This window comes from Dreissena polymorpha, chromosome 5, assembly GCF_020536995.1.
Source record: "Dreissena polymorpha isolate Duluth1 chromosome 5, UMN_Dpol_1.0, whole genome shotgun sequence".
Classification (NCBI taxonomy): Eukaryota; Metazoa; Mollusca; class Bivalvia; order Myida; family Dreissenidae; genus Dreissena; species Dreissena polymorpha.
Window position 1 is genome coordinate 49,627,894 of NC_068359.1, and position 144,179 is coordinate 49,772,072.

Below are 144,179 nucleotides of genomic sequence, written 5' to 3' on the forward strand. Positions count from 1 at the left end.
CACCTTTCTGAAACAATATCTAGAGAATTTTAAATTTTGGTCAAATGGGATAAACTTCTTCTTAGCGAGTAGGAAAACAGATAAAATCAAATACCGAAAAAATATGTCATTCTGAAACCTTCGTTAAAATTGTTGAAACATGGCCATGTCTAACCTTCTGTTGCAAAGCAAATTAACACAATGACATTCCCAAGATTTTACCGAGATTTTAAAACGGACTGTTGACTTGTTAAGTAGTTGCAACGTCTATACGAAATAAAAAGACGCAGTGTTAGCATTTTGTTTTGTAATGCAGCATGCATATGATTTTAATAACACATTGTGGCTAATGCAAGTATAGGCTTTCATTGTTATCAAGAACAGCGATATGATTAGGGATATGAATCGTATCCGAAATGGTATTTGGATAACCGTACCAATATATCCGAATGTATCCGAATTTATGTATTCTTTATCAAGTAAGCTACAAAAGAATACTACACAATTAGCAACACCATGAAAACGTATTTGAGCACTGTAAACATTATTTAAAAAATAAATATCAAAATTGTTTTATTTGTAAAAATATCAAAGTTGGAAATACTTAAAATCGTTTACAAGATAATATTTAAAAAAATTCTAAAACTATAGCAAGCTACGATATCGATAAGAGGTATGCATTTATGACATTCAAACAAATTTCTCGAAGTAATAAATTCAACTGATTACATACATTTAACCAGTTGTGATATTTCAATCAATATAAACTAATAATTCTAAAAAATACGGTAATTTAGAACTTTTTATTGTTCGTCAATCGCGGTTGACGGTCCCTTTAAATGAGCAAATTAAATAAAAATTTACGCAAAAATAATGATGAATGCCGCATGTTGTTCACATTTCTTGATGTCATTTGACGTTGCAACATCATTTCGGCAAAATAACGAAATGCGATTGATCAATCGAACAAAAATAAGCCAATGAACACGCTTAAAAAATATATTACACATGTGTTAGATAAAAATATTCGTTATGGTAATATAACATGGAAAACAGGGTATGACATGTGATAAATGTTTATTTTCAATATAAGTTATCATCCATTGTTGTAATCTGTTAGTTATTGTTGATATATCTGTAAAACTTGTCATTTTCAAGCATCCTTTTGTAATTTGCATGTTTCGGATATTTTGTGCCGAAATATTTCCGCTCTTTTAAAATGGCTAATTTATTTAGGTCAGAAATTACTATATTTGTCTATTGATGTATGTAAAGTACAAAGTTACACTATATTTCATTACAAATCGCTATTGTAAGTAAGAAAAAAAGTAACCTTATTGTTAAATATTTGCCGCGGCAGAACTACATTGAGGATTTAGGATTTCTAATTGCATTTGATTGGTTGTTGTAATCCGAAGTCATTTTGATTGGCTGAGGAAATTCCTAAGTCATTTCGTTTGGTTAGTGCTCATAATCCTAATCCTAAGTTGCTGAGCGACAGGTATTATAAATAGCGCGTAAAACATAATTTGGTATCTTCATGATCGCAAAATTTCCTTTCATTACGTTATAAAAATAAGATCTTTATAAATTAATTAGGACTTTCTGTCAGATCTTCTCCATTCTGGAAATGGTAAGCTATTTTACAAGTGAAAATTAACTTCACATCTTTGGTGTTTTCCAGTATTTAATAAAGTAAACATGATCCGTCTTATAAACTCCAGAGAGATCAATAATTTTTCTGAGCTAGATAAATAATACTTGTCATAAGACCTGTGTTTGACGTCTACATTGAAGAGACTTTTGAAGCATGTCGACGTAATATTGCATTATTTTGAATTATTAGTAGACGCACATAGAAGAAGTTTAAAACATAAACAGCAATTGTTCTGACGCCATCCAAACAAGAGCGGCTAATTATAGGTTGGGTACAACAAAATGAAAGCGGTACACTACAATTGGCGTCAGAATAGCGGCATATTTTGTTCAAAATAATGCTGAGTAATAGGACACCACGCATGGAAAAAGAATTTAATAAAATAACTACGTAATCAAGAATGTTATTCAAAACTAGAATAATGAATAAAGCCACTAGTAAAAAATTTCATATAATTTTATTATTTTATATAGAGAGGTACAGTTCATTTGATTATGACGTCGACATAAATATCGTTTGATAGACGTACCGTTTTAAGTGACCACTCTTCACTTAATACATTTGATGAAATTTATTCGGGAAATAATATAGCGGAAAACCCTAAAAACGCTCAACATAACACAGAGATGCATGCAAATAAAACAAATAACAATCCGTTTATAGACGGTAACGTTCCAGAAAACAGAGAGCATGGCGATTATCAAATACCCCCAATATTTAATTTTCCTATTCAAAACTCCCTCATGACGCCTGACTCCTGTGATGGTACCCAATGCTTTGAGCAGTACATGTCTCATATTGAGGACTGTGCTGAACTTTCATGCTGGGACTATAGAACAAAGGGCTTAATATAAGCCAGTAGTCTCAGAGATGCAGCTCGTAACTATAACATGAGCTTGTCCAAATCAGAACGTCGTGAATACGAAACACTGACGTAAAAACTCTCCAAAAGATTTAGTAGTAGTAAACACCAACATTTATGGCTATCGAAATATGAGAACCGACGACGCCTTCGCGGTGAATCTATTTCTTCACTAGCCGACGATATCAGGCAGCCAGCACAGAAAGCGTATTCAGATCTTGATCCCATTGCAGTAAAGCGACTAGCATTTAACCAGCTTTACTAGCAAAGTTCAGGTGATATGCATTGCCGTTGCATTGACACTAACTGCCATACAGTTAATGATGCTGTCATAGTGTCATAGAATGCAATGAAGCTATTCTTGGTACACCGCAACCCACACACATCCGAGTAGTAGATGCTAACGTTTAAACAAAACTTGAATCACATATACTGTCTGCAGTTCAGCGACTTGAAGCTCGAATTGTGCGAATTGAAAAAAAGTCCCCATGTCCCCTGTTATAAGGCCGAAAGGGTCTCACCGCGCATGTTCCGGATGCAACTCCGCCGTCGCATTTCTGCAAGAGCCATGTCAATCATTTTCTTCACATTTGACATACCTTTTTAAACGCAGCACTGTTCACTTGAATGAATCATAACCAGCTGATTTCAACAGCCTCCTTTGCAAATATAGCAGCGTGTTCTCCTCTCCACCTGAGGACAAAAGTCGTACTAATTTAGTACAGCACGCCATAAATACAGGAAATGCAGCCCTATCAGACAACCAACTCGACTGTTACCACTTAGCAAAAGGGCCATAAAACAGGGAAAAAATTTCAAAATGTTAAACAGAGGTGTAATCGAGCCATCTAACAATGCGTGGGCTTCCCATGTGGTATAAGTAACGAAGAAGGATGGCACCCCAATATTTTGCCGTGATTAAAGTCGGCTAAATGATATGACAGTAAAGAATGCATATCCCTTGCCTAGAGTGAGTGATTGCATAGACACTATAAGTGGTACTAAGTATTTCATGTCAATGGATCTCACACGTGGATATTGGCAAGTTTGTATGAAAGACAGTGATAAGGAGACCGCATCTGCAACGTCTATGGGCCTGTATCAATTCACAGTCATGAGTTCCGGTTTGACTAATGCTCCATCTACATTGGAGACGCTAATGGAGAACGTACTTATAGGATTTCAATTAGTAATATTGCTCCTTTTCATGGATAATATTATTTCTCCTTGCGTCACAGTTGCTGATAGTTAATCCGGCTAGAGAATATCTTTATGCGTTTACAACCAGCCAATTGAAAGCTTAAGACATCCAAATGCATTTTCTTTCAAAAATAGTGAAATTCTTAGGGTATATTGTGTTTGAGACTGGTATTCAAACCGGACCAGCAAAGATTTCAGCCGTTAAAAACTGGGCAACATCCAACACCGCAAATGAAGTATAAAGATTCTCAGGTCTCTGTTCTTACTATGGACGTTTAACCAAAGGATTTACCTCAATGGCAAAACCACGCCATTAAGTTTCTGACAAGTCCGTGAAATTTCTTTGGACGCAAAATGAGAGAGCGCATTTCAAGCTCTTAATATGCCCCTTTTTCGTCACCCATTCTTAGTTATCCAATACCTGGGGCTAAGTTCATTTTAGATACTGAAGCCAGTGATGTTGCAACTGTTGCTGTCCTGTCTCAACTACAGAATGATGCTGATCGTCATCGCTTATCACAGCAAATCCCTCAATGACCAAGAGGGCTCATATTGTGTTACACGCAAAGGCTTTTTCAAGCATTCAAGTCATTTAACTCGTATCACTATGGTCAGCCGATCCTTCTAAGGACCAATAATGTTGTTGTAAGTTGATGCGAAATCTGAACAATCCGACTGGGAAAGCTTTCTGTTTGCTGGAAGCACTTGGTACTTACAACTTGACCGTCTCCATCGAGCAGGTAGGACACACATGCATTGATGCTGCTGCATTGTCGCGTTTGCCATGTTCAAAGTGTGCTAAACAGAAAAGCGGAAACGTCGAGCAAGACTGCACAAGTGTTACACAGACAACAACGGCAAGCATAACAGACGATGTATTGCCAGATCCATTTATTCCAAGCAGAGTTGTTCAACGAAGTCCACATTTCAATATTGTGTTATTCAAATCCACAATGGCTATCCTGTTCGATCTGTCAATAGACAAAATTAAAGCTGATGACTTCATGACCCTGACTTTCAATTTATCATTCAACTACTGCAACAGTCTGAATACCAAACGCAATGGCAAGTCATCTACAATTAAAACGTTATGGCGCATGTGTGATAGACTGAGTGTGTCGCAGAGTTTTCTTTGTCGTACTTGGTTCGATAGCGATTATAAACATCAAATGCAGATTGTTGTCCCAGCAAATCGTTTTAAAGATTCTGTTCACTATTATCATGATAAACATCTGGTGGCCATTAAGGTGATGACAAGACGCTGACCAAAGTGCGTCAAACTTTTTATTGGCCAGGTATAAAGGAGTATACTGCAAAATATTGCCTTCAGTGTACAAAATGTGAAGCTCGTAAAACAAGCAAACCGGGAAAGTCACCGCTGGGTAATTTGGTTGTGTAAGGTTGACTTGAACATGTGACTGTTGACATTTATGGACCAACCCCTATCTTAGAATCCGGTTATTCGTTTGTTCTGGTCATATGTGATTGTTTTTCACATTGGACTGAAGCTGTGGCCTTGCTCAACCAAGCAGTGCAAACAATTGCAAAGGCTTTTGTAGATACTTATGTATCCAGATTTGGATTCCATTTTTTCATTAACAGCGACCAAGGTTGAAATTTTACTTCCTTCTTTTTCGACGTAATATGTACCTTGCGTCAAATAAGCATACAACTTCAACTGCTCATCATATGCAATCAAATGTCATGGGTGAACGTTTTAATCTAACACTTGAGAAAATGTTGACAATGTATTGCGCTCCAAACCAACGGTCATGGGATACCTTCCTCCCGCAAAGTTGGGTATGATGGCATACAGTTCTTTTATTTCCATCAATGGTCAAACACCAAACCGGATGGTTTTCGGCCATTAAATAATCTTGCCTTTACAAGCCTGTATTGGTTTGCTGCCTCAGTGCAATGCATCCGATCAACCTGAAACACATGTTACGGACCTTCATGACAATTTCTAAACAATTCACTATCTAGCCAGAAAATGTCTTAAAATCTTAATTATCGTGTTATTATAAGTGTCATTATGACTTTCATGCAAAAGTTCGACCTTTCAAAATCAGTGACCCTGTATGGTTGCACGACACCATACGCTGGAATATGTAGCAAACTGTCTCTTCAGCGGAAAGTCCCATATGTGATCACTAAAGAGATAGATGACCTTGTATATATGATTAAAAAATCAACAGTGGTACATTAGTAAAGTAATTAAGTTGACAGATTGATGATAAACAAAGGCATTCATTTACCTAAATGGATACAAATGTTCCGAGCAATGTTCAGCACAATGGCAATAGACATTAAATTAGCAACATGTAACTGATGTTTGCGAACTTTCATTACACGTAAATTATATATAAAGTTCAGTAAGTGAGACGCATATCACAGTTGGTCATATTCCCTTCCAAAATGATAACACCTTCAATAATCATAGTAGCATAGTAAGTGCAAGGTGGTTACATAGAGCTCATGTATATTTTGTTATGAAGAAGGCGCGCACTTAAGAGAGCTCTCTGGAGATAATGGAATTTGCTTGATAACCCAGCTGCGATTTATCCCATGTAAACCATTGTTTTGCTAACCATCAGATGTGCACCGTTTTCAAATGAATGCCATTGATTAGACGAACCGGTTTGTGCATTACGGAGTTCATCGAAACTGCCTTATGATGATGTTCTCTGTCCCATTTGTGTGGGCGAGAAGACCCGCGAATTCAAAAGGGTGGGCAACCTCTGTCATCCTGTAAAAATCAAACATCCTGTCGAAATGGCAAATGCACTAATTGGCCTCCTTTCCTTCAAAATATGCTTCTTTTTCTCAGTCAAGCCCCTAAAATATGTTCATCTCCATGATGTCGTTGATAATCTTTCCCCTAAGGAACAGTACTCCCGCCCACTTATGTCAAAATGGTCTGCTAGAAAAAAATCTGGTATTGAAGAACGCATCTCCAAATGGGAAAAAGCCTTGGGGACATCCTGCCCTCCAAAGCGCAAGGAAATTGTTTTCTTTTTCCTCCTTGCAATCATCATCACTTTCTATTCTATCAAGGCCTTTGCCGAATCTGCTGCTGGAATATTTCAAGTCCGTCTAAACCACAACCTATGCCGGGCAATGGAATCGTTAAAGCGGCGCCAATCATTGGTTTAAGACGCCCATAAACCCACTGGGAGATTGTTTACCTTTCATGACAGCACCACCATTATCAAAGAATATGCATCACTTATCGTAATTTAATCATCTGACATGCACTGCATCCGGAAGAAGGAAAACATCATCATTAAGGCTTTCCGTTTGGCTGAGAAGGACACCCAATCACTCTGCCTCACCATTATCACTTCATCAAGATGATACTTCAGAAACGCATGATATTTCATCAATATCAAAATATCCACGTAGAGATCCAACTCCAAGCCCAATTCAACACGGACAAATCTACTTGAGAACAGTCATCCACTTTTTCAACACCGACACATGATGAAATTCCCGCATATCCTCCAGTATCACCTCTTCAACCGGCACCTCGGCTTTTAATCAACCTACACCAAAATAATCAACACCCTCACAGATAACATATTTCGATGCACTTCCTCGAGCATCACCTCTTCCAACTAGAACTGTTCATCAGCAACCAACACCAAAGTATGTTCCCAATTCACCGCTTCAAAAAGAGTTATATATTATCGACACACCGGACGGCGACTCGCATATGCCAACTCCACCATCGCATCTGCTTCGATGTATAGCCTAATCATTGCTGATGAATGGCACCATGCCTCTTTTTCCTGCGGCCAAATGTGATTGGACATCAGTTGATGAAGAATCGAACCCTCTTCTCAAAAATCTGCTTTGGCCTCAAAAGAACTGTCGACTTCTCACTCCTGACTGACGTCTCCTAGCTGTTTAATATAATGGAATGCTGCTGTCTCAACCTGACAATTCATCTCTTCGACTTCCAGAAAGTCCTTATCTGATCCATAACGCTCACGCCTTACTCCTCCCCGGTTCAGCAGGCTATCAAATGGACAGTAAGGCCACAGCTCGTATGTACACATATCAATCCCTCCTGGATATTGCCAATTGACGAGATTCCTCATCTTCTCAACGACAAGAAGAACTCCTGGAGGCCCTCACTCCCAACTCCCAGCTTCTGACGGATCTGCAAAAACGTATTTCGCATGTTCCTGCAATAATTTGAAAAAAAAAACACAAACAATTGTAATTATTCTTATGAACATTTTTATGGACTGTTTTTTTTTTAATAAACAAGTGCATGTTTAAATGCTAATGTGTAGAGATTCATCAATTCATATTTCAGTAATAACATTAATATAGTGTGAAAGATATTTTAACGACTATGTGCTTTTGCGTTAAATGGAGGTACAAACAATATTCCCAGTGTTTCATTAACTATGCCGAGTGTTCAATGGACTTCAACAGGTTTCTCATGGACGGTATGTGAAAAATAAGTATTCCATGTGTCATTGACGTTGTGAAAAAATAAGTATTCAGTGTTTCATCGACTTTGTAAAAAAAATGTATTGAATGTTTCGTGGGCTGCCATCAGTATATCATGAACTGCAACAAGTGTTACATGGGCTTTGTGAATAATAAACAACAGTGTTTCATGGACTCTCATGTATGAGTATGTGCCTGTGTTCAATGGACTTTCATGCAGTGTATTTTAATAGTGTTTCCATGGACATTTAAAGCTGTTTAAGTAATTATTTAGGTGTACTACAGTGTGAATTAACATTGAAAAGTGCTTAGTGAAGGAACTATGAATAACCTTACCTGAAAATTGAAGCACCAGTTGTGTTTGGTAAACGGCAGTTTCAAGAACTAAAGAGAAATTTAAAAGAAACAAAATTATGTACATAATTATTGCATTTTTTATGTGACAAATTGTATGTTATAAATTTTATTGCATTTGTTGTCCAGTTAATGTTTAATTACAAACTTCAGAAAAGATAATCTTTAATGTAGGGGAAATGTCATGCCTTGTAGTATCTCCTTTCATATTAATTATTGTGTAGTTCAAAAGAAAACAATTGTCATTTGTTTATTATTAGTCACTCATCTATTACTCATTCATCAGGTATATAGCAAAAGGATAGCACATATAAGCTGAGATGGTGCTTTGGCATGTGTATTTAAAAGATCATTAACCAAAAATATTTGCTAAAACTTACTGCCAATGTCCGTCTGCAACGAAGTCTCGCGTCATCTTAAGAATTTCAACGTGTGCATAAAAGACCGATTTTTATACTGCTTATGCAATAAAAAATACATCGGAATTACTTTATTCAACAATCATCTTATCTTGTCTACTGATTTCATTGTACACGGTTATGTTCACGCAACGTGGAATGTTTTCAACGATTTTTGACGTATTCAAGGATTTATGTTTATATAAGATATCGGCACAAACTTCAAGAAAAACTGGGTTTTATGCACAACAGATTTTTGCAAATGTATTTCATAACTTGAGATATTTGCAAAAATAAAGATCTTAACAGTGTGTTGACATTCTGTCCGGCCCGTGTGTTAGACCCGGGAAACCCAGTTGATTCTGCACCCTGAGTATATATGTGCGACCGAGTATGGACTGGGTTCATGAGGCTATATGATAAAGACTTTATGATAAAAACTCATCTGTTGTAATGCAATTTATGTCACAATTTAAATTAACTGCATTTGATTACTCAATGTGGAAATAAAACATTTGAAGCACAATTAAAGGAAATCAAAAAGAATATCACGTACATCATGTCTTTATTAAAAAGCTTAAATAATCATAAACTTTTTGCGTTCATATCATAGTCAAGCAATTAGATGTAGCCGAAAGAAAGTTGCAACAGGCAAAATAACAAGGCTTGGTTGTGTATATCGATCCTAATATGCAGTATTCAGGGGCGTTCCTAGGCTTACGGCAGTACGCCCCCGTGCGTATAATTCAGTTTCAATCTTAAAAAAAGAAAAACTTTTAAAATTCGAAAAGCGCAATACAAAGTGAGGGCTAAGGGGGGTTACGGGTATAATTATGTAAACAAGCACACAAGACGTCAAATATAAGGAAAAAAAACAGTTAGTACAAAACACAACACAGTCTCAACTCCAAACATACGCTGTCAAGTCTTTTTACTGATGAGGGTTAGTTATCACTGTTCAAACAGTCTTCACTCGTTGTACGACTGTGTTATCGCCCTTCAATATTTTGGGTACCAATACTCTGACACGGGTACCAGATTATGTTTACATGCGAAAATTGTCAAAATGTCGGCGAACGCTCCGTTTTATCCAGATGATTTTAGAGATAGCGTCAGCGAAACATGTTCATTGCTCAGAAGCTAGCTCTTTTGACAGATAAATAGTTAAATGTTTACAGCTTTACATTTCCCTTAAGGTAAGTCGATTAATAGATCTACCAGTTCTAGAATTTGAAATGTATATATGTCATATAATATTTCTTTGAATTTTCGTTTTCTGTACGTTCAAATCATGATAGAATTATAGGGAATGCCCAAACTAATTTTCATTCAAATTATTGTAGGTATCTTCGAAATTGTTCTCCGCTATTTAGTTTATATATTAAAAATCATGACATTACGAATCACTTTCCACTGTAGCGCAATCGGTTAGCACGTCGTAATGTTGTCCAATTATTGACCTGAAGGGCATTGGTTCGATCCCCACAAGAACCTTACACTTTACTTTTTCCTTTTAATGTAATCACTTCCTTGTTTAAATTTTCTTTTTAATCTCAGTAGATCTTCATTTAAAAATTGAAATCCTTAGTAAGATATATTATATATATTTAGTGGTGTAATGGATATGGTGTCCACCAAGCGACCGAGAGGTCACTGACTCGATCCACCCTCTTTAGATTTCCTCCAAAGACACCAAGAACTGGTTCTAGGGTCAGGAAACGGACTCGAGAGCGTTTCAAATGATTAGTAATTAATTCAATGCAATCGAGCTAAAATAAATAGGTTTAAAGTATCTGTATTTCTTACGTAATTCTTTATGATTCAAGGGAAACAGATCGTATTTACCAATATAAATTCAATGTGGAGATTTTGTCCCTTGAATAGTTAGTTTGTTTTGTGAATCTTACTAGTAAATGAAAGACCACCTGGTCCAGTATTATAATGTTTAATAACACGCATGATCAGCAGAAACATCTACATTAAAGCGAGATTATACGATTTTCTCAATTATTTATGAATTTATATAAAATGTTTAAAAAACTTATTATACATGTATTTCAATACAAATTAAGATAAATGTTTAGAAGAACATGTGTCGCAAAATGCGAAATAAGACAGATAATTATGTAATTCTGAAATCGAAAATGTCTGTACAATCGAATTCACCAGCATGTATCATGCATGTACGGTGTGAAACTTAATTTAATTTAACGGTTCATTTTAAATTCCTGCAACGATACCTATTCATACGACACACGAACACTAGCTAAAAAGACGAATGCTTCGGTTATTGTAGCAAATAATGTACGAAATATCTTCGTCACAATCGGCTCGGGGCGCTAATTTGTCTTTGCTCTACTTTATTAAATTCGTCTTCAATGTATTATTTTTTATAATTTAACACATATGAAAATCGTATTATCTCGCTTAAACAAGTTTTGAATACTAAAAACGTAGTGTAAATGCAGAAACACGTGCTGCAGAGCGCGCTGTCAGCTTTTAAATAGCAAAACATTTAATATAGGTTATTGTTCGGGAAAACAATGTTTTCCGAATATTATTTTTTGACAATTTTCATGGGAATTTTAGTATTGAATAAAGAAGACGCACAACCACGTGTTATTTATTTAACTATATATGTTTAATCGCGGTTTCACTTCAACAAGAAACATAAATTATGTTCTCTTTCGGTAAATCGTAAGGTTTGTGCGACAATAAGTGTATCATTCATATCGAGTCATGTTGAAATATGATTGCGTTCATATGAAACGTTAAATACGTTTTTCAATTGCATATGTAGTACCCTTTGACCGCAATATGTTTAAATAAAACAATACAAATTTAAGTACCGCTAGCACCTAATATCAGTTCCTTTTATTCATGGCAATCCCACGCGCACGATTAAGTATAGACACAAAATCAAAGCGTACATAAACTTAAATGTTCTGTCACCACTTAATTCAACCCACATGGGTAAATGAATCATGGACACAACAGAATGCACTTCGGATTGGCTTAAAGTTGTAAAATGACGCGTGTGTAGCTTTACCAATGATGAGGACATACACATGGAAGCATTAAAACACACACAATTTTAAATTGAACATTCACATGCATAAAGACATAATGGTGTGGTAAAGAGGTCGATAGTTATGCATGAATCGTAGATAACCAATAACAATGATTCAGACTGAGAGTGAGTCCTGATATGATTGGGTCAAATGATGCAGCCCTCTACCTTGGGTCGCATTCCGGGGGTGTCGTCTTTCAACACGACACGTTGGATGAAGGTACGCAAGCGACCATCGTGTGTCATCGACAAAGCCTGTGGCAAAACAAGTGAAGTCTATAAAAATAAACGTTTGACCACTCTACGACTTATATGTTACGCTGGTGCTCATCAGGCTATGGTGAGTCATCGAGAAGAACTGGGAAAAGCAACTAAGGTTTGGATGCTGTCTGTGTTTCATACATGTAGAACAAAACGTGTTGCAGTTGAAAAACAATATGTATTCATGTTGTGGTTGTTTTTTAATAGTGTTTGTTTTGTAAATAAAGAAACATTTAATTGACATTTTCTTGGAAACAATATGTTATTGGCAAGTTCATGTAATCCAAGATCGTACGTTGAGCAACTCATATATTTATCTTGATAAAACCAAGTCTCTGATATTATGTTCCAAATATTAGAATAAATGCATGTTGTTTTTTGTCATTCATCTCTTTTTGATGTCAAGATTTGGTCGTATACTTCATTTGCCGTGTTAAGTAGTATGAATGAATAAATGGGCTTTAATAAGACTTTACTTTGTAGGAAGGAACATAAGGAAGTAACAGTTATGGCATGAGACAACAGGCTGCACAGGCTAATCTGGGACGACACTTAACGCACATACGTTTAAACCCCTTTTCACATAACGAGGCCTAAATATTGTATATGATGGCAACATATCAATACGAGTTTATGATGCTAGGTACTGACACAGTCGACTGCAATTGTATCGTATCTTGGCAGTCAAATGGACTTGAACATCGAATCTCTTGCAAGGCGTTCACTTGTTGGAATTAAAGTGACTAAAGCAACACATAGTCATTTTGTAAGGTGTTCACTTCTGGAAGTTAAATAAATTAGAATTGGTTCTCTTGTATGGCTTTTACTTCTGTTATTTAATGGGACTAGAGGATTAAACCTGTTGAAAGATTTTGACTTCTGAAACTTGACGTAACTAGAACTTTTACATCATCTAATATGTTCACTGCTTGCAATGACTAGAGCATTAGTCGTTTCGTAAGATGTTCACTCCTGGAAGTTACAGAGATTAGGGCATTGGTCCCTGTGTAAGGTATTCACTTCTGGAGTTTAACTTAAAAGGTGTTCATTTCTTAAACTTGAAGTAACTAGAACATTGGCCATCATCTAAAATATTCGCTGCTTACACTTACAATGACTAGAGCATTGGTCGTTTTTTAAGGTGTTCACTCGTGGAAGTTAAATACATTAGAACATTGGCTACTTTGTAAGATGTTCACATTTGGAATTTAAAGTGATTGGAGAATCGGCCCTCTTTAAGGGTGTTTACTTCTGAAACTTGAAACTAGAACATTGACCATCATCTAAGATGTTCACTTCTGGCACTCACAGTGACTAGGTCATTGGTCTTCTTTAAAAAGGTTCACTGTTGACAGTTAAAATAACTAGAGCTTTTAGGTAAGGTGTGTAATTCTGGCAGTTTTAGTACCTAGATAATTTGCACTCTTGTAAGGTGTTCACTGCTGGCAGTTAAAGTGACTGGAGCATTTGTCCCCATGTAAGGTGCTCACGTATGGTAGTCAAGGTAACTAAAGCTTTGGTCCTCTTGTAAAGCGTTCAGTTAAGGCAGTTAAAGTAACTAAAGCAATGGCCTTCTTGAAATGTGTTCATTATAGCAGCTACAAGAACTATTGACCCTCTTGTTAGATGTTCCGTTATGGCAGTTAAATTAACTAGAGCGTTGGCCTACTAATAAGGTGTTTAATTATGGCTATTACAGAAACTAGAACATTTTGCCGTCTTATAAGGCGTTTAGTTATGGCAGTCAAAGTAACTAAAGCATGTTCCCCCCTTGCAAAGTGTTAAGTTATGGCAGTGAAAGTAACACGAGCATGTGTGTCTTATAAGGTGTTAAATTATGACAGTTAAAGTAACTAGATCATTGGCCCTCTTGTGAGGTGCTTTCTTCGGACAGTTAAAAATACTAAAGAATTTGCCCTCATATGTGTGGCTAACTGCAGGCATTTTAAAAGGCCGGAGCGATGGTCCTTCTGTAAAGTGCTCATACCTAGCAGTTAAAGTCTTGTACTCTGCTTACTTCAGACAGTTAAAGTGACTAGAGCATGGACCCTCCTGTATGGTGTTCAAGTCTGGCTCTTTAAGCGACAAGAGCCCTCTTCTACGGTCAACACTTAAGGTAAATAAATTTGCGTTAAGTGTCTTCCTTGATTAGCCTATGCAGTCCGCACAGGCTTATCAGGGACGACACTTTCCGCTTTTATGATATTTTCAGTTTAAAGAAAGTATTTTCATCACAAAAAAAACAAGTTTATGCAGACTTGAATTTCAAGCCATTTTAGTATAATTATACTATGACATTTAGTTAAAATTTTAAAAGAAATCTCAATTAAACCGATTTTGAAATTACAAATTTATATATATATATATATATATATATATATATATATATATATATATATATATATATATATATATATATATATATATAATGTTATTGTTAAACATCATGTGGAATGTTCGCCCACTAACAAATAGTTTTATGTAGTATTGCGCATCAATTCAATGCCGCGAAGGTGTTTTATGTGCATAAAAACAACGTTAGGAAGCAAATCGAACTAGAAAAAATATTTTATTTAAAATTATTGCAACAAGTACATTCTTAACCTACAGGAATACTATATAGCACATCTCGATGTGGATGTGTAATACAACTTTACAGACAATTATATTTATGTATTTTTTTCAACATCGATGAATAGATACATTGACATATTAATCATATTTATAAAGAAATCGCCGTAAATATTTATTGCACTGATTTAAGTACTTAATTATTGTTACTTGACATTGTTTATTTATAAACATAGTTTGTAGAAATATAATAATTAAATGCAAAGCAATCAATACACTCCTTACTTTTTTGAAAGGAATGAACTAATATTCATTTCAATCACAAATTCATAGTAAACATATCATATTGGGCTCTAAATGCAAATATTGCAAAGTAGTAACATTTATTTTTACATTACAATAAAAGTAATAACGGTTGTGTGTGCTTTTAAGTTTTGCGTGACTATGCAATTTTTGGCGCTAATGCAATGATTCCCTTACCCTGTTGGACATATTAACATGTCATGACAACATACTTATTTTAACATGGGCATGCTATGTAATTTTCTATATTATGATTGCCTATATACACACAGGTAGAAATGAAAAAAATTAGTTTCCCCAAAATCATGTAATTCCGAATATTTAAACTAACGAACGACGTGAAAGCGCATTTACTTTTAAAATTAATACAAGGTTTATGTCCGGATAATCAAGATGTGCATTCAATTTCATCTGGCAATTAATAACGCAAAATAACCACCAGACGTGTACGCTTGTAATTTATAAAATAATAATGCAACGATAACAAGAACAACTATATCAACACATAAGAAATAAGACGATTCCTACAAAACAGTATCATACAAACCGCAATCTTTTTTCAATAGCTTATACTTTGGCGTAACAATGCAACATTTTATATCAAGTTCAAATATACCGTCGTATATTTTGTTCGTACGATTGTAAATAGAACTAACCAATAATGCTAAACAATATAATTACAACCATCAAAAGAACATTTCATGAAGAAATTCATAAAAACTGGTTTCAGTTGTGAACTAGTGATACAAAGTTGATTGACATTTGTAAACCATAAAAAATAATTTAAAAAACAACAAACGTAGTTAAACCATCTACCACATGTTTTGCATCATAATTTAAATCAAACTAATAATTGTTGTATACATGTATATGCATCGACAACTTGCTTTACATTAAAGACATACCATTTTAAGGTTTTGTCATTCCTTACTTTTGTCAATTTTACTTGGCTCTTCATCTGCTTAGCTTCCAAACATAAGTGATAGCGTTAGTTTTTCACTTCTCAGGCTTTTTATTGCAATCATAGGTCGTTTCTCTTTCTGGAAACGCAGTTGCTCTCATCGATACATTTGTGTGTGTTAGATAATAGGCTTTGTACCGTCTCATATACTTATAAAGGCCATGTGATGCTGTCCAAAGACATATCAGTCTTTAGGCGGTATGTAACAACAATTCGTGGCACGCAAAGGCATTGCGTGGATTTCAATGGCTGCCATGTCATGTGATGCATGCCAACAATGGCTGTTTGTTTGATAAGTCACATGCCAAGTATAGATATCGATGTTTCAAGCATTTGCAATGGTCTCCTCATGATAAAGTTGATATGTTTACACGATTTAATCACTTGTTTATGCTTCCATTGATTGTATAAGTCGACTTAAATTGCATCATACTATATCATGTTCGAAATATACATAAAACAAACTAATAGAGTTGAAATAATAGGAGACGTCTTACGATATTAAGGAATCTAAAATGCCTGATAATTATTCATGCTGACTAAATACAAGGCCAAAAATCTTAAGCTTGAGTGTATAGCCCATATATCTACACAATCGTCATTTGTTCATTCCGAATTTTGCCATGAGCTACTGAGATCATTTTTATCTGACATATCAACATTGCCAATACAATAAGACCCAAGCACATCCGTACTCTGAAGATCAAGTAATAATTTCGTCAGTCAAAATGTTGTTGGCTCGACGCAATGCTAATATAAGTCTTGACATTTCTTGATATAACGATGAAAACGAAGGGTTGTTTGAGCTCGATGCCGCAATGACTCCAGGAAATATGACGTCATCATTGGCGTCTGTAGAATCTGGTCCATGTAATAAATTCCTGAAATGAAACAAAAGATCTTAGTAAAAATATTTGTATACATCAAATCTTATTTTTAATGAATTGTTTGATACCACATATTTTTCATGATTTCAAATTGTCAATGTTTATTGTGTACTGCAAATATTGTTAAGATAATAACAAAAAAATGATAGATAAGTTGTATTCACATGTGCATAGTAGAAAAAACATACACTTAAGTGACCGTCGAATTCATCGAATTCTATTTTGTTTAATATGAATATGTCTGCACCATTCACTTTTTTTCACACCATGTTTTACATAATTTGTCTCAAATGCTTTCGTATAATATTAACTTTAAATATACTTACACCAGTATAAACAATATCTACTGATTCCACATTTGATTTTTATACACTATATATGTTTTGATTCACATATCATTTCTCATTTATTGAACATGCATTTGTTAAATAATGATAATTATTATACAGTGGACTCCACTTTACCTATCTTTATGTGGGTTAAAGACACAAAGACACACACTTACATGTAATGTTCGGACGATGAAAGTCCGGGCTCCGACAGAAACGCTCGGCTAAGTTGGGTAAGTCTGTTGTTCCAAATGTAAAGGTCAAACTCACTGTAGATAAAACAATTGAACATAAGCAAATAATTGTATGAGTTTGTTGTTCCAAATACACAGGTTGAACTTCTTATATACAGAAAAAAAATCCAATTGTATTACAAAAATAAAAAAGTTGTTCAAAATGTACAAGTCGAAATCGTTATAGAAGGAACAAGTACAAAATGCAACTCATTTCACTGAGTATTTTGTTCCAAATGTATAGTTATATTTTGAACCCCTACAGACAGATCAAGGAAAAATTATTCATTTTACTATGTCTTTTTATCAAATGTGTTATTTGAGCCTTCTATCGACAGAAAAGTCGAAAAGCTACCCATTTTACTATGTTTATTGTTTCACATGTATTAATCGAAATGCTTATAGACAGGATAATTCAAATAAAGCATCTTATTTAACTCATTCTTGAGATCAAAATGTACCTTTTGAACTCACGACAAACCGAACAAGAGAAGTTTTAGAAGAAATGTAGAGGTCGAACTCATTAGAGACAAACCTTTTAAAAACGCAAAAATAATTGTATTGAGTCTTTTATTTAAAAGGAACGGACGAACCCACGGTAGAAAATTCGCAAGAAAATAAGCAAATCAGTTTTTTTGTTTCAACGTTAAAGGTTAAACACACGTTAGGAAAATACAAGTGAAAATAGACACAGTTAAGAGAGTCCGTTGTTTCCACACGAAGTGGTCGAACTTTTTGTTGAAATAACTTTTATAAATACGCAAAGCAGTTTACTGAGTCGATTGGTTGAATTGTACAGCCAAACTAATTGTATGAAGAGGAACATAAAGACTATTTTGTACATCACAATGAGCTTTATACAAGGACTCAAATCAATAAAATAGGTACTTAAGCCAAGTATTCTTAAACCAGACTTAAACGCGTTAAAGAAATAGGGGCCTAATCTTTTTAAGTTGCAGGTCACTGTAAACAGAAAAATAAAACAAGGCAAAATAATTTATGGTTTCTGTTGTTATAAATGTCAGACGCAAATCAATTATAAGGCTTGACATGTCGTTAGAATTGTATCTCTATATTACTTATTTAAATTCATTTTTTTAACATAAAATGATAAAATATTAAAATTTAGATACTTGGAAAGAAAACGGACTGTTGTCAAATATTAAAAATTATTGTTCATAAATAAACATTAATGTATTTATTTTATCGCTGGAAATTTACTAGCATTCGAATGCTTTTTCTATGAATGACCTTACCTTATATTTGTCTTATCCAAACTGACGATATCAGCAACTACGTCGTATGTATTATCCATTAAACGTTTCAATTCTGCACGCAGAGGAGAAAATATATCTGAAATCGAAACATTACATAGGATGAATGAGATTTCAAAACTTCTTCATTGTTCATTGTCCTTTAATGAGAAATATATTCGTACAGTTCTCTGAGACCTTTTGATAATTGCATGAAAGTATATAGTGGAAAGAAATATTCCACCACAAAGCCCATTCACGGAATATAACATTTTTTTAAAACAACTAACAGAAACAAACGTATTGTCGTTCGCTTTCAGAGAACTGCACGTGTGTGAGTCCTGTAAAAATAATATAACGTACACGTTGATGTTTTATCAAACATAATAAGTGCTTATCAAAAATATAGCATTAAAAATGTATATTTCCTTTGCTTATCAATCTTTTAAAATGAACGACATTAACAATTGTGGTGCCTTATTCGCTACGTTAGTAAGATATATTGCAGTGGAAAACAACCTATTGAAGTTATAAGAGTACCTCCCACAGTGGCTAGTTCACTAAGAGACGCATTCCCTTTTTTCAATGCGCTGGCAAAGCTGTCCAAATCGTACGGCAGGACAGCGGAATCAGCGAGCCGCAATATGACGTCACAAAGCACCTTGGACATAGTGATGTGAAGCGCATAGCCAGGATCTATTAGCGTTTCCACGTATGTTTTCGTGTCCTCAAGAGCACCAAACGCAGGATAGCTTAGCAGAGACGGATATTTCTAAAAATAACACGTGATACACGTTTGTTTAAGTCCCCGTTCGCGGAGATTTATATGGGCAGAATCGTAAGAGAACGTGCTTTATTGAGAATATCACTGTAAATCCGGTTGAAATCTGTTGAAAACAAACAATACAGCAATTTTTAATTTGGGGTCGAATAAAGTAAAATACGAAAACGATTAAATTAATATTCATGATTCGACACGTTAATTCAAACCTAAACAAACACAATTGAGAATACGGGCGAATTGACCGGAGAAAAGGTAAGAACAAATGCAAATACATCTGTTACGGACGGAAACTGAGTTTCAACGCTACGTTTTTGCTAAATGTATGTATTAATCTTCCATATGCTTATCATGTTTAGCGAAAGCTAAATATAGATACAATTTGTATAACTCGCAACGCTGCAATGATTTTTTTATCTACTGCATGCATTTATGATCATTTACATAATCGATTCGAAAGCGATTTTGACTAGGTTTTCGATGTCAAACTCGAAAAAAATAATATTTCAATGAATGTATTTAAAGTTTTTTTCTCGCTAAACGATTTATATGGAAACCAACGATCTATTCCGCGACTTTAAGCAATGTTTAGCTACATATATGACAATATCAAATTGAACCGGAAATATGCCAACGTTAAACTAGCCTGCAGCTTTGCAAAATATTTTGGTTTTATACTTGTAAAAAACATGAAATTTACGAATTTGTTTTCAAATGCAAGACAAGCTTGTTTCTATGCTTTTAAGTTAACACATATCACGTTAATGTCGAATAACTCATTACTGTTTGTAAATGTCTTAGGTAAAAAATAGCTGAAAGTAGCGCATTAGGGTGACGCAAGTACTTGCCACGAAGTCTTTAAAACATTAAAAACATACACAACTCCATTTCAGTGTTCATAGCGATTTATTTCTATTGATTTAATTCTTACACAACGTTTTCCAATGTTCGTAAAATAGTCTGAATTACAAGCTAACAGAAGCGGCCTATCGGTCCCATGATAATAACAAATAGTGTGACCGTAATATTCGGCTGTGTGTCTCGTACTCCTCCTCTACTGAAGAAAAGTATATAATATAGTATATAATAATAATATATATAGATTGGAACACAGAATCGTGACGTGAACAATTTCCGACTAAAAAATGTGCAAAACTACGTGCCCAAAATTGGCGACGAAATAGTATATGTGCAACGTACGTATATGGATGTCAGCCCGCAATTTACATCAAGTCATACAACAATCAATGGGCCGCATGCATACCCAAGACATGATTAATTAGCGAGATAAGAAATGGGTTATTAACTTTGTGCGTTCTTCTCGTCTAGTTTGAGGTTAACATATGGTGCATGTTTGCATATATATTTAGGCAGATACGATATCGAACTTGATGTAAAACAAATAAAGATAAATACTATCCTTAATAATAGGAGTATTTGACATACTTATTAAAATAATATTATGTCAATCTTTAATTTTAAATATTGTTCTGTTCTATGAGCACGTATATATCCGTTGCTGCCGGCAGATCTTTAAAACCCAGAGTGGATTTTTAACAAAAACCACTCGACGAATAAAGAGGAGGGGCAATTTTCAGCGGTCGTAAATAATTAACTTGAGTATATACCCGTGTATCGTATGTAAATCGTGGAAACATCACTGGAACTCCAAGCCTGTACAAAAAGGATGCGTGATCACTTCCTTCACCCAACGGTTCAAACCTGGAATATAACGTTACCGGCTTTAAGCAACATTCATGGATACTTATATGACGTCGTCGTGTGTGATGATGGAAAATATATTTGGGTACAAAACTTTCAAAAATAAGGACGTGTCCGTACTGTCAATTTTAGACCGATAACTAGCTAAACTGGAAAATAATACTACGTTTGTGCCAAACAAGCGTATAGTAAAGTTGATATCTCATTGACATCAAGCGATTTCTCAGACATGTACGTATCGAATGTATTTTACTGCCATTATATTTATTAAATTTAATGGCATATTGTCATTTCATAAAAATGTTTGTATTTTTAAATGCATTGAACCGCTCTAGCTTGCCAGTGCCATCAAGTCGCCATTTGCATGAGCATCGTGCCATCAGAAGTAGAGGATCACATGAATACCAACGTGTCAATGTGTAAGAACATCCTCCATCCGCCTATGTCAGACGATTGTCATAGTGAAAGTTTACATAGCTTTGCATATGAAACCTCAAGTGATATTGCGAGTGTTGTGGCTAACAACAGAAGATTGTATACTGTCCCTATGGATACGCATCAAAAGAATAATCAAAAATAGGCAACTGATAGGTTTGAGAAGATCTATACATTTTTTAATTTGAGATACGTAGAGTGAGAGACGCCAAGGAGGAGACGTTGAACTGGGAAGGATAACGCGTAGCAACTGACCATACTAAAACGTTATGCCATCTTATGGCACACTTTCGTTGGGACAAGATGATGTTTTATTCAATGCATGCTGTTCGGCAAACTGGTGTCACATGGTTAAACATTATATGGCCGTTATCTACACAGAATCGTTACACGTTATCGTCCTACAAAATACTTGACTGATATTTTACTTTAATAGAATACATGTGCATATGTATTTTAGGTAAGAACCTTGTGCTAAGTCACGGTATGTCATTCTCAGTTACGTTGCATTGAGGACATAATGTACAAGCAGATTTTCATTCAAGTTATTTAACTATTTTTTTCAATTGGCGAAGAAATGTGTGTGGTACTTCGTAATAAAGAAGCGCATTTAAGGCAGGAGCCATATCGTTTTCCGATACAACTTAAATAGCTGCCAGGCACCTCGGCAAGCTGGAATCGGTGGGGTCAGGAAAGCTCTGTAGCCATTGTTGATAGACTGTGCGTCTTTGGGAGCAGTAGGTCTCGCCACTGCAGTTGAGGAGCACGGTTTGAGCGGCCTGGATCAGTACGGAGCGTAACAGCGGATCGGCGGCGCCGCTGAAGCTGTAGTCTCCTGGAATACATATAATTATTAGTATTATTGTTGTTTTCATTATTATTATTTTTTTTTATTAGTATTAGTATTATCAGCATTATTATTATTATAAGTAGTAGTAGTAGTAGTAGTAGTAGTAGTAGTAGTAGTAGTAGTAGTAGTAGTAGTAGTAGTAGTAGTAGTAGTAGTAGTAGTAGTAGTAAAAGTAGTAGTAGTAATAGTAGTAGTAGTAGTAGTAGTAGTAATAGTAGTAGTAGTAGTAGTAGTAGTAGTAGTAGTAGTAATAGTAATAGTAGTAGTAGTAGTAGTAGTAGTAGTAGTAGTAGTAGTAGTAGTAGTAGTAGTAGTAGTAGCAGTAGTAGTAGTAGTAGTAGTAGTAGTAGTAGTAGTAGTAGTACGAATTGCCTACGCCAGAATAAATGAAATTCACACACAAAATAATTAACACTCGTTTTACTAAGATTACAACTTATATTTCGTATTTTGGGCAATTGAAACGGCCAATTAGATTGCACCAATTTAATATGAATAAATTCAAAGGTAAGCATTCGACCATAAATTTACACTTGTGTATATACACATCAAATGCTACGAACATAATTATTAATTCCTTGGTTCATCAAAAACTGTCTTAGCTAAGTCAATATATAAATTGAGTTTATATACTCAAATTAATATTATAATTTTAAATCTCTTCATTTTATGTCATTATATTACACCGTATATTTGAAATATAAACGTGTACATGTGCATTATTACCTCGTATTGCAGCATCCAAGTTAATATAAGCAACCGCTCCACCCTTGAGCTCCTGTTCATATTCCTGCAGTAAAAGAAAAACACAATTCGTAATATGATATTACATTCTGTTTATTTCAGCTATGCATAAGTAAAACACGCATTTTGTTTTTGTATAACCGTGCAGTTTTATGGTTCCTCGATTGCAGAATGTAAGCGAGAGAATCAATACTAGCGTATTTATCTAGTAAACAAGTCATTGTACATAACCATATGGAATATAAAAAAAGTAAACGTGGCAATATAATACGACGTTAAGTTAGAATAAACATTAATAACAATATTCAAAAAGAAATAAATGTGAAAATTCAATTAGCATTGTCCAGTTCAATCGTCATGGGTATATTTTCTAAAATTGATTATAATTAATTATAAACGCTTCAATTGCGTACAATAATTAATATCAATTTTGTGCATGTAGACAAGTAATAAACATTTACATCTGATTAACAAACTTACACAATTTTCCCAAAAGATTATTTTTTACATTTTTTTTCTTTACCTGCGCCCACTCGTACGATCCAATATTTCCGTATTTGGCGGCGTCCCAAAGGGCAAACATAATGGAACGCCGAGGTTTCCATCCTACAATAAAGACGTGCCAGTGCTTAATAAGCGCTAAACGGTGATTTCCTTGATAAAAATACTTGAGTAATATTGCAGAAAGAATCGATTGACACGCAAAAATGTGCCATATCTTAGCGTGTCTTTTAAACGTTTTTTTGCTGCATATACATACATTTGAATTATTTTTGAATAAATCCAGCATGTTTATGCAGTTTTTCTATTGTACAACCGAGAAGCTTGAAGAACGAACACAAATATTTAATTAACTTGATTATTTTCAGGCTAAGTGTGAAGGTTTGCGCGCATTTTCACTTGTTTATACACTCGATTGTTTTGGCCGTTCCAAGGCGGTGACTCATATTTTAACATTCATATGCTAAAAAGTTCATTTTATCATTGAGTGCCTAATGCAATAGCAATGGCGTTGTATATAGAGAATTACAGGTTACTGTCCCATCGTTTTGTTATATATCAGGCGAGGCATATAATAATATAACGGCGAGGCTTGCCGAGCCGTTATTTTATTCGTGCCGAGCCTGATATATTACAAAACGATGGGACAGTAACCTGTTTTTCTGTTTATCATACCACAGTTTCCTAAAAATCTGTAAAACAATCCATTTTATATTTAAAATGTACGGATCCCCGCTGATTTTGCTGATCCGGCTTTTACACGTTGACATACATGTAGCAACGGCGTTCGAAAAGACGACGCGAATAATTGCTTATTTTAAACATCGTATAGAGAAAAAAAAGTTGTTTGCACTACGAATGGGAAGAGTACACCCGCTTAAATTATAAACGTCTTGAATTGAAGATCAGGAATGGACTGCAGCGACAAATTAAATTCAAGAACACACTTCACCGAATAGACTGGAGACGTCACTTTGTAGATGTGTATTGAAATTGACATTTTGATGATGGTGTCAATATTGACATAACGCGATGATAAGCGTGTTAAATTGTTTGTTTAAATAGTTGAGGATAAGCATACAGTTATCATCTGTCTTGACTTTTTATGCAACACTTGCGAGTGCAAAGACTTTATCGATATTTAAGATGTATTGTCCCATTGATGACGTCATTTAACTTTGTAGTGCGGGCTGTGGTGATTTTTAAAAAATAAACGGTATTGTGATTTATGACTTTAAAATAGAATAAAATATGTACGTTCTTGGTATCAAATGGTTTGTTTTGTTCAACCTGATTCACGTTGATAGAAATTGTTGACTTTATTGCATATCCCACGTAACTCCAAACATTGACTGATATAAGAACTTCCTGTTGACCATGATATAAAAAATATATCAGGCAACGTGATATCGGGCAGATATCAATGCGGTGGTATGATAATACAGTTTATCATACCGCTGCATTGATATCTGCCTGATTCGCTATAACGTTGCGTGATATATTTGTTTTAAATCAGTTCAACAGGCAGTGCTTATATCAGTCGATGATAGGAGGTAAGTCATGTTACTCGGAATCAAATATAAAGTAAACATTTTTAGTAAAATTGAATCAGATTCAACAAAACAAATAACTTAATACTAAGATGTTATATAATTTAAACAAAAAATGCAACACAAACAGCAAAAGACAAAAAGTCATGTTTAACAAATATTAAGCGCAAGTGCTTATGACGTCATAATTAACACGACAAACATATTCTTTCCCACTGAATGTGCAGCTGTTTGCATTTAGTTTTCATTATTTCTTAAAAATCGTACACGTATTGGTATGATACACAGAAAAAAGACATTACTGCCTGATCGTTTTGTAATATATCGGGCTTGGCATGAATAAAATAACGGCTCGACAAGACTCGCCATTAATTTTTTTCGAAACCGCGCCTGATATATTACCAAACTATCAGTCAGTAATTTGTTATTATATATATATATCAACAAGTGCCTATTGAATTATCAATGGTATACTAATATAGTATAAAACTACGACCATCTGACATGTTTTGTTAAGTGTTAATCATCAGTGATAACCCTTAGCAATCAAAGGGCATATCGACCTTCGTCCATCAAAACTTGATACGCCTATACGACTACACATGTTTGCAATGTAATTCGTCACCTTTGTTCATATGGTAGGCGAAGCAGCGCGCCAGCTCCTGCAAGATGGTGTATCCGGTGCCAGAATCCACCCCACCCTGCATCCAGGAGTCGATATGGGCGCCGATGATAACGTACTTGTCTGAAATGTTAAAACATGTGCTATCATTGAAATGTATTATTAAATATTTACTTGCAACACGGGCTTAAATGTATTGACCTCAGGTTCATTCATTCACAAAACATGAATATGGTGAGAACTGCATTGCATTATTTATCCTTTATTCTTTTTCTTGGCCATTTGCCTTAATGGCATGACAATCGCATTGGTACCAACATTTCCATCCTTATAATGATTCTGGAGTTTAATATTCTTATATTGTTCAAAGCATAAACGAGGTACGCGGCACGTTGTCATAAAGGATAAATATTTGGACATTAGATCTACTTGAATGATATCAAGTTTGTATTACACTTTTATTTAGTAAATAATGTGCACTTCTATGAAAAATGACTACACATTTTTGAATTATCGAAACTTTGATTCAACAATTTTGTGTTTATATAAAAAAATTCATACGTATATGTAATTATAATTGCATTTAGATTCCACTTTCTCGATATGGATAATTATATCTTTGTTGCACGTGCATCTGAACTCCTTCCAGTGAAACTAACAGAGTATAGTTCGTTTTTTCTGCCTTCAACGGACCAACGGTATATGCATTTGAGCAGCGGTCTGAAAAACTTGGCGTAATGCATGTTCGTAACGTGTCGTCCTGGATTCGCATGTGAAATCCAAACAGGCAAACCAAGGGCAACGATTTCCGTTTACACTGGATTTTATCTAAGAAGAGACTTCACTTAAACTAAAAAACTACAATACAAGCGGAAGTGGAGTATACTGGCTAATCTGGGACGATTTTGCACGTGAATTAATCCCAGATTTTCCAAAACAAAGTTTATTTGTACCTGCTTCAAAGTTGCCCTTTATGACGCCAATTATATTTGTTATATTCCTCTCCTGTACCATGTTGTCCACGTTTAACGTAACGACACTGAAATAATAATTGCACATACGTATTATGCAAAGTTTCACAGATAACTCTATATAGATTATAGTGCAATGCATCTTTTTTAAGAATAATGTAGACGGGCTAACGTTGAATAATGAACTCTTATACAGTATATCATTTGCAGGATAAACTAAAACTAGTTATTTTAATACGACTGTATACAGTATATAGTTGTTCAATGATACAATGAAAAGTTGTTTCATGATGCAATAAACGACATACATACAATTCCACTCCACTGCGCCACTCGTGAAAATATAATTTTCTATGATCACTCGTGAATTAAAATCGATATTCCACCCAATCCAACAAATATCCTTTTCATTTTATGCTCACAAATTAATATTTTTATACGTTTGCCAATCCGTTCAAACCAATTTTCCTTTGGGCGCCCCAAAATATCATTATCGCTTTTACAATAAGCGTTGCAAATAGTTCACAAGAAAACAAACGTTAAACAATAACTTTTTTGTGTTTACAATGCAACACATATCAAGTAAAAAGAAAAAAACACCGATAACATCATTTAAAAAATAAATAATCATATGATGACACAATTTGTTTATGTCGTGTTGTCGTATAAATATGCGGAGTCTATTTATAGCGTAAATAACGTTAACAGTGTGTACATGTATGTTCAAGGGAAGTTACTCCGTATGTTGATATAAATATTCATCGAAGACTTCTCGCTCTTGGTGGTAGAATGCGTGGGGGTCACAATGGGGTAAAAAAAATAGTGCCGGTAAAACAGTGAAAATTAATAATTTTCACCTATTATTTTCACGGTTTTAACAGTGAAATTATCAGTTTTAATTCACTGATATTTCTCTATAAACCACCGGAAAGCATAAAATAAATTGGATCCTTTTGCTTCCGGTATTATTTATTCACATTTTAAAATAAATGTATACATAAAAGTATACGTAATCAAACCAATTCGGAAACAAAGTAAACTCACCTGTTGTCGACATAACCAGGTCCATATCGATAGGTAATATTTAGGCCACCAAACCAGTCGTTATCCACAATATCTCCGTTCATATTGCTGTAAAAGATAGCAACGAGGCGACCTTAATGGAATGCTAGCTTATATTATATATATATATATATATATATATATATATATATATATATATATATATATATATATATATATATATATATATATAGTAATTTTCACTGAAGACCACACAGGCTAATCAGGGACGACACTTTCCGCTTTTATGATATTTTTCGTTTCAAGAAAGTGTCTTCTTAGCAAAAATCAAGTTTTGGCGGAAAGTGTCGTCCCTGATTATCCTGTGCGAAGTGCACATGCTAATCTGGGGCGACACCGTACGCACATGGATTTAACCTCTTTTTCACAGAGCGCGGCTCATATATATATACATATGTAAGCAGATGTGTAATATATATGTCAAAATATTATGCAGACTTACATTCGTATGCATAATTCACAGAGACGCTTTTGCTTTTCCACATGTAATATCTGATAAAGTTTAAACTTTAAATGTGACTAAGATTTAACACACTTTTACCTCAGAAGAATCCTCGCATCGTCATATCTGATTGGTTGAACAGGTATTTTAGGAAAGTGTGATGAAGGCTCCGTGAGGTGATGAACGCCCGCTGCAAGAATAACTCTCACATAATATCTCGTATTTATGCTCAAATTAAATCTCAATTATGTTTAAAATGACACTTACGTTTAGCGCCAGTTATATTTCAATTTTGTTTTAGTGCCTTCGACTACCAACATTCTTAATATCAAGTGTTATACACTAAACATTGACCGATGGAATCGTTTGTTATATTCTTACTTAATATTCCAATTAAGATAAAGGTTTATTAAATCACTATATTATGATGTGGTGTTAATGATGACATTTTCTGTCATGTCAGAAGATTTATTTCGGAATGACTGTCTTACACGGGTAACACGTATCAAACAGAACATAGTTATATACCTAATTGAACAATCCATATATATTGCTATATCGTGTCTTTTCTGCATTACTCGAGTTCAAACATGTTTAGACTTTCTGAATGATCTTCACTTAAAAGTAATACGTGCTTGTCTTCCGGCAAATGGGTCAATCGTGTGATATAGTGTCAGTAATCTGACGTATGATAATTAAATATGAGTCCTGCTCTTTGAAAAGGGAGTTTTATGCATTTGCGTAAAGTGTCCTCCCAGATTAGCCCATGCAGTTCGCACAGCGTAATCAGGGACGACACTTTCCGATTGCATGCGATTTTGCGTTTCAATAAAGTCTCTTCTTCGCCAAAATCCAGTTTAGGCAGAACGTATCGTCCCTGAATAGCCTGAGCGAACTGAACAGGCTAATCTGGGACGAAGCTTAACGCACATGCATTAAACCCCTTTGTCACAGAGCAGGGCCCATATGTGTGCAATTATACGATGTTGCGTAAGTTGATCCGACAGTTCGGAAGGCAGGATAAATCATGATCAATAGATTATGCAGACAATGATAGTTTGGTATTTGAAGGCATGACTTTGAGGTCAAAGCTTATATCAGATACAAAAGACTTTAAATTGACAAAACCTTTACTTCACCGTGTCAAAATGTGAAAAGGAACCCAGTGTAAATCGGTTATTTTAAGTACAATGTTGTTTGACCATTTTCCTGTATTCAATAGGAAAATAGTCACTCGCCTAAAATGAATGATCAGTGACGTTTTACTCCTGGTGTTAGTTTAAACCTATTTTATTTTATTTTTAGCTCGATTGCATCGAAAGCCTCAGGCTTATTAAAACGCTCTCGAGTCCGTTTCCTGGGCTTAAAACCAGTACTTGGTGTCTTTGGGGGAGATCTAAAGAACGCTCCCACAGTGGGGATCGAACACTTTATCGTTTACACCACGGCGACCTGGTGCTGCCTCAGGCGTTTCATTTTCTGACATACGCATTACCCGTTTCCCAATTGTAGTCAATTTTCCCTATCCGAGGGGCCCCGGCCCGATTTCCAAAATGGCAAAAAAAAAGAATTGGCGTGTATTCATGAAATGAACTTATGCTTTGTGTATACATGTCCGTGGTTTACTATATACTCGAGCATTGAGGTAAGTCCCGTGCAACCTCGAGTTATCGCAGTTTTACTGTATTGTTACTTACTGATGGATGAGTAATCCGGCGTGGATGGGTCACCCGAGAGCTGGTACCGGACATGAGACAACTGGACCGCCCAACCAGGAAGCCACCAGCTAGCCGGAAACACGACCGACTGGTTGTTGGCGTAGTCCGCGGGGTCCGAGTACAGGATCACCCCGGCGGCACCTTCCGCCTCCGCATTCTGAACCTATGCAAGTGCGAGTATTAAAGATATTGTCAAAGTCAAGCGAGATAGGATATTCGCATTTCTTTGAAAATATGCACAATAAATATTCTAGCGTGCAAACTTACACTCTGTTTGATAGACATTTTGGATAGAATTCATGCTTTAATGTTTTGTTATTCAAAAGGTATTGGTCTAGAAACATATACATTAAACCAATGTTTGATGTAAAGAAAGTTGTGACTTTCAAACGTCTTTGCTGATACAATCGTCTAGCTTTCAGCGAACAATGTATGTTTTAGACGTTAGGTATATCAATCTTCCGATTTTGATAAAAACGTTTTTTAAACTAATTTTATTGTTGTAAATGCGTAAGCAGGTAAACGCCTTCATTATATTTCTTGTTTGTCTATTTTCAGAATTGAAATCATTGTTCTTAAAACTAAAGATACGGAGCTTAGTTTTGCCTTTATTTTGGTAATACTTGGCACCAACCTTTTTAGCTGGAGTTATTTTGCCATAACGAACAATAAGGATTGCGTCTTTAATGGCAACATTCTTTTCTCTGAGCCTCTTCAAATCTTGAGCCCTGGCATAATGCCCGTATACGATGTTTTTCTGAAAGATAATCTCTGTGCAATTGATTGTTGATGAACATGAACATTTCACATGATGAAAAAAATAGCAACATTACGCTTACACTGTTAACGTTAAATTTGAATAAGCGATTAAATAAGAGAAGATAAGTAAAGGCTCCAAACAAATATTTTAAGCACGTTTGGCAAAAAATGTAGTTTTTATTTTCTTCGAAAACTGCTTCTATACGCATTTCCGCTTCAACCCATTTTTAGTCAACTTAATATAACACAATTATTTTAAGTGTAAAACTATGCAGACATTAAGTTTTCATGTAAGTAAAACGGACGCATCGACCATATTTGGTATATAAACGCTTTAAAAATAAAACCAATCATAGGAATCGAGAAACTAACTAAATGTTCTGACGTATGTATTGTAGGAGAACAAATTCTAGATATAAAGTTTTTTTTGTTATTACAAAACAAGTGTATTGACGATATTTAATAAAGCAACCTCACCGTTGTAACGTTTTTTGTTGGTGAATAGGCACTGAACGGGAGGTACTCGGGGTGTTCACTTGATCGGTTGAACTGACTTTGAAAGATCAGGGAGCCATTCGAAGCCTGGATGGTGACAATGTTGGCATCGATATTGGTACTGAAATGGAGGTGAAATACTCAACTGAATGGTGACAATGTTTGCATCGATATTGGTACTGAAAGGGAGGTGATATACTCAACTGGATGATGACAATGTTGGCATCGTTATTGGTACTGAAAGAGAGGTGAAATACTCAACTGAATGGTGACAATGTTTGCATCGATATTGGTACTGAAAGGGAGGTGAAATACTCAACTGAATAGTGATAATGTTGGCATCGATATTGGTACTGAAAGGGAGGTGAAATACTCAACTGAATGGTGACAATGTTGGCATCGATATTAGTACTGAAAGGGAGGTGAAATACTCAACTGAATGGTGACAATGTTTGCATCGATATTGGTACTGAAAGGGAGGTGAAATACTCAACTGAATGGTGACAATGTTGGCATCGATATTGGTACTGAAAGGGATGTGAAATACTCAACTGAATGGTGACAATGTTGGCATCGATATTGGTACTGAAAGGGAGGTGAACTACTCAACTGAATGGTGACAATGTTGGCATCGATATTGGTACTGACAGGTAGGTGATATACTCAACTGATTATAAGCAATTATCTTTTGCATGAAAAATGGTCTTATTTTTATGCGTGATTTTATTCTTTGATTGTTTTATAATAGGGCAGAAACAACGTGATGACAATCTTTAACAATTTTCAAAGTATAACAGCAAAAAGTGCCATCACGCATTTTTTCTTATTTAATGTACGTGTTTGAATCATGAATTTTACTTAAATTATAAGACATCACATTTTCTTTTCAAACGACAAGTATTGTCTATATAGGTTCAATTATAATATTACAAAGAATGTGATTGTTTATAAATGATAGTATATAGTTTACACATACACAAACATGTGGATAAACGATGTGACTTTATTAGTTGTATACACGACGCACGCATAACAATTGAAATAAAGCATGTGACTGGGCATACTTTAACAATACTTACTAATTGGGATATGACAACGTGACGTTGTAACGCTTGACTTTTACGGAATCAAACGGAAACGTCCGCCATTTTGCCTCAACGTAGTCGATGAGTTTGTTGGCGGATCCAAGACCGGACATGTGGACGAATTCCGTAATGATTCTGAAAGTAGTGTATGCAAGTCTAAATTCCACATTAAATTTTATAACAAGAAATCGACATTTGTTCAACTTAAATACACAGTTATTTGTATATTAAACATAAACAGAACATAAAAAATATGTCAAATATATTCTTAATTTAGAATTGGCCCCTACAACAGTCATGCAACCAGAAGACTCTTGCCTAAACCGGTTAATTAAATGCATAAAATGCATGCATTACATTCTATTCGTATAGGAGTTTTATTGTTTGATGGTCCAGCATATAAGAGTGTATAACATATATATCATACAATAGATAAGATACGAGTTTTAAATGAGTTTTAGTTTAAATGCTGCAGAATATTCAATATTGTATACAAGATATACCATACACTTGATAAATTAAGAGTTTTATTAGAATGTTATTTATGTTCCAGAATACAAGACTGTATTAAACATATACCATACAATTGATTAATTAAGAGTTTTATAAGAATTTTATTTATTTTCCAGATTACATGACTGTATTAGATATATACCATACAGTTGATTAACCCATTTATGCCTAGCGTCTAGAAAAAAAGGCCTTGGCAAACAGCGTAGACCCTGATGAGACGCCGCATGATGCTGTTTGCTTAAAGAAATTTCTGTTAGAAATATTCTAAATATAGAAATAAATATAAATGGATCCAATTTAGAAGGATGGGAGAGTCCACTAGGCAAAAATGGGTGAAATAAGACCTTGAACAGAACTTCTGTTCCAGAAATCAAGATTATTCCTTGCAGCTGCATATTGAAGACTTACTTCATGTGATCCTCATAGTTGATCACCTCGTTGAGATCATCTTGCATCGTCCGACTGAACGCACGGTCGTAGTCCTGTGATATGTGTGCATTATAGTAGTAATATAACTCCATAAATAGTATACGGTCTGCGGTGAGAGTAAACTAGTTATTGTCAGCCAGTATAACATGACACAGGAAAGTACAAAATACGAAACGCTAAATATACAAATATAAAAGATGTAATAAAACGGTCGATGCAAAGTATAAGGGGGGTTAAAACGGGTTAAGGGCTAGTCTTATAGTTGTATATACATTTGATAGTGAACTTTTTTTTCAGAAAAGTTGAATTTTCGTTATAATTTGATTGTTTTTATTTTTCAAAATGATGTTTTTACTAATGAATATCATAGCCACACGCTAACCAAATGTGGTTATACCATGCAGCACTACGGCCTGTTAAGTGATCAGATCTAAAACCCACACAGGGCATCACATATACAGCACAAACGACATATTGTTTATGTGCGTATTTCTTATTTTATAATATGTAATACTTTACCTTTCCTATTATTTGTATATTACTTAAGTATACATGATCGTACTTGAACAAAACTATATACTATATTTTTGTTTTTGAAAATATGTCCTTTATTAAAATTCGTAGGAATTACGGAAAACGTCAAAGAAGAATAAAAAACAATATTAAAAAATCACGCGTCCAGACCTGCATGTTATAGAATTTACGGTATTCAACGCAGTGAATATTCTATCAATCTACATTTAAGTACCGGACAGATAGACAGGTTAGTTAAAGGATTTACCGAATATTTGACAATGAAACTCGTTTTGTTACACTATCTTTTGTCAAACACAACTAGGATAGCAAGCGTTTTAAAATCAAATTAATGGCGTGTTCTGTTAAATATCCAGTTTTGCTCTGGGCTGCCAGAATATTGTCAACAAAGAAGTTATTACTAATTGCCTGCATTTAAATACAAATAACATATAACAACTCACTTAAGCCCAACGAGGAGTAATAAACGGGAGTTGTAATAAGGCTGGGACCCAATTCCATTAAGCAGTGTGGTTTAAACGTCTCTGTAGTCCTCATTCGTGCATTGTTTGAACATTAGATTCATCACTTTAAACGCTTTTGAACACACTGGGGAACAATCTTCATTCGAAATAAAAAAGTGTTCCTCTCTTAATTGTTTAGACTGGAGTTTCAAAGTAGAGGAAATGATCCTTAAATACGAAGCAATATGGGCTTAATGTGTTGTTCTCTGTCGCTCATTACAAAGAAGTTTGTTGGTAAAAATACAAACCGATATATATTAGGTCTTGATATTTTCAACCCCAATCGTTAAATTCCATCATCTATAGTCGCGACTGTTTCGATAAAGGTTTAATTAATACTACGACCATTATATAATTACGCAATTAAAAAAAAACCATATGCGATGTATAAAATAAAGACATGTGTCAATAAGAAATATGTTTATACATTATTATTTACGCAGCACTTTAAAAACAGTATTGGTCTAAACCATGTATGTCTGCCTAAACACACTACCCCAGGGGTATTCTTAAAAGAAAAGAAATGCGCTTTAGCTTAGAAATGTCTCTATGAGATCGCCGAAACGTCTTCGAAAGGTTAGGTGGCGTTAGGATTTTGGCCCAAGAGAACGAATATTGATCTAGAAGCACTGTCAGGGACAAAGAGAGACAATAGATGCGGGAGAAGTCTATAGGGCTTCATGGTTTGTGATTAATGGATGAATAAATAGTCGAAACAAGGCCTCGGTGTCACCAGGAAGGATTGCATGTAAGATTTAGGGGGATTTATTGAGTAAGATCACAGCATGTTTTGAGAAACATCAAGAAACTTTAAATAAGCCACCGACATTTATGTAAGGAACGATGCACATCAGGCAAAAGTTAATTATTTCAGTGCTGGGACCGAATTTTGAAGGCCTTTGCAAATAGTTTGGATCCAGATGAGACGCCACAGAACGTGGCGTCTCATCAGGATCCAAACTGTTTGCTTTTCTGATAGTATTCTTTGAAATAAAATCGAAGAAAATGCTAATTTTAGAAATTCAGCAGACGACATTTTAGCAGACGACAAATTTCCCAGCATGCAAAGGGTTAATTTGTAAAATGTCCAAGTGTCAATCAGTGGCCATAAAGACACTATCCAATGCCCAGCAGCTCCACACAACTCTGCCTTTAATGATTCAGACTAATCAAATTATTGGTGTGGTAATTCCCCCATATATGTTTAAATTGTGCGTCAGGTGTTGTTGTGAATATTTTATAAGAGCGTCGGGTTAGAGGAATTATTTGTCATTTTGATAGCAGTCTATGGGACAAAGTGCTCCTTTCCGAGAGTGTAATTACTCCGGGGAAGTTGTAAGGAAATATGCTGTGATACCGGTTATTTAATGCATGTTGAGGAAATTTTGATGGACATTTCCAGTTAAAATCTAATCCAGTTCTTGTTACATTAGAAGTCTGCACGTGAAACTGTCCTCAAGTTAACAATTAAGATATCCCGGTGAAGTTAATTCAGTTTGTAATTTGATGGTTATTGGTGTAAAAGTATTTAAAATATGTTTGCACGTTTATGCTATTTAATGGTCCGTATGTGCATTTATTTTGAAGTTCAATGGTATTGTTTAAGCGTGTATTTATTTCGTTCTTTATTGAATAATTCGTGTAACCATCTTCTATTTGCACACAGTTTACGTGCACTGCATTTGGCACATTGTGCGGAATGGTAGATTTTATGAAGGGAACATTTTTTACTATACGCCAATAAAAATCTTTGTTGTAAAAAATTCACGAAAATTGAGTACGGTGACCATCCACATCTACACATACCTGCTTAAGTCCGTACATTGGGACGTTAGGCACTGCAGGGAGTACATCATGTTTCTCCACACTTTTGCGCAAGAGGAAACCAAACACCAGCCCAATACCAAACACCACAGTCAACACCAAGGCCTTGATCACCAGCCCCTTCTTATCTGCAAGCGGACACGTGCAAGAGGGGTAGGGCGTGTCCGCTGTCTGACCCTCGAGGTTTTTGTATTCTATGTCGATGTTGTCAGAATCCGAGGCCTCCCATCGCGACACCTGCTTCCCAGCCGTGTAGCGCCCTTTGGACGGCATCCTGAATTTAAGAGAAAAACGATTTTAGTATCGTCCATAAATTCATGTGATGTTTCCTTAGACTATCGATATTTATATTGTTGTTATAACGTGCAAAAATGAGTCGTGTTCTGAGAAAATTGGACATAATGCATGTGCGTAAAGTGTCGTCCCAGATTAGCCTGTGCAGTCCGCACAAGCTAATCAGGGACGACACTTTCCGCTTTTGTGGTATTTTTCGTTTAAAGAAAGTCTCTTCTACACGAAAATCTAGTTAAGTTGGTAAGTGTCGTCCCTGATTAGCATGTGTGGACTGCAATGGCTAATCTGGGACGACACTTTACGCACAAGCATTATGCCAAGTTTTATCAGAACGCGTCTCAAAAATAAAGCGTTATCCTATGATTTAAGATAAGTGTACACCTGTTGGGGTGATGCACAGAAAGCCCTCACTTGCAAGTCAGTACCATGTGGAGAACCAGTACTGAGTGTCGTTTGAAAGTATTCAGACAACAGTACCGGTTGATAGGTGGACATAATAACAAGCACATTTTAGCGACCTCTGAAATACCGTTCTTTTACGCTGTTTGCAATGCTGTTTATTGAATCGTCAATAAGTGAATCTTCCTGAGTAAAGTGACATTGCTTTTAAAATGGTTTTTCTCGAGCTACAATGGCAAGAGTTTGATATTAAGTGTATTTACTTTGTAATGCTGTAATTTATAAGTTCGTGATGAGTATAAATCATTTTATTGCAAAACAATACGATACAATATAGTTTGTTAAAAATATATTTTACTTTTAACGATTTCTTAATGTACATATTTTCATTTATACAAAACATGACAAACACGTTTATTCGCTACGGGACAGCTGCTTCAATGTCTGGCTAGATGCACGCTCTTACTACGCCACATGCACCTGCTTTCCCTGCTCGAATAATGTCCTTCCTTGTACAAACCCTTCTCTGAACATATCAGAATTGAATTGTGTTACAAACGTGTCCGGATCGTTCCTATATTTTCTATATATGAAGCAAAATGGGAAATTTTGCTTGAATATTTTACGATTTAAAAATTCGTAAAGCTAATAATTATCGTTACTTATCGTTTATTGCTGTCTCGACAATGTTATCAAAACATCAACACTGGCACAACTCGCGTACTCGTCGACGATCTGACCCGATCCAACTACTAATATTAAAGAGTAAAGACACACTTTCGCCTTGGACCAATCAAATCGCTCGTATGTTTAAAATGTCGGCCAGTTAAAAGATATGTAAACAACGGTTTCAAAAGGCACTGGACAGTTAGTTTTAAAGGGATCTTTTCACGTTTTGGTAAATTGACAAAATTGAGAAAAGTTGTTTCAGGTTCGCAAATTTTTGTTTAAGTTACGAAATTTTTTAGGAAACAGTAATACTGAACATTTACCATACTCTAATATAGCTAATATATGCATCTTTTGACGATTTTAAAACCTGAAAATTATAAAGCGTTGGAACGCGAAAAGATTGAATAATTTGTAGAGTTCTGTTGTTGTCATTTAAGTTTGTGAAACTACGAAGATTGCATATATAAAGTATAAAATACGTCTGATATGTATACTTGGCAGGATGGTCGAGTTGGCTAATTGGTTTTTACTCCAGAACTCCAGGGGTCACTGGTTCAAGCCCTGCTGAAGGCTACTTTTTTTCTGTTTTTAATATTATTTTTGATTTTTTACTGGAGCTTTTTAGATCCAATTTTTACATTTATCAATATAAAGCATTAAATGACACACTTCAAAACATGCAATAATCTGTGAAAAGGCCCTTTTAATACATAGTGCAACGGCGAGAACAGTCAGAATGTTTTTTATACGTTTTATTGAATTGTGGTACCAAGGTCAATGAATTTTGCAGGGAAAATGCTCTTTACTTCGTGAAGATTTCAGTCTTTGATCGGGTCAGATCGTCGACGCGTTAGTAGGTCACGCGTGTTGTTTATCGTGTTATTTCTTACAATTTGATCCAGCAAATGTTACAAAAAAGCAAGATATGTACATTCCCAGAAAGGACGTTTCTGCGTTTCATAAGATTGAGTTCATGTAAATCGCTGCATAATTAATGGAGTAATGGCTGTTCAAAGCGATGAATATATATATATATATATATATATATATATATATATATATATATATATATAATATATATTATGGACATACGGCTTTTTCATTTCAGTTTAAAAGCATTAAATAAATTAACCCATCGTTTTACATTGTATTTCAAATTATATCTTTTTTCGATTTAACGAACTTGCATAATTAAGTTCGAAATTATAAATACGCCTGAATATGGTTATTTGATTCATAACAATGTTTTTCTTTCTGCAGACTTTAACCAAACGATTGCTTGGTAAGAATTATCGAACCATACAAACATAATAACTAATTATAAGTCCATACAGGCGCCAACTATATTTAATATTGGCCACTGCACGTCTTTTCTTTTTCCTCTTAGCTATGAAAACAATATTCAAACGGGTAATTTGGTGGGCTACATTTTATATTTAATCTTTCCCCGAAAATAAGAGCCTTACGAATGTAATAAAAGGCTATTTGTTGTGAAAAGCTCAGACAAATGCGACAATACATGGGTGATTAGTTTATTATGTATGATCCCATATGTAGTCGGAAATAAGATTGATTAAACCGCAGTAGGAATTAATTTGGCAAAAGTGTCTCCTCCTGTTTCAATAATAATAGTAGCGTCTTATGATCGAGGGGAATCGTGAGACTTTCTCTAGCATTAGTCTGGCACCTATGCATCTGCTGTAAGTCAATATGTTAGACGAATCTTAAGTACATGTCTAATGTGTGCATCAAATGGAAGAGCGATATTTAGACCAGTAAAAACAGTAAATACTTTTAGGCTGAGTTTGAATGATAATTATGGGGAGGGACTCTAATTTCTTATTACAAAGCGAAGGCGAAAACTGGTCTAGATCTACGCTGGTAAATATATCACAAGACCAATTTTCGCCTCAATTGTCCATATACAAATGTCTTAATTCTAACCAAACTAGGAAGTCATTCGTTGTATTTAATCGTACTTATGCGACAGTAAATAGGTTATCATATAACACCTCGGCAATCAATTTGTATTCAGCAATACGATCGAATAAACAAATGCTGAGAAATAATTTGCAAGATTTCTACTCCGGTTTCCACAATGAAGTAAACTACTTTCTTAAGTAACAACATAACGACTGAACTAGTTGTTTAGTTCTAATTTGATGACCGGGGCTTCTGGCCACTAACGATGATTTGACAAAACGAAGTATAATAAAATGTACTCTCTTTGCATCATATTTTTCAATAATTTTACATACATTAACCAATATTATATATGCCATATTCCTTTTTTGTTCACATGCGAACTTTGTAGTGTTTCATATAATCTACTTCTAGTTCACATGTAAATCTGGCAGTACTTACAAATACACTCCTAATATCTCACACGCACTATTTGCCTGTCTCACGAAAACGCTCCAGCACATCACAATACAAAGTGTATGTCTCACAAATACACTTCATATATCTCACAAGTAGAATGTTTATGTCTCACAAATACACTTCATATATCTCAAAAATATAAAGTGCGTGTCTCAAAAATACACTTCATATATATAAAAATTATAATCTGTATGTCTCAACAATACACTTCATATATCTCAAAAGTATAATGTGTGTGCCTCACATATACACTGCATTATCACAACAGTATAATGAGTGTGTCTCACAAATACACTGCATATATCTAACAAGAAGAATGTGTTTGTCTCAAAAATACACTTCATATATCTAATAAGTATCATATGTATGTCTCTCAAGCGCATTGTAAATCGTGAAAAAGTGGACGGATTCTGTTTTATATCGCTCACTACATACCTCGCCAAACAATAGAGAAAGACGGCATAAATAAAACCACCCGCCTCCCTCAATACAAACAATATATCCCGAATAGAAAATCGATTTCCAGTGCAAATTAGATTCATTAAGTCATTGGTTTAGTCAATCACTAATGACTCATGACTGAATGGATTTATTAGGGAGCCAGCGATAAAATTGAGCGTGTGTTATCTCAATTACCGCGCGCTATTGATTACCAATTTACCAGCCACAGATGCTTTGCCAAAGAAATAACTGTTTTGCGTACATTGTGAATAAACAAGCAATACCCGCTTATATAATATTGCCAATTTTATATATTATGCCGAGATATTGAGAAGGGACACTTCAGAACGTACCCTTAACCCATTTATGCCCAGTGGACTCTCCCATCCTTCTAAATTGGATCAATTTATTTCCAAAATTAGGGGTGTCAAGTGTATTTATTTCTATATTTAGAATATTTCATAAAGAAATTCATTTAAGCAAACAGCGCAGACCCAGATGAGACGCCGCATTATGCGGCGTCTCATCTGGGTCTACGCTGTTTGCAATGTCCTTTTTTCAGGACGCTAGGCATGAATGGGTTAATACGTATTTTTACAAGTATGAATCCGCCTAACTGTTCATTTAGGGCCATTATCTATGTTATGTTTCCATTTTATCCCAATAGTTATTTCTCTGATGCTAAAACATTATCGGTGTATGTATGCTCAGTTGATTATGTACTTCTTCATGTCGATGTAAGATATTGTGCTCTGTCATTGTTTATGCAATACATTGTGGACTTTGACTTGGGCTATTATCTGCTATATTCGAAAACATAATATAAATTAGTAAAAAGTAAGGAACTAATAGCACATAATCTGTTCTGAATTAAGAGTCTTGCCAAAACGTGCATTACACCAACTCGACATTTTTGGCAGAACAAGATTTGTACAAAATAATGTTACATAATGCTCTTGACATTGCATAAACCAACTTGATTTAAGGCTCAAATTACTTTATAAGTACACACGAAACAGTTTATAACGAGCAACTATGATGTTGCGATGGAAGAAATTGAGCATTCCTTAGAGCTCAACATTTGCATACCTGGTATGCATTCTGTTTAACCCATTTACGCATAGTGGACTCTCCCATCCTTTTAAATTGGATCAGTTTATTTCCAAAATACGGGATGATTAGTATATCTATTTCTATATTTAGAATATTTCTTACAGAAAATCCTTCAAGCAAACAGCGCAGACGCTGATGAAACGTCGCATCATGCGCTGTTTGCCAATGCCTTTTTTCTAGACGCTAGGCATGAATAGGTTAATTTGTATCATTAGATGTACATATTCAATTCATACGTTATTAACTAAAAACATAATTACACAGTATCCTCCTCATCAAGAGAGAACCTTTGTTTACAACGAGGAACAGTTACCAATTGTGAAGCACCTAACAGTATAAAAGACGTGGTAAACTCAAGACAAAGTACAGATGCCAAATGCTAGAGACCTGTCAGCAACATTTAAAGCCTTTTATTAACACCGCTTTTTATCTTGTTATAATTTATTTTAAACATGACCGAGTGACATTTACCTTTAAGGGTAGGAAGCAACCAACAAGTCCGCATTAACATTCTTATATATATAATATGTTTTTGTGAGCAGTAAGGGTACAAGTAGCACTATATATATACCATGATGAATCTCTAGCATGAATTTTCCAAGGCGTTTAAACTAAATTAAAATTTCCAAAAAGTAGTCACTGTAATTTTCAATAGTTTGTCCCTAATCCTTACATGCAAAATATGTCATAACCATAAATTGCAGGGACCTATTGAGATATGAAAGATAATCAACAACGATGAATAACTGTCACCCAATCATTGTAAAAATCTAGAATGAATCCACCGTGGCGAATAAATATAAACGTTATAAGAGATGGATCGTCATTATGAATTCACACACATCGTGTACGGGTAATAATAGCATTATTAAACAGTTAATTATGAATAATACATTAATAATTAACAGTCAAAGTCGCGCATCAATCGCATATAACAGAAGGTCAACCGATATCTAATTGTTCGGATAAAATTCTGGCATTTATCTTTAATAGCTAATGGAAATACTTAAACAAATAAAGTACATTACAATGTCATCTGATGTATTTATACCGCACTTTTGAGCGCATAGCGGATATAATGCGCATGTGAAGTCGGCGTTAACGAACAATTTACTTACTAACTTACTCATTCATTTATTCATTCACATATTCATTCACTCATTTCTTCACTCATTCACTAAATCACTCACTCATTCATTCATTAATTAATTCATTCATTCATTTATTCATTCACTCATTCACTCACTTACTCACTAATTCATTCACTAATTCATTCACTCATTCATTCACTCATTCACTCACTCAGTCCGCACAGGCTAATAAGGGACGACACTTTCCGCTTTTATGATATTTTTCGTTTTCAGAGAGTCTCTTCTTAGCAAAAATACACTTTAGGCTTAAAGTTTCGTCCCTGATAAGCCTATGAGGACTGCACAGGCTAATCTGGACCGGCACTTTACGCACATGCGTTTACCCCCTTTTTCACAGAGCACGGCTCTTATACAACATAATAAAATATGTAATAAGATTAATGACTATACATTGAATGAATTCATATTCCATGTAGATATCGAATGATACATGTTATGGAATGAACAGTTGCGTATATTCACAACGTACACAAATACGCTTTCTCTCAACATCGGACATAAAATTCACATACCTCTTCACCTGATGAATCAAACGCAAAGCCATCTTTAGTCTAATTTAATATCCAATACAATAAAAAGCCACAATATATATCATCCAGGTATGTGTATGTAAGCTCCTGTGACGATTCCCATAAAATGATTACCATAAAGCATATTCAATAGCAAAAATGATCGGCATGGAGCGCGATTGGTCATGCATTGTTTTGACAAGGCAATCTGGTGTTTTTACAACGCTATTGATCGTCTAACGTTGTTCCGTTCACGGGAAAAACATCAACGACGTGCCAGATGCATTCAATTTCTCGCAAATATATTGACTGGTCTAAGAATAATATGACCTGCCATAAATAATCACGTATTGATTCAAAAGCGTCTGACACGGAGGCAACCGTTAACGATATGAATTTGTTCTGGCGACAGATGATCGTGTCTAAGAGGTTGTAAAACGTAAAACATTTATGTTTAAACAAAAGTTATCCTTAAATAATGGACACTTAAACACACATATATCGCATAACAACTACTGTGTTAAAACACTTGAGTTTTGCATGAGGTTGTTTTATGATCCTATAGTTATACCATATGCTCTTAAGGGAAAATATAAACATCGAACATAACTTGATTCAACAAAACGCATGCATGGGTTTCATGTATTGTGTCACATTTAACCGAATCACCGTGCTCAGTGTACTTTAACCTCTGGAACTCAAAGTTCTTTTGCAATTTAACTTACATTTTCAGCCAGCAAAATAAATATATTTTAATTATTGATGAAAAGGTCTCAGTACAGAAAGAATAGTTGATGTAAATAATAATGTATTCGTTCAATAACATTTCCATATTTATTTGTTGGTCTTTGATTCTATTTTCATTGTGTTTTGCATGTTGAGGTGATAATATTTCCATTGGTGTATGTTTAATTTTATTGATTTAATTTTTATCCAAATGTCTTACTCATTTCTAATGCTCTGATGTTTTCTTTTCGGTGGCAGAAAATATCAAAACAATACTACAATAAAAGCATCTCCATCTTCGTAGCTCTAGTATGATAATATATTTCAATGAAGATATTTCTGATATTGTTACATCAGTTTAAAGACATCTCTATGCAGCTGAATATAGTGGACGGATTGTTGTTAGTAGAATTAAAGGGATATAAACCAAAGTTAGACGTCACTCCTTCGCATAAAAATCCGTAATGATGATATCAAACGCAATAAGGTACACACATTATACATTCGCCATTTTATTACCCTGATGCAGCAATAAATTGATATTACTTGCAATGGAATCAATGGTCTTTGAGGGGGAGCTATTATTTAATTACCCAGTCGTAGAATTACATGCCGCTTGAACGAATTCATCGTCCTCCATCGATTGGAAGAACTGACATTTTAAACTTCATGATATTAACGTTATGGATTAATGGGCGATCTAGAAAGGTCATCTATTAATCGCTCATTCTCATTAATAAAGAACACGTTTCAAGAGTTGATGTCGCTGCGATAATATGACCCTTGTTCTGAGAAAACTAGGCTTAATGCTTGTGCGTGAAGTGTCATCCCAGATTAGCCTGTGCAGTCCGCACAGGCTAATCAGAGACGACACATTCCGCCTAAACTTGATTTTCGGTAAGGAGGGACTTCCTTGAAACTAACAATACTATAAAAGCGGAAAGTATCGTCCCTGATTACGCCCAGTTTTTTTCAGAACGCGGCTCATATAAATAATTTGAAATCACACGAAAATCTTATCCCCGGATACGAAACAATTCCTTCATATTCAATGGAGACTTTTTTGTCAGAAGGCAACCATTCATGTTTCTTAATTGAGTCGCGTACTGAGAAAACTGGGCTTAATGCATGTGCGTAAAGTGTCGTCCCATATTAGCCCGTGCAGTGAGCACAGGCTAATCAGGGACGACACTTTCCACTTTTTTTGGTATTTTTAGTTTCAAGGAAGTCCCTCCTTACCGAAAATCAAGTTTATGCGGAAAGTGTCGTCCATGATAAGCCTATGCGGAAAGCACAGACTTGAGGAACAGCTTCATTTCGTGAATTAAGTAAATGTGATGTTGTCTTCTACAGGTAAAGCATTATTTGAGCACAGTAACTGTTGCGCTCAACAATTTGAGAAGTAAATCATGTAAATGTCATAACAAACACAATTAATTCTTAACAAGCGCACAGCAATCAACTTAGTTTATCAAATAATGATATATTTGATAAGTGTGAGACTGTAACCGGCAAGTACAAAGATCATTTGCTTAATGAATACATCGCTTAATTTCCTAAGTCATGTAACGAGAATCGTAATAAATTCTTTATTGAGTATTATTATGATGAGGAAAATTGATAAACTCAAGTTGTTGATAAAGGTAATATTCATGCTACACTTAATTTCTAGATACCGTATGTTTGTTTGCACGGTTTGCCAGAAATAACTATCCAATTACCTTAAATTCACAAATCCATATTTGTGGATTTCATTAGTAATGGAACTGTCTTCAAGCGTCCAATTATTTCACACAGAGCTTTTATACTGCCCAATGCTCACGATGATTACCGTTTTGTTGGTTGCAGCTGACCCGTTATGTCTCCTTACGCCTTGTTACGCTGACCGTTTCAATTCGGTTAATTGAATAGGATTTCTCTGTACGCTCATTCTGATGGTCAATTACTTGTACTTAATTGAAGAATTCTTAGGGGAATATAATCTATATTTTGGAAATCGTTTTAGATACGAATAGGTATCGAAAATACTTTAAATAGAAAAAAATGGCTGACCATTGACCCTTCAAGGAAGCCAATTGGTATACTTGTAATTCGGAATGGCCAAAGTTACGGTATTTTAACATAATAAGGATGGTTAGCTCACAAGAATGTTCACAGTTTAATACATACCATTAGCAAAACACATTTATTGAAAACAACATGTAATCAAATGTCCGAACTTTTAACACATTAGCATTTGACACAAAATAAGGTTTTATAATGAGATACTCAAACATTTAATGTCCGTTTCACATTGTATTAATTAATAAATGGTGTTGCGTAATTAAACTTTTTGCACCAGTAAAAGCATGCAGTGACGTAAAAAGACGGAACGCAAACATCATTGATAGCGGAACGCAAGTAATAAACTTCCGCGCAAAGGAAATTATAGGCAATAAACGTGACTACAATACGCAGTATGTGCCCATGGTCCAAACACTAGTTTGATGATAATGTTTTTACTGAAACGCGTATGCATTTTAGTGATGTTTTTTGTTTGGTGGTCTTTTTTAACTCATTCATGCCTAGTAAACTCTCCCATCCTTCTAAATTGGATCAATTTATTTCCAAAATTAGGGATGTCTACCATATGTATTTCTATATTTAGAATATTTTATATAGAAATTCCTTTAAGCAAACAGCGAAGACCCAGATGAGACGCCGCACTATGTGGCGTCTCATCTGGGTCTACGCTGTTTGCAATGTCCTTTTTTCAGGACGCTAGGCATAAATGGGTTAATCACTATAGTGGTATCATCGTTAAGTTTAATTGGATCTTTGATTGCCTAGGCGATTTCTTCATTTGTATTATCATAATGTGAAACAAAAATATATTGATTTTATACCATGCATGTGCGCACTTATTTAAATTTTTGTTTAAGATTTAATATTAATCTATAAATATGTTTAAGCAGGAGCACCATATTGATGGTCATGTTGTTACTTCTTTTTCATAATATTTGATTTGTTTATAAAAACAATAGAATTATCTCAAGCATTTATAATTTACAATAGATAAAGTGAATATAATATGCCAACAAAATAAAGGCGATTTACCGATCCGTTAGCATTTATCAATTGTAAATACGACGAAACGACGAAGAAGTCAACTGGTATATGTATAACTTTTTTATCTAAATTATTTCACGTGCAGCGTTTCTCCTTGTATAAAACGAGCTGCATAATTCATAAGCGCCATTGTACTTATACAAGCAAGTGATGCCGTATTTCACTTGCTACTGCTTCAAACTGTATACTTAATCCTCATTTAGGAAATGTACGAATGTTGACCAACAACATTTGATTTGCAAACATGGACAACGAAACCTATGCAAACGCGCTGTTAATTCATTTTCTCCAATGCTGTATCAGTCGGACATAAGTTGTCATTAATTAACTAATAATATGGACGGCATAACAGTGTTTTCCATCTGATTTGGTTTAAACATAAACGATTAAAAGAATACCTGAAATGAAACATGAAAAAACAGTTTTCAACTGTTCAAATTTACTTAATTTGTCTTTATATGGACTTCTTTCGTCCAGTAGACACACTTTCATAAAAAATTAAATAGCCTAGCTCTGAAATATTTTGAAGCTGGATTGAACATGTATCCGAATTCACAACACGATGCTTATAGATTGCAAGTTATACCCCTGCATTTCACAACGTAATAAGGCTATTTCTAGCCTGCTAATTAAATTGGACAGACCGATGCAGTGGAATTTGAAGGACATAAAACACAATAAAACGTCACACGACGCTATTAAAACGTTAATGAAATGCAATCAATGCAGACCATTCGCAAATTTGATAAGAAAAGCCGCGCAATAAATTGAGTTGTGTTCTGAGAAAACTGGGCATAATGCATGTGCGTAAAGTATCATCCCATATTAGCCTGTGCAGTCCGCACAGGCTAATCAGGGACGACACTTTCCGCCTAAACTTGTTTTTCGGTATGGAGGGACTTCCTTAAAACTAAAATACCATAAAAGCGGAAAATGTCGTCTCTGCTTAGACTGTGCGGACTGCACAGGCTTATCTGGGACGACATTTTACGCACATGTTTATGCCCAGTTTTCTCACAACGCGACTCAATTGATCTCACTAGATCTCGTATTACAAGCAAATGAACTTTTAGAAAGAACAGTTATTCAATTACTTGCCTTATGGACAATAGCTTTTTCCATCGTATATTACAAGCATAAGAATTTAGATAAGAATGACAAAAACGTAGTTCAACATTTTATTGCGATTTTGTAAAGTCAATTTTTTTTTAATTTGCACGTTGAATAAGACAGCATTAAATTGCTTAGACATATATTAACTTCAGACTTGATGACTCGTTTTGCATACAATAAATCAGGCGTATTTTTACCTAAAATTGGAATTAAAAACACAATTTTTTCAAACACCCGGTAATACTTAAAATCCCTATATCGGAAGAGGTAAATTAACAACATGGTTAAAGAATGTTAAATGTGTTTTTAAATAATGCGGTCATTCGATGAAAAAATGAGTCCGTTACAACCAAATGCTTTCACAGAGTTCACGTCAGGAAACGAACGACCCACTCTTAATTTCCATCCGCACGCTTTTTCTCCACAAATAACCATCCAATTTTCTTCAATTATATCAGCTCCGCCTAGGTAGTTTTCAGTCATGAAAATGTCTTCCTTCATCCACTGAGTTCTAAGAAATCATTCAACGTCATACAGTTATAATGCCGAATGCTCAGGATGATGACCGTTTCGTCGCTCTTGCAACTACTACTACTACTACTACTACTACTACTACTACTACTACTACTACTACTACTACTACTACTACTACTACTACTACTACTACTACTACTACTACTACTACTACTACTACTACTACTACTACTACTACTACTAGGACTACTACTACTACGACTACGACTACTACTACACGACGACGACTACGACTACGACGACTACGACTTCGACTACGACTACTACTACTACTACTACTACGACGACGACTACGACTACTACTACGACTACTTCTACTACTACGACTACTACGACTACTACTACGACTACTACGACCACGACTATTACTTCGACAACTACTATACTATGACTACTACTACTACTACGACGACGACTACTACGACGACGACTACTACTACGACTACTACTACGACTACTACGACGACGACTACTACGACTACGACGACTACTACGACGACTACTACTACGACGACGACGACGACTACGACGACTACTACGACTTCTACGACTACTACGACTACTACTACTACTACTACTACTACTACTACGACTACTACTACTACGAGTACTAGTACGACTACTACTACACTACGTACTACGACTACTACTACTACTACTGACTACTACTACTACTACTACTACTACTACTACTACTACTACTACTACTACTACTACTACTACTACTACTACTACTACTACTACTACTTACTATTTCTTCTACTTCTTCTGCTACTTATACTACTACTACTACTTCTAAATCTACTACTAAGTTTTAACAGATGCGCAATTTTCTCTTGTATGAGCGAGCTTTAATATTGAGCTTAATTTTTTACAATTATCTAAAAGTTAGTTGCTATAACGCTTTGTAAATTACAATACCTAATTCACAGTCTCAAATATACATACTCGAGCAGTGGAAACACTATTTTTAACATTTTCAGATACAATTGCAGTGTATTTGAATTGCTGGTGATCTGCTTTCTTTATATTTAAACTATTATAAGAACACTTAACCTTATAAAGTTTATTTCGCGGAGGGTTAATGTGACTGTTATCAGTAGGAAGCGTGTTTGCCTTTCTACGCTTTGTCGCTTCCGAAATATTTGGACATTAAAATTGAAATCAATCAAATGTGAATTGTGGTAAATATTCTGCCGAAACAATATTTATATTAATCCCAAATTGAATAAAATTGAAATAATATGATAGGCTGAGATGATATTTGTTTATTGATATAACCTGAACACTATATCAAGCACAGAAATGCTATACAAATAGATCCCTGTATTATGAATGAATATACCGGGTGTATTCCATATAAAAATGTGAAGGTTCTGTTATATGTATTAAACAGTAAATGCCATTGGAGATTGTATTAATTTTATGCTTTGGTAATTATTAAAATTGCAAAGGAATCTATCATATTTTGAATGTCATATTACACTGTACATAGGATTTGATCTCTAGGGCTTAAACTTGAACGCCAAATTTATGGACCCGTTTAATCAGGTAACTCAATATATTCGAATCGCTTATTTGTAATGACATTATGAATGTAATTAATCTAGCAACATGTTGACACTTACCTTATATAATACGATTTTTGTTTGATTATCTTAACAACGTGGTTCCAATGTTGCAGTTAGCTAAATATTTTGCACTTCACTCATACGGAATAGACTATCAATAGTTTGTTTGCTTATTAAAGAACACGCCTTTTATATGAATATTACTTCTTGTGTTGCGGTATCAACAAATCGTATACTACTAGCAGTTATAACTTCATTTAATTCGTGTCATTATGTATTTTACATCGTATACCCTCCTTTCACATTGCGACTTAGTATCCATAGGCAAGAATATATTGCTGCTCGACTTTCTTTAACAACAATTCATTCTCTGAACCAATACTCCCTTAAGTATATTCCGGGATGATTTATTGCTATTTCAGTTTCTTTATCACAATTATAACAACTAAACAGTTCACTTAAAGGTACTTAAACTGCTTGATCTCTTTAAATCTCTTTAACCTCTTCACTTTGTAACACAATCTCATTTACACCTGCTGAATGCGATCTTAAACTACCATGTAGTTGCAAATTACCAGTTAAAGGTGCATTCAGATAAAAAGCTGTATTAACAAGCGGGTGCATAGATAACTCGCGGTATTAAAAATCCTATAACCGACTAGGGGATGTGTGCTTTAAGTAGTCACCGAAAAGTTAGCCTAAGTGGACTTGTGGATCAATAAATAAACTGAATGTATATCAAAAGACGACCTCTTTTGTGTGAAACGTTTAAAAGGCAGAAAGTCAATGTACGCTCGGTGTTGTGATAAGCACAGCTAAGTTATGGGAATGATTGTATTATATGTTTGTGTTGTTGAAACGGCAGTCAAGATAGTGCGAAAAAAATTCATCGCATTCAACTAATTGTATTTGCAGTTTTAGCATCGTTTAAAAGGCTTTTTCATGTGGCATTTCTAATGCTTAAAGTGGCCTTTCCACGTTTTGGTTAATTGACAAAATTAAAAAAAGTTGTTTCAGATTCGCAAATTTTCGTTTTAGTTATGATATTTGTGAGAAAACAGTAATACTGAACATTTATCATTAAAAACATGAGGCGTTGCAACGCGAAACGATTGAATAATTTTGAGAGTTCTGTTGTTGTCGTTCTATTTTGTGCGAATATTGCTTACATAATTTAAAGTAAAACATACTTCCGTCTTTGTAATAGCACGGATGGCCGAGTGGTCTAAGTGGTAGACTTTTACTCCAAGACTCCAGGGATCAGTAGTTCGAGCCCTGTTGAGGGTAACTTTTTTTCCTTTTTTAAATTTTATTGTTGATTTTTTTTAGCTTTTTAGAGCCAATTTTTATATTTGTCAATATAAAGCATTTAATGACAAACTTCAAAACATGCCAAAATCAGTGAAAAGTCCCCTTTAAGTGCAGGCCACAAACGAAAAAAGCATAATCAGGTTGTATAACGTTAATTAATCTATCAAACGCAATAAGCACAGTACATTCGAAAGTGTGATATAGTGGCCGCGAAAAAAATGATTTCATTAATGTTCGACTCGGAATCAAATGGATGGTAATTGAATAAAGTTGAATTACTTGAATCTTAGACAAATTTCTTATCGAAAGGGTTATTAGAAACAGTGATAGTATAGTGGGCAGTGTTGTTCCTTTTATCGTGATTTATTTACGCAACGTATTCATGGATTTGTATTCGGTATAGTTTAACGTTGAATAAAAGCGTTAGTATATTGTTAGGCGATTTATACATATTACTTTATTACACAAATGTATACATATTTAAGGTAGCCATCAATTTGAAGAGAAAAAATTAAATTCCAAGACAACTGAAAACAAATTAATTATATATATATTTAAGCGCCTTTGAACGTGCACTCTTGCATGAAAAGTGCGCTATATAAATCCGGTATAATAATATATAAACAAATAGGTATACTAACACAAATATCACAGATTGCTAAACGTGCATTACACTTTGCGATACAGTGAGAAAAGCGAGATCCAGTTACAAGAACAGGCTTCTGCGGAGTTCGCCCAAGGTAACAAGAGACACATACTTAATCACTGTCCGCACGCTATTCCGTCGGAAATCACCATCAACTGTTCTTAAAATACAGAAACACAAAAAGGTGGTTTTCAGTAATGGAACTGTCTTTCAGAGAAGCTTCATACGTTACTCACAATTAGTTTTCCCATTTCTCAGTACGCTTAATTATGCTGGTCATTTCCTTTGACTAAATGACAGAAAACCTCAGAAAATTAATCTATATTTTGGTAAATGTTTCTGTATAAGCGTGGTAAACCATTCTGGCTGTAAATGGCACGAGGACCTTTGATTCTGAAGTTGCAATTTTGCATAATTTCCATGATGAAGCTTGAAGAGCTTACAGCGAAATCGAAATTATATGGGCCGTGCTCTGTAGAAAGGTAGCTTAATGCAATTGCGTCTAGTGTCGTTCCAGGTTAGCCTATGTAGTCCGCACATGCTAATCAGGGACGACACTTTCCACTTGTATGATATTTTAGGTTTAAAGAAAGTCTCTTCTTAGCAAATATCCATTTTCGGCGGAAATTGTGGTCCCTGATTAGCCTGTGCGGACTGCTCAGGCTAATATAAGATGGCGCTTAACGCATGTGCATTTAACCTTCCCTTTTCACAAATCACGGCCATTTATATATATAATATGTGTACTTTAAACAAAACAATGACAGTGCAGTTAACGAAACGCTTTTTATTTTTATATATTAACATTTTAGTAAGGTCCACATGTTATTTGTTCAATGTTGGCACGTTTATGTGATCAGTATGATAGTTTAAGGCATATGTTAAATAAATATGAAGGTTAATACAATTTTGAATGTCGGAGATAAATAATGTATATCCCCTATAGGAAATGTCATTCTGCAATCAGGTTAATAGGGTGATACAACGAGTAATAAACGTATTAATTCATCTAAAGTGTAATGTACTTGGGACCATTTTAAAGGATTGTGTTGAGTCAAATTATGTAAATAAATACACATCCATAAAGTGCATTAATATCACATTTTGTTTATGACATATGCCAGAAACTTTACATTAAATTATCATGATTGAAGGCAACCCTGGCTGATCTTTTGTGGATACTTATTTGTATGCACACATATTCATTTACATAATTAAAAACAAACAAACGAAATATTTGATAAGCAATTTAATGCTATTCATATTTATTTGCATTTACGTGAAAGTGCGTATTTTTGTGAGTAATCATTAAGCACTGTTTCAACAAGGCATTTTGTTAGCTCGATCAACACCAGTAATTTGAAAAGACTTGGCTGTATTGCACATGGTAAGGTAAATATTAAACATTGTATCCTGCATACAAAGTCCTTTGAATATACCGGTCATCGTTTTTTTTTTCAAAACGTGTTAGACACTCATGAGCACAACGAGTATATATTGTTGAAACAAAAAACGGTTTGTGCTAAACATGTTGCTGAGGTTTTTGATTTTATTCATAAATGCAACTTTAAATGTGCACGTGTATTTTTCGGCCTCGGTACCATATTTAACAAAAAGAAATCATTTGTGTTAACTCATCGCAATACGTGTATAAATACAATAAATCAATGAACATTTACACTAACCTAATATTATAAAGATTCTTTTTTTTTCTAAACTTCAGTCCATGGTTTCACATTACTAATAGTTTTGCAATTTGCGTATATGCAACAACGTTCAACTGTTTGTTTTTATTTTAATGAATTCGCTTAAGCACATATTCACAGACGTTCTAAAGTGTTCCTTTCTTAAACAACGTAGCGTATTTATACACGAGTTAACATACTGGTAATTAATTGTTGATATTAAGTTTTTGATTCCATGCACACTCCGCGTTGAAATGCGAAATATTATATTTTTTTCGAATGTTTGATATTTGCGTTTCGTTTGATAATACTCTGTTTTCTGTATGACTTAATAAATAATTCATAGTTGTCTGTAAAATATTAATTATTTTTAGCATATACCCCACTCTATTATTTTCGCGATGTTATTTCAAATTATAACAAATTTCGTAATTAATGATTTAACTCTCACTGACATACTCTCTAAACCGCTTTACGCTCTTAACACATACCCTTATTTACACCTTCTGGATGAGTTCTTAAAACACTCAGTGTATACCAATGTCATTATGGAGATGCATTCTTCCGATATAAAGCAGTATCATCGTATGAGCGCATATGTCTCACTGTATCGCTGTATTGGGTTTGCTATCAGTAACTATGGGCTATGTTTTCTTAAATCGGAGAGATGACGAATTTGCAATATTGTAAGTAAACGGTAGGATCATTATAAACATATAATGGCTTATAAAAGAAGTTTGATAGAAGGTTGTTTTGTGGTACGTCCGAAAAGTTGAAAGACGAATCAATAAAATTAAATAGCTTGAAATTATGATATCTAAATTTAATCATAGACATATTTTAAACATAATGAAAGCGCTAAACATTTTGTCGATTTCCAAATAAATCAAATAAAAGGCTACTGATAACGAGCGCAAAATATGTTGAGAAAAATCCCAAAGTGAAATGGTAAAAAACAATTCCCACACTCCAAACTGAAACTGAAATTAAAATTTCTTCACTTAGCATACATTTAAAAACAAGTCCACAATAACATATTGATATGTATATTTCACATGATATTTCTTCTTATAAACATCTAAAGAAGATTTTGAACATCTTGAACAGCGTTACACTATTCTGCAAGAATGTGCGTTATACCATTTAGTATTTGTAACTGATTTGCGAAAATATAGCAGCTCTTAATATTAAATAACAGTGAAAAAATGACTGTGGAACTCGTGCAAATACTAATGACATGTCTTAAACTAGCATACTGCTTGTTCTGAATGACCAAAATACATGTAGAGTACATAAATAATGCTGCATGAAATATTAAAATTTAAGAAGTGCAGCATTTCTGACAAACATAATACCATAATACCCTGAAAACAATTGAATGTGTTACAGAGATGACACGCTTAATGGATTGCATTTATTATTATGTTATGTAGATACTACAAAAACTAAACCAGAGCAAGGACTCTTGGAACTTTATGCACTGACGATATGTGTGCAAGCTTTGAAAGTAGTCGACCAAGTATTATACTTTTGTAAATTGACAAATAATAGTTGTCGAATGCCCCTTTGTGATAATACTTTTAGCGGTTATTTGCTATGCATATATTGTTCGTTCCAAATTCACAATTAAACGATGTATGACCCATTATTAGTGTTATTTTAACATTGTTGATGAGTTATGTGCCATGTGTATTGTTTAAAATGATAACAATAAAGATATTAAATATGATATGTTTAATGATGCAAATACAACGATTTAAGTAACAACACATATTTGAATAATGAACCTTGTGTCTGCAAATGGTTATGGTATATTATGTCAAATGATTTTTTTAACCGATCTTGATTTTAAGAAACACCGGAAAAGCTTTTATGAATTGTGTATTATAATAACGGCCACAAACGAGGCGCCATACTAACTGAAGCATAATGTTTCATCAGCAAGTCGATTGTTTGCAACTAACATCACAGTGTTCATCATGCAAAATAATTAATTCACAATGCAAAGTTTTAATAGTTTATTAACGTCTCTTCAATACACATATTTGACAGCTATATACACATACAAGTTATTCATAGATTACATGTGTATTGCCACTCAGTACAGAGTTATAAGAGACAGCTCTCTATCTAAAACATAGGTATTTAATACTTTATACATAGAGAAATAGAAAAATAATAAAAATTAACTAAAAAAACATAAGCATAGCATAAAATTAAATCAACTTAACAACCAGATAGGTTATGAGCTCCAGTTGACAAATTAAAACACATGCAGTTTCTAAACAGCATGGGAGATAACATTTATATATATATATATATATATACACTATAAAATCAACTAGACACCCAGATACTAAGGTTATGAGCTCCAGTTGACAAATTTAAAACAGCATGAGAGATTACATATTATATATAGGATTTTTTTAATTGAACTCATCAACAGATAATTTACAAATTTATATGTGAGCATCACTAAAATCTGATAAAACATAAGTCTTGCTAAAAGTTAAGAGAAGGCTTAAAATGCTATTTATGCAAATGTCTAAATCATGAAAAACACAATACGTCTTGAAAATAATTATTCGATCGATAATATGTTTTTTTTTGTTTTCTTTCTAAGATTCTATTTCGAGTTTTGTTTTTGATTGTAGATGTTTTATTTTTTGTATTCAAATTATCCGGTTTTGTTTTTATCTTTACATATTCAAATTTTCTGCCATTTACCAACACAGCTTACACATTCACGTGATATCTGGCCACCAATGATCATAAAATACTCATAAATAAGACTTCAATGAACGCAAGTCCCACTTCGTAATAGTTGTTGGATAATTTACTACGACGATGTTGTAACTGCTGGTTTTACAACATCCTAAAGACATGTCTAGGCTGCTGAAAATAATGGACAGGATGCTATGAGTAGAATTCTAGGGATATAACAACTCAATTACATGCCACCACTTCGCATATAAAAACTTTTTGAGTCTATCAAAAGCAATAAAAACTGGACATTTGCCATTTTTATTACCTTTACCGGAACATAAATTGAAATCAATAGCATCGGAAGCAATGATCATAAGGAGAGAACTGTTATTGAAACAAAGAGGATTACTTGTCCTTGGAAAAATATTGAGAATGTATGACAATACATTTTTGTGTTCACGTTTTATTAAGGTAATCTTTTCATCGCCTATTCTCAGAAATAGTGATCAAATAAATAAGTTTGATGTCGCTGCATTAAGTTTATGAAATCGATAGAAACATAATGCTTTGGTTATGTTAAATTGAGACTGCCATATGAAATTAAAACAATGCGCGTCACCTATTTGATTGCATACATTTTACCTAACATCCATGTTTCTAACTTAATACCTACATTTCCAGTCGCCATGTGTATTTGCTAAACCAGTTATGCACTTTGTAAACCAAACATCTCATTTACCAATAAACGTGTATTAACCGATGTGTTGTAAGTTGAAGCATGTTGAAAAGTGTTACACAAAATCCGATGCGAACATTTACATAGTCCATCGACAACCGAGAAACGTATACTTATACTATAATTTGGACACTTTTGTGTAAACAATCACCACTGACGTTGTAATTATTGATGAAAATATTTTCCATTAACCGCTTTTTTGTGCAAAATTAGCATGCCCTGTACTAAGGTTGGATTGTTATATATGTTCGATACATTCATAATGTTTTAAAAATACAATGACAAAAAGAACATTTAAATTGCGAACGTTTAACATAAGTATGCAATCATATCTTCCTGTATCTGCTAAAAATAATATTGACTGCACACATACACAATGTCTGCAAACACGATCTTCTGCTTAAAACCACCATCTGATTACCTTATCAGTAATTCAACTTTCTTCAATCATCTTAAGACCTCATTTAAATCAAGTATACTTCCCAAAGCTCAGGATGATGACCGTTGTGTCGTTTGCAAGTGGAACGTATAGTCTCCTTGCGCCTTATTATGCTGACCGTTTCAACTCAGATAATTGAATATTATGTCTCTGTCCGCTATTCTGATTGTCAATAAAGTAGACTTAATGGCACAATTCAGCGGGGAATAAAAGTTATATTTTGAAATAAGTTGTGATACAAGTGGTAATCAAACATCAGTTGAAGAAATTGCTGACCCCAGAATATTTTAAGAAAGTTTCCTCAACCCGAATGGAATATTATTACAGTGAATTGATACACGATACGGTATTTTGATATCATAAGGATTGTGAACTTACAACATGTCCAAAGTTTGCTGAATAAAAACAGCACAATAAAGACATTGAAAAAACAACATGAAATATACCGTATGTACATTTATCACATGTGCATTGAACATAAATATAATGCTTTAAAATGTTATTTTCAAACCGATAGTCTGCAGAGGGGGTAATCACGTAATAGTCACGATGGCAATGTCCATGTCGTGACAGGTATTTTTCGCAGTTGTACACCCTTTATTAAATTTTTTTTGTTAATGACTTTCACTTTCCAGCCATATCAGTAAAAGGTGATAAGCGTTTATTTTGTATTAAAATTCGCTTTATATCTCGACTTTATTCCCCGCAAATTTTCTTAGTGGAGCGTAATAAGGTTATCCCGCTTAGAAATTGTGCAGCGAGTAATGTCTGTATATCTAACGAAAATTAATACGATGAAAATGAACGTCGCCATATTGACTGTCACGTGGTTACCCCTCTGGTCTGCCTGAGCAAAATTGTATTCATAAAACATTTTCGGTAGCATAACACCAATAGTGCAACAGTTGTTATATAGAAATAAACTTTACTACAATAAGCGTATGTGCCCATGGTTCAATGACTACAACTAAATGTAGATACTGTTTTTAACAGAGACGCAAGAACATGTTTAGTGTTTTTTATTTCATGGCATTTTGATTGATATGATAGTATCAGTATTGCTTCATTTGGCGTTTTTTTTAATGCCTAAGGTATTTCTTTATAATTATTAAGCATTTTGAGATTAAATTTAATAATTACTATACTGTATGTATGTGCGTGCATTTTTAAAAATGTCTGTTTATGATATGATATAAGCAAATTGATATGTTTAATTTACAATACCACATTTATAACTTTTGTCACTGTTGTATCTTTATGTTTGATTGTTAATTGAGCATAATGTATTATTTAAATCATTAATATTTAAAAAAAAAGGTATAATAAATATCTTAAGTCCAAGGCACTTTTGTGAACTAGCGACATATACAAGCGTTTATCAAATGGTAATAAAGTAGTTTATTAATTTATTAACATAACCTTATTGTTACATTAACAAGTAGATGTACACGTGGTGTCCAAAAAGTTTTGATAAGCATACATGTTAATTGACGAAACATTGACGCATTCGCTTATTTTTCAGGGCTATTGTGAACATAAGCGGTCATAAAATGTATAATAACATTGACGGCACGGTGCTGTTGCATCCTTGTTCGAGCATATAGAACTGCTTCGTCACAGGTTGAAGGGACATTTACATGTTTTGGTAAATTGACAAAATTGAACAAAATGTTTCAGATTCTCCCATTCGCTGTAGTTATGATAATTTCGAGGAACCATATGTGTATACTGAACATTTACCCTGCTCTAAAATATCCATTTCATGCATCTTTTGACGATTTAAAAACCTTAAAATTATAAAGCGTCACACACGCGAAACGATTGAATATTTTGAGAGTTTTGTTGTTATCGTTATATGTTGTGACACTAAGAGGATTGCTTATATAAAGTATAGCATACACCACTCACTGGATGAGCACGGATGGTCGAGTGGTTTCAGCGCTAGACTTTTATTCCAAGGATCAGTGGCTCGAGCACAGTTGAGGATTACTCTTTTCTGTCTTTATTTTACTATTGTTTTTACTTGAGCTGTTTTGTACTACTACATATGACAAACTTTAATAAGATCTGTGAAAAGGTCCCTTTAAGACAACAAATGACAAGGAAAATGAAATTAAAGTATTCAAGTATTAAAATGTCCTTAGTTGTCCTATGTATACCTTTAAAGTTCTTTGCCGGTTAGATTGGCGTGTATGGCAAGCGGTTCGACGCATAATCCCAAGAAACTAGGTTTCTCATGAGAACCTAGGTTCTCAGAATGAGAGCCTAGGTTCTCCGAATGAGAACCTAGGTTCTCATGAGAACCTAGGTTTTCAAATGAGAACCTATGTTCTCATGAGAACCTAGGTTTTCAAATGAGAACCTAGGTTCTTGTGAAAACCTAGGATACCAAACGAGAACTTAAGTTTTCAGAATGAGAACCTAGGTTCTCATGAGAACCTAGGTTCTCATGAGAACCTAAGTTCTATGTGTCTATGAGAACCTAGGTTCTCATGAAAAACCTAGTTTCTCATGAGAACCTAGGTTCTCAAGCGTAAACTAAGGTTTTCAAATGAGAACCTAGGTTCTCATGAAAACCTAGATTCTCATGGGAACCTAGGTTCTCATGAGAAACCTGGTTTCTTGGGATTTCATAAACCTAGTTTCTCATGAGAACCAAGGTTCTAATGAAAACCTAGGTTCTCATGGGAACCTGGTTTCTTGGGATTTCATAAACCTAGTTTCTCATGAGAACCTAGGTTGTCATGAGAACCTTGGTTCTCATGAGAAACCTAGTTTCTTGGGATTATGCGTCGAACCGCTTGCCATAATTAACCTCCAGTTGTCTCCCATTGCTTGGTACACGCTGGCGGCATATGTGTAAAATGATAAGAAATAGGCGTGAAACCGTGAATGTTACTCCCCAAGAACATGTTTTGAACAATGTTCACACAATGCTAAGTAATATTCAACGAAACTTGTAGGAAACTTCTTGAGGAACGAAATTAGTAAAGTAATCGGTCGACATTGGTCTGAACGCGTTAATAAAAAATTAAACTGTTTATGAAATACATCTTTAATTGTAAATATTATTTTGAGACTAAAAATTGAAACAAATTCAGATCAATCGTTACATAATACATTGTTACAGCATTAAATGAGTTTCAGATATTCAGTTCCCTTGTTCGGACCTCAAACGACTGTACGGTACAGTTTTGTATTTTAAGTATGTCTGTTATATAGTAAGCAATCATTATGGTATAAATAAAAGTTTTATCTCTATTGGTAATGTGTAATAGTGTATTATTCAATCGTAAGATATCGGCAACACTGCAAGAAAAACTTATGCACTAAATCCTTTGCAAACATATTTCAATAACTTGAGATATCTGCAAAAATAGAGTTCTTAACAGCGTTTTTTTCATTCTGTCCAGCCCGTGTGTAATCTTATATGAACCCCATTGATCCTGCGCCCTGAATAATATGTGTCCCGTATTCCAAACGAGCATGTTAACGCCGTCCGAAGCGTATTTCTGAAAACCTAGGTTCTCTGAGAACCTAGGTTCTCAGAGAACCTAGGTTTTCTGAGAACCTAGGTTTTCAGAGAACCTAGGTTTTCAGAGAACCTAGGTTTTCAGAGAACCTAGATTTCAGAGAACCTAGGTTCTCATGAGAACCTAGGTTCCATGAGAACCTACGTTCTCATAATGATAATCTAGGTTCTCACGAGAACCTAGGTTCTCACGAAAACCTAGGTTCTCAGAGAATCTAGGTTCTCAGAGAACCTTTGGTTTCCAAATGAAAACCACGGATATGGCAAGCAGTTCGACGCATAATTCCAAGAAACTAGGTTTTTCATGAGAACCTAGGTTCTCATTCTGAGAACCTAGGTTCTCATGAGAACCTATGTTTTTAAATGAGAACTTAGGTTCTCGTGAGAACCTGGGTTCTCGTGAGAACCTATGTTCTCAAATGAGAACCTAGGTTCTCATGAAAACCTTGGTTCTCATTTGAAAACTTGGGTTCTTAAAGCCATGTGCAATCTTCAAGCAAGAACCTAGGTTCTCATTCTGAGAACCTAGGTTCTCATTCTGAGAACCTAGGTTCTCATGAGAAACCTAGTTTCTTGGGATTATGCGTCGAACCGCTTGCCATAAACTAGGTTTCTTATGAGAACCTAGGTTCTCAGAATGAGAACCTAGGTTTTCAAATAAGAACCTAGGTTCTCATGAGAACCTAGGTTTTCAAATGAGAACCTAGGTTCTTGTGAAAACCTAGGATACCAAACGAGAACTTAAGTTCTCAGAATGAGAACCTAGGTTCTCATGAGAACCTAGGTTCTCATGAGAACCTAAGTTCTATGTGTCTATGAGAACCTAGGTTCTAATGAAAAACCTAGTTTCTCATGAGAACCTAGGTTCTCAAGCGTAAACCAAGGTTTTCAAATGAGAACCTAGGTTCTCATGAAAACCTAGGTTCTCATGAGAAACCTGGTTCTTTGGGATTTCATAAACCTTGGTTCTCATGAGAACCTAGGTTCTCGCGAGAACCTAGGTTCTCGCGAGAAACCTGGTTTCTTGGGATTTCATAAACCTAGGTTCTCATGAGAAACCTAGTTTCTTGGGATTATGCGTCGAACCGCTTTCCATAATTAACCTCCAGTTGTCTCCCATTGCTTGGTACACGCTGGCGGCATATGTGTAAAATGAATAGAAATAGGCGTGAAACCGTGAATGTTTCTCCCCAAGAGCATTTTCTGAACAATGTTCAGACAATGCTCAGTAATATTCTACGAAATGTGGATAGAGGAATGGGCCTCTTGTTCATGTTTCCGTGCATGGGTGTTCTTGAGGAATGAAATTAGTAAAGTAATCGGTCGACATTGGTCTGAACACGTTAATAAAAAATTGAACTGTTTATGAAATACGTCTTAAATTGTAAATATTATTTTGAGACGAAAAAAAAAAATTCAGATCAATCGTTACATAATACATTGTTACAGCATTAAATGAGTTTCAAATATTCAGTTCCCTTGTTCGGGCCTCAAACGACTGTACGGTACAGTTTTCTATTTTAAGTATGTCTGTGACCTACATGTAGGAAGCAATCATGATGGTATAAAATACAAGTTTTATCTCTATTGATTATGTGTAATAATGTATTATTCAATCGTAAGATATCGGCAACACTGCAAGAAAACCTTTAGCGCTAAAGACTTTGCAAACATATTTCAATAACTTGAGATATTTGCAAAAATAAAGTTCTTAACGGCATGTTTTCATTCTGTCCAGCCCGTGTGTAATCATATGTGAACCCCATTGATCCTGCGCCATGAATAATATGTGTCCCGTATTCCAAACGAGCAAGTTTACGCCGTCCGACGCGTAATTCTGAAAACCTAGGTTCTCTGAAAACCTAGGTTCTCAGAGAACCTAGGTTCTCAGAGAATCTAGGTTTTCAGAGAACCTAGGTTTTCAGAGAATCTAGGTTCTCAGAGAACCTAGGTTCGCATGAGAAACCTAGTTTCTGAGGATTATGCGTCGAACCGCTTGCCATACTAGTTTCTTGGGATTATGCGTCGAACCGCTTGCCATACTAGGACATGTCTAGACTATGATATTAATATTGAACAGTATGATGTCAGAAACGTTAATGAGTCTATCAAAACCAATAATTACAGAACATTGCTATTTTGATAACATAGTCGCGGAAATAGATTTATCTCACAAGCTTTCAACCTGGAAGCAATGCACTTTGTGAAAGTAATACATTTTCTTGCCTTATAGACAAAATGCCCATCGTACATAAGAAACATTGCCATTTGAGAAAGCCTGGACATGACGTACCGGTATTTTTACACTCACAAAAAAACTTAATTATTCGTTTAATTGAAAAACATAGCATGGTTTAACATTGCTCCACTTAAAAGTTTCAGGCACTCATTGCACATAATAAATCGGGTTTAAGCAAGCAGGAAAGTTGAGGTAAAATACTTATAGTATTAGAAGATAAACCTTTGATAGAAATCACAAAGATCGTTAATATAAACCTCTTACTAAACAACGTTTTACTAACACAATGGTTGCATATTGAATGTGTATAACAATTAAGGGCACTTAAAAAAAAACGTATTTCGACTACAAAGAAATTCTTTCGTTCATGTAATAAAACAAACAACACCTTCTTAAGTTTTATCCGCACGCTTTTTTTTGTCAGATGGAACAACGCTTTTTTTTTAAATTCACAACAAACCCACCAAGGATAGTTTCCATTAATTGAACTGTCTTTCGTCATTAAGTGACTTCATAGGAAGCTTTCTTAGTCTCACAATGATACGTCTTAGGCTTATTATGACGACCGTTTTGTCGTTTGCGACGTAAGATATACGACGACGTTAGTAAGACGTGTTGTCGTGCTACGTTTTATTTGTTTCGGCATTTTGTAAAATTGATGGCAATCTTCATTGTGCGCCTATTCACAATCGTCATTTCTTTGTACGTAATTACATAGTTTTTGTGTGATATACCCCGAACTATCAATGATTGATACAGCTCAACATTGAATTATTACATACATGTACGTTACCTGAAGAAAACGAAATTGCATATTGACATGTTTTTTCTCGACATGTTGGGCTTTGAAAATACACATTTTTTCCATCTTAAAACTAGTTAAATGTTCCATAAACAAAAACTAATACAGCACACCATACATTATTTTTAATTTACAGCTTTCATAAACAACATGATAAAACTACTATATTTATGAATGCAGAAACCCATCGCAAACTTTCTGATTTTAACCAACGGGCCTTAAGAAAAAACTCGAACAGAATTAGAAACGTTGCAATGATCCTTAATGTTCGTTGATAATTGTGTTTCATTCGGTTATATGTTCCAGTTCTGTGATGATTTATGAACTAGTGTTGCGTTAAACTTGCTACGTTACATATGGGGATAATGATAAACCGAATAAATATATTGTTTAAAATTTACGAAAAGACAATTTAATAAAATATGACTTAAAAAAAAATAATATTGTTAAAACCATATCGAAGATCTATATGTTGTGGCTTAGGCATTTCAACGCATTCTTAAAACTCATTTTTTAAGAATCTCAACAAATTTTAGCTATCTATAGTTCTCCGGTTGTTTTTAATTCAATTACCTTATGGGCGAAACTTACCAACCCTTTCTACAACCAGAGCTCCCTTCCCTTTCAAAAATTTCATGTAGTTAAAATCACGAGCTGTTCGAATTGCGCATGCTTTTAGCGTCGCGGTTAGAACATTTGCTTCTCGCGGTTAGAACATTTGCTTTTCGCGGTTAGAACATTTGCTTCTCGCGGTTAGAACATTTGCTTCTTACGCATAAGCCCCTTGAACAAAATACATACACAAACAACAATTTGGTTATCTCCCGACGAATTCCCGGTGATCGCTTGATTATTAAGAGACATGGAGGGATAACTTGGCAAATAACAGAAACCAACTGCAACACTATATGAAAACAGTTATTTCTTCTTTCTTGTCACAATTTTAAAATTCACAGACGTTCCCCTATTGATTATGATTAGAACGCCGCATTGCATTTGATTTTGCTACAGACTGTATAAGCAACTCCCTTATACGTAATATGCAAATATATAATTCGGAATGACATTTTCTTAGAATTAATTCGGTAAATCATGCTTTTTTTGTAAATAAAATAACATTCGGACGGTAAAGTATGTATATATTTGCCATGATCCTTTCAGGTATGCAGACATACTTCAAAAAACCAACTTAAACAATTCAATTTCATGGATCTTTAATATGTTTTTTAGCATTTTAATGCCCCGACTGGTATACATACATTGTTTGCATCGAGTATTACTCCGCTTATTATGCCGATTTGTCACATATATTGTTACGCCATAGATTTGGTGAATGAACAAAAAGTCTTTACCATCGATTACTTAAATTAATCATTAAATTCAACTGACATAAAAATCATTGTTGACGTATTCCAAACAGCTTTAAACACATTGTTAAATCACAATTACTTGCATTTCTATTATTATTATAGAGTATGCCGTGGCGTTATGGAAATTCGCGTTCGAATTTCGACAGTGGGTGTGTTCTTTATTTTTCTCCCAAAGACAACAAGAACTGGTGCTAGTCCCAGGAAACGGACTCGAGGGCGTTTCAATAAACCTTATGCTTTCGATGCAATCGAGCTAAAATAAATAGGTGTATTGTTTCTATTTATATTGTATATATTATTATGTTTGCAACTATTTGCAGACCAAGTTTTAAACATTTAATAATACTTAATTTCAACAATAATTTGATTTTCTATCAATTAAATATTATAATTCGAAAATGTATGACAATGTGAACAAACCCATTCCTTAGAGGAAACAGTTACCGAACGAAAGTCAATTTAGCTCCTCTGACTTTGATTAAGTATTGCGTCACGGCGATTGAAACACAATATTGAACAGTTTGAATTTAGGACGAAAGTGCACAAAATGGCAAGGTATTGATTATGTTTTAAAATAGTCGATCCTAATATAATCAAGGCATAACACCGCGGCATATACCAACAAAGATACGTTCGGCTTTCTACGGTATTTAACACAATTCTGTGTACTGATAATTTGGATAATAATAATAATAATAATAATAACTTTATTTCACGAAGATAACATATTAAGAAATAACATTTCTTTTTTACAATGTGGTCTTCAAAATCACAGTATATGTAAATATAACTCAACAATGTATAGCATACTGCATTCATTCTTAAAGTAATTACAAAATCAACATAACTATAATAATAAAAATAATAATAATAATAATAATTATAATCATAATAATAATAATAATAATAATGATATGCCGTTTTGCGCGTATGAGTATACGAGAAGGTACAATTTAACCGACTTTCTGCAAATGACTTTTCTGCAAAGCTGAATGTATTTCACTTCCTACTTCACAATTATAAATTTTGTAGCTTAAACAATATTTGGATATCTAAATTGAAGTCCATGACATTGTTAATTGATCATAATATTTCTGCCATATTATATAATAACTAAATTTAATGCAAATACAATCTTTTGAATTGTATATGATGTCATAATAAGCATTGTAATATGTAAGTAAAAATCCTTTAACTAAATGTATTCGTTTTGATTACTCGCATATTATAAGATTAGATTAACTAGCAAAACGTTTACACTTACCGTTTATAATACAATTTTGTTTTAATTCTTTACAGCAATAGCTCCACGCTTTTAGTTCACTACTACAGTAACTGTTTTGCACTTTACAAATATGGAACATGCAACTGTTTAATTTCCTTTAAAAAGGACGCGCTTTCGTTTACATAAAGCGTTCACATGGAGTCACAAACTTTGTGATGTTTCAGTATAAACGAACCATATACTATTAACAGAAGCAGTTACAACATCGTTTTATTTTGTTATTCTTCGACTTTGCTTCCATGGACTATAATTAAGTAATGTGACAAACCTAACTTGTCCACCGTCAATAATTATATAATGGCATGTTCCCGATTATATAAGGTTATCAGTATTTCTATATAAATAATTCATAGCTATATATAAAATATTCATTATCAGAGCCTATACCTCAAGCCAATAAAGTCCTTATGCTTCCTTCCTTGTAACAATGTTCACCACTGAAGGGCTCACTTAGTGCTTTACAAAAAACGTGCAATTAAAATATTTGAACGTTTAAGATTGTATCACATAATCTTCTTACCACTTGCCAAATGAGATTTGAAAAGTATCGAGTATTTATAAATTACGTTTTAAATCTATATGTATCAGATATTAAGCTGTATCATCGAGCGAGCACTGATTTTTTTATTCGCTGTATTGGGTATTTAGGTTTTGTTTTCTTAACGCAACCGCCGCAACTCGACAAATGTAGATTTACGGTCCAATAGGTAAATAAATCTCATACCAAAGACGACTACTTAATGCGAACCGTCCGAAGACCAGAAAGTCAATTGATTAGATTTAGGTTCCACTTTGTGAGAAAAGTTGTGAAAGAAATTGTGTGTGTATTAGATTGTTTTGTGTCTTTCGAACAATAGTTAATATATGCAAAAAAGGTGTGTTTATAATTTATCCAAATATCCAAATATATCCAACAGACACATTATAGTCATTGATATACCCGGCCTGTCCTAGGACACAGTAATGATTTAATTAAACAAGTGTATTCAATTATTGAATGGTGTAAAATGGACGAAATAAATGTACATTTACACAAATTTGAATATTATTGATATAAGTAGACTGTTCAAAATAGAAATTGAGTTGCCTCAACGTCTGGTGTACATGATCAGTTGTCTCTTGGGTCGACTTAACTCGAATAAATTCAGCATGAAAATAATGTTATCATCGTCTTACAAATCTGGGAAGCACAAGGCTTATCATGACAATTTGAGGAAAAAATGCTGCTTTAGTCGTATTGGTTTCTTATGTGAAAAACAGAAAAGAACAGAACAGATGAAAAACACACAAATTTAGTTTTTTTAAACTTTTTAGTTTATCTCATATATCTCATAGTGCAAGATATTCATTGTCACTGTGCAAGATTTGTCCAGAATTTATTCGGCCTGGTTATAGTATTCATGCGCATCTCTTTATAAATCAAAAACACAAATGATAACCTGTTTTTTAACCTATGTTGTCTTTTAATTCTGCAATTCATGATATGGTTAAACAAAATGCGTATACATTCTACGTTTGTATTTTGATTCTCGCAGTTTCACATGTTTTATGTTCAATTTAAGCACATGTGTTAAACAACTTGTTACATAAATACAATTATTATTCTTAGTTTTCAAGTTTCAAAAATGACATAAAATAAACATTGCCAGCAACTTGATCGATACTTAACCCTTTCAGTGCGGGAACCGAATTTTGAAGGCCTTTGCAAACAGTTTGGATCCAGATGAGACGCCACGGAACGTGGCGTCTCATCTGGATCCAAACTTTTGCTATTCTGATAGTATTTTTTGAAAAAAAATCGAAGAAATGCTAATTTTAGATATTCAGCAGACGACATTTTAGCAGACGATAAATTTCCTAGCATGCAATGGGTTAAAAACATTTTAAAGCATGTCTGATGACTGACACACTATCTCATCAAATACAAACAGTTTAATATTTGAACACAAACGTAACATATTGAGGAACATTGATAAAATTGGGAATTAGTTACAAGTAAATGCTTTTACGGAGTTCGCTGAAGGAAACAGCCAACACATTCTTAATATACGTCCGCACGCTATTCAAGGAAATCATCATCCGATGTTCTTAAATTAACAGCAACACATTAGGTTGTTTTCCGTAATTGAACTGTCACCTTTTAGAAATGCTTTCTGCGTCTTACAATTATACGTTTGAATGCTCAGTACGCTAAACTATGTTGGTCAATTCCAGAGCCTGAATGGCTGAGTACCTTGGGGAAATTAATGAATGGTTTGGTAAATGTTTCGATATGCGAGTGGTCAACGAGTTGGCTGTAAATGATAGCAACACATTTCCTTTGATTCGTATGACATTGATTCAAGACAAGATGGAAAATTACATATTGCAAATGATGAAATTATGAGAGCTTGCAACATTATCGAAAGTAAAGGGTAATACATGTATCAAAAACAACGAAACAGTACATACAGAAGGAATTTCGTTCCTTTTATATTTACTTTTATTTTATAATTCGGTCGAAACTTAATTGTTTTAGGCATATGTTCACGGTTATGGAATCAATATGATAGCTTTAGCCTTATGTAAAATAACAACTGAAGGTCACTGCAGAGTTTCTGTCGACAATAAACCATTTATTTCCCGCACCGTAATATTACAGGCAATATATCAAAGCCATTATGGTAAAATAATTATGGAAAAATAACGTATACGTCACAAACAAAAACTGATTAAATCACTAAGCTCATTGTGCCTTTTAACTAAACAAAGTATCATGCATTTGAGACACTTATCAGGAATTCAGTAAAAATCAAATAGTTTACATAAACACACATTCATTAGTTTCATTAATATTGCATTTGGTTAAAAACACGTGTCGTAAAATTACCAACATTGAAATTAATCTTGTCTCATATAGTGATTTTTAAATATATCACTTGATTTATGTTGGACTTGGAAATTATCAAGAGGATGCGAAGTGACGGTACTTTACTGTTCATGTGCCAATTCGTGTTCAGTAAACTATATTGAGTGGGACTATACTTTACATTATCAAAAGAACACTTAATTTAATGACACACATTTACAACATTTATACCGGTAATGATGATTGCTTCAGACAATTATGAATTCGAAAACGACTTTGAAATATCTAAACGAAGACCATCAATGCTGCCATAAATATCCATATATTATGTTCCACATTTACTACAATATCTATATGTGTGAGAAGTAGAGGTTTAAAATCGTAGTTAGAAAATATGTACAAATCTATTTATCTGCATATGCCGCACCCATTATCTTGCAAGCGTTAATCAAACGAATCCTTAAACGGTTTGATTAAATGAGGGCAGTAAGCCAAATGGCATATAGATATAGGCGGGCTATTACCGAATAAATTACTATATAAACGCCCTGCTTCAGTATGTTGTTGTTTTTGTTTTTTCAAAAAACAACATTACTCATGCACATAATTTGTAACGTAATATAAATATAAATAATTGTTGAACAAGTTAATTGTATCGATTTATTGTAGATGGTTTTTATTGTGGTTAGCAATCATGAAGGACTATTTGTAAAAAATTGTTTGGCTGACCAGCACCGCTAATTTAAACAAGGCGCGTTTTTAAGTAAGTAAAGAAACTAGAAAAGAAACCAGAAACAAGTTATTAAGCTAGTCATGAAACTAAGTATCGATGCATTTTATTGCGTAATTATTAACCATTAGATCGTGCAGACTGAAAGATCACAACCACTGGAATATACCAGTCACTGTTCCTTAACCCAATTATGCCTAGTGGACTCTCCCATCCTTCTAAATTCGATCAATTTATTTCCAAAATTAGGGATGTTTGGTATATGTATTTCTATTTTGAATATTTCTTACAGAAATTCCTCTAAGCAAACAGCGCAGACCCAGATAAGACGCCGTATCATGTGGCGTCTCATCTGGTTCTACTCTTTTTGACAAGGCCTTTTTTAGACGCTAAGCATAAAAGGGTTAACGTGTCAGACACACAAGTGTTCGGCCTTTTTGTCGGAAAAGAAACTGATTGTGTAAGAAACATTGCTGCTGATTTAGATTTCATTCATGAATGCATCTTAAAATATACGCATATGTTGCTGTCAAATCAACTGATTACATAAACACCTTCTCGTATTTGAATACATGAAAATCAACAAAACATGTACACGTACCTTATATTAAAATAATATTTTTATTGTTTCTTTACAACGTTAGTCCACGGTTTCACATCACTAAACGTTTTTCACTTCACTCATGCGCAGCATCTAAAACTGGTCTGAGGTATTGCTTTATTCACCAAAATTACGTATTCATACACAATTATATAAAACGGTATTTCATTGTTGTGAATGACAATTTGATTCCATGCACGTTCATCGTAGAAATGTGAATATGTTATTATTGAAAATCTTTTAAAGCTGCACTGTGTTCGAAATTACACTGAGATTGTCTTTCTCATAATTGAATCAATGTTGTATATTAAATATCCATCCCCGTTAACCTAAACTCAACCCTACAACTATATAATTCTGACGCTTATTACTATTACTTCAAATTTCACCAGTGAAGATTTAGCTCTCGATGACATACATCCGTGTTCAGCTTTTAACACTTTCCCTTATGTAAACTTGTCGAATCAGATCTTAAAACACCTAGTATATATATTTACCTTTTGAAGGTGCCTTCAGCTGATATCAGTATCAACCGTTGAACGAAGAAATGTCTCGGTGTATCGCTGTATTGGATTTTCTATTTCGGACAACGGTCTATACTTTCTTTAACCGGAGAGAGACAAACTCGCCCGTATACTTAAGTAAACAGTAGGATCAATAAACACATAAAGCGATGCACATAAAGCTCAAAAGCCGGTTGATATAAGGCGTTTGCGTGACCCATCCGAAAAACAGAAAGTCGACTGCATAGAATACTGCTTGAGGTTATTATATGCATGTTTAATTATGTAATCAAGTTTATGTTGGAATCCCTTGTGAAGGAGGAGGTTTAATATACTGTGCTCTGTTTGCAGGTGACAATAGTGATCATGTTGCTGTTTAGTTCTGAACAAGTACCATGTGTTGCACGTAAAATACAAGGTGATGATCAAATATAGTGCAGTTTAAACAATCAAGAAGCCTGCAATCGTCTTATTGCGCACTCATGCGTTTGAAAAAAAAAACATCCAAACTTACGCGCTTTTTCCATCGATATTTAAAAGAGCAATAATAATATACAAAAGGAAATAATATACTTCAACACACTTCCATCGGCATCTGCAGATAGAGTTATCCAACGTAGAACGCGTTGAAGAAGTATCAGAGCGTCATTGAATTCAATCCACACACGTAGAAAATGAGCTTAAAGGGATCTTTTCACGCTTTGGTAAATTGACAAAATTGAAAAAAGTTGTTTCAGATTTGTAAGTTTTCGTTTTAGTTATGATATTTGTGAGGAAACAGTAATACTGAACATTAACTATGATCTAATATAGCCATTATATGCATCTTTTGACGAATTTAAAACCTGAAAATTATAAAGCGTTGCAACGCGAAACGATTGAATAATTTGGAGAGTTCTGTTTTTGTCGTTAAATTTTGTGAAACTACGAAGATTGCTTATATAAGGTATAAAATACATCAAGAATGTGTACTCGGCGGAATAGCTCAGTAGGCTAAAGCGTTTTTACTTCAGGACTCTGGCAGGACTCCAGGGGTCACTGGTTCGAAACCTGCTCCGGGCAATGTTCTTTTCCTTTTTATTTTTTTTTCTTGATTTTTTACTGGAGCTTTTACGATCCAATGTTTACATTTATCAATATAAAGCATTTAATGAATAAGTTAAAACAATGCCAAAATCTGTGAAAAGGCCCCTTTAATTGACAACATATGACATTTCAACCAAATATATTTAGAAGTTTAATGGCATTAGAACTAGAAAAGTGCTGCGTTAGAAGTGGTTTCAGTGTATACACAAAGAAATCCAACACAAAACATATTTTTGAACTACAATGTGAAGTTGATACGTTGCAGACGTAGTGGTCTATAACGTGGAAATATCATTCACAGAACTATTATTAAGTGACAAAATAAGGAGCTGGGATTATGAAATATACTTGTGTAAAGTAATTTGCATACTGTCAAAACTTTTTGAAAGATGGCGCAAGCAAACATTTTTTAGTTTACATAGAAATACATTTACTTTGGGCTAAATAGTTATTTTAGTATATGATCATACTCGTGTGTATCCATGCAGATACCAGTAATACAAAGCTGATATGAGGCACATCTTTGTATGAAGGATATGCTTTTAATACAGAACTGGTATTTACAGGATCGCCGGTTATATATTGCATTGATATTATAACATTTACCCATTTATGCCCAGTGGACTCTCCCATTCTTCTAAATTTGATCAATTTATTTCCAAAAGTAGGGGTGTCTGGTATATTTATTTCTATATTTAGAATATTTCTTACAGAAATTTCTTTAAGCAAACAGCGCAGACCCAGATCTGGGTCTACGCTGTTTGCAGTGTCCTTTTTTCAGGACGCTAGGCATGAATGGGTTAATGATATGACAAAAAGCGAACATAACTCTTTTCCAAATCCATTCGCCTTTGATCGATGATTATAGAAAGGCTTGCACCTTTTATTTACTGATTACTGTTTCTTCTCTAGGCTCTTCATCTCTTTTATAAATCATACCCTTATAGTATAGGTTAAATAAAGCAACTTATCAACTATGAACTTTCAAAAGCATCGGACAGACTGTACAATATCATACAAGGACCTAACCTGACATTTAAACACCGTTCATTAAGAAATGCAAAACACGATACATATGAAAGATGATTTTAACATAACGATGGCGTGATTAATTGCTCTTATTTGATGACAAGTCAATATCTCAACAGCAAATAAGTATTAAGTTTTTTAAATGTTAATGTTTTAGATGAATGATTTTTCAATCAGCATTAGTGAATGATTCATTGCATCGATTTTAGCCTTTTAAAGCATATATGAACACTATAAAGAAAAATAGTTTTGTTACATATAAAAATATGTTTTATTTCAAATCATTTATAAAAAATAATATATTTTTTAATGCGCACAACCTTTTTTGCCATTTACATATTTACATAATTTGATGGCAGGCTGATATAAATGGAATAAATCTTTATATAATTAAATTGATAACAGTGAAGTGTTTATTGAGAAAGTAATTGAGTTATTCAGTATTGCGTGCGCTCCACAATGATCACAAATATAATTATGCATGTTATGCTTCAATTTCATATTGCACGTCAAAGCTTTATATTGTTTGTTCGATATCTGCAGCCAACAAACTAGGCGGCAGAACGTACTTTTTTAATAGGATGATCCGTTCGGACCTCGTTTATAATCGTTTACAAATAATACACGGGGCAGGATGCATGACTCAGTTTTATGACAGCAATCGCGCATTCGCGTTAGATGACACGCCACGAAGTCTTTCTGCACGCTCTCATCGCGAACCATTATTGAATATCCTAAATTGCAGCTATTGTAACTTTAATTCAGCTTGCAATATCAATAACCAAACTACAGTGAACAGGCCAAAACTGCGATTTCAAAATTACTTTGATCCTATTAAAGTAAGGAAATATGTATACTCTCATCAAAATTGTTAACAAACCTATTCATAAATAGCACATGCCACAACCCCTTTTTCGTCGCTTGCAGTTTACGCGATTTACATAAATATCAATTGACAGATGGTATATTTAATCCTTAGTTATTACTTAATCTGTTTGCATTCCTTGTAGTAACTTAACACAAAAAGCTGAAATGTGCACACCTCCATACCGAAGTTGCTACTTTATGACAGTGCTGTAATTTTGACAATTTTGACATAGATCTGCTTATCAGTTTTGATCTTCATCCTTTGAGAGTGCATATACAAATGTAGTTAATACTTCATCACGTAACCCATGTCCGTTGCTTTTAATTACACTGACCACTGCTTAACGATTATTTTATTGAGCGTTCAATTATGATGATCATTTCATTGGGTGTTCAAGTGGATTTATTTTTCGGGGAGGGAGGAGGGGCGAGGGAATAACATGCATTTTTTTGTATACGGAAGGCGGGTCAAGTAAATAAACTTTATCATTTAACTCAGTTCCCACAGAAGGTGATAACATTGTAAACTTCGCGTTTATTTTATTCTAAACCTCACTTGAAATATGACCAAACAAAAGTGTCGTTATCTGCTCTTTTTGTTATAAGGAAAGAGAAATACACTCATGAACACGTCGGTTTACTCCGGAATCATCTCAAATATGACGCATACACGAACTGATCTATGCTATGTGTTTCGCAAATGAACACACATTAAACTGTGTTTCCTCACTCTGGTTACGTCGCAACATACAAACCATTAAGACGCGTCTGAAGGGTCACAGAGAAACCATGGTGTGTCATGGTAATTATCACTCTGCAATATAGCCAGAACAAGTCGCCACAAGCCATCTAAAACTATGAAAAACATTCAACCGTTTTGCACTTTTACACAAATTACTTATTATTCAAGGGGAAAAGACGAATTTTCATTTTTGAAATGCAATCTCGGCATTGTTTCCAATTCTATCAACGTATTTGACGGCTTACAGAACGTGCAAGGAAAATTAAATACATTTACGTTATAATATTTCTATTGGCATGGTGAGCGTCTTGTGATCGGGTGGTACTAGGTTAGATACCCAATCGGGTTGCGTTCTCAATGTTTTTAAGGACATCACGTTCTGGTTCTAACTATGAAAAGAGTGTGCTGATATGTTTCAATTAATTTTATTTACACTTGCAACAATAATTATAGTAATAACACCGTCTCACTGTTATGTATTTTCATTTATAATACACTCTTTTCACATGCCATCATACATGACCTATCTATGGTTTATAATTATGAAAGTGTAATGTGTCCAATAATACGAAATTCGCTCACATCATTAATAAATAATGCATGCCGATATATTGAACATTCATTGTCACGACATCTTTTGGAGTGTTTTATCCTGTTGGCTTAAGTATTGCTCGCGTCTTCTATTTTATTTCAAGCTATGAAATTAATACAACCACGGGGAATATTTTTCGGGAGCCAGATTCGACTTTCCTTGCCATGATATATGAGTTTATGGTCGCTTTAATGAAGCGGAAATATAAAATTTCTCTCAAGATCTTAAAGTGGTCATACAGATTTGGGCTAATTCAATATTGGTAAAAATAATGTTCGTTAATCAAATCAAAGCACACTGATGTTGGCCTTATCTTTCTTCTTTGACGAATACTCAAACTGCGCATCGTTAATCATTTCTCATTAATCTATATTTATTATTGAAAACAATCCGCTGCAGATATGAACCGCAAATAAAGTCTCATTTGTCATGCTAATAAAGAGATGTACAACGATAATGTTAAATAAATATGTATTAATTGGTAATAATTGTAATAAAAACCACAAATACAAATCACAATTTAAAACATCTTACTGTTATTTAAATACTGATCAACTGATAAAGCTGAGATAATAAATAGTTTATTAAACAGAATTATATGTGTGTATTTATTTCGTTTCAAAGCCTTTAAATAACACACAATACAACAACAGGTGTTTAAAGTATAACACTCAACATAATAGAAATAAAAACAACACAAAAACAATCAATTATCTAATGTGCTGCAATGTGAACCAGTGTATTATTGAGAATATTTTAATTATAAATAAATGGTCGATTGTGTAACCGTTATGTACATGTTTGCACGTTAACGATTTCCGCCAGAAAATCACAAAAAATTCGTTTATTGAATCATTTTTAGAATTTTTAGAAATGTTTATTTCAAATATCACAAGAAGTCTTGAGTAAACACATACCGTAATAAAACTTACTTTAACAAAACACAAGAGCGGCGTTACAGGAAAAACAGTAGTGCAGAGCTGTTGGCTTGAATCACTGAAGAAACTGCACTACAGTTGGCAATAAAGCGTTAAACATGCGTACAAACCGAATGTACCAAAGAATACATACTAATAGGATAAATTAATTCATAATTACACGAGCATTCATTTCATGTTAATGTTTTCTAGACAATTGTTTAATATAAATGTTCTTTCTATATTTTGTGAAATATGGTTAATATGTATTTCTTTACACCGATTAAACTCGTATGTTTAAGGTTTTCAAACATACTATGATATCATTTAAGTATATATCATCTATAGAGACACAATATATGCGCTATATCAGGTTTCTAATCATAATAAGAATATTTGCAATAAAAACCCATGACAGCAAACCATTGTTAAGAAACAAAGAAATGTCCTTTTCCGGTTCGGAATCAGCATACCCAATCGATAACATTAAATATGCGAAAAGCTATGCGTGCTAAAAGCCATTTCCAAACAGCACAGACGAAATTTCAAACATAAAAAATGATTGTATGAAAGGTACTTTTAAACAGAGTTCATGTCGATTTCATTTCTGTAGATTCATCATTATCCCCACGCTTTTTGAAAAGCGTGGGGATATTGTGGTTATCTCCGCCGTCTCTCCGTCCGTCCGTCCTGGCCACTATCTCTTCCTACACTATTAGCACTAGAACCTTGAAACTTACACACATAGCAGCTATGAGCATATGAGCGACCCTGCACTATTTGGAATTTTGATCTGTCCCCTGGGTCAAACGTTATGGGGCTTGGGTGGGGCCGGGTCAGAGTTTTTTACTCATTTTTAAAGGTTCTTTTACTATTATTTCTTCATTTTTACACCGATTGTCTTTAAATTGATACTGAACCTCTCTTATGACAATAAGGTCAATCTAAACTATGCATGGACCCATTACCAACCATGGTACACTCCGCCCACATAGCCCACGCCCACCCAAAATTGAATTTTACTATAATTTCTTCATTTCTACACCGATTCACTTCAAAAACATACTGAACCTCTCTTTTGGCAATATGGTCAATCTCAGCTAGTTATGGTCCCATTACCAACCCTGGGGCGCCCCACCCACATAGGCCACGCCCATCCAAAATTGCTTTTTACTATAATTTCTTCATTGCTTCACTGATTCTCTTCAAATTGATACTGAATCTCTCTTATGACAATACAGTTAATCTCAACTATTCATAACCTCATAACCAACCCTGGGTCGCCCCGCCCACATAGGCCACGCCCACCCAAAATTGCCTTTTACTATAATTTCTTCATTGCTTCACTGATTCTCTTCAAATTGATACTGAACCTCTTTTATGACAATACAGTCAATCTCAACTATGCATTTGCCCATTTACTTCAAATTGATACTGAACCTCTCTTATGACAATACGTCAAATCTCAACTATGTATGGCCCCAGTACCAACCCTGGGACGCCCTGCCCACAAAGGCCACGCCCACACAAAATTGCCTTTTACTATAATTTCTTCATTTCTATACCGATTCACTTCTAATTGATACTGAACTTCTCTTATGACCATACGGTCAATCTCAACTATGCATGGCCCTATAACCAACCCTGGGGCGCCCCGCCCTAATTGGCCACACCCACCCAAAATTGCCTATAACTATAATCATTTTCTTTAGGTTTTTTAACATTAACTTTTTCATTTCTACACCAATTTACTTCAAATTGATACTGAAGTTACCTCTCTTATGACAATACGGTCGATCTCAACTATGCATGGCTCCATTACAAACCCTGGGGCGCCCCTGGGTCAAACATGCGGCGTGGGGATACGCGTCGACCTCTGCCGCACCATTTCTAGTTACATAATGTTTCACTTAACATAACAAACAATACTTGCCTTCAACGTATTAGCGTTAGAAGACAAATGCGGTAGTCATTTTCGACCGACCACTAAACATTCAATTACATAATCAAATGTAATTCTACTACAGACGGTCAAACATCTGTAAACATGATTTCTGTATATACCACCCACGAGGTTCAATCATTATTGTATCCACACACGAATTAATGTAAATCCGTTCTACTTACTTATTGGTACAATGGAATATAGGGAATCCATACTGTTGCTGCCCTTTTCCGGCTAATTTAGAATATAGGATACATTCCATAAAATCTTTCGCCGAACACCACATTCAAGTTTTCGGTATGGCTTTCTAAACACCAACCTGGGGCATTCTGTCACCAGTGACCGTCTAGGAGTTCAACGGAGGCGATAAGAAACATACAAAACACATACAATGCAAAGATGGGTCAGTGCAATACGATGTTATACATTACATTTTTAGCGATCTGACGCACACTCATTCGTAATCACGTGATATCTACATGTATATCGAATTATCAGGAAACGTAAACAAAGTCAATACAAAGTATCCCCGTACCGCACTTTCCCATGCATAGGCGCAGTGCCTATGGTTAGGTTTAGTGACACATAGCCCCAGAACTTTCTAATCATTGAACTATATCTTTTACTTCTTCACTTAATCGTCATTAAATATGTCACATACATGCAATTCTATAGCTTAAGAAATATAGAGGTAGGTAACTTCACAAACTTCAACATGGTATTCGTATGCGATACATTGGCTTAGTTAATTGACACAACACTCAGCATAAGCGTTTCCTTTAAAGAATTTAGCAAAAATTCTAAAGAAACGAGTATCATTATCGAGCGGTGAGTGAAAACAGCGTGATAACACGGTTAGATCGAAACGGACGAGGTGCTTATGACGTGAACGTAAAGTTAAGAGCCATCGCATGCTTTTAAGTGAAATCATATGATGACCAAAGACTTTCCATGATTAATAACATATATTTCGTATTCTTATGAAAATATAGACATTGAGAGGGGATTCTTTCACACTGTTGCACATTAGTGTGCAGACAGACACTATACTTTCGTAGCGGGTTATCAAATACGAATTCTGCTAATACAGTTGCATGCGGTATCGATTTCAACATTGTCAGCACTCAAAGAATAAGGCGAAATAATTTAAAAAATAATAATATTAATTACTATTTTTCAGAATTATTACATTACATATTGAATGTATAATACGACTTCGAGTCTCTTATACTATCGAGTTGAGCATACAAGACTGAGGCAATCTGATTGCATTTGAGCCTTAACTAATATTTGATTGCACATGTCTTTAAAGCGAGATTATACAATTTTGTCAAATATTTATGAATTTATATAACATGTTTAAAAAACTTATTATATATTATATATTTCAATATAAATTAAAATAAAAGTTCAAAAGAACATGTGTCGAAAAATGCGAAAAAAGCCAGATATTTAATTCTAAAATTGAAGACGGCTGGTCAGCCGTATTCGCCAGCATGTATACCATATATGTACGATGTGAATCTAAACTTAGTTTAAAATTCCTGCAACGATATCTTTTCATACGACACACGAACACTAACTCCGATCCTAATACAAAGACGAATGCTTGGGTTATTGTAGAAAATATGTACGTCACAATCGGCTCGGGGCGCTAATTTGTCTTTGCTGCATTTGTATAAAATTCGGCTTTAATGCATAATTTATCTTGCCTATTTTGTGTTATTGTAACCTATTTTATCAATATATTTCAATTAAACGCATGTAAAAAATCGTATGATCAAGTCATCCTTTTTATAATTAAACAATATCATTGACAGTCCACTTGAATAACACACGTGCATCACATGAATCAAACATTATGTTACAAAAGTATTACATAATTAGTTTCCTCACACTGCGATAAAGAGATGGTAGTTATCCATAGCAAGCATTGTGTCTTACCGATTGCATTAAGAAATGAGAAATGTATTTATACACGAAATAAGCTCATATTATACACTCGTACTAACATAATTTCCGGTTTTGGTACTATTATATTAAAGGGGCCTTTTCACACTCGGTGAATGAACAAAATTAAAACAAAATGTTTCAGAATCGCAATTTTTCGTTGCAGTTATAATTTTTATGATGTAATACTGAACATTTACTATGCTCAAAAATATGCATCTATTGACCATTAAAAAACTGAAAATTATTAAAGCGGGTATATACGATTTTTTATATGTGTTTAATTGTAATATATTGATAAAATATGTTACAATAACACAAAATAGGCAAGAAAACTTATACATTAAAGCCGAATTTCATAAATGCAGCAAAGACAAATGATCGCCCCGAGCCGATAGTGACGTACATATTTTCCTACAATAACCGAAGCATTCGTCTTTGTATTAGGATCGGAGATAGTGTTCGTGTGTCGTATGAATAGATATCGTTGCAGGAATTCAAATAAACCGTTAAACTAAGTTTAGATGCACATCGTACATGTATGGTATACATGCTGGCGAATTCGGCTGTACAGCCGTTTTCAATTTCAGAATTAAATATCTGGCTTATTTCGCATTTTTCGACACATGTTCTTCTTAACTTTTATTTTAATTTATATTGAAATATATATAAAAGTTGTTTACACAGTTTAGATAAATTCATAAATATTTGACAAAATCGTATATACCCGCTTTAAGCTTAAAGCGCATACCGATTGAATAATTTGGAGAGGGCTTGTGTTGTCGTTATATATTGCGACACTACGAGGATTGCTTATATAAAGTATAAAATACAGCGTTTGTTGTATGAGCACGGATGGCCGCGTGGTCTAAGCGATAGACCTTTACTCCATGAGTCAGTGGTTCGAGTCCAGTTGAGGGCTAATTTTCTAAAATTGTATTCTAGTTTTTTTAGATCCAATGTTTACATTTATCAATATAACGCATTTAATGACACACTTCAATACATGCCAAAGATGTGAAAAGGTCCCTTTAATTTCATGACCCGTTGTTTATTCAAAGGAAAATCAGACTTAAGTGGTCACGAAGTATAGTCAGTTTCAAATATGTTTATTTGCAATTCATGCATTGCATTCAATATTTGATAATATATGTGTTTTTGTAGTTATCATTTTTCGAAAACGATTTTAGTTGACGAATAAAATAGCTACATGCAGCTCGATGAACATATATCTCAATCAAAGTAATGAGTCAATAAATGTGAAATTAACTGCGCTTCTTCAATGTTAATACGGCGAATCAAAAACAAAATATTATTTAACCGTTTGAAGTGATACTGAGTAAGTGTTATTTATATTATTCGTATTTGTATATAAACATAATTTCTGGAATGGCTTTTCTAGCAGACTGAACGATGAAAAGCGTCGCAATGGACTTGATTGCGTTTGAAGTTAAGCGAGAAGGCTTTGCCAGTTATTTTATCCACGAAAACCTTTACTGAAAGTAACTATTCATGTCTTGCAGCACATCCCGACATTTATTATCAAATGTATAATTAAAGATATAGAAACGACAAGATTTACTATTTATTTTCAACGATCCTCGTGGATATATTCGGAGGCTGAGTGCCCATTAACAACGGATAAGCATATCCAAACATACACGACCGTTGGTTATCTTACTATCCCTCTCTTTATACGGTTGCAGCATTAAAATAAATGTCTTAAAAGACAAACGGCATTGATTTAAATATTGAATTGTTAATATTGCCATAAATAATGTATTGTGGCAAAATGATCAATTGAAACGTGACTCTCATTCCACAGATGTTTCGGTCGTTATAAGACAACTACTCGGACCCAAGATTCTTAGAACTATGACATAACCACAGACATCCATATGTACCAGTAATAAACGACCGTTTACTGCCCAATGTTTTCACCATAAGAAACATTAACCATAAACGAAAACACACATGCAAATGCACTTTTTAAAAAAAAAAGTGAATACATTTATTCTAAGTAATAAATTATACTAAGTATTTTATAAGATGAAACGAAAGTATTATGAAAAGACTTTTATCGCATTACAATACTTATTTTATTCATTTGATTTTATTGAAAGACATTAAAGACTGGATAGCACATACTTAGAAGTTAATAAAAATTAAAAAGCAATGCTACCGCAAATAGATTATGAACTGACTTGCACAGTTAGTATTAAACTATTCAGTATTATCGAAAGAATAATGGGACTCGAAATGCGCGTTATTTTGCACTTGTAGATCGAAAATGACCTTATCAATAAGAGATTAGAAATTTATAGAGCGCTTAAATAGGCTAATTATGCGAATGAATGAAACATTCTTTGAATTAAAATTTAAAAGAGTAGCTAGTTAATACATGTGTATTGAATACTTTTTATAACAACCCCGTTAAGATCCTTTTCAAGTGTAAGAAGAGTGTAATATTATACATGTTTCTATTAAACAACATTTTTATTTTATGCTTTCCGGTGGTTTATAGAGAAATATCAGTAAATTAAAACTGATAATTTCACTGTTTCAAACAATGAAAATTATCAGTGAAAATTATCGATAATTTTCACTGTCTACTGTGAAATGACGTCATTTTTTTACGAAATGACGTCATTATCCCAGCGAAATTTTAAGTTAAACTCTTAAACAATGTATATAAACTGCTGCGCCACTCGTGAAAATATTATTTTCTATGATCACTCGTAAATTAAAATCGATAATTCACGGAATCCAACAATATTCTCTATGTTATTAATAAATTACCTTGAAATAATTGACAAATATATAGTTTACCGTATCAAAAACGCGCCTGCCATATTCCGAATATCAAGAAATATACCATGTTAAGGTTTATTTAAATATTGACTAAATTACCTACTTTGACATTAAGAATAATGTTTTGTTTTGAACTACCCATACCAGGCTGGAATGTGTGTTATGTGTTAAGGAAACTGTTGAACCGGGTTGAACGTTGCACTGCAAAGATATAAAGTCTCAACATCATATATGTACATCGAACATTAAAATATTACCAGCATAATAAACGGACATATTAGTTAACTCATTACACTAAAAATATTGTTTGCACACTTAGTTTGACGCTCAGGTAAACGATGTCTACTTTTTAATAAACACACACACACCCTTATTTATTTGAAATAATTCATATGCAATATTACTGTTTAATTTGGTAAAATCAAATGAAATCAAGAATGTACAAATGCGCAGATACGTACGGCGTTTGCTGCATGTGTATTGCAAATATTATGAAGATATTGGAATCCGAGCTCAAATTAGTTGGTTATATTACTCGAGGTTATTTTCTCGATAGTGTATGTACCCCACCCCCTCCACCACACACACACACGCACGCACGCACGCACGCACGCACGCACGCACGCACGCACGCACGCACGCACGCACACACACACACACACACACACACACCACACACCACACACACACACACACACACACACACACACACACACACACACACACACACACACACACACACACACACACACACACACACACACACACACACACACACACACACACACACACACACACACACACACACACACACACACACACACACACACACACACACACACACACACACACACACACACACACACACACACACCACACACACACACACACACACACACACACACACACACACACACACACACACACACACACACACACACACACACACACACACACACACACACACACACACACACAAGAGTTGTATGCAGATGTCAATCAAGAACATTATTTTAACATTCGCACGATTTTTATCTTATCAGGTTTTTATTACTTAATATGACGCGAACAAAAAGCAACAGCAGACATTAATTGGCCATAATTATCAACGTCATCGTACAACTATTTAGGTAAGGTGATTTTCTTATATAAAATTGCATTAACGGGTTTTTTTACACATCAATCACATAACCAGAGTTAGTGTATCTTTAAAAGTGAAAAATGAAACTGTTTGTTTTTCTTTCAAGCGTTTTTATGAATCTTACAAATTACGTGTCTTAATATTACTTTAATTGATTTTTATTAGGATGAATGCATGGTTAATGCAAAGCAAACAGGAGTAACACAGACCAAATGAATGTGCTTGTTTATTCATTCGAATAAATATTCTTTAATCCTGTTTTGTGTTTTAAATAAGGGTAATGATTAGTTCGGTGTGTGCCATTAGTAGCACCTAATTATTAATTTTGCAGGCAATAATGTTAAAAATGTCTCATTATAGGTGTCAAATTTAAACATGGCATCCTATAAGTGTGCTTGAAGTTAGCTATTTTATTTTTCGCATAGTTTCAACCATGTACAAAAAACCTCTGTGGCAGAAATTCATGTGACGAAATGGACAAGACTGACTTCAGATTATTAAGAACACTTCCAGGTCTACTTTAGTAGAAAAGAATAATTTCATTCATTTGCTATGCGTTCATACATTTGTTGCGTGGTATGAATACACTATATTATAATAGAATGATGTAAGGACACACGACATTGATAATGCTTGAATCATGTCTTGTTAAACCACAAAATTATTCTTTGCAGGAACAATGTAATTTGTAGTAAGCCTTTCTTAACACCGACTTCTGGGACTTACTGTCACCAGTAACTGTCTATGGATTCTGCGAAGACGATATGAAGCATACAGAAACCTTCACGTCCAAGATGTATTGTTAATCGTTACAACTCTATTGAGATGGGTCTCTGACAGACCATGATATACATAAATTGTTACCAACACTCGGGGGCACTGTCACCGGTTAAAACTTGTTATTAAACAGAAACGCGTAGTTTAAAAAATCAGAAAAGAACAGATAGTTTATCTACGACTTATCGTGTAATTGCGATTTAAACACAATATTCAATAGTTTTAATTGAGGCAGAAATTGCACCAAATGGCATGGTATTATTTATCTAATCAAGGCAAGACACCGCGGCACATACCACCGAAGATACGTTCGGCTTAAGCATTTGACTGTATTACAACACAATTGTGTCTACAAGTAATTTGTGGCTATTGTTATGACATTGATAAAACCTAAACATGGTATTAAGAACAGGAACGTTGTGCAAAACGATCACTTAAAGTCTCTTTAACGCTCAAAATCAACGAAAATGTCGTAAAGTATGTCGTAAAATAAAGTTAACACCTAAACAATTAGTGTTCCTTATAGCAATAGGCACAAGTTCAACGCTAGATGTGGTATGATTACATAGATTTTTGAAGAAACAAAATGCTCGTTTTTATTTATTTGTGACCACAATAAATTCCATGTTAATTTCTTGCGAATTGATCTATTGATACGACACACGCACACTTTAATGGTACCATGTTAAAACCATAATAAAAACGAGCATTTTGTATCCACAAACATCTATTTTACCAGACCACACCTGGCGTTGAAATTTCGACAATGTCCATAAGGAACAATGATGTTTAATTGTTGAGCTTTATTTTACGAAATATTGTACTAAATTTTCGTTGATTTTGAGTAGTAATGTTACTTTAATCATTATTAATGACTTAAGTATATCAACACGTTTATTTGATTGGTAAGGAAATAATTATATAACATGCTCATTATTATTGTTCAACTCAAAGTATCATAATATTTATACCAGATTATACAATATTTACTGTATATGCAATGCTGATAAAACCTGTTTAATGGTATATGATGTCGTAATAAGATGTGTAATATGTAAGTTAAAATTCCAAGGCTCGTTGTTCAGATTTTCTTAGCCTCGCAAAATAAACTTCGCTTTATTCGGCACCGACCTAGTATTCTCTATCTGCACTTCACGAATATGGAATATGTCAGCTGTATGTTTTTCTGAATAAGACGCGCTTTCGTATGCATTTAGAGTTCACGCAGAGTCACAAACGTTGTGGTGTTCCGAAATCAAAGAACCTTATACCATTAGCAAAAGCAGTTATAACTTTGTTTAATTTCGTTTTTTCTCCAGCTTTTCTTTAATGTATTATAATTAGGTAATGTGACAAACGTAAGGTATCCATCGTTAATAATTATATTATGGCATGTTTCCGATTATACCGGTCCCGACGAGATCGAGCCATCGGGTTTCGACTGTATAAGGTTATCAGTATTTTTATATGAACAAATCATAGCTATATATTAAATATTTATAATCGGATCCTATACCTCAATCCAATAAAGTCACAATGATACTTTTCGTATTACAATGTGTTACACTGATGATTTAACCTATACAAAAAACGTGCATTTAAAATATGTGAACGCTTACGATTGTATCACATAATCTTCTTACTACTTGCCAAATGAGATTTTAAAAGTATCGAGTATTTATAAATTGCGTTTTAAATCTATATGTATCAGATATTAAGCTGTATCACCGAGCAAGCACAGTTTTGATTCGTTGTATTAGGTATTTGGGTTTTGTTTTCTTAACGCAACCGTCACAAAACTAACTAAATGTAGACTTATGGATCAATAGGTAAATAAATCTCATACATAAGACGACTACTTAATGCAAACCGTTTGAAAAGCAGAAAGTTAATTGATTAGATAAAGGCTGCACATTACGAGACGTTTTGTAAAGTAGTGAAAGTTAATAGCAAATTTAAATTATCAAAATTGAAAGAGAACATGTCGCATCATTAAGTAATGTTTAAATATATCAATGGATTAATATTGGACTTAACAAGATAATGCAAAGTGGCACCTCTTTATTGAGTATTCGTTTATTACCATGGTTGGGATCGATACTACTGTAAAGAATAAAATAAACTCTTTATTTAATGACACATATTGGTAAAAGGTTTAAAGATTGCTTCAGAGAATAAGGAATTTGAACACGACTTGTACATATGTGTAACGAAAGCAATCAATTATGCCATCAATATCCATATATTCTGTTCCGCTCTGACTAGATAGTTCGTATGTGACAATTAGAGGATAAAACTTCAATAGAACAAAACATTATAAAGTCAATATAGCTGCATAGACCGAATTCATATATCACGTTATCGTTCATCAAACAAATCATAAAATAGTTTGATAAAATGAAGACATTGAACAAAATGACAGGATATTAATCATTTTGTCATATAGTCAATTCACAAATATAGATTAATTCGAGAAATTACGGAATGTATAAAAAAAAAACAACGCCCCGCTTCAGCATGTCGTTGCAGATTACGGTGTTTATTTTGGTTAGCAATTATTTAGCACGATTTCAGAAACAGCATGTCTTCCTCTGATAAGCACTGATAATAGAAACAAAGCGTTTTCTTTTCACCTAATAAAGCAATTAGTAAACAACAAGAAACAAGTTATTGCACTAGTAATGAAATTTAGTCTTAATGCATTCGATAACGGAAACATTAAATATTAGATCTTGCGGACTGGCCGATCAAAACATTTTGAATATACCATCAGATATATAAGTGTCCATTGCTTTTCTTTGTCGAAAAACGAAACCGTTTGTGTAAGAAATATTTTTTATTTTAATTTTATTCATCAATGCGTCTTAATATATACGTTTTTGATGCTGTCCAAATAAATAAGTTAATAAATTTATCACTTATATAACCTGCTCGCAGTAGTTATATGAATACAATAAATCAGCAAAATATTTACACGTACCTTATAATTGAACGATCTTCTTATTGTTTCCTTACAACCATTAGTACAAGGTTTCGCATCACTAATAGTTTCGCTCTTGACTCATATGCAGCACCGTAAACTGTTTGTTATTATAATAATAGACTCGCTTAAGTACAGATTCCTATTGAAGTGTTGCTTTCTTTAACAAGTCTGCGTATTCCTTCACAATCATACAACACAGCATTTAATTCATATTATTGACTACTCACTGCAAGTTCATTATAGAAATGCGAATATATTATTTATTGCAAATCTTTCATAACTACATTGTGTCTGATAATACACTGTTTTAAGTCTTCAACTGACTTTAATTCATATTACTACAAATTTCACCGGTGAAGATTTATTTCGCATGTATTTTAATCCGTTTTCAGCGGTTAACAAATAGCCTTATTTACACCTGTCCAGTCAAATCGGATTGTAAATCAATCCTTATTTACAAATTACGCTTTGAAGGTGCATTCATCCGATATAAAGCAATATCAAACGATGAACGCAGACATGCCTCGATGTCTCGCTGTATTGGATTTTCTATTTCGGACTACGGTTTATGCTTTCTTTAACCGAAGACCGACTAATTCGCTCGTATATGTAAGTAAACAGTAGGATCAATAAACACATAAAGGGATCTTTAAACACTGGTTGATATAGGGCGTGGATATGTGTTTACCGTCAGAAAAAATAGAAAGTTGACTGCACAGAGTATTGCTGGAAGATATGATATGTTCTTGTATTGTTTTGTTTTGAGTTTTTGAACAACCTTTTTAAAGTATGGTAAAATGAATCAAATGTTTGAATTTAATATTACACAACTATCATTACCGACATAGAACAATGAAACAACGCTTGATCATCTTAATAAAGTGAACATAAATTAAGTAATCAACACATTAAGTTGATATTACGGATAATTTAATACAGTTCATTAATATTGCGCTTCTTCTTTTCCTCGATCGCCGCTATACTTGGAGTCCAGAGTCAAGAAGGAAACGGTCTATCTTCCGTTGAGCCTCTACCTGTCCGTACAGTTCCTCCTGCAGCATCACAGGCTCGGGCCATGCATTTTCTCTCACTGTTTTGCGGTTTCTGCACACATGACGAATAAGTTCAGCCGTTTGATCGGCTTCTCCACAGCAGGACTTTGGAGTCGACACAAGGTGGAATCTCTTCTTAATGGGCTGGTTAAATATGTTGTGCCATGTTCGCAGGTGATCGCAGCTTTCCTTGAGCTGTATAGTTCTGAACGGGAACTTTATGATTGTTATGATTTCTTTTAGGTGACTTTTTATCCAAATTGGTCTTCTGCTAACCGTTTGTTGATTCTTAATTTGCCTAAACGCGTATTTTTGTGTGTTTTTCACACCATGCTATATAAAGCTATACACTAATGTAATAAGCACAAAACGTTTTAATACTTTAGTGATTCATTGATTTCATAGCACACCAAATGGTCGCTATGTAAGATGTGATACTTAAATGCTTGTATTGCACATGCGGTACAAGTTGTATACAAAAATATTGCCGTTAAATCGAATGGATCAATCATCCTACAATCGGCGTATGTCACACGCATGCGTTTTAATCAAATAGTTTAAGTAACACGCGTGTTCAATTATGATTCAAACGTACAAAAAATGTGTGTGCTTCATTGATGAATGATCTCAACCCAGGTATGTAGACGATGACTGGACCAAACAGATTCTCCATCAATGTTTGTCAATCGTGGATCGAATGAACAATCATTTGCCACGAAAATCAGAGCTGATATGTACTGTGGTAGGACACGTCGGATATCTTCAAAGGCGATTGTTTGGATTAACAGTTAACTATACGATATTATTGGTTACAATATACCGTATTAAAAATATGGCGGTTTACTATGTTGTTTTATATGAAAAAAGTTCAAGCAACTGATTAAAATCGGTTTACATGCCTTTATCCGATCTTAAAATGCAGTAATAATCTAAATTAAAGGTGACAACATTCATCAGATGATATATAACTTTATTGTCCGAGTAGTCAAAACATAAAGAGATTTGTTGCAACGGGAAAGTCTGTCGACTGAGTGGTTATTCACTAATTTACGATTTAGTCGAACAGATATAAAGCCTGTACAGAAATAATGTTAATGCAAATAATTATAGAGAGTGCCAGCTTCTGTCGTCAATTGTGTTTATTCGAAAGAACATGTAATTTCGGTGTCTTCTTTATTCACAGCCCAGCATTTCAATAAATCAATAGGGACTATTTTGGGGAAGCATAATTAGAATTAGATTGGTACACATGTGTTACAGGTCGCCCTTTTGAATCGGAAATATAAATAACATCTCAAGATCTTCAAGTAGCTATGATGGTATGGGCTAATTCAATATTGGTAAAATATTTCTGTCTGGTAATCTAATAAAATTTAATGGAAGCTCAATGATATTGGCAAAATCTCGTATTTGACAAATACTCAAATAGCGAATCGTTTAACATTTCTATTACTAAATATTGCGCTGCTGATTTATATTGTAATAAATGTCTTATTTGCCATATTTGTAACGAGAAACAAAGTATAGTGATAAAGAAAAGGGCGTTCATTTGTATAAATAGAATCAAACGAGTAGCCATCAAACAAATAGTGCGTATTGGTAAAATATCTGAACATGTTAAAATACTGATCAACATTTGAAAATAGAGTGGGAATAATGTAAAGTTTATTTAAATAGAGTATATATTCGTTTTTATTTAGTAAGGAAGCCTTCAAATAACAAACAAGATATTGTGTCACCATAAACTAAAAAAAGCTTTTCGTGACAAAGTAAAAAACGGCAACAATAACAACAAGCAATTATCAAATGCACTCAGAACATGCAGCAATGCGAACAAGTCTTTTTGTAAATGTGTTACATATGAGGGAATAGTTCAGTATACTTAGAAATTCTTACACTCGAACTATTCTCCATCCTAAAATCACCAAGACTCTTATTTTTGGCTATTTCTAAACTTCATAGAAATGTTCAAGTAGAACGTTTTTCAAGCTTTAGAGAAACATTCTAAAACAGATGGCAAACGTAATTTACCAAAAACACTTAAGACATTTTGCAGCAAATAAAAAATCAAAGTATGCAGTTTGATTTAAACATATTTTACACCACTTTAATGATACTATACTCAAATAGAAATAAAACGGTAATTTTGCGTACAAAATACTGCAATTGAATATTTAAATCATTACAAACCAGGGCTTTGTCTTCAATAATGCGAAAAGTTACAACCGAATTTGTTTATTACCTGTTTATTGTTGTTCACTTCAGGGCAGTAAATCATTAAATAAATGTGCATTGATTTTGTTAATTGGTGTAACTGTTATATTTACGAATGTTCTCAACATTTTCGATGCAATATTGTTAATATAATCTCTAAACACTGATTAATTCGAATTATAAAACACAAAAACCTATGATAATATAATGTTATTAGATATCATCGATATATGCCTTATATATGCGCTGTATCAGCTCAGTTAAAAAAACGTTGTTTGCTATTATGACTTAAGTGAAAACAACAATTGGTAAGAATCAAGTAATGTCCGATTTAGATTTGGAATTAAAATATAAATCATACGTAAGACTAAATATGCACATAGGGAAGCGTGATGTACACCATTTGAAACTTACACTCTAATTTGTGTAACAAATGACTGACGTTTTAATTTACAAACAGCAAATGCGCATTCATGGTAGGTTTCTTAAACATAATGTATGTCGATCTAATTTCTGCAAATTCGCCATTACTTTATGGTTCATTATATTGGCTACAAAATATAAGCTTTAAAAGACAAGTACGACAGTGATGTCCGCCTAAGCACTAAAAAGATCATTGAATGAAAATGTCATCCTACTTAAGCCGCTTTAACATCTGTAAATATGGTTTCTGTTTGTACAATTTAGTTTGTGTTAAATTCAATGCATTCCACATCATCCATGTGTCTCAGGGATTATCTTAATATGGATGTAGATGCACACGAATTCATGTTAATGCGTATACTAATATTATCCATTCGAAAACAAAGAACCAGTTTCAAAATGGTGATGTTAATGTTAATTCATACTTGAATTTAGCAATTTCTACTCATCCATGTATTGGCACAATATATTAAGAGAAATGCCTACCGTGTCTGAACTTTTCCGATCTAGTAAGAAGATTGGATATAAGTTATCAATATTGCTTTTATCATGTCTGTCTGTACCATAAAATCTCTCGACACACACCACATTCAATTTGCAGTATGTCTTTCTAAAACCCAATAGGGGACATACCGTCACCAGCGGCCGTCTAGGAATATAACGGATAAGATATGATACATAGAGAAATCCAACAATCACAAGATGGATTCCACACAGTTTAGTCCATTGATATGGTTCAGTGAAAGACCATGCTTTACACTAAATTTTGAGCTACGGACGCAAACTCACCGTTAATCATATATTATTTATATACCACTAATTTGTAAAATGAACTAAATAAATACGAAATACATCCGCAGCGCTGTGTTATATACCGGGCTTGCTCCTAAGTTCGTGGGCACTATACCCACGAAATTGTGGATCATTTCGTGTGCAAGTTGTGACATGCTCATCTTTATTTTATCGTACTGATGCTTGTATTTGAAGCTAAATTCATGCTAATGGGGGAATAAATTAAGGTCATAAATCATTTTATACATTACAATATCAAAAGCGTAAAATCATCAATTATTAATGCCAAAATAAAACGAAATATATTTGCTTAATAAAATATACTGATACTACAAATCAATTCGAGAGTTATCATAACCGTTTAACTTCAGTATTGAGACAGTTTTGGATTACAGGGCTAAACAATAAACTTTAAACGAGGAGTTTGTATGCAAACGCCGTGTTGAATACGCAACATTCGACATATTTGAAGCATTGTTCTACGACAATAATACCGCCTCGTTTTTCGACACTACGAAGTAATCCATATCTATATATATATATGTAAATCCACATAATCTTATGTTGTTTGGAATGTGGGTGAAAACCTGTAATTATTCCACAGACGATTAAAGCGTGCGCACGACCTCACAGACTATGAAATAATCATGATTAAGTCAGAGGACTCGGTTGAAAGCAGTTGCATTCGAGGAAATTATTACTAGTCAATGCTACGTACCGTGTGGACATATTAATTTTATAATGTTCATACTGACAAAGTTGTGTATTCACGTTTGCATGTTTACGTTTGAACACATGCGGTATATATTTTTAAAACAAAAACCAAGCTTGCATATGAATTGTTCGTTTTTTTAATGCCGCATACAATATCATGTTTCAATTGTTAAAACTGTTGTTGAATATTCTCATATTAATGTTTCTTTTGTTACATATCCTCAACATCAAAAATCAACATCAAAACCGTGTTATTATTACAGGCACGAATTGACCGGGGGGGGGGGGCACGTGCCCCCCCCCCCCCCCCAGCGGCTGAAGACAAAAAAAATATTTGTGTGTGTTTGTGAAACCAACTTGGCCAGATGTTCTGATTTCCCCGATTTCCGACAAAGGAAGTGCCTCCCCTTCTTGCTTTTTATCTTAACAACCTTACCGTCTACTATCCACAGGGGGCACCTTTCAGACGTTAACACTCAATTATCACCGTAGCAAAAACTCTTTGCGGCCGTAGATTTAAAGCGTCTAGATAACAGTGAGCGTCTGTCGTTTACATTCAATAAGCGTCTGGTTGATCTTTAACGTTGTTTTCAAGGCAAGTATACCAATTAACAGTGTATTGTCATAACCATGGGGACGTTATATATGGAGACGTTTCTTGCGGTATATAATACAGCGTTTCACAACATTGTCTTCATCACAATGAAGCGAAAGGCAACAACGCTGGATCGATTTTTTGGTCCATCCTAAAAACCAAAAAACACAGAGACAGACTCGGAGCCAAAGTTTTTTTAGCCTAAGGTGAGAATTTATTAAAAAAATGATTTGGTATTATAATCCGTTAATTGCGTTAAGTTTATTCAGTTTGTTAAATGTTTAACTCTAAAATATTGCAATGAAAGAACAAAAAGATTGAGTTTAAATTTATTAACAACTTTCTTTATACTGATAGTATGATAAATAAGACAATTCAATTAAATATGCATGACACCAGTCTGGAGTACTAGTTAGATGACCTCCCTTCACCAGGAACACTTCAGGCAGACATTGAGTGCTGGAGGTGTAAGTGGGTAAATGATCCCAACCCCCCTTTAACATTAAGTGCTGCATTAAAAGCATGCAATAGACAGATTTTCTCAAACATTTATACGATATTAAAAATTGCAGCAACATTTCCAGTGACAAGCTGTGAATGCGAAAGGAGCATTTCAACGTTAGGGAATGTGAAAACAAGCTGTCGTTCAACAATGGGGGAGGAAAGACTCACTGGTCTGTGTCTGATGTCAGTGCACAGGGACATTGATGTGAATGTTAGTGACATTGTCAAGCAATTTGCAAGGCAGAATCCAAGAAAAATGAAACTGCCTTGTATTTTGCAGTCTGATTTAAGCAATGAAGACAATAACTTTTCTTAACTTAAAGAGAGTGATAGCTTGTACATTTTCCTGATGACAGTTTGAAAATTGTGTTTTTTTTGTTTGTTTAAGTTTAAAGTTTAAGTTTATTCTGTCTTTGATTCAAGGCCACCGGCCCATAACAAAATGCATATATACAGACTTGAATATAAGCATATATGTACATACATTAATAATTGTTATCTGACAGAGTCGGAACAAAAAATAAAAAATAAACAGTTTTATATATAACTAAACAATGGTTCAAATGCAAACAAAGTGGTTACATAGTTGACATACTACGAAGGGTGTACTTGATCATAAGTATTACTTATCTTCAGTATATTAATACTATCTTCTCATTATATTATTTATCAGCTTACAAACAGCTAAAATTTCATAATTTCTTCCAGAGTTTAGTAAATTGTAAAATCTACCAACTGTAAAATGATTAGGTTGTATATTAGGCAAATAGAATGAGCGTATATCTGAGTACTTTTTACAGTCAAATAAAACATGGTGCTCATCCTCAACAACAGCGATATTGTGGTTTAAACAGTATGTACAAAACCGCTCAGTTCTTGATATACCAAAGTGTCTTCCTGTTTCAATTGCAAATTTGTGACTAGAACATCGAAACTTGGCATAGCTTTTCCGAAGAGAAAAAGGCAAGTCCATTAATACATATTTTTCAGTCTCTAATAAAGATTTAAAATGTTTATAGTGATCACATCTAGGAGAAGAGTCAATATGATTTCTCCAGTCTTGTTTAAGGCAATCTGATACTCTAAGCCTAAAACAATGAATACAACTATCAATGTCTCCGATGTCTTGAGAAAGCCAAACAAGTCCAAAACCGTACTTACAAAGGATTATTCTTACTTCTGATGCCCATGTATGCCTACCTACTGAGTCAAGATCATATAACATAATATAGGTTTGTTTAGGATACCTATTTGAACTCATTTGGAGTATTCTACACCAGTATTTGATAAAACGACTTACATAATCAACATAAAGAGGTAATCTACCACATTCACCTAAGACCATATCTGTGTTTGTCGAGCGTGAAATACCAAGAAACAATTTACAATAGTGCGTTTGAACACGTTCAATTATAGGCGAAAATTTAAAACCCCATATCTCTGAACCATAGAGTAGAATAGGTTTAACCATAGAATCAAACAATTTAAAACACTCATGAAAATGAAAATATCCATATTGTTTTTGATAATTTCTAATACAGACTATAGACTTTGTTGCTTGACATGCAAGTTTTCTTTGCGATCGCGACCATGACAATTTAGGAGTAAAAATTAGACCCATATATTTGTAAAATGAGGCTATATTAATAGGGCTTGTTCCATAATTCCACTGTTCTATGCATTTAACTGGTCCACCATTTCTGAAGACAACAATTTCAGTTTTGCCAATATTCAGAGCCATCCAAGAATTTTCACAAAATGTCTTCATCACATTAATTTGTCGTTGTAAATTGATGACTGTATCGGCAGGATTAGCAACGTCATCTGCGTACATAAGAGTTAATATTTCAGGGATGTCTTTAGTTACAAATATGCCGTTTGTACATGTGTTCCTGAGAAGTGTATTAAGGTCATCAATAAAGAGAATGAACAGCAACGGGCTGCTTATATCACCTTGACGGGTACCTTTAAGACATGGAAAGCTCGCTGTTAAACCACCATTAGTTTTCACAGATGCCCTCATATTAGAGTACATAGATCTCAAAGCAATGAGGAATTTTCCATTAATGTCCTTATTCTTGAGACACGCGAAGAGTTTATTGTGAAGTAAATTATCAAAAGCCTTAGAAAAATCCACATATAATACATATATTCGACCACGCTTTTTTGTTAAATATTTTTGAATAATACCATTAAGGGTGAATAGATTGTCTATCGTTGAATAACCCTTACGAAAACTAGCCTGGGATTCGTCTATCTTATCGTTTGCTTCCGCCCACGTGTAAAGCCTAGCATTTAATACAGAGGAATAAACCTTACATACTATATTTATAAGGGATATACCGCGATAAATGTTGGGATCAGAGCGAGATCCTGACTTATGGAGTGGACAAATAACACTATCTGCCCAGTCATCAGGGAAAATGCCCGCTTTGAAAATATTATTAAACATTATAGTCATAATTGGGACAGTAATATCTTTACTTGATTTTACAAATTGGGATAGAATCATATCAGGCCCTGGAGATTTACCAACTTTAAGCTTATTAATAGCATGTAGTACCTCAGCTTCAGTTATATCGCGGTCAAGTATTGGATCGCTAGGTGCAGCGAACAGATCATTAATATCGACAGTATCATCTGAAGTTACAGGGGCTTCAAATAAATTGGAGAAATGGTCATGCCATTGCTCTTCTGAAATAGGGCATCTAGAACTCGCGTTGCTTGGGGATCTAGAATGACGTAAGATATTCCAAAATTCTTGTGGATTATTTCTAGAACTCACTAATTTATCTCTATTACGTCGTTGATATGCGAGTTTAAGACTAAGTGCATATGATTTAAATTCACGTTTTGATTGTTTATATAATGTTAGATCTAAATTGTCGTTGCTGATCCTAAACTGCCTTAATAAACGTTGTTTAGTAGATTTTAGAGTGTCACAGAGTCCGCCCCACCACGGAGGTTGTGACTGGATATACCGAAAAGAACGATTTACGAGCATTCCGCATTCAGAGGCGCTAGATATGTAAATATTTGTAAGCATATTAACAGCACTATTTATATTATGTGTGTTCATTTGCAGAATAATACTGGCATATATTAAATTCAATTTTAATGAGACTAGCTCAACAAACCTGATTGCTTTACTGTCATCCCACCTTTAATATTTATGACTTTGATTTTGTATGTTTATATGTTCTATTTTATCGTATGACAAATTATAATTCTCGGAGAGGGTCAACGACAATTTACAATTAATTGGAAAATGATCAGAATCATCTCTATCTAGAATGCTGAATGCTTTAACAAAGCTAAACAGATCAGAGGAGATAATAATATAGTCGACAACAGAAGCACCATTGCCGGCTGTACATGTATAATTGCCTACAAGGTCATTAAACAATCTACCATTAACAATATGGACATCAAGCAAACAGCAAAGATCAGTAAGACTTGTACCATAATTATTGTGTTTTGTATCCTTGTTATTCCTATGCATTGAAAAATCATTCCCATTATATGAGACATTACCAAATATATGTCGAAGATTATCATCAGGAACAAAATCTAAATAAATTTGTTTGTATTTGTTACTTGTTGAACAATTGAATGCCAATCACAATTGGAAATACAAAAATTAACATTATTTATACACAGCATTATCTTTTACTTCTTTATGTTGAAAGCACCATTATAAAGTATAAAAATAGTCTTTATTTTGCTCAGGAAATAACCCCAAAACGCACCACAGACGATCTAGGAACCAAACATTTTCAGGGGGAGCAAGCCCCCGGACCCCCCTAGATGTGCGCAACAAATCTTGTGCCCCCCCAACGGGGGCCTCTCTGGATCCGGCCCTGTATTAAATGAGTATTGTAATGAATAAGGAATGCCTTTGCCTACTCTCCAAACGACTACAGCCATGCTTTGCTAGTGGATAATAATAACATCAGGTATTTCCCCAGACGGTTTAAGCAAAGCGGGCCCGCGGTGCCTGAACTTCAAAATCCATTACGCCGCGGCGCTTGATTTTCAGACAATGACATAATTACAAGCCATTTCAAGCTCTGATCCGAATGATGTCTGCATTCTGGTATCGATCAATTCTTATAAGTTTCATGTTCATAATAATAGATTTGATAAGACGCGAGCACGATTTATGGGTTGTCAATTATGGTGTGTATCCCCTAATAATGGTCAATAATGTTCGATTATTACCGGTACACGTGACGTAAGAGCAATTAAAGGTATGCTCGATTTTGTTGCTGTTCCATTTTAATTGCACACGACTATTCACAAAATAAACAGTCAACGCTGTTTGTTGCGGTAGTGCGTACTTGAATAACAGAACATAACATGTGTTTTATTATTACTTGCAGTATAATAAAACAAAGCGTGATAAAGAAGATTCATGTCACGTTAATCATATTATTTTAGTAAAACACGGTATACGTTTCAGCGTAATTTAAGTTATATTTACAATTAATTGAAGTCAAACGTCTCACTTGATTTCTCCCGCAAACTTACAATGTTCACACTATTTTCTCAAACGCGACTAAAATAACAGCACCAACATAACACGCATTCACATCAAATAGCGTATTCAATATTTTCGGAAATCGCTAAATATCTGCAACAAAGTTTCTTTAGTTTTGATGCACGAAATAATGATACGATCGAATATACGACCAGTCTCTGTGTCTGGGAACTCTGCAATTGCACATTTCTTTGTCAGTACTACTAATTATCGTCGCTGTCAGAGATTTAAATTAGTAAAAGTGAAAGTGTCAAGGACGTTTTAGTGATCCTGAGACCTCCAACCCACGAACCAAAAGTCTCAAACAGCGAGTCAGTGGCAGCAATATTGTCCAATATTGTCCATGGGTAACAGAAGTTAAAGGAGGTAAGAACAACTTTACTTAACTAAACTTTTTATAAGTATGTAGTTAAATCAACGCAAAATGAAATCGCACGTGAATAATTATTAAAAACAGACAGATAGTGTGATGAATAAAATATTAGACACTACATATGATAACATTTAAATATAAAAGCATATCTTAATGTAACTTTATAAACATATACTAGACTTTAAAATAAAACAGTTGTTTGAAAAAATAATCCACCCTTTTGTAGGTTTATTCTTGTTCTTGTGTATTCTTCACATGTGCAGATCAGTGCGTTCAGAAGTCGGTACTGCTCATTGGGTACTTGACTAGACTGTCAATAATATACGTAATAACAAACGAAAACGATTTTTTGCTTAAGCATCTCTTAGTGTTAAGTCAATGAGATTAAACATTCTAATTTCAGAATAATTTTACATTTTGTTTGTATTTCAGACTGCGAGTAGGCTTAAGCACAATGAAAGGGGGTAAACACAGAAAATTCTGCTCGACTGAAGTCTGCTGTCCTCAATGCTCTGGTGATGGTCAGCATTGAAGGACCAGACAATGAAGCAGTGGACTTAGTTATTTTATAATATAAAATATGACTTTAATATAATAAATTGAGAAAAATAAATAAACAATAAAATAAATTTTAATGCTTTCATAGCTCCAAATTAGTGTGTATTTTATATAGGAACGTGTAAAAAAAGTGGTTAAATAGCTCCTAAGTATTGTGTTTTGTGATTAAGAAAATGTAGAGAAAAAAGAAAGCTTAATGGGCACCCTTTTGAATCAACCCCCATTCCGCCATGTCTTGCCGCTGTGCTAGACCAAAATCCTGGGGAAATGCCTGTAACATATAGCACTAATATACTCGTACGCGACATTGATGAAATCTAAACACATTTACATGCCGCCGCTATTGCGGTTTTTGCCTTTGGCAACCCGCTACAAACGTATAATGTCTGTCTGCACGACAACGTACACGAATCCAGATTCAATGTCCCTATTTTAAGAAGAATTAAAACACGAGGTTCTCAATCATGGAACTGGTCTAGTTCATCCTAGAAATTTACAAAAATTAATTTTGTGACTCGCAACATAACATGATAATGATAAGCACTTAGTCCTTTCAATCTGGCCGTGTCATCACCGTATGGTTTATTACGTTGACCGTTTTCTGGAATTCGCAAGACATTTTTTCGCGTACGCTGGATGCGAGTCACTGTTTATTTTATATAAAAAGTCCTAAATAATTTTCAGAACAACATAAACAAACTTCTAGAAATATTACAATATAAATGTAATTAATAGTCTCTTTCGAGTACTAATACAATACAAATGAACATACGAGGCTAGGCAAAACATATTGTAGGTAAGCCGTTACTTTGCACATACTTGTAACGCTCTCTCTTAAATTATCAAGTATTTATTCTTATCATAAATCAGTACTATTTACAGCACAACACACACACACCAAAAGGAAAAAAGCAACATATGCGGATTTTATTTTGAAACAAAAATCCCGTTAAACGTACGTATATACAAAGCGGGCTTTGTAACAGCGAATTTATGTAATTACACTTTGCTATTACACTCGCAATCACACTTACAGTGTCACTAAGTGTGTTGAGTACGAAATATGTTTTATATGCATTTCAATACGCTTCATTGAAGGTCTTAAAGCAAGTTATCCTAGGGCCAATATTCACTTAAGAAATGCATGCACATACTCATTTTCACAGTTTAACTTTTTAAATTAAGTTATACAAACGCATTGGTTTATTCTTTAATTTTGTCGTTAAAATGCTTCTTGTAAAATATATGCCATATTTATATGATTGCTTAGACTTTGTTATTTTAGTTTTCACAACGCTCGATCAGATTTGATGTGTCTTTTTCTTGGAATGTGCATCATCAATTGCCATACGAGGCTTTTTTGTATAGCCGATCCTGAAACATCATCTTTAGTAGGATTGTGTTTCTTATAAGAATTCCTGATATGTCGCTGTGTGTCACATTACCTTAATATTCTCGTAGAATGTAAAACATTGATTTTATGTATTCGAAGAAGTGCCATAAAGCGTGTATAGTATCGACACTATAATATCGACACTTCTCGTGAAGTTGCCCGGATTGATGGTTTAAGTAAGCATATAATTGTTGACAATGTTCTTGTGTTCTAATGTTCTTAAGGCAATGTACGTCGTCATAGCGCCAGGTTTTAATTAAACCAAACGTTTATTTCAGTTAAGCAAAAGTAGATGTATTGCGTTGATAACAAAACGTACCAATACAATAATTGCATTGTTGTATGAGTGTTGAAACTAATATTGCTGCTAAAATTAATAACATCGTTTGGATAATGCCCGGAAATCTGTTAACTTCATCTGTGTTTGTTGGCAGAATAATTACACGTCTATTTCTCTTTGTGTTGCAAATATCAAATATATTATTGCAATTCGTATATTACCGTATCAAGCAATAATTAGTATAAATAGACAATGTGTTTCGGTATGCATATATTGTGAAAACATGTATATAGACATTTGATGCAACATATTGAAAGCCAATGTAGGTAATCCTTAAACCGAAAATGCTTCATTAAAAGCATACAAATACACGGATCCAAGAAAGCATCTTTACTTATATTTTAACAAATCTTATGTAAATGGAGTCTTTAGGTTTTCACGGCTAAACTTAACTGAGCGTAGCTATTCGTGAAAAGCAGCACATCCGAGCGTTAACTGCATACGTTGATTGTAAAGAAACAACGTGCTTTACTCAAATTTTAAATGTTCTTGATGATTCACTGTTGCTACCCATTTACAACGGATTCGCATATTTATGCATGTAGTGACTGTAGATTATTATACTGACCGTCTCCGCAGATGGTTGAAACAATAACAATAAATGTTTTGATGTAAGACAAACGTCAGTGTAATACACAATTAGTTGTCAGTTGTCAGTTTTGATGTAAAATAATGCATGGTGACCAAATGATCAGTTCATACGTGACTGTAGGACAATTGCTTGACTGTCACTAAAAAAACATCTCAGACCCTAGACTATTCGAACATCTTAGAAAAATGTATCTTATCTAAAATAAATTTGGTATAATCTGATACATTAACATGGGTACCGGGAATACAAAACAGTATACTGCCCAAGGTTTTAAGTATCTTCACGATTCACAGAAACAAACTTACACATAAATGTGTAATACAAAAATATGTATTTATTTATTTTAGGTATTATACTGTACTAATCAGTAATATTGTATATAGTTTATTTGCTCTACGCAGATGAAACAAAAGAACTGTTGATAATATTGTATCGCGTTACTTTTTTTATTTATTTTATTTTATTGAAAGACCTTATAGAGTGCAAAGCATCTAACAGAGAAGTTTTTAAAAATGAACAATTCTATAACTATACAATCATCATTTTATAAACAGTATCGAAAAGAACGCGACTTCAGCGGGCATTTGTACATTTGGATTGACGTGTACGCAGCGAATGAGGGATACGTTTTTGATCTTTTAGAGCGCTCAGGTAGGCTAATGCAATAGTTATTTGTATTATGTGAATTAATAAAAAAATATCTTTCTGAAACGCAAATAGTAACTAAAAACGCACCTGTATGTACATCACTTTTCATTCACCACATCTCTAAGAATCCTACATAATCATGTAAGTTTAATGTTTTATAATACTTATGTCCAATTAATGTCCTTTTTAATCTCATTTAATCACACAATAAGTCGTATGAACACACAGAACAAATATGTTTTGTTTAATCGCCCCCTCCTCAATATCGACTACTGGTTTGTTTTTCTGAGATGTTTAATACGTTAAAATGACTCGATACTTTACTACTACTAAATGATATGCTGATTTAAGTAACGATAATTATTATGTGTATTTTGTGTATTGGAGCTCTTCGAATCCTGAACGATGGCGTTCATTACTCTTAATACCAATATATATGACATTTTAAGTTAAATGTTTAATGCTGACTCAACTCCCTGCTTCTACTCTACCCATGTTTTCAATATCACCAAACCAGGCTAGACTGTATGTGTTATGTACAGCTATAAAGCCTGAATTTCTGATAACCACAATGTTTATAAACAATAAAACATCTTCAGTATGCTTAAACGCAAATATTTTTTTCACTCATTTGATAATTTACATTTAAAATACTATGTGTACTATAACAATATTAAAACTTTAAGATTAGCTGTGTCTACTTAATTAAAAAAAATAGGTAAACACAGTAATGAGATTTTCGTATGCAGAATTTAACATTGAATTTGGTAAATATAACATGAAAACAATGATTTACAATTGTTATGTTCAGCATGAAAACAAAGATAATTATTAAAGCAAAGCCGAATACTGTTTTCTTCGCATCTTATCAATTATTCCCAGTGTGCCATGTCAATCAATCTATAATTTGCGATAGCTGCAGTAAAATTTTCTGGTCGTAAACCTCGATGTTATGGGCTCGTTATTGCATGAAAAATCCCACCCCAATGACTCGAAATAGACGTGCTGGTGAACACTAATATAATATTGGTTCATTATTCATGTTCGTTAATCAAATCATCACAAACGACAGCACAAGTATATTGATCAAACCGTTCGTCGTTGGGCTCGCTAAATATGACGCGGGCACTGTGCAGCCGCAGATCTTTATTGCAAGTTATTATCAAATGAATCACACAAATATTGTGATAACGTTATAATCTAATATAAAAATGCGCTTATTTATCCCATTTGATTGACAAACATGACCATTAAACAGATATACGATCTGGAACTTAGCTAGTAACCTAGTATATTAAAATCACGCCTATAAGTTTCTGAAGTCATAATAAGCAATCCAAATAATGACATTCACTATTTAAAACAGTGACATCAATTTCAAAATGAAACATTGTTATTTGTGAGCGTTATCAGACCGAATTTTGCAAATCTGTATGCCTTAGCTACGCTAGGAACCGTAACCCGTGACTGCCTGTGTGGATAACCCCAGTACAATTTAGCAGACGCCAATGCTAAAAGCGTCTGATTTAACCACCGCATCTGCCTGTTCTCACTGGTACAGTACATGGTGTGTATTTAAGAGCTTGTAAGACAACGTTGGCCAGTCTAGTGTTTATCATTGAAACATGTACATATTTGCTGCTTTCAGGGAAAACGGGGCTTAATGCATGTCAAATAAGATTAGCCTGTGTATATAAGCTGTATCAATGATTTGAAAAAGCACACACATCTCGTCCTGTGTTTTAAGACACACTCTTTATAAATTTGAATGGGTTGTGGTCATTTCAAACTCGCGATATAAAAAGCTATAACATTATTTTGAAAACTAAGTTGCGTCTAAGATTATACAACAGCGAACAAATTCAGTACCTTCAGCGCTTTGATTTTTTAATAGCTGCTTATAATAGCCAATGCTCTGTTGTTAACAGCTCATAGAACAATATCTGTAAAACGTCATAATAACATGTAACAACGGTTAGCCATACATAACATTGCCAGAAAAACGTATTGTAGACGTAAATTTACATAGGCGTATTAAATGTACGCACATGAGGATCACTTGAAAAAACATAATTTGTCCAAATGTAAACATAGTATCAGTTTCAAAACGTTTGTGACGATAATGGACATCTGTTAACATAAGATTAGGGATGCAATCAGATATTCTAATATTCGGAAAGTAAAAATATTTGAATACTTTATTTTCATTCGAATACATGTTCCTTAAATCAGTTTTCAAAGAGTATCAATAAGTAAGTTTGTGGCATTATAAGACCTTTATTACCAACATTCCGTGCCGATTATTGCTTATGAGCCCTCATTATAGGTGTAAAAATTGACCTTTAACCATATAATTGTGCAGTTAACTGTCTTTTGCAACCCAGAAATTCAACAATGGTCCATGCCTACCGAACTTGTGGTTAACAAACTGCGCAGCGGAATCTCATGTGACCTGACTGAAAAGCTTGTATTCAGAATATTACTAGAACTTTCCAATAAAAACATAATATATAAGTATATTTATTTCGTTATTCGCCATGCGTCCATATATTGATTGCGTCACAATTAACTCATGGTATGTCTGCACTATGTTTGGACACCAGACCTTAATACTGCTTAAATCATGTCTTAAATCATGTAACCCTAGCTTTATTCTTATATGTGTTTATGTTGTTTTGTATTGTACTGTTATGGCAATCGGTCACTTTCCTTCCTTAAATAAAGGACCAACTAATTGTATATAATAAGAATTCAATACTGCTCAAGCAGCTGGAGTTTCACTTCTTTATATTGTTCAACCACACAATCATTCTTCGCGGGCGAAATCCAATTTGCAGTATGTCTTTCTTAACACCGACGTCTGTGACCAACATTCACCAGGTACGGTCTACGAGTTCTACGAAGGCGACATGAATCATACAGGATTCTAATATGTCTTATAAATCGTTACAAGTCCATTGAGAAAGTTTTGTGAAAGACCATGATGCACATTAAGTTTTGACCACACTCGGTGGCACTTTCACCGGTAAAACGTGTTAAAACATATTATTGCATGCAATTATATGACTCCAAAGTATTTATCATTCTAACACGGCACGTGACTTGTTTTCTATAGACAAAGAAGGAAATCAAGCGTGGGTTATTCTGCAATAACTTATGGGCGGAGCTTATACACTGTAGCTAAACAAAACATGCCGATACATTTTCCACCAGCGTAATAATCCGGTATTTTATGAATGAAAGTCACGTGACAAAATACTACGCTATGAACAGAAATGCGTAAACTTGACCCAATTTCCCACGGTGTTCGTCTGCTGCTTCGATACTGAAATGGCTGAAGTTCGAATCGGAGTTGTTGTCTTGTAGATTCAACACTTTTGCGTTAATTTAAAGAGTACAATGAAAACATGTTAGTTTACGCAAGTTGTTGTTCTTAGTTAACCAAACGTGAGAAATGAAATGGGTTTTTTCCATCCAGTTTGGCTGTTATTGAGGGCGGAGATCTGATCGACAGAACAGCCCAAAGCTATTTTTATGGGCGGAGCTTCACATATAATAGTATGCAAGAAAAATAAGATACATTCTATAAATCTTTAGTAAAAATCGTGTTAGAATCGAAATAATTCGTGTACGTTATAGTTTGTGGTCGAATAACCCACGGCCGGAAGTTTAGATGCGTGGTTTCAAATCACTCGTGCTTCGCACTCGTGATTTAATCCCTACGCATCTAAACTTCCGGCCGTGGGTTATTCGACAACAAACTATAACGTACACGAATTATTTCTTAAATATACAACGCCAACGTATTGATGGTTTTTAAAGGCATACAGTGCATTTTCGTTGCGTTTAGAATGACCCGATTATATTATCACTTTTATTGCATGAATTATCATGAATTATAAATAACCTCTACTACTTAAAAAGCTTCCTTGCAGATAGTCTGTTATATTTTACACAGGGTCCATCAAAGCGGCCCGTGATTTGCGGTACTCACACTATATGGCAGAAAACGTGGTTCCCTTTTTAATGTCGAGTCATCGCATGTTAACCTTTCTTCATGTTTTGTCTTTGTATGTGTTTATCCTTCTTAATTTTGCGTCTTCGGATTTATGCCCTGCCCTAATACCGCATAATTGAATGTTCTGCCCATTTTCACCATTTCCCATGTAGACGCAAAATGAAAATGGCTATATGCAAACAGCATTAAACCAGAACGGCCTGCGTGAAACTCGCAGTCTGTTCAGGTTTAATGATGTTTGTTGCTCATCAGTATATATGCGTTGAAAATGAATCCTATAAAACTTGAATGTAGTAAGAAAGGTCTTAAATTTAATTTTCTAAGGGACTATACATCTGTCAAATACGTATCTAAGTGGTAAAGGGTTAATTTAATGACATGACTATTTACAAAACAACTGTGTATATACTGCATGCTAGTATGAGGCAAGTATTCTATGTTGCAAATGAGCTTATACGAACACATAGAAAGGTAAAGAAACGAAAATAATTGTATTCTGTTATCTAACAAATTTATTATAAAGTTTTAATATAGGTGAACTTGGAATAAATCAACATATTAATTGCCCGTTTCAAATTCACCTTCTATATAAGAGTACAAGTAATCGAGATCAACTCAATTAAACGATTAACTATACCCCGTACTCTTCACTTACAGAAACTGCGCATTTTTAGCCAAAACTTATTATCTAAATTTATATTTTTTTCTATTTTACATGTTAGAATATTTGAAATGACGAAATAACGGCCATGATATATAATATGTATTTATATTATATTAGTTTGAGGAGCATTACTATCGATCAAAGTAATAATTTATAGCATACATAAGAAACGTATCTTACAATCGAAAAAACATGTACAAAAATCATGAAAAGTTTGTATTATTTTAATTACTGTACAAAACAGACTAATACAGACTGATGCACGTGTATTTGTGAAATTACCGCGTTTATATTGTCGAGAACTTGACAAATAAGGATTTACTTTTTTGACAGACTTGACAACTATTCCATTATTGAAAAGCATATGTGCGTAAATGACGTGCACACATTTAAGAGGAAACTTATGTACTTTTACAACTATCATAAACTGCACATGACCGGTAAGTCAGAATAATCCGAGTTCTTAAACTATCACATTACTTATAGTGTCATGCGAGTATTTGTTGTGTTGTAACTATAAACCCACGAGTAAGCAACACTCTGAATTTAAGCTTTAAACTGGATCCAACGGTCTAGGTTTTACAATTACGCCAGTATAAGACGTCTGTCAAGAAAAGGACTGGGGAAAATAAAGAAGAAAAAAACATCAAACGTTATTTTATTTAATTTTATTTATTTCTAATGGTAAATATGATGTTCATCGATTGCTACGTCAACCGTCAAAGTTTTGCCGTCAACGGGTGAACAAGTCAAAACTAAAAATCAGAGGCTTAAACAAACCATTTCAAAACAAAACTAAAAACATATCCAGATTTTGACATTTAGACTAAACTTTGATGCTGATAATATATACTTCTAAACTTGTCGAAGACAACAAAATAAAACTGCCTAATTTGAAGGCGTAATAATGGCTTGTTGATTCTGGGATAAAAACGGATATCCGAAAGACACTCTGGGAGACTGGGAGAATGTTTATGTCTGCTGCATGCCGTTATGGATAAAGACATCTGACAAAACTAGTTCGACTATCTTTTAGATGCTTGAAACGTTGTTTGACGTAGGTTTTATCTTCAAAATGCCGATTAACACACTTATGCACAGGCATGTCAGTTATCTTTTCAATCGAAGCCAAACCGGGTTCTTCAAGCGGCAGAACAAATGTATTATCTTATGGTTAGTATTATTTTTAAGCACGTTGCTGCATTGCAGCATTTAAACGTAAATAAGAACATACAACCGCTGAACTGTGTGTCAACGTTTTATCACGAATAATACACGTAATAGGCATTGTTGCGGGGAATTCATTCAGAAAACGAATATTCATACACAATGTTGCGGGAAAGGTATGAACGAACTCTCAATGTGTTTGTATATAATGGTTGATGCTTACCGGATTGGAGCTTCTTGCCAATCATTCAAGCAAAAACATTTCTTTTACAATACTATATTATTGAAATACTATATTATTGATGTTTTAATGTTATACTGTGCCCTGGTAATACGTGAAACACAGAATACGGCGTCCCTTAATACACTTGGTATTGCAAATATTGAAACTCTTGAAACTCTATCTGGAAAAAGGTACTCGTTCTTATCTACTACTATTATCACAACACCAACACAAAATACATACAATGAACAGCGCATTGAAACGGCCAATTAAAAGCATTTGGGGTTCGAATTGTTTTAAGGGCTAGTCGGACCTCACTCATACCCTAGAATTATTAACAGATCTCACTATCAAGTTAGCGATGTATCTACAGAAAATTCTCAAACTAACTAGATAAAAAACTCGTGAGTGAATATGTTTCATCTTCTATGTTATAATAGCTCCATTAGATTGAACAGTATAAATAAAATATTAACTATCACTATGGGTACTGTTAAACAAAAGTCACGCCGTCCTATACTTGTTTTTCCACATTTCATGCAAATTCATCTCCTAACTGAATCTTGTTTGCCATTTAGCGCATAAGTATAAAACAACATCGGACCGATTCGACAGCCCTCGGACAAATAACATGTCTCAATCAAATCCCTGATTAAATACAATAAACTATATACTTCGGTCTGGTCACATATCTTCATACAAAATATTTTAAAATTCTCGATTTCCTAGTCTCATAATTCATAAAGTACACTGTACTGAATATGACTTCACCACTCAGGTCAAATATATATCTTATCACATACGTAAACAACTATAGTGCTTATGCGTACTTATTGTGTCGAGTTACGTCTCTCTGTACATCTTTGCGGGAGGATGTGGCTAATGCAAACTTTTTACCATCAAAAGTCTACATTTTGGAATACTGTATTATGTTCTCATCTTTCCCGTGAAATGAGATAATGAATAAATAATAGAAGTTAATGGTTGGTAAAAACATAAATACTCTAAAATGACATTTATATTTGTGGAACGCAATGATGTGCTTCTTGGATGAATGACATTCATACATTATAAAAAAGTATATTAAAATAATAACAACAATAACTGTGCTTTGAAAACAACTAGGTATATTTTCTGCTAAGTAAGAATTGCACAGACTGTTCTGGTGATAAAATAAGATCAAATATGCATATATCGTTGCGTGTTGAAAGCGAGTTTCAACCACAAAGGCGCCAGTGTTTCATCAAAAACATGTAGCTACAATTCTCGAAAAGAAAATAAACCTTGAATGAAGTCCTTAAAGCTGTGTTATTTCAACTACACTTTCATTTCTACAGATTAACTTATTGTTTTACTGAAATACAGTTTTAGCAACTAATGTGGCAGTAAAGTTCAATCAACTACCAGAATAATACGAAACGGAAAGTATTACATATAAATCAAGACAACATAGCATAATCAGACGTTAAATGTAATAAAATAACAAACAACTACACAAAAACTAATTTAAATCTTTGGCGGTGATATTGAACATTTTTTAAATTAAACGTTAAGTGTATAATATGATTTGTTATCGTAATTTTCCGTTATAATATTAATTGGACAAAGCACTTCCAGACACACCTTCACATTCTGTTATCGTTTTGAAACATACGATGATTCGGAGATGAAAATATATATATCCAATAAATAATGTCGAGGCGCCATTAAGGGAATGCGTCCACTTTGATTGCATTATAAACGGCCATATTGGCAAGATGTTAATGTTGATGCGTCCACTTAAATTGCATAATAAACAGCCATATTGACAAGATGTTAATGTTCATGCGTCCACTTTGATTGCATAATAAATGGCCAGATTGACAAGACGTTAATGTAAATGCGTCCACTTTGATTGCATAATAAATTGCCAGATTGACAAGACGTTTATGTTATCCCTTGCAAGGTCGTATTCTTTAGATTTATCAAGAATTCAAAAATAACATTTTCTTCTTTGATCGAATCAATGCGGGTAACATGACAATCAAACGTTAAAAACAAATGCGATAAACCGAAGAAATGATTTGTCTGTTAAGCCTGTAAATTAATTAGTAAAGATAAAAAACAAAAGAGCGACTTAAACTGGAGGAGAATGATGTGCTATGCGAGTGTGCGGCTTGTCAGTAGTAATACAACCAACTAATTTGAACACGTGCCAATCGACTTAAGATATCGTGAGACACGCAAGATGTTCCTGCGAAGGCCCCCAATGCTCATATTAAAATCACATTTAAGACCTGTATGATTTGTTACGTGATGTCATCCCGTCTGATCCGTATGTATGGAGCAATATTGTGTGGTGTCATTAAGTGTTTTTTTTGTGTATTTCAGCATGCCATTTGAAACCCAAATACATTAACAATTGTAGTCAATGCCGTTAAGTAATACATAACCGGATAAATACATAACCTACATTTAAATAATGAAAATAAAGAGCGACAACTTGAACACTATATATTATTTTATCCTCAAAGAGTTTACTCCCCAACTTCTTCCCTTACAATGCTGTGACTTCGCCACTGCATAGTGTTACATTTGCGAAACGACCCTTTGCGAAAATATTTATTATATTCTTAATGATGTATTACTGTCATCATGTTAGTCATCATCATGTATTAATGTTTCCTCTAGATAATATCAATCATTAGAACAAACAAATACTGTTCATTTCGCAAAGCCGTTAAGCGCATTGGTATTGAACAACGGACGTATTTTTTCGTGCTAGGACTTAACTTTCATGTCGTCTGCTAGAAATTACAAAGTAGTTGTCATTTCTGGCACAATAATTACCTCACATTCACGCTGGCGGAGCCTCAACTCCGGTCTGGCACGCCACACAGTCGTTAAAATGCCTAGACGGTGATATTTCAAGTACGCATAACGATGAGCAAATTGGAAATTAAATTAGCAACCACTCGAGCTTACAGTAACGTTATCTTGTTTTATAACATTATGGACGTCGTCACACGGCATGGAACCTGAGGCTCTATCTCACATCTATGCGCGCTGATTTTGTTAACATATTTGTTGCGATCAACCTAGAAGAGGCCGTTGGAAACTTGTTTAAATAAAGATTTTACGATCAGTAACAAGTGTTTCCGTGTGATGTCTCAGGTTTAATAAGTTCCTAAATATATCAAAGACCGTGTTTAAAAAAAATATGAACACAGTGAAATTCCAGTCGCATCATTAAGTGATTTGAATCATCACTTTTGATGTTGTTAAGGCAATTGCTATACAATTAGATGTAGCATAAACAAATCAATAACAATACACTCAATGAATAAAACAAATTCCTGAGCATAATGATGTCAGAACACACACTATTCTTTACAGACTGGAGTGTTTCTATAACGCTTTAAAACCTAGTTTGATCAAGTATTTGTCAATACATTTAAAAACGTATACCTACAATCTAAAACGTTCATATAATACACGATTTACACTTTATTTAAATCTACTGAGTTCCAGTCTGATAATGCATGTGTGATTTTTATAGGCATACAAATTACTTCTGTGTTATTCAACGACATTTTATGCATGGCATATGTGTTGGAAAGTTGCCGACCAATTAGTTTGAATGTCAAATGGTGGTTGGAGTTATGTGTCCGAACTCAATTGTGCATTTCAGTTTTCTGAAGTCATTCATATATACAAGGAAGTGTTAAAAAGAACACATTCTTCTAATGATCTAAAATATATTCAAAGTGACATTCCAGCCGCATCATTAAGACATGTGTATCATCACTTTGATGTTTTAAAGATATCGTCTATACAATTACAAACATCATAAACACATTACAAACCCCAGTGAAAAGAGTACATTTGCCAGCCATTTAATCGGACTGTTTAATCTGGTTGGCAGTCATTTGTTCTTACTCAATTGTGCGTGTCATACAATTACGGAATTTATTTAAACATTTTGTTTTCTAAAGATAATTATTGCACGTGTAATGATGTTAGTTTTTTGGAGAATTTATCGATAACACATAAAATACGTAATCATTTATTAATGGGTGTGTTGAATATGATGATGAATAAAAGCGAGCTATCATTATCCCCCCCATTGAAATTATCTAGAATGTTTGCACAAAATGACTTACTGAAATAAAGATTTTTGTCGAATTTGTACATTTAACTATCCGCTCCTGTATGTTGTAAGTTGCATTCGTTGTATTAAGTAGTAAACAATGTCGTTTCTCACATAAATGTAGAACACATGTTTATTTAACTTTGTATTAAATAATTAAATATAAATTAAAACAATACAATACCGATTGTCTTTGTAAAAAAGGAAAAGAAACGTGTACGAATTTAATTATGACGTTAATAACGAAAGACAAAGAATCGACAGATATTAATGTTTAAGAACAATAACTTACCCCGTCACTATGGCTACGGTACTCATGCTTCGTTCATGGTTCCCATTGTTTACCAAGGGTGAACTGGTTCCCGCCTCACTTTCCGCCATCTGTCTATAGTGTTGCAGTACACTTAATGTTTTTTCCTTAATAACACACAATTTAGTACACGATTATGTAATTGATGTGTCCCTGCCTAATTCTTCATGACACTGATGTTTGTGTTAATTACTATTGCGTATGCTTTAATTATTATTAGAATGTGTGCTTTGTTGGTTCATAAACAAGTTTTCTAATAAAATTGTTTACCAGTAGTGTATAAGTTTCCCGTAAACATGCCGTTCATGTCCTATCTCCAATCTGAAAACAATGAAAAAATACAATATTTATGTTGTTTTGAGTGCAATAGCTTAAACAACACATTGACATCCACATTTATTTAGTAAAAACGTCTATTTCAACTCAATACAATTTTTATCAATAAACATCCATCTGTTTCAAGCAACTTTAAAACTCATTGGTTGTCTTTCAATGTATTGTTATTATGAGAAATATATACATGTTAAGAAACATAGCTAATATGTCATTTGTGTTAAAATAACTTATTACACATGAATTAATTGACCAGAGTCATTCAACAATAGATCTTATGCCATTTGCTACCAGCGAGGCCAGTTCTGTAATAGTGTGCACATATTTCTGATAGGTTGTCTTGTGGGATGAGTGAACTTCAATTAGGCGCACCGAGATTCTCATAATTTACTATGAATAATATCACACTGGGGAATTTTGTTCATTGCATGTATACCAAAATTACATACTAGATTTTAGCATTTTACAGAGGTCATACAAATATCATAGATAATGTTTCTGAAACTCGAAGTCCTGACACACAGACACAATTGGAAATCTCCATTTTGTTGTCAATTCTATTACGGACTAACTCTTATAACCGCAACCAGTGTCATATCTATAAAAACACCATTGTAATAATACATAGTATGAAATTATGTACATGGCAGTCTAGTATATGCTAAATTTATATTTCTGTTATTATTATAGTTATTATGTTGCTGGAAATATTTAGAAATGTATGTTACGATATGTTTCGTGTCAATTTAAATCATTGTGAAAATGCGTGTGTGGCCTCTTGTCTGTACCGCATAACAATTATAACGTATGGGGGAATCATATGTCCATTACCTGTTAATTGGCGCAAGTTTAACGAGCAACAATAAAAAGTAACTTCTAAATAGAATGTGGTAATCTGCCTTTTGCATTATACAAAATCATATTCATTTAATGTGTATTAAACAATTGTTTGAGTTGATTTAACTTGTAAGGACCATTCTCCTGAACGTTGTAGTAATGGAGTTCATTAAGGAATTTCCAAAACAACATGCAAATTAGCCGTTTTGTTTTGAATTAATCAATTTGTAAAAACATACCACACTCATGTTTTGACCTGACATGTAGTTGACTGAAATTGCATAAAATGTTTGGTCTAGTGAAACGTTTGTTTGACCTCTGCACATTAAGCTAAATGTCCATATGCTTTGGATAGCACTACTTACATAATTATCGCGTGAATTATCAAGCATAAACTACATAATCATTCGTGGCAGAAGTGAATCTTTTGGTATTTTATCCGATACGCAGGAGAATTTTTTTGTTCGACATAAATCGAAAAGCAAGCATCATACAACATGATTCTCAAACCTCATAACGCACACGTTTGAGAAAACAAAAATCTTACCAACGTCTGACAATGAACATAAATCCCGAAGCGCTAAACAGAATAACCGACATTTGTTAATGATCCACATAACACGTTGCATATAGGAAGCATATACTGGGGATAGAGAAACCCGTCCAGCGAATGATGCCTATCAAATAAAATTAAAAAAAAATTTCGCGTTGTAAGGTCGTATTTGAATCGTCACAATCTTTTGGATGCTAGGCCCAAACACTTCAGTGCACTGTCACGTTAGCAATTGGCTGACAGTAAACGTTGCATCCGTGGGGAATGAATGTCTATGGCGTCGATATGGCGGGCTTTTGTTTTGATTATTAAACAACTGCTGAATGATACTTCAAGTGAATTATTTGGTTTTCGTTTAACGGTAAATATCAACCTTAACCCCATACGTGTGTCTTTTCAATCACTTTTGATGCAATTTTACGTGAGTTTTTCCGCAACTGACTATTGTGGTAATAGAAAAGTATAGCTCAAAGATCATATATTCTGCAATGAAACAATCATCTGATTGACAAATACTGCTTGTTCAAAAACAATCCTAATTTATCCACCAGCTTTTCAGAAAAGATATCGGAATCTTTTGTATGTACACGCCCGATGCATCTAACGTTGGTAAGTGACCATCAGTCTAAATGTTTGGTTAGAAATCAGACATTACATTGATGCATATTATATCACGTAAATGTTTTTGTTTATCACATGTTAATTAAACTGCTTGACATATAAAATGTTACTTTGACCTACTAGTATATCAACGATCAATACACTACATCTAATCAAAAAGATTTGTAATATTAGATTCACATTCAAATAAATTGTGGTGTTGAAAACTTTGTAAACGGAGGTATAAATCATACACCTTCTTATTTAAATATATATAAAAATATTTGTGTATATTATCAAAATCTTTTCATAAAAGGAAAAACATTATTAACACGGTAGTATGAAAATGAATATTACTATTAGTACACATTATGTAAGCAAGTATTATTAAAGTAATATGTAAAACAAATAATTAAAAAGTTGTATTAAGTTATAATTCGGAAGCTAGTGTATGTCAAAATTATAAACGTATACCTGAAACATTATTCAACTTTAACGTTTTTCAATTTAAATTTTATCAGCAGCACACACTGATCCAAACGATTTTCTTGCACTTTCATCCAAGGAAATCCGTTGATACACGCAGTTATTAATCCTGATGAAGTTTATTACTGTTCACACTCGTTTTTTGAACATTACATCTGTGCACATGTTAAACATGTATCCAGATGCAAATATGGGTTGCTGTATCACAGACACTGTACTTCACATAAGGGGCGTAAAACATGAGGCACTGACGCAAGTTCTCTGCTGTGAGCCTGTATTGGATTTCGGCAGCCCGATTTCCAATGTCACCGGGTACAAGGATGAATAGCTTATTTATTGCTGATCGCCTAAGCATTATTTATTTCAAATGCGTTGTGAAGAACATATGGGGGAGTGGAAGGGGTAGTAAAACATTGCCCATCATTTGTTTTGAGATGAGGGAAGTCTTATGAGATATATATTAAACTATTAATACCACATAAATAGGACATTTTATTATATGCTTTCCGGTGGTTTATAGAGAAATATCAGTGAATTAAAACTGATAATTTCACTGTTTCAAACAATGAAAATTATCAGTGAAATTATTGATAATTTTCACTGTTTATGTTAAATGACGTCATTTATTTGACGAAATGACGTCACTTTCCTAACGAAATTCTTTAATTAAACTCGTTTACAATGTATATAAACTGTAAAAAAAAAAAGCATAAAAAAAGTGTTGGGTTCGGTGGATTATCGATTTTAATTCACTCGTGAATATATAAAATAAATTTTCTATGATCACTCGTGAATTTAAATCGATAATCCTCCGAATCAAACAAATATCCTCTATCTATTTTTTTTTCTACTTACAATTCAAACTTCTCAATTTCATCGACTAATGCACACACATTCAAGTAAACTTAAGTTTGATTTGTGTATATCTAATTTGTCTTACCTAAACGTGAATCAACGCTGGGAATTTACAAAAAACATAACATACAGTTTATGAGCATGAAGCCATACACAAAACACACTTAAAAAGGAAACGGTTATATATGTTACACCTAAACATTATTTAATATTATACAATATACATTGTCTTTTGTTCATTTGTCATAACAATCCGTATTGGCAAGGTAATTTTGAGCATGAATGGTTGATCAAATACCTTTTTACCGCTGTGAATGTTTTGCCTTAATGTATGTTAACACTTCAATAGTTCATGCGTTACTCTTATTATTTGTATATAAAGTATTTGATAACATTGAGTATATTATTTGACGGGCTTACAATAAAAACACAATTATAACGTATCGTGCTGTTATGGAAAAAAACACGATGCATTATCGTATCAAGTATGAGTAATAGAAGGCACCATTTGGTCAAAATAAGTTGAACATCGTTTTGACAGCTGGCGGTAGGCGCGCCGTTTGGATGGCGATACAATCTGTTTTGGTGTTGGTTCAATTTCCAAGATGTCATTGATGCAGTATGCTATAATTTAAACCACGCATAGACTTTTGGTTATATATAATAAGGTCATTGCTATGTTTGTTTACATTTGTCTAGTTGGATGTTGAGAAAATCAATATTTAATTACAATATAAACTATTTTTAAGCAATAAAAATAACCATGTTATACTCCCGTCACACTGACGGGCGTCCTTACAATGGTGAAAAAAACACTTAAAAAAAAGTTTTAGGAATATGCCGAAAGTTGTAGTAAGATATCTACTTTGACATTGGAGTTTGCACTACGACCAAGAGCAAGACAGGGTCGAAATTTAAAAAAAAAGACATAGACAAACTAGGACGCAGTAGCGTAGCAGTAGATGCTACGGGCTTTTATGACTAGCAATATGTACTACGTCTATCTCATATTCTGCGAATTATGATAGTGTTGCTGATGCGTTAATGGCGACTTCGGTTCGTTCATATTGCGTTCTAACGTATTCGTTATAACGTCGCTTACCATTCTGTTCCTGGTGTTTGGACGTCGTCTCCGTGCGTTTTCATGTTCACCCCATGAAATCTTGCACATTAAAACGCGTCCTGGGTAGCCGTGATAACTAGTAAAACGACTGGTCTTTTTCACGAGGGTATAAGATTTTCTATTTTTAACGCAGCAATGTACTGAACTTTTGTTTTTTGTTCACAACAGTATTGTAAATTCGTTAACTCAATAAAGTGCAAAGTCTACAAGCGACCTACATTACTAATATTTGTAATACACCACTTGAATTAACGGAATCAATTCGAAGACAATCTTACAATGAATAGGTATCTATTGGGTACACTATTGCATGCTAATTAATAGTGGTCTTCATTTTTAAAGCGGGAACATTCTTGTCCATAAAGTATTGCTATGAAATTTACACCTAAAGCATTTTTGTGCACACACCTTTTGACAACTACATTTTTATTTTGTAATTTTGTGATGTAACTTCAATAAGCGAGTTAGTTGATTAGCTAACATATTCCGCTATTAGTAGCCACTGGTGCACAATACATTATTCTTAACCCTTTCAGTGCGGGAACCGAATTTTGAAGGCCTTTGCAAACAGTTTGGATCCAGATGAGACGCCACAGAACGTGGCGTCTCATCAGGATCCAAACTGTTTGCTATTCTGATAATATTCTTTGAAAAACATGGAAGAAAATGCTAATTTTAGAAATTAAGCAGACGACATTTTAGCAAACGACAAATTTCCCAGCATGCAAAGGGTAACTAAAACTAAATCAATCACACTTTCCCTTCATTTGAAACAAATTTAACCATGTGTTGAATCGCATTCAATACACAGTGTTTGTTTTTAAACTAAATTATAACATTTGTGCGATCAAAAAGTATTAAGAGCTAATATAGCATCTTCCTCTGCCTTGACTTGCGTCTGGCTGATTGTATAGCCATTATTGGGTCATTTTTTCAGTTTCATAAATTATCATTCCTACCACAGTTCGACCAAATTTCAAAAATGATTACGTCGAGAAGTCAAGAGTTGAAGTTGTATTATCCATGTAACTGATGAATTTATGTTTGGCATTAAGTATTTTATGTCTGTTGTATAACCAAATGTTCAACAGTTATATACCAAGCCATAAATCTACCCTCCCCATTTACAGTAATATGACGCTAATCATTCCAATATCATATGTATTACGCGTATTTCCGAAATAATCTGAAAAAGCTCTGCCATGATAGTTCAGCTTTACTTATTGCTAAGTGATTGCAAGTCTTAATCCTAATTTTACGTTTTATTGTTCGATGTATCTCTAGGCTTGTTAGCAGAGGCTATATAAAAAAGTTGCTTTCTATAAAATTAAAACGGTAAACAAGGTAACTTACGTTAATATCCAGATTTATTTTATTTATTAAACAAGAGGTTATAAAAAAAACATTGTAAATATTGCCGAATAATAAGTCTTGATCGTTCCTACAGGCACGTAAACAGTACATCATTTGGTATATAAGGATCAACCGACTGACCATTTTTTAATTTCGTACAAAATCGTTGTACCGTCATACTCTCGAAATCTTTGAAGGGCGTATGAAACGTTAGTTTTAAAGAATGTATGTACTAACCCGTTTACATTCATAAACAACTCCCAACCCTGCTACACCTACATTCTCTAATTGTAAAATTCTTCCATGTATTTTCCCATGCCACGACATCTGAGGCACGTCTGACACGCATGGTGGGCTTTTTCGTTTGGTTGCAATGTAACACAGCCAGAAAAATCTCCGACCATACTAGGGATTTAACCGGGGACCTCCGGGTTCCATATCAGACAGACACTTCCATATCAGACTGTAAAAGCTAGCTTATATAACAAGGCAGTATCAGTTCTCTTTATACCCAACCCTGCTACAATACTAAATCACACTATTTAAATCAAATCGCTGAAGGCACTAAATGTGTTCGCTATTGCATAATCTTAGAAGCAACTCAGTTTTCAAACTTATGTTATAGCTTTTTATATCGCAAGTTTGAAAGGAACACAACCCATTCAAATGCTTCGCTCACAAATAATAATGTGTTGGTATTTAACAGCATTGTATTAAATTCTCAAACAAAACACATTAAAACTTGAGCTACGCTGGTCGAAAGACCATAAGACTCATTTTCGCATGACGCGGCTATGCTATGAAAGTGTGATTCAAATGTTTGTAAAGAAATCTGCATGTTAATCAAATATAAGCATACGATATATTGCGATGATGGAGGACATAGCATAATTTGTTTCTACTTATACTTATGTAGATCTATGGTTTGCTTATTATAACACACATTTCATGCGGTAAATATGCGACTTACAAGTAAAAAAACAACAACACAATAGTTAAAGTGATATTATGGGCATCTAGCAGTTTATAGGTGTCTATCGCAACCGTTGTTAATTTTTGGTGTTTTCATTTCATATACACTCATATTTGTTAATGCAGCATCAACATACTAGAACAATATCCCGGAAAGAGAATATAATGCATTTCAATATCAACCGTACTTTCGTTTGACATCTGATCATGCAAATGAACCTAAATTGAGTTTTAGTGCAGATTCGTTCATACGACACAAAGACACAATTTTGTTTTTCGGATCATTTCGGCTTAGAGGACTGGGTGAGCCACGTAAGAATATCAAGTATAAAAAATATTTTTATAAACAACTGGTAGCATGATGAGTTGCAGATAATTGGTCAGTAACCACATTTTGACTAACTCTTTTGACCTGTTAATTCTGTTAAGCTCAATTCAACAGTGCAAAAAGCCCATCATATCACTTTAACTTTTGTTTTCCATTAAATTATTTAGAAACAAAATTTCAAACTTTATTTTAAAAAACAGCAAGACTACCTTTTAAAAAGATAATTCTTGTTATATTTAATTGGTTTTTATAATCGGTTTTAGCGATAATGAAGCATTTTTGATGTTGTCTATCGTATCGATGTAGTATTTGTTGAACTCATGTTCAACGTTTAATAAACTGAGAACTGTGAATACAAACAAGCGTAACCTATTGCGTTGTTATCACCCGTGCAATTGGACTCTCCTTTGTTTATCGACAGGCGCATCTATTAGTAGCCTCAAATTATGAATGAACTGAGCGAAAATACTACGTCATGGAGACGTAGCAAAAAGTGGACTCTTTTATTCATTCATTAACAATCTCTTCCGCGACAGGTATTATGCAATCATTGTTTATTGATTCTTTTCTATATAAGCTCCGTTTGAAACTATTACAGTTAACACGATATTCGTATAATGTTTCCATTTATGAATAAATATCGTTGGAGAACTCAAACCTCTTTCATCAATTACACAACTCTTTCTCGCGCGGATACGGCATGTGTAAAGCGTAGTTAGGCTCCCCGTAGATAAGCCGAAGCGATCTGAAATTTTGCGTCTGCATTATTTGTGAGCAAGCTCACAAAAAATCAAAGCGCTGAAGGCACCGAAGATGCTCGCGATTGCATAATTTAACTCGCAATTCATTTTTCAAAATCAATCGCAAGTTTGAAATGAACACACGCCATTCAAATTTTTAAAGTGTGTGTCATAGCGCACGGGTCGAGTTTTGTGTGCACTTTAAATCAGCCTTATTATTTTATTGAAATAACTTAGATAACACATAAAGACAACATGGCTTTTTGGACATTCCGAAAGCATAGAAAGTATGATGAAACTGGTAATGAGAACTGAATATAAAGAGAATTTGCAGTCACCATCATATTAAATGAATATTCTTGGAATATCGAATAACTATCTCACCAAGAATATAAATTCATAATGAAAGTTCCGTGTACAAAACGTTTGATTTTGACACCATATACAAATACAAAATATACAATAATCTTCGTATCTTGTATATGGAGGAAATAAACTAAATATACATTGCTGTTATTGCTTTACTTGTTACCCGAGCAAGTCACACGGTGTCAACAACGCTGACATAAACATAGGTATAGAGGACTAATGCGCTTTTAAGTCGTAGCTGTTTTACTCAGTTTTCATCTTAGTGACTTTAACATAACGCCAACAGACACGCATGAATATTTTCGAATATTTCATAGGCTGATTGGAGATACAACCTCTGAATTTTGGCTAAATCCCTGCGTATGTGCTTAGTTCAACGGATGTAACACTTTTCAGTGTAAGGAATTCCGGACTACTCTCTGTATTTTCAAACGACACATGTGGCCGTGTTACAATTACGCGTTAAAATCCATCTCGCAGAATTTCACTTTGCTTCCAAGATGAGAAAACAATCATTAGCGAAATAGTATAGTGTCACGATTAGAGAAAATCGTTTAATTATCATATCACTATGTTTGCCGTACTTGGTCAGCACGTCTTGAAATCATTCCTTAATGTTTGGATAGGCTGCCATTATTAACAAGTTTGCTATTTTGAATTCAATTTTGTATCAAAAGCATTGTTCTTAAATGAGGCATTTTCAAATCAAAATGAAATTTTTTATGACCCTCGTCATGCGAAAATGGGTCTTATTCCATATGCGCCCATCATATAAATAGCCCACTCAGCTATCTCTCAGTCTGGTAAGGAGAAACATAACATATTGAGTGATGTTATAGCGAACAGCATCGCCTATGGCCTGCGCAAATGCACATGTTGGGTTTAACAAACGCTTGCCGAAACGCATAAGACCCATTTTCGCATGACGGCAATATGGACGTGTGATTTAAATGTGTCAAAAGAAAACTGCGCAAACGCTTGCCGAAACGCATAAGACCCATTTTTGCATGACGGCGCTATGGACGTGTGATTTCAATGTGTCAAAAGAAAACTGCGTTTAAATCAAATATCAACATACAATATATTTCGATAGTAAAGAAAGATACTCATAACAAGGCATATGAGGACACATATGAAGTGTTCTGACGTAGTATATTTTTTATCTACTCACACTAATGTGTGGTATGACAATGCTAACACACATTTCATGCGGTGAATATGCAACTTACAAGTGAAAAACACAACACAATAGTTTAACTTTTGTTTAATTGTATTTATTTATTTAGAAAAGTAAATTGCAAACTTTATTGCAAAGTCAGCGTATACGCCGACTACATTATTAAAAGATATTTATTGTTATATTCAGTTGTTTTCGGTTTTAGCGATTATAAAGCATTTTTGAGGTTGCCTATAGTATGCCTGTAGTAATTGATGAACTCATATCAAACTGTCTATGTATTGAAAACTGTGAATATAAACAAGCTAAACCTTCTACTAACCTTCTACTTATGCGTTGCTAGCACCCGTAAATACGAAAGATCGCCGCTATCTGTTGAGAACCAGAAAAAACCCGCTGTAGTAGCATGAACGAGGTTACGAAACAGATTATTCGTATTATTATTATAAATTGTTTGTTATATTCGGGTTTAGCGATTATGAAACATTTTTTTGTCTATCGTATTGCTGAAGTTAGTGTTGAACTAATGTTCAACGTTTTATAAATTGAGATTATAAATAAGCATAAAGTTTTCCCGAATCTATTAATAGCCTCAAATTACGAATGACCTATACTACGTCATTGAGGTGTATGTGAGAGCGTAACCTATTGCGTTGATATCAACTGTGAACTATCCTTTGTTTATTAACAGGCGCATCTATTAATAGCCTCATATTATGGATGGACTGAGAAAAAATACTACGTAATGAAGACGCTGCAGAAAGTAGACTATTTTTTCATTCATAAACAATCTCCTCCGAGACACGTACAATACGACCACTGTTTATAGATTCTTTTCTATAAAAGCACCGTTCGAAACTATTGCATTTAACAAGATATTAATATAATGTTTCCATTTGTGAATGAATAAAATTGGAGAACTCAAACCTCTTGCATAAATTATACAACTCTATCTCGCGCAGATATGTGTAGTTAGCGGGTATTGGGCTCCTAGTAGCTAAGGCGTATCGACCTGAATTTTAGACTAACCACCTTAGACGGTCGCTAAGCGACCATCTAAAAATCGCTAACTTGTATTGGGAAAGGTCATGCAATGCTTCATACAGGCTATTCTAATCATATGTCTGATTCATGCAGTTCAGTTAGTGGCATAAGTATGCGCATTTATTACTAGGACATCATCTCACCATCGCAAGTGTTTCTTTTGTACACTTACCTTCTTGATATGGCTATCATACTGATGATAAAGGCGAAACATTTAAATCAAACAGTGAATAACTATAGTGCATAAAGCAAAATACTGTGATGGCATACTTCTTCTACATTCTTACCTAAATATATCCCGATCATACACACTATTTTGTTGACTACGAAATTCAATAACAGAAGGCTTGTGCACAAGTTATAGTTGCAGACGATTCATACTTCACCGCACTTACATCGTTAACGCATATTCCTTCATTCATTTGAAGACCAAACCACATTCATACTGTATTGCTCGGAATCACATCTAACAATGCGGATGTTTGCGATGATAATTGCAAATTCGCACTCAAACAACTTTGTTAAGAACGGTAGATCTATACATCAAGCTGGCAGGTCTGTTATGAAATATTTGAAATTGAAAAGATATGGCAGAGCCTGCTACTACGTTGCTGTTAATTTTTGTTCGCATTATTTCAAATGATAAATAACTCATGTTGTTGTTTGAGATACTGTATATATCATATATGAGATATGACATAAATTCTGATTTGAATCACTACGATTATATCACATACATGATATGATGAATAACGATTACATAACAAACGTTATGTGACGATATATGTATATTATACTACGTTTACTGACTATGGTTATATGAATTATATAGTCTAGCTATGCTACAATACGTAACTAATTCCGTTTTATAAATCATAAACATCACAACATAATATGAAAACAATACAGGGCTTGACTTATTTAGATTCAAATATGAATCTTGCTTGATCTTACTTGATATTTACAGCCTTGCATATTAATGTAGAAATATATCATTTACTTCAGTTCATTCGCGTTTTTTGTAAATTCCGTTTGTGTGCGTTTTAGAAATGTATCCGCATGCGAATATCATTTGTTCGCCCACAGACAAACTGTTTTTTAAATTAAGGATGTGCAAATGAAATACCGACTCTAGTTCTCTACTGTGAACTTAGTATTGGATTTTGGCAACGCGATTACTGGTGTCATTGTGGCACAAGTTTTAAGAGCTTATTAGCTTATATATATATATCGGTTCGTCTTATCAGAATTATTAATAAATGCGAGCACCATAGTTGAGGGTTTAAAGATTGGCGTCAATTAACTGTGACATTACAAATTCTCTTCAGTAACATTTGCAAAGTCTACGTGAAAATCATTTGAAACCTGTCGACACCTGTTCATGTTTGGCGAATAAACTTCTCGTGGCGTATACATTTAATCGACAGCGGTACACAATTTCAATATTATAAGTTTCGTATTTTAAGATTAACCTTACTAAATTGATAAACCAACCATTATTATGTGTGTTCGGCGAGCTATCTTATAATTGTAAGTCTATCTTTCATGTTTTGTTTTAAGTCACGTTGTGACGTAACGTACCAAAATAAATAATTGAATAACCAAATTATAATACAGAAACAAGAAATATATATAAAAATAACAACTTCATAACAAAACAAAGTGGTTCGCATTTCATGACAGGTAATTAGAACCATCCCACATAATACGGACAGTCGTGACTTACAAAATACATGAAAACAACTTGGAACAACATTAAGCGGGTAAAAGCGACATTCCGATGTGTCTCCAAGGTATTGATACAAATTGGACATGTCAACGAAAACAGAAACCCGCACGTATAGGGACATAAAGTCCACCGGGATAATATGTCACCTATCCAAGAACAGCGAAACTCACAACCTTGAGGTACTATTAAACCATGACAGGCGTAGGTCACAAAGTAATCGAGTACGTAACGAAAATGGTATAAATACCCTGTAAAAACATGTAGATTTCACCCTGGCTTCCCATAGGATTAAAGGGGCCTTTTCACAGATTTTGGCATTTTTTAACTTATTCATTAAATGCTTTATATCGATAAATGTAAACATTGGATCGTAAAAGCTCCAGTAAAAAATCAAGAATAAAATTAAAAAAAGGAAAAGAACATTGCCCGGACCAGGTTTCGAACCAGTGACCCCTGGAGTCCTGCCAGAGTCCTGAAGTAAAAACGCTTTAGCCTACTGAGCTATTCCGCCGAGTACATATATTTGAAGTATTTTATACCTTATATAAGCAATCTTCGTTTCACAAAATTTAACGACAAAAACAGAACTCTCCAAATTATTCAATCGTTTCGCGTTGCAACGCTTTATAATTTTTAGGTTTTAAAATCGTCAAAAGATGCATATAATGGCTATATTAGACCATGGTTAATGTTCAGTATTACTGTTTCCTCACAAATATCATAACTGAAACGAAAATTTGCGAATCTGAAACAACTTTTTTCAATTTTGTCAATTTAACGAAGCGTGAAAAGATCCCTTTAATCTTAGCTTTTGTTATTTGGTTGTGTGTTGGAATTTCATCATTGTGAATAAAGAATCTTAACTTTACTTATCTGACTTGTGCTTCGTATTACGGGACACAGTTCTGAGCTTCCTCAAAACCTATAACAAATTAAATTTGTGTAAGTATATAGCAGACAATCATGTATTTATTTTAAAGGGATCTTTTCACGCTTTGGTAAATTGACAAAATTGAAAAAAGTTGTTTCAGATTCGTAAGTTTTCGTTTTAGTTATGATATTTGTGAGGAAACAGTAATACTGAACATGAACCATGCTCTAATATAGCCATTATATGCATCTTTTGACGATTTTAAAACCTAAAAATTATAAAGCGTTGCAACGCGAAACGATTGAATAATTTGGAGAGTTCTGTTTTTGTCGTTAAATTTTGTGAAACTACGAAGATTGCTTATATAAGGTATAAAATACGTCAAGAATGTGTACTCGGCGGAATAGCTCAGTACGCTAAAGCGTTTTTACTTCAGGACTCTGACAGGACTCCAGGGGTCACTGGTTCGAAACCTGCTCCGGGCAATGTTCTTTTCCTTTTTTTTATTTTTTTCTTGATTTTTTACTGGAGCTTTTATGATCCAATGTTTACATTTATCAATATAAAGCATTTAATGAATAAGTTAAAAAAAATGCCAAAATCTGTGAAAAGGCCCCTTTAACACACCTTGATAGTCACCTCGAAATACAAAGAAGTGTACAAGGTAAAAGCCATACGCCTATTATTGCATTTTTCCCGGAAGAAGTTGATTGAGAATCATACTGATGAATATATGCATGCAAACTAGTACTGACTTTTTATGGCTTCCATTCATTTACAATATAATGTGTTAAAAAGACTTGTTCAACGATATTGGCATGTTTTGAAGGATTGTTAAATGCTTTTATTATAATTGATGTAAGTAAACATCGGAACTAGAAATCACCAGTATAAATTATAATAGAATTAAAGAAAGAAAACAAGTTGTTTCCACCTGGGCTCATACCACTTACCTAGAATAAAAGTCTACCACCGTAACCACTGGGTCATCCATGTAGCTACATTATAAAGATTGTTATATACTTTTTAATTAATCCTCTCAAAATATAGCGATAATATAGACCTTCCCAAATTATTTAATCGTATCGACGTTGTAATGCTATATATTTGTATTTAATTCTAACGATGATTGTTCGTAAACGAAAATGTTTGTTTTTTCATTTTAAGTCTCCCTTATCAATGTAATTTTGCTCATGGGTGTGTATCGTTGATTTACTTTGTAAATCCGTGAGAGAAAAATGGAAAAATCTCAGTTAGACAGTGTCAAACATTTTAGACAGGTCCCTTTTATATATTTTAGTGTTAGGATAAATATCAATAAATCGTGGTGTGCAATGTATTCAAACTTCCAGTTATATCTTCGGAATGCTTTCATTTAGAAAAAATATATGTATTAAATTTGCTGTCGCTTGCTATAAGCAAAGAACCAAGAACTGACCATATGATTTAAGTGTAACCAAAGGTTTTATTTTAAAAGCTAAACATGTTTACATGTGTTTTTTTTCTTTATTGTTTAAATCGTGATGCTTGCATGTTTTATAAAACATAGGTGTTCTTTTGTTTTGACTGTTTTGCACATCCCCGGCATAAACTGTATCTGCAAAAGCTTTATGTCAAATAACTTACGTAAATGCATGAAACATTACATATATACACACACAACGCCAGTCCATGCTTGAAATAAAAAGGTAATGCAAACGCAACAAAATATAAGATAGTCATGACGATACTTTACCGGAACATATTGCAAAAAGGAAAAGAAAAGCACGTCAAACGATAACTGAGAGAATAGGAACTAGAATATATTACTGAAATGATTCTAACGAGGAAATTTTTTACAATATGGAATTAATTCAAAAGTGTTATGACATACAAATGACATACTGTTATAGCTTACATCATTCAGAATGCGTGCTGTTCAGTAGCTGATTGTGTATAGGCCCATACTAGGTCAGTCGAGTGTCATCTGAAGTCAGTAAAACCTATAGTTATTCATAAATAGTGGAGTTAAATTCGGGTGATATTATGTTTGATTTTAACTGAGGTATATGTTAATGCTTGTGAGATATTCTTAACGAGCACATACTAATTTAAGTGTTTTTGTCCATATAACCTTGATACAAACAACGTGTTAATACTAATACTTGACTCATACAGTCGTCATAAATAAAATAAAAAATATATTTTATTATAACGTTGGTCTTATATTTTTCCTGAAATAGGTCTTGCCGATCTGAGGTTTTAACGAGAGTCATCTAAAACTGGCATATAAAATGGTTTTTGTTTTAGATAGCACGATGTGTCTACCTCCATATTTCATATATGGTTTATCATACGGCTGTTACCGCTTATCAAGTTCAGTATTTAAGTATTTGCATTTCACCCTCAGTGCCCTCGTGAGTTGAATGATCCGATGTTATAAACGTGTCTTATATATTATAACGGCATACCCATTAATGGACGTCTTACACTAAAGCTGATTGAATACAGCTGTAATCGAAAATTGGCATCCAATCATACCCAGTAAATGAGTTATATATCCAATATCTCTCTTTTTGCCTCCGACCTCGACGTTCAAAGAAAGTATATAAAATTGTCAGAATGAATAGAAAATACTGATCTATCAGATGTATACGAGTTCTCTTGTTTACGCTTATGTGGACCGCTTTTAATATCGTAAAATAAATTTAAGTTACGATGCAATTTTAAAATATATTACATAATTGTAAAGCACCAGGCTGTATCATCAAAATAGTCATGCTATTCCATTTACATTTATTTTTAAAATTCCATATGTACTTTTTCAGAGATATAGTGTGCAAATATGTCCATTTTCTGTTAATTAAGATCGTGTTTAACATTCGCCGTGCGGTCTATGATAAGACAAATCAGTGTATGACTACACAGTTCGTTATGATGTAATCGATTGAAGGGGTTGTATGTGTTTTGAATAGTCGACTAGAAATTCTCTCACTTAAGTAAATAACAATATATACATGTCTGTATTTTGTCAAATAAAAGGCATCCAGACCATACGCGTTATATCGTGGCTTTTGAAAGTGAGCAAAATGGAGGAAACAAAGGCAAACCGAAAACTGTTTGTATTAATACATTACACCACATAGTTTGGGATAAACTTTCTAATCACTAAAACAATAAAGGTTTGATATAACTGTCGACAATTAAATTTCATCGAGTCAATACATGAATACAATCACAACGAATGAACATGAACGTTAATATTTGCAACAACAAATTCATCGCCATTTCAATTATTGGGAATATAACACGACTGTTTGTATCGCACGAGTTGAATATGTTACGTTGTATTGCACGGGGCAGTGAGTATTTATAAACTTAGATACCAGTTATAATATATTAGTAAATAATACAGTTGAATTCAAATCGTTAATTAAACGCAAAACAAACAAAGATGTATGTGTATGTTTTAACTGCTTTAACTTGTATATGTTCATAATGGTATAATCGTCCCTTCTCCAACGGTTGAATTTATTTAATAACTGGTATTATACGTGCCATATGTTCATCATATACTACGTAAATGCATTTTACTGCATGTAATCAAAATAAATTTAATAGGTCAATGTTAGCAACGATATATGTTTAAATCCCTTTAATTCTACATCGAAGCGTCATTGCAATAGTTTTAGGTACGCTGCTAGAATTATTGGAAAACATTAGTTTGACGGATTAAACGCACAACAGTTTAAGTTTATGAATAACAATAAACCGAACAATTGCTGCTAACACCTCAAACGATGCTCTAGGCTTTCGACCCTTAATGTCGGCTGTATTTACAATCTGAGTTTCTTGAGTCGACCCGTTTGAGTTGATTGCAATGATACATAATACTGCATGACTACATTGCCTCGTTTGTAGACCGGAAGTGTGATGCATAATCATAATCAATAGAGCGACTGGAACAAATTGTGTAAAATTTAGTCGAAAGGTGTTTCATATTTTTGCTTAAATGCATATACCAAGAACTGGACCCGTATCCGCAAAGATCATTAGTTATTTTCTTTGTGATTTCCTTAAGTTTTATAAATTTCCTAAGGCAAATTGATCTTAAATCGTCGTCCTCAAATGTATTTAGGAAAAAGATAAGGTATGTTCTTGTTGCGTGTTATTTTTCCTAAGTACAAAAAAGAAGGTTTTTAAGTCTGTTGTCAGGGATATCCTGGATTGCCCTAACATAAAAATAGCGTCGTGATGACGTAAATCACATAACACGAGATTTCACGGCACACACACGAAATGGCGGTTATCGTTGTCTCATGAACATCGCTTGAAATATTTTTGCCTTTTTACACACTTTGGGTATCAAACGGAAATGAATTAATGAATAATGAGTTCATTTTAATACATGCATCAAATGCTTGTAAATTTAAGTAGACTTAATAAAATGTTGTATTATTCATTCCCCCTGTAGGCGTTCGGGTTTTTGGTGGATCTTAAAATAGCACTGAAGCGAAACCGGATTGTGATTGTTAAAACTATAAAAATGGAAGAGAAGACAAAAAGAAATTCGAACTTTTTAAGATTCGCTGTTGTTAACACAAGTTGTGGGAGAGACACATCCCGAGTTTTGGGACTTGAGGATGTTTTCTTTAATATTGTGGACAAGGGAAAGTGGACAAGGCTTTCCCTTCGTTTGAAGAAACTTTGACTATGTGTTTATTCACCTTCAATACATCATGTTTGTATTTAAAATACGTTGTTAAATATGTGAGATTACAAAATAGTGATGCGTACAATGACGATTCTGCTCTATCTTGCTCGTGTGTGGCTGATTTAATAGCCGTCAGTTGTATTATTATTATTGTTGCAAATCCCATCAACAAATCCAAAATGATAAAGTCTAGAAATGAAGAGTTTTGAAGTTTTATTATCCATGTAAAAGATAAGATTATTTTTGGGATTTATAGTTTTACGCCAGTTAAATAAAAATAGTTCATAAGTTATATTTACAGCTATGAATTTGTTTTCGTAATTTACATTTTGATTTAAAACGACAACGATGTATTATTAACGTTCGTTGGTTATTTTTGTGATCGTGTTTATGACGCTGTTTTATTCATTGAATTCGTTTGATTTTAATCGTTTCTGTAATCGTATCAAATGCCGGTGGGGAGAATACGTTTTTTAAATGGCAGTTATTAATGAAAATTATCTTTACTATTACGTATGATATGAGCGTTGAGTTTTGAGATTTTCAATGTTGGTTTAGGGTTGAGGCACGATTGTATCAAAATCACATTACACTTTCGAGTCATTTTTTTCGGAAAAACTTAACTTTGGCGTGTTTCGTGTCTTCATAACTAAAAAACTTAAAAACGCTTTCCGATCGTAACCGGGGCTGGGTTATCCAAAATAATAAGACAAAGCACTGCATATTAATTTCATCTTTACTCATCGCTTTTTGATTGGAAGTCTAAATCCGTACGCAATTGTACGATTTATAGTACGATGTATCTCTAAGCTTGTTGGAAGAAGCGAAATCAAAACATTTGCATCATATCAAAAAACGGTAAATGAGATATGTTTTGTATATGTCCAAATTTCGACTATTGATGTGTCGGATGAGACAAAATCTCACGATAATACATGGGCGTTATTCAAATGATTCGTAAGTGTTCCTTTGTAAATTGAGACGCGCTTATGTAGCCTTGTGCACTCATTGTATGTATGTGGTTTCGATGTAATACTTCCAAAAGCGCATAGTGATTGCTTTCATTTGAGTAAGCTAATAACACCCTGTGGAATAATTGCACACGTATAGATATTGGACACAAACTATTAAGTATATGAGATCATTTAATAAAGGTGATAAACAGACTAAGGAAAATTTTAAGTAACAACAGCTTTTTCAATAAACGAGAAGTCATAAACAGAAAAAAAGAACATAATGCAAAATTCTCGAATGCTCGATTGTGCCCTTGACACACCATTTAAGAAACTTCCCGTTCGGGAAACTAGGGAAATCCCCATATTGGTTTCCTGATCAGGAAACACATGGACAAAATTTGCATTGTTATTATCGATCGGGAAATAAAACAGCAATTTTATGGTGGGCTCAGAAAATGGACTGGGGGAAAACTTTAATATACAAAAAATCTTTTTCAACACAACCATTCTGTAGAGAAAATACATATCTAAATTTTTACCGTGCAAATTGTTTTTTAATGGTTTTCTTTCAATATAGTTGCAAAATTTGTATAATCTACGTAAAAATGGTAAAATCAGTGGTTTCTCAAATTAGAAACCACATTTCCCAATCGGGAAACTATCGTAATTGACAGTTTCAAAGGTTTCTTTATTGGAAAATCAGGAAAAAAGTACATATGTATCCAGTTAATGTGTACATGTATTATTCTAGACATAGACACAAACATGGCATCAAAAGTTGAAGGCCAACATTTTCCTAAACAATGTGGCACTAGTTCTATGCATTAATACTGGAAAACTGAGCTTAATCAGATAATTGTCCAAAGAACTAAGATCAGAAAAGTACAAAAGCCCAATAGTACCACTGAAAAAAAAAGTTCGAAGTCGTATTAACGCAAATAAAGGCGTAACTACGATAACAAAGACGTAATAACGCAAACAAACGCATTAAAACGCTAATAAACACGTAATAACGCTAAAAAAACTCGTAATAATGCCAAACTGAAAGGCGTACAAATGCTTAAAAGGCGTAATAACGCTCGAAAAGGCGTATCTAACTTTCTTGCCCACTGTTAATTAATACAACTATTTGTATAATTTGATACTTTTGCAATGTATAAATATATGTCATATAATAGCTCTGTTCCTAGCTGAGTGATTTAGATATATAAATAGTGTTTCTTTAATTGGGCGTAGCTCTTTTACATCGCGTTTGACATAGATGACTTTCGATAATATAGCATTGAAAACAAATCGAATTAGGAAAACGCTGATTTAAAGGCATGTGACAGGATAAATGTTTATACAGTTTCATCGCTCTAGCAGCGTTACGTATCGTATTACGAGTCACACAAGTTCAAATTGTATTTGAACTGAAAATGTGTCATCTCTGGTCATGTTGAACAAGGAATGCATTTGAAAAAAGATATTTTGCGTATATCTTGATTTTTACAAATTTAAGCTTAAATTGAACGTTTCTAACTAGTTAAATTGATGACAAAGATTTAATTGTCGTTTTTTTTCAGTTGTTTGTTGCATTCATCACATGCAAATTAACTTGTATATTTCATTTCGGTTTATAAATGAAAAAATCTAGCCACGATACTTAAGATTGAAAATTGAAGTCCAGCTGTCTTACTAACTGCAAACAGTCAAATGTACGCAATCCTGATATGGATATTGCCTATGAACGGGTTGATCTTAAATACAATACTCGACATTACTACGATGCAAACGCGCAATCACCATGATAGTAGGTTGATAACGAAAACGCGAAATTACGACAGTACGATGACGATAAGGCGATAAAACTGCGTGTTGTCATCATCGTACTTTCGCATTTTCACCATCATAATGTTATTATATATTGCGTTTTCATAATCGAACTGTCGCGTAATCATCGTCATTATGACGTTTTATCGCCATCGTACTGTCGCCTTCCAGTGTGGATGGTTACAATAACAGCATCGTCGCACTATCGAGTATTCCGTATAAAACCAATCCATTCATAGCGGATGACAATAAGCTGATTCCGTACAAATGTCGGTTGCCTATTCTGGCTTTCAGGGACGATTTCCAGAAAGACTGAACTTGTCTTTACAAATTCAACAAGCAAATTCATTGAATTGATATCCCCGCCAATAAACTTCTGGACACGAAAGTTTTCTGGACGGACGGACAACGCCAACGTGCATCATCCTCTTATCAATATACATACTCATACCAAGTTGCAATGAAATCCGTCAACGTACTTCCAAGATATGGCTCCGGAAACACAAAAAAAACTTTTTTTTCAAGAAACAAAGGGCCATATCTCTGTTATTATTCAATGGTGTACAATGCAATTTGGCATGCATCAATCTGTTATCCATATAACTATATACTCATACCAAGTGTCAATGAAATCCGCTAAAGCACATCCAAGATAAAGCTCCGGACACAAAAAAGCATTTTTTCAAGATACATATAGCCATAACTCCGTTATTAACAGATGGTGTGCAATGCCATTTGGCTTGCATCATCCTCTTATCCATATATATACTCATACCAAGTTTCAATAAAATCCGCCAAAGCATTTCCAAGATATGGCTCCGGACACAAAAGTGCCGGACGGAAAGACGGACGGACGGACAGACAACGCCAAAACAAATGTACTCATAACGCTTTGGTTTTAATTAATGTCTTCAAAGAAGCCATAACTTTATATAGTACACAAGGCGTTATAATGTCTATTTAAAGCGTGTATACGCCTTTGAAATTGGCGTTATTACGCCTTTTTAAACGTTTTTACGCCTTTAAGTTTTCGTTATTACGCCTTTTTTAGCAAATTTTACGCCTTTAAGTTTGGCGTTATTACGCATTTTTAAGCGTTAATACACCTTATACCTTATGATTAAGACTGCGTTATTATGCCTTTTCAGCGTTTGTACACCTTATATGTTGGAGTTTATTACGCCCTTTTAAGCGTTTGTACGCCTTTTACTTTGCGTTATTACGCCCTTTTTAGCGTATGTACGCCTTTAAGTTTGGCATTATTATGACTTTAAGCATTTGTACGCCTCTGAGTTTGCGTTATTAAGCCTTTTTTAGCCTTTGTACGCCTATATTTCGCACTTTAATGCCTTTATTTCGTTTTTTAACACATTTATTAGCGTCATAATGTGTTTGTTTTTCATTATTACGTGTTTATTTGCGTAGAAACGCATTTTTTCGCGTTAATACGTTTTTGCACTCTTATTTAAAATTTAAGTGGTACTAATATGGTTTCGTAGAAAAGAGCCATTGTCAGTGCTAGATAAAGTCCACAAGCATGAACAGCAATTCAGTCAATTTTGACTGTTTCCCGATCAGGCAATTTTGTTTCTTAATCGGGAAACTACTGAGTTTAACATTTGTACGTAGATTATACAAATTTTGCAACCTAATTGAAAGAAAACTAGGGACTAAAAAATTGCACGGTAAAAATTTAGATATGCATTTCTCTTCAGAAAGGCGGTGTTCAAAACAGATTTTTGTATATTAAAGTTTTCCCCAAGCCCATTTTCTGAACTCACCATAAAATGGCTGTTTTATTTCCCGATTGGGAATAAAAAGGCAAATTTTGTCCATAAGTTTCCCGATCAGGAAGTCAATATGGGGATTCCCCTAGTTTTCCGAACGGGAAGTTTCTTCCACTGTACACGTGAACCGAAAATCAATTGGTTAATAAAGCACAATCTCATTTTTTTATAAATCGTAGTACCAGCGTTTTATATCAAAAGTCTTTAAAGGGCGTATGAAAAGTAAATGTTTCAAAGTCACGTAGATTTATTTTCGTTCATTAACAACTTGATGATTAGCATCAACTTCATCATCACAAGCAACTCAATATAATAATTATAAAAATACATTTCATAAAATTTGTGGTCATGAAATATTTTGTGTGGCAATTCTAATCCTACATAATAACAATATTTAAAAATTTCTCTAACTTGTATGAAAATAGGCCATGAAATCCTGCATACTGCTATTCTTATCATACGTTTGATTCATGTAGTGCAGTTACTGGCATAAGTATTTGCATTTATTACTAGTACATCACTTTACCCAGGAAAGCGTGAATTTGGTAAAATGACCTTCTTGCTATGGCTTAAATATCGATTATAGCGGCGAAATATCTTACATAAACGATGACACATTATACTACATAAATTAACATATTGTGATGTCCTAGTTCTTCCACATTCTTACCTGAAATTAATGCCATTCTAATACACTATTTAGTTGATCACGACTTTAAATGACAAACTTCTGCGCAAAATTAATAGTTGCAGGCTATTCACACTTCACAGCACTTACAAAGTTCACGCACATTACTTCATGCATTTGAACTGCATGGAACTACCAGGCTGTATTGCTCGGAATCATGTGTTACAATGCAGATGTTTGCGATAGCAATTTCAAATTCGCACTCGAACAATTTTGTTAATAACTTCAGATCTATATATTAAGCTGGTAGTTCTGTTCGATTATGTGGTACTGAAAATATAAGGAAGAGTCTGCTACTACGTTAATGTTGTTTTTAATTCGTATTGTTGGCAATTAAAATAACTCATGTTGTTGTTTGAGATGTCGTATGGTTTAAAATGTATCAATATTTAAGCATCATCGCCATTTTCAATCAACAATTATCAGACGCGTTTATATCTAATTGACTTTTGTTCAATCGGAAAATAATTTAGTGTTCTACAATACAATAATGTTCTTTTATCGGTGTACTCGAACATCTACGACCTACAATTTACATTTAAGCGAACATTTATTTGCAGCATCGCTTCTGTACAATTAAGTTCTTAAGTAAATGTAACGATGGTCGTCATCAAATGTTCTTGACATATTTCAACTGATAAATCGTGTTAACATGATTTTTATGAATCCATAGAAAAAAGGATAGCTATCTATACGATACTGGTATTGGTATAACATTCAGAACTATTTGTAGAGTCTTTATACATCAGGCAAAGAAACATTTCATGCCAATGCTACTCGGACCACCACTAGGCAAACTTTTGATAATAACAAATCTCGTTAATGCATGACAATAGACATTTTTATAACACTATTGTGGCCGTGTTTCACATAGAATAATGCATGTTAATTATTTATTTCATGCACCGACGATAATGTGAACAAACCGTTTACACTGTTATTGAAAATTTGAGCATTTTAAATAGTTGTAAATCTACTAGTTTGTTCATTTTCTTGTTTTCGTTTGTACAATTGCCTTAAATCGTGTGAATACCTTTTTATTATTGCACAACAATTCTAGAAACACGTGTCTCTTTCAGATTAGAAACAAATTTAAACGGATTTATCACAAAATTTATAAATAATGCTCTACCTTTATATCATATAAATACTGCGTTGAATCACTAAGAATGGCATCAAATACACGTTATGATGAATATGATGAATAAATAGAGGATATTTGTTGGATTCGGTGGATTATCGATTTTAATTCACGAGTGATCATAGAAAATAATATTTTAAAATATACATTTTATATGATCACGAGTGAATTAAAATCGATAATCCACCAAACCCAACAAATTTTCTTTTTATTTTATGCTTTTTTTCACAGTTTATATACATTGTTAAAGAGTTTAACTAAAGAAGTACGTTGGGAAAATGACGTCATTTCGTCCAAAAAATGACGTCATTTAACATTAACAGTGAAAATTATCGATAATTCTCACTGATATTTTCATTGTTTGAAACAGTGAAATTATCAGTTTTAATTCACTGATATTTCTCTATTAACCACCGGAAAGTATAAAATAAAGACTACATAACAAACGTTCCGTAACGATATACACATCTCTATCTGCAAATATTCATTTATTCCCCAAAGCAAATTAACATTATCTTAATTTGTCCATGTGCATTTTATGCTTGCAATTCACTTCAAATGTGACGATTATTATTTACATATGATGTGTTAATCAGCTAGGACTAGACAGAGCTCCCGCGATACACGTAGATCCCTATCGCAGTATACGTTTTGTTTATGTTTTGAAAAAAAAACTTTTTTCTAATGGTCGCATTTCGCTGCTGTAATTTTTTGTTTTATTCAATATAAGACATACAATGTAAACATGTATATGATCATAAAAGAAAGTGACACCATGTAGCAGCAATAATGTTCAAACATGTTATACAGTATATGCTAATATATACTTGTTTGGCCTTGTGGTTTCCTTTTGATTATAAAAAGATTCATGTGTATTGTTTTCTTTGGTTGCATGTGATAAGGTTTTGAAAAAAAAGAATAGTTTTTACTAAGGATGAGTTGCATTAAGTGTGAAGAACGAATACAGGACTTGTTTATGAAAGTTTAATGTGTTTTCATTTGTGTTCGAATAAATAAAGTGTATCATTGTTTAGGGCTATTTCTTTTTCAATTTGAATCGTCAGTTTTAATTAATTGATCAAACAGTTCATTGTATATGTTTGTTTTCTGTATTTAATGCTGAATATAAAATATTTCATTTATATTATTTTGTAATTCACAGCGTTCTTAATCTCTTGTATTTTGAAGGTATTTACCCCTAAACTTATGTCTGAGAGAGATAGTTTAACATTTAATTGTTGTTTCTCTAGAAAGGTTGTCAATTGATTCCATAGAGATTGAATATGTTTACACTCCCAGAAAAGGTGTTCTATTGTTTCAATATGTTCACTACACATATCACATATATTTGTATCGGATAGGTTGCACTTAAGGTTCATGGGGGTGATAAAATTCATTAAAAATTCGCTTTGGTTTTTCTTCATTCAATGTGGTACAATATGGTCAAACTATATATCATTTTAAAGCTAAAGACGGATAGAATAACATAAACACATTTTTGACATTCAATATTTGTGTGCTTTATTCATATTTTGGTTTAAAACCAATACATTTTTACACTAATTTACAAAATCTCAATCTAAAGTTAGGAAGGATATGCACTACCTTAAGTTGAATAAATACAAAGCTATATACATATACAAGGTCAAGTTAGCAACATTTCACAGAAAATTATTGTCATAAAACAACAAATGAGTTTTTATTCAACTGCCTATTTTGGATAAATTTCCTAAACAAAGTTCTAAAAATAACTAAAACGTAACTACTTTTTAAAAATCCAAGTATGGTGGATAGTAAGAGTCACAATTCTTCTTCAAAGGCTTAACAATTTTGTTATTTACCTCTCAACCAAATTGCAAATTTAAACCATCTTAAATTGAAATAGATTGCAGACGACATATAAAATTGTAAAGAATTATAAAGAAATTGGCAAACCGATTGATTTTATATTTCGATTACTTCTACCCATTTTGAAAGCGTGGCCATCGCTGTGCTCCGTAGGAAAACGTGCAAAACAAATCGGTCGAAACCACGTGCAGTAGTGAGAAAACCGGGTATGTGTATACACATACCTTAGAAAACACAAACATATTTTGACAGTTGGTTCGCAACTAGTAAAACAACTATTAACATTAATCAGCAAGAGATCGCACTCAATAACAGAAATGACCACGTAGAGATATCATCACTTACCCTATTTCAAATATTTTTCAGCTGAAAATTGTCACCCACACGTCTTTTTTAGTTTATTTGTATTGGTTTTTCTGGAGCCGAAGTGCATCTCACAGAATATCTATCTAACTTCCGTTGTTTTCACTTTCGTTATTAAAAACTTTGTTTAAAAGAATTATTTCTCCTTTTAGATTGTTAAAGCGATGTGTTATTATATATTATCAATAGAATAGTATACCGTGATGAATTTAACGGAGTTACGTATCGATCTTTCTGTCAGTCTGTAAGCGTACTATTTTATGCGCAATAATATAAGTATGGTGATTCGACAACAATTGTAAACATTGGTGAAATGCTTCTTACATAGTTATTCTTTTGAGTGTTTATGAGGTCTGATCGTGCAGTTTGCAAACATCAACGGAAAGATTACAATCCAATGCATTTGTCATCGTCAACCGTTTGGAATGTCAATTAGGCGATGAGTTAGTTTTTAGCATGTTTCTTTCTATGTTATGAATTTACAAATGGCTGCCCCCATGGTGATGAAATGACATGTGTTCGAGTTTTGATATTTCTAGATATGTAAACTTTTTTTACTATTTAAGCGTAACTTGCCCTCGTCAATGTCGATATTATTCACTAGTTATATAATTTTCCGCCGAAATACGTGGAATAAACATGATTCAGATTTTTGAAAATAATGTATATTTTAGTGTTAAAATCGCTTTGTATTTTGATTGATTTTGTGGATGGTATGATACGTTGATGTACAAAATTGGTAGCAGTTTGAAGGAAAAACATCCTTTAAAGCATATATGTATACATTTTCAATGTGGCACTCTTCCTTTAGTCAAATTTGAGTTCAATGCTTGGGGTCCCACATTTTTCAAAATGAAGCCTCTACATGAACCTTAAAAAGATATTTATTTGTAGCTATGATTCTCTGGATGTATTTATATTGAAAATTTCTCAGTGCGCTATCAGTAGTTGATTTATATGGCATGACAAATATGTGTTTCCAATACATTCTTTTTATTCAAGAAGGTTTTGCCATTAAGTTTGAGCTTTAGATGTTTCGGCAGATGTTTTAATTTGAAATGCGTTCAATATTTTTTTTTTAAGTTATGTTTTCTTCGAATGTTTTTTGAGTACATGGCGTGTTATTTGTATTGGAAACAGCTTTAATATGTATGGGTCTAATTTTGACCAATGTGTAGTACATCAGGATAATACTTGTATGTATTCCGAATATGCATAATAAGTTATTAAAAGAGTAGAAGTCGTTTTTTCTGTAGTCGTACAATTGATCAACATATTTTATGTTTCGTTCGAACCAAATGCTTATATAAAAACTTTTTTTTTGTAAGTAGGTATGTCTTTATTGTTTCATAAAATGATTTTCCTGTTTATTTTGGTTTCTTAAATTATTTAATGAGTACAACTGTCATTTAAAAAAGAAGTTGCATCGTCAGCAAATAGGGACTGTTTAATTTCTTCGTCAGTTTCTAGCGATATTCCCTTTATATATTTATTTGATTGGATATAGTGTGATAGATACTCGATGCATATAGTAAATAGCGAGGATGAAAGTGGACATCCTTGTCTCACCCCTCGTTCGATGTTAAAACTGTTTGAGAAAAAGCCATTGTTAATAATTATACTGTTGATATAGGTATAAAATAGTGTAAACCATTTAATAAGACTTTCACCGAAATTTATATTTTCTAAGCAAGAGAACATAAACGAATGGTCTAGTGATTCGAACGCCCTTTCGAAGTCTGCAAAGAAAATGAGGCCATTTCTGTCATTTACTCAAGTTTATTCACGTTATTTGTACATTCTGATTATGCGACTGTTAGAAATAAGTCTAGATGCAAACATCAGTTGTTTTTCCGCAGTCACTGTATTTCGAATTAAGGATGTGTGAATGATATACCGACACTAGTTCTCTGCTATAAATGCTGTATTGGATTTCGGCAATGCGATTATTTGCGTCATTGTGACTCAGATTTGAAGAGCTTATTGGTTTACATATAACGGTTCGTCTTTGCTGAATTTAGTTACAAATTATCGCGAGCATCATTGGTGCAACAGACTATTTGAAAATCGATTAAAACGTGTCGACACCTATTCATGTTTGGTGACTAAAATTCTCTTCGAGAAAACATTTAATCGACAAATGCTCACAATGTCAAAATTTTAAGTTTCGTATTTTTTTAACAAAATCTTATCAAATTGTTAAACCAAACACTGAATTGTGTGCCCGGGAATCTTTGGCATTATTTTTTGCTTATACTTATTGTTTCTTTTTGATTATTAGTGTCTACATGTAGATCCATATAGAGGTGGTAAATAACAAGACCCAACAGGGATTGATTGTTTATACCTGTATGCTCTTCCGCCATGAAAGAGTAACTACAATGTTACGTAGCAACAATACAAGCATACACAACACCAGCTTCTGTTCGCTGAGCAGTGTGCGGGACTTATCAGGAATCGCTTTCCATTACACTTAATCTCAACGAATAGTAAATCTCAAACACTCAACAAACACTTCTTTAGATGCCCTCACTTAATTAAAATTATCCCTCGAGAGTTTGCAAGTCGCATTTTAAAACGCTTTAATTATGTTGTTAATCGCTATAAATGGTAATATTTATATTGATAAGTAACTATTTTTAATATGGGTAAGTCTGTTTTCATTTGATACCATGTGAATGCTATGTATTATAACATATTTTATATGATTATAGCATCAGACACAAGTTACCGTTTTGAAGGTTACTGTCTAAACAGTATATCTTTTATAACGGCTTTTGCCAAGAAATTTGGAGTTGAAATCTGTTTGGGTAAGGGCGGGCCGAGTTATAATGAATTATTCAATCGTATTTACGCAGTGATATATGTGGATTAGGGTATGTTAACTCTTTAAATATTGATTTGTTTCACATTTTTCAACCTCCTGATCGCTGACGAATCAAATGATACGGAGTACGTTATTTAATTATTTAATCAGAATTATAGCACACACAAGACAGCTGCGAGTATGGGTATTATATAGAAAATCAACCATACACTTTATCAACGGAGAAATCAAAATATAAATGAAAACAAAGCTATTTAATTGCATGCAGGAATACAAGAAAAAGATCAGGGAAAAAAGTATTATCATTAATATTATAACATTGATCGAGCCTCATACTGTTAGTAAACAACGTTTTGGAAAGTTCCCACTTGGCATGCTTATGTTGATACAAGTCATTAGCACAGGCCGTATGTAATCGATTGCCTAATTATTCGTTACATAATGTTAAATGGCAGTACAACTGATGTGAACCTATTAAGATAAAAATTGCTCAATCATTGCTTCCCTGCTTGATAGGCATCATTTAACAGTCGAAGCTTTTGGCCCCATGCTTTGATTATTTAATTAATGTTGATGGCCCTGCCTATTTATACCCGACAAGGATGCAGTCTTCATTACTATTTCAACTGCTTTATTAATATAGTTTGTGCTTTGTTAGTTAATATACATGTTTTCTATTGAAACTGTTTACAGTAGTCTAAATCTTTCTCGTTAATACATCTGAGAACAATGAATACCGGTAAATACACTATTTCTAAATTAAAACATGTATTTAAACTCAAGTTAAATCAATAAAAGACGATTTTAAGAACTTTT

The 144,179-nt window shown here is 33.9% G+C and overlaps 1 protein-coding gene across 5 annotated transcripts; it reads right to left on the reverse strand.

Annotated features, from left to right (window-relative positions):
• Positions 1-14,908: 14,908 nt before the first annotated feature.
• LOC127882370 (N-acetylated-alpha-linked acidic dipeptidase 2-like) lies at positions 14,909-113,985 on the reverse strand. 5 transcript variants are annotated; one of them, XM_052430966.1, is made up of 19 exons: positions 113,861-113,985; positions 36,326-36,617; positions 33,462-33,535; positions 32,535-32,675; positions 31,438-31,576; positions 30,836-30,958; positions 30,181-30,364; positions 28,583-28,673; positions 28,003-28,089; positions 26,941-27,026; positions 25,991-26,110; positions 23,838-23,920; positions 23,297-23,360; positions 22,384-22,555; positions 21,192-21,285; positions 19,323-19,554; positions 18,786-18,882; positions 17,473-17,565; positions 14,909-16,961 (listed from the first exon to the last, which is right to left on the reverse strand). In XM_052430966.1, the coding sequence occupies exons 1-19, from the start codon at positions 113,947-113,949 to the stop codon at positions 16,784-16,786; spliced, it is 2,439 nt and encodes an 812-aa protein (XP_052286926.1). In that variant the 5' UTR covers positions 113,950-113,985; the 3' UTR covers positions 14,909-16,783. The 5 variants fall into 5 exon arrangements, with proteins under 5 accessions (XP_052286926.1, XP_052286930.1, XP_052286929.1 ...); XM_052430970.1 differs by lacking the exon at positions 113,861-113,985 and adding an exon at positions 88,627-89,155; XM_052430969.1 differs by lacking the exon at positions 113,861-113,985 and adding an exon at positions 71,287-71,741.
• Between the last annotated feature and the right edge of the window lie 30,194 nt (positions 113,986-144,179).

Excerpts from the sequence above, each read along its gene's own strand:
- LOC127882370 (XM_052430966.1), bottom strand. The coding sequence starts at position 113,949 with ATGGCGGAAAGTGAGGCGGGAACCAGTTCACCCTTGGTAAACAATGGG. Across the intron at positions 32,676-33,461 it reads AACTATGAGGATCACATGAA|AATCATTACGGAATTCGTCC; the intron begins GTAAGTCTTCAA and ends CACTACTTTCAG. Across the intron at positions 19,555-21,191 it reads GATTTACATACGATACACGG|AAATATCCGTCTCTGCTAAG; the intron begins GTATATACTCAA and ends TGTTATTTTTAG.